The 144,179-nt window shown below is 42.5% G+C and overlaps 2 protein-coding genes across 5 annotated transcripts; one reads left to right on the top strand and one right to left on the bottom strand.

The window, feature by feature from the left end:
* Window positions 1-69,744: 69,744 nt before the first annotated feature.
* CXADR (CXADR cell adhesion molecule) lies at window positions 69,745-117,902 on the top strand (the record flags this gene model as incomplete). Of its 4 annotated transcripts, XM_080919267.1 has the most annotated exons (8): window positions 69,745-69,841; window positions 90,711-90,877; window positions 94,513-94,717; window positions 98,914-99,069; window positions 99,698-99,820; window positions 100,474-100,612; window positions 101,644-101,827; window positions 117,779-117,902. In XM_080919267.1, the coding sequence occupies exons 1-8, from the start codon at window positions 69,799-69,801 to the stop codon at window positions 117,818-117,820; spliced, it is 1,059 nt and encodes a 352-aa protein (XP_080775393.1). In that variant the 5' UTR covers window positions 69,745-69,798. The 4 variants fall into 4 exon arrangements, with proteins under 4 accessions (XP_080775393.1, XP_080775392.1, XP_080775394.1 ...); XM_080919266.1 differs by lacking the exon at window positions 117,779-117,902 and having other exon boundaries at window positions 101,644-101,908; XM_080919268.1 differs by lacking the exons at window positions 99,698-99,820; window positions 100,474-100,612; window positions 117,779-117,902 and having other exon boundaries at window positions 101,644-101,831.
* A 542-nt stretch (window positions 117,903-118,444) lies between these two features.
* On the bottom strand, window positions 118,445-136,044 carry BTG3 (BTG anti-proliferation factor 3). Its single transcript, XM_080918941.1, has 5 exons — window positions 135,914-136,044; window positions 133,010-133,187; window positions 128,809-128,946; window positions 124,157-124,364; window positions 118,445-119,106 (listed from the first exon to the last, which is right to left on the bottom strand). The coding sequence occupies exons 2-5, from the start codon at window positions 133,180-133,182 to the stop codon at window positions 118,867-118,869; spliced, it is 759 nt and encodes a 252-aa protein (XP_080775067.1). The 5' UTR covers window positions 133,183-133,187; window positions 135,914-136,044; the 3' UTR covers window positions 118,445-118,866.
* Between the last annotated feature and the right edge of the window lie 8,135 nt (window positions 136,045-144,179).

The raw sequence follows: 144,179 nt of genomic DNA, 5'->3' as shown, positions 1-144,179 counted from the left end.
TTCTGGGGGAGTGCAAGCCTCTGGGGTTAGCATCCCACTATCAGTGACTGCATATTATGTCTGTTCTTTTGTGACTGGGTTATCTCACTCAGGATGATCTTCTCTAGATGCAGCCATTTTCTTAAGAATTTGGTTAAGTCATTGTTTCTGGTGGCTGAGTAGTATTCCATTGTGTATATGTACCACAATTTTTGTATCCATTCATCTTCTGAAGGACATCTGGGTTCCTTCAAGCTTCTGGCTATTATAAATAGAGCCGTTATGAACATTGTGGTACAATGTCTTAGGATCTTAACTCAGGCTATTAGGCTTGGTGTCGAGTGCCTTTACACACTGGGCCCTCAGTGGCCTTTCCCATCCCCTTCTGCATTTTGCTTCTGTGTCAAAGAAGCATAGCACAGAAATACCCTTCTTTCCCTGGATGTTTATAATCCTGTCTTTTTTTTCTTCCAGTTCTCATGCTTTAACCAATGAATAGTCCTATCTATGTGCATATCTGCAGACATGACTTCCTGTGTTCTGTCCTCATGGAGTCTGGCACCTTTCCCCTTAGCCCTGGCACACTCCATGGTAGCCATTTCTTGAACTCTGCTTATTCAAAATAGAAAAACACACTCAGGAGTTGACAGCAAGGGAGGTGGCTAAGCTACTGAAGGGTTAGCATTAAGCTGTCTTTTCTTTTCCTTTTTATTTTCTTCAATTTTATTGAATATTCTCTGTATTTACATTTCAAAGGTTATACCCTCCCCCAACTCCCCTCCTTCCTCCCCCTCAACTTGTTTCCATGAAGGTGCTTTCTCTCCCAACCACCCTCTCCACCTCAGTGCCTTGGCTGGTGATAATGTTGTTCTTCCCATGAGGTTGCAAACCTTTGGGCTTTTTCAGTCCTTTCTCTAGCTCTTTCATTGGGGTCCCCGAGTTCAGTCTGATGTTCAGCTGCAAGCATCCTTATCTGTATCTATATGACTCTCAGAGATCCTCTGAGGAGACATCCATATCTGGTTCCTGCCAGTAAGCACTTCTTGGCATCAGCAATAGTGCTTAGGTTTGGTGGCTGCACATGGGGTGGTTCTCCAGGTGAGGCAGTCTTTATAGATCTTGTCTTTAATCCCTGCTCCTCTATTTGAGCTTATATTTCCTCCTGTTTTGTTCTCCCTTCTAAGAAGGACTGAGGCATCCACATTCTGCCCTTCCTTCTCTTTGAGCTTCATAAGTGGATGGTTTCTTGGGTATTCCGAGCTATTTTTTTCCCCTCTTAACTCCCTGTGACTAGCTTTTGACTAAAGCTTTCCGGTTCCTGGTAAGTCAAAACCAGGGCAGAGCCCCCGAAGGGAGCAGAGTTTCTGGATAGCTCTGTCTGCCTGGTGAGTCTAAATCATTTTCTGCAAAACTGCATTTGTACAGATCTTGAGTACAAGGGAATCTTGTTAAAAGGGTATTGAAACTTTCAGGACTCAATGAGAGATTGCTGGAAAATTCTAGAAAAGGGACAAGAATCAGACAGCTGCAGAGAGTTGGGAGGTTGGCAGCATGTGAACAAGTAGCTGGTGGGGTGAAGGGTGTGACTTCACTAATGACACCGGCATGAGAACTGTGATGGCACTTTGCAAGTGTCAGCATAGGAGTGAAGAAAACAGTAGGCTGGGTGGGAAGGCTTGGTTCCCTTCATGTTCCACAGTAGGAGGTGGGATACTACATCCAAGCAAGACAACTCTACTGACTTCCCAACATATATGCACACCGTTTCCCCAGTATACTTATTCATGAAAAAGAATTTTCAATGTAATGTAACACTTAAAAACAAATGTATCTCTTCCCCAGAACTCTTGATCTGTAGGAGCTAGGACTGTGGCTCAGTGTCCTTTGTATAGATGAGACTCTGTACTTAACCCATAACAAAAGAATCCCTGAAATGGAAGAAAGTTCAGTGAGTTAAGCATTTGCCGCACAAGCAGAGGGTCAGAGGTTGAAGCCCCAACACCCACATAAAACTCAGATGCAACTCTGTGATGCACATGCATAGCCCCAGCAGTAGGGTAAGGAGAGAGCTTCTTTCACAGCCAGTCTACCAGTGTATCCAAAACACTGGGCTACAGGTTCAGTGAGAGAGTTATAAAAGGAGGTCCCCAAGGTTGACCTCTGGCAACCCAGATATGCATGTGTGCGAAAAAGCACCCACATAAATATGTGCATCTCCCGTACACCCAATTTTTAAAAGTTCCTGACTAACCTGAGCTGGCTTTAACTTTTTCAAATACCTTTTGCTACTGAAAAAGGGAAATGATACAGTTTCCATTATAGCACGGACAGCCATGTTTAAAATGGCGGCATCTACTACCTCTGAAATGGTTCCAAGAAAAAACGATAGTTATCAGGATCATATATGATACCTTTAATTTCAAGCTGATAATTTCCATTTCTTTCACCAGATAGAAAGAGGTACAGGTAGGGAACCAAAGGTTGAAATGTGAACATTGCTTCTATTAAACTATAGACTAGTTGTTATTGAAAAGATGCCATGTGGCCAGCTGTAATGGTGTGAACATACCTCTAATCCCAGCACTTTGGAGTCAGAGAAAGATGCATCTCTGAGATCAAGGCCAGGTCTTGTCTACAAAGTGGTTCCTGAATAGCCACAGATACACAGAGAAACCCTGTCTCAAAACAAAGCAAAACAAACAAAATAATTCCATATGTATAACTAAAGAGGCACCAAGCCACCAACACTTGAGCTGCAATCCCAGCTCCTTCATCTACTCTTTAAAGAAAACATGTATTTATTTGTATTTTCTATGTATGAACGTTTCCTGCCCGTGTGGATACCTACCACATGTGTGCCTGGATCCCTGAAGGCTAGAAGAGGGTTACCAAACCTTCTGGCTGGAACTGCAGTCACGGGTATTTATGTAGGTTAGAACAAAACCTAGGTCCTCTGCAAGAGCAGCATGTTCTCTTCATCACTGAGCCTTTTCTCCACTTCTCTCATAGACTCTCAAAAGTAGAGTCTGGAGCCAGAAAATGGCTCTCCGGGTAAAGGTACTTGCCACCAAGCCTGATGGCCTGAGCTTAATCCCATACAGTGGAAGGAGAGATGAAATCCCACACGTTGTCTTGCCATGTGCTGGTGCACTGTGATGCATGCATGCATGTACACTTGCATGGGCATGTACACAGATACACGCTATCTTAAAGGGAAAGAAAAGATGACACATTCTACATAATTTTTGGCATGGCAAACACACCAAGAGCACACAGTGTTGCAGAGACAATCCTGGTGATAAACGTGCCTGCCTACTGTATCCCCTTCTATGTGGAGCAAGGGTGCGGGAGCCCCGGGAGGATGGCTGGAACCACCTATTTGTTTCCCATGCTATCATTATCATTACATCACTTGGGGCCTGGGTAGACATTTGTTTACCTCTGTAACAGTCTGGCGAGTTCGTGTTCAAAATCTTTAATTAAAAGCCTTATTTCTCTAGACTATCTTGACGTTAGAGCAAAACGTACGAGTGCCCACTAGGTCTGTGTGATCCAGATGGAATACAGACTTTCCCACAGTACACACCTTCAATCCCTCTGGCGAAAACACAGACACACCTTTAGAACACACCCCTTTTGCCATGTAATGAGTATTGTAATGTCAGAGGTATGAACAGTTTGTATTTTGGATTCTAAACATAGTCCTTCCCTTCTCTGGAGCAAAGGTTAACTGAATTCTGTCCATGTTTGTTTTTACATTTGTTGGAGTGCTTACCATATTTCTTTATACCAGGAGAGAATTTCAAAGCATTAATTATTATCTACTAATTGCTATGAACCTACTGCATATTCAATACTGTTTCCATTCAGGCGCCAGCTTTATTAGACCCCTTAAATCGTTTATTTTCTTCTTTCTTCCCTGAGTAGGTTGAAGTCTCATCTTTCATTTTTAAAGTATAGTCTATCTCTCAAAGTATCTAGAATTGTAAGCATCTAAAAATGCAGATCTAAAGTATGTAATTCCAAAACTGTGTGATACACTATATCCTATAGGAACCATAGAAAATACATAGTGACCCTTGAAGGAACTGTATCTCTTATCAGAATATAGTTTAGAGATTGAAATTGAAGTGATAAAATTTTTAACAGCTTTTAACTTTAATCAAAATGTATTGTGATAGTACTGTTTAAAAAAATGGATGAACATCAAGGTCTCCTCCAGATTCTGCTCTATTCGCCTTACAATGAATCTTCTTAGTCTAGTTGTTGCTATGGTTACCAGTCATGTCTTAGCTGCACTGTGAATCTTCTGCTTTCTGCCCTGGGCCTCTGTATCTTAGATGTGGGAGATGCCTGTGGGAACCCACCCACATATCCTGATGCATGGACAGATTCCAAAGGTGAAAATATTAATATTTCATATGACATCATTTGACCAATGGATGATGGAAGACCAGACATATATCTGTCTTCTCTCAAGTGGACAACCTTGGACCACATTTTCTAGAGTCTTCAGTTGATAATAAAATCAAGACTCATTTATTCACTATGAAAGTCACATTGATAATAAGGTCCTTATTTGTGTTCCTTTGGTTTATCATCTTAACCCCAAAGTTACATTCATCTTGTTTTAGAAAACTCAGCAAAAGACAGAGAAATAAAAATTGACATTTCATAGACCTTCTGGCAAAGATACCTCACTACCATGAAGGGGATAGTCCACTTTACTAACCAGTTAGCAAAGCCTATTTAAAAGTATTAAGTGTGGTTGAAACAAAGAGGTCCAAGCCCAACAGTGGGTCTTAAAAAAAAAAAAAAAAAAAAAAAAAAAAACCAGATTTAATATTTAAATCTTTAAAAGATTTTAGACTTAACAGATATTTTCAGGTGGGCAACCTGAATTCTATTGGGGGAATTTTAGTCATGGGTGCTTTGAATAAACTAAGAGAGATAAGGGGACTTTGTACCCTATTTTTGCACTGCGATGTCCCCTTATCTCTCCCTGCTCATTCAGAGCACTTTAGCACTTGTGACAATCCACCATTTTTTTCCTTCTCTGTTTGGAGCTCTGCAATATCAGCTTGTCCCTTCTCAACTAAGAAGATGTTGTCACTAACAGACATTTTAGAGCCATGTGGATCCGACTGGTAACAGAATGAGCAATCTGGTGACTTTTGTGGGTAGATGGCTAATAGGCTCTTAAAATGTTTCTTGAAAAACCACCATCCTTCCTTGACCAACAAACCAATAAGATATTCAGAATTTCAAGTACAAAGCAAACAAGTGTCCCTTATATACCCTAGTTCTAATTCTTGTTGTTGTTGTTTTTGACAATACATATTATCATTAATTAGCTAATTTTATTGTCTCTTTTAGATTGCTTCAGATACATCCTTCTCCTTGTAAAGAATCCCGGTTTGTTTGTTTTTTTTTTTTTTTTTTTTTTTTTTTTTTTTCCCTTGTTATCCTTGAGGGAAATGGAATAGGAGTTTTTGACCAAGAAATCTAATCTCATTTGAGAAAGCATTTATCAGTTAAAAATGGTATATAAATTCATTATATCTCTAAGAAGTACAGTGTGGTGATTTGAATATGATTGGCCCAGGGAAGTGGGACCTTGTTGGAGGCAGTGTGTCACTGTGAAGCTGGGTTTCAAGACCCTTCTCCTAGATGCCAATGAGACAGTACTCTCCTGGCTGCAGTTAGATCAAGATGTAGAATCCTAAGCTCCTCCAGATCCATGCCTGCCTGGAAGCTGCCATGCTTCCCACCTTGATGATAGTGGACTAAACCTCTGAAACTGTGAGCCAGCCCCAATTAAATGCTGTCTTTTCTAAGAGTTGCTTTGGTCATGGTGTCTGTTCACCACAATGAAAACCCTAAGATACATGGCTTTCCTGAAACTCAAGCCTTAAATAACAGGGGAATGTAAAAAAGTAACAAAAACAGCACATTATTAAGAGTTTCTGATGGATTTTAAAGCTGTGTCTACTTTGGACCTATCTTTTTTTTTTCAAAACAAGTCTGCCGGGGAATACTATTACCCAAATCTTCCAGTTAAAGAAAATAACAATTGACAGGTACATAGCTGATAAGAGAACACTTTCATTAGAATTATGTCATCATCACCACCAGCATCATCAACATCATCACTGGTGTCACTAAAATTCATTCAGACTTATGCACATACTTGTGACCTCATCTTACATTAAAAAAATCATAACTCCTTGAGTTATTCATATTATGTACATTCTACAAAAGGAGCCTTGATATTTGAAGGTTGCCTTCATCAGGTGAGTATTTGCATCTTTGGTACTTAAGTGAGATATGAAGATGCTAAGGCTCTTCCTGTCTCAACAGTACTGTTTCCATTATGCACATGTCAGAATAGGTTCCATTTCCCACTGTTGCCCCCAGCGTTTGACTGATGCTGCCCTTTTCAGGGAACTGTGCACATCTCCAGTTTAAGCAATGTGCAAAACAGCTGATGCGAATAAAGCTTCTCCCTTCGAGGCCTTATCTTGTGCACGGTACATTTTTTTTGGCTTAACAAGACCTAAAGAATAGCCCTGGAGGGCTGACCGTGGAAACATCAGTAACTTCCGTGCCTCAGTGAAGCAACCAACAAAACCTAACTGGAAAATAGGCACATTTTACGGTAAATCAGTTCCATTTGTAAGATTTCCTACAATGAGTGTAAGCAAGTGTGCCACGCTGGGAAACTATGTTGTCAGTTGATTCAGATGTTTGCTTGTCTTCCTCACGTACAGTGTGTTCTCATAGGACAGAGCCCTCTATCTCCAGTACTCAAGAAAGGGGGCAGTGACTTCAAATGGAGTTGGTATCACAGCATTGTGGATTTTAGGGAAAAGTCTGTGATGTGTCTATGACCCCACAGACCCTAAGGATAATACAAAATGGGAATGTGGTGGGCTCACTTTATCCTTGCTTACCAACAGTGTCAGACACTTTACCTTCTTTTTAGACTCTCCAAAATCTTCTCCTTTTGTACCCACTCCTGAAAGTTTATCTCCAAAACAGTAATCGTGATTCTTTTGAGGATTCTTCAAAGTAGATGAAAGGCCTGTTAGTTACACTGTAGAATACGATGATATGAATTCATACTACAGAAAAGAAAATTTCAAGTGCATTTTCACATGTAAACTGTACTGGCTGGCTTTATGTGTTAACTTGACACAAGCTGGACTTATCACAAAGAAAGGAGCCTCCCTTTAGAAAATGCCTCCAGGAGATCCAGATGTAAGGCATTTTCTCAACTGGTGATCAAGAGGGGAGGGGCAGCCCATTGTGGGTGGTGCCATCTGTGGGCTGGTAGACCTGGGTTCTATAAGAAAGCAAGCTGAGCAAGTCAGGGGAAGCAAGCCAGTAAGTAACATCCCTCCATGGCCTCTGCATCAGCTCCTGCTTCCTAACCTGCTTGAATTCAAATCTTGACTTCCTTTGGTGATAAACAGCAATGTGGAAGTGTAAGCTGAATAAACCCTTTCCTCCCCAACTTGCTTCTTGGTCATGATGTTTTGTGCAGGAATACAAACCCTGACTAAGTCATAAACTAAGACAAAAATACATGGAAAGAAATAGCTTCTACTGGGTACTCCTTTGAGAAAGGCTCAGGACCCAACAACTATACACATAAGTTATTCATTCATTCGAAGGTACTCCATGACACCCTAAGTTCTGTGATAATTACATGTTCCATTTTACACAAGAGCAGGTTCAGATTGTAACTGAAATTTAAGCAGAAAAGATGAAAAGTCCTAATTATGATTTGTCAATCTGAAAAAAACACATTTGTGCTGAAGACGTAGCTCAGCTGGTAGAATTCCTGTCTCGTTGTGTTAAGAAGCCCTGGGTTCGAACTCCAGCACCAAATAAAGTGGGCATGATGGTTAAGGCTTGTGGATGATCAGGGTTTATCATCAGCCGCACAGGGTGCTGAAGCCAGCCTAGGATATGGAGACCTGGTGTTCGGAAAAAGAGGAACAGGAAGTAAACCACCTGTATTTTGCTCCCCAAAAATAAGAAGCAATGGAGCTATAATATTTGTTGAGAGTCCAGCTTATGTAGTCAGGCCCTGTAAAGAAGGCCATCTTTACATAAAAGAATGGAGACTCGGAGTTGAGAAGTATCTTAGGATGACAGCTCCACACAGAATTAAGCATTCAGGTCTCCATGTTTCGGTTTCCTATCATGTTCATTCCACAGAGTCACCCTCAGAAAAGGCTGCATCCTGCTGTGACTCTGAACCACCTTAAGCTTTCTCTACTTCTGAGGTCGAATGCAAAAATTCTCATTCTAAATATTTTTAATGGAGTTCATTTTGAAAACCATGAATCCTCTAGAAACTCTTTTTAGAAATGTCTACTAATTAAAATTTTTTGCACTTAACAGGTCTTTATGGCTCTGTATCAGTGGCAATGCAAGAGAAGTTAAAAAACATTATTATAATAGAGGACTTGGGGGACAAGGGACATCCAAGGAAGGAAGCAAGGGGTGTTTTGTTTTGTTTTGGTTTTGGGCTTTGCTTTGTTTTCAATAATGATGTTTTTTCTTCGTAGTGTTTTTAAAACCAAATACCAGCATACGGTATTTTCAAAAAGGAATTAGACTTGACGGATTCCCAATAAAACTGTTTAAGTCTCTCACTAGTCCTGCCTGGTGTTTCAGTCAAGTAAGGAGCCTCAAAAATAAATGGGAACATTGGCAACCAAACTCTAAGGCAGTCTTGTCCTGAACCTCAAGGTTTGACTTTGGTGCTCTCCTAACTTTGTGTTTTATCAACTTACCGGAGTCAGCACCCAATATGACACCCTCCTGGCTGTCCCTTGCTGATAGATTGATATTTTCTGACTTTAGAGTTCCATGATAAGAGGTTAGGAGAGAGAGAGCCATCCAAATGCATTATGCACATGTATGGAGTTGATAGTTTCAAGTCCCATGTTACATGAGTCATTATAAAGAAGAAAGGGCTGGGAAAAAATGTTGTATCCATTTTTCCTTGGACCAGTCCTCCTCTCTTGGCTATCTATCTTTCCACCATCTTCCTTTTGGCTTCTCTGACCTCATTTCTTCTCTTTCTGTCTTACATCCTACTCTGTCTATCGTGGCGATGCCCTTCTTGCCTTCTTAGTTGGCGGATTTCACCTTATGTCTAGCCTATAATATAACATGCTTACATTATCTCAATCACCTCAGAACTGATGCTCTCTCTAGATTTTCTCGTCCACCTACACATGGAAAGCTCCTCTGTTGGAAGCCCTATCGACCTGTCCATATTAGGACCATGCTTGCCAGGTGTGGCATACCCTTTACTGGTATAGCCTTACTTCTGAGAAAACGAACCAGTTGCCACACCCTTGGATTTGGCTCAGACGCCTCTCCCTATTCAAGGCTACCTATTGCTAGCTGTTTTGGAAACAGGCTCATGAGAAAAGAGTGATCACGAGTTTGTGCTTGGGGTTCTGTGGCTTTCAATTTGTCCAGTCCTGCCTCTACATTCTTTCATTGTCTGCCCAGCATGGCATGGTCAGCGGGAACCTGGGCTGTGTCTATACATTTTCAGTACTTTCTGTCACCAAGAGGGACAGAGTAGGATGTAAGAGAGGAAGGGAAGAAAGGTCAGAGAAGCCAAAGTGAAGATGGTGGAAAGACAGACAGCCAAGAGAGAGGTTCCGTGTACTGTCAAGTATAAGTGATAAGAGAAATAATGAGACATGAAAATAAATTTAAAATTAGTATTTGTACTTATGACTTCTTCAGAGTCCAGGAAAATGACTTAAAGAGATAAGGGTTTTTTTGTTTTGTTTTGTTTTGTTTTGTTTTGTTTTTTTTGTTTTGTTTTGTTTTGTTTTGTTTTGTAGGATGTTTGTCTGTGAGCATATGAAAGCAGTGTTATTTGGGGAGTGATTACTTACAGCAATTGGAGATTCACATGTTTTAATCAGCATCTTATTCATACACCTCTCTCAAATTGAGTTTCTGGGGTTTTTCCAATGGTTTCATCATTTAAAGAATGCTTTTGAAAATGTTGGTTAAAAGAATCTTCACTGTTATCTTTTAAATGTTTAAATCGGGGGCTGGAGAGATGGCTCAGTGACTAAGAGCACCAACGCTCTCCCAAAGGCCCTGAGTTCAAATCCCAGCAACCACAAGGTGGCTCATAACCATCTGTGTGTGTCTGAAGACAGCTGTGATGTACTCATATAAACAAACAAATAAATAAATAATTTTTTAAAAATGTTTAAATCAATCTTAAAATGTTCACAACTGCGACTGTCTCCAGAGAGCAGATTTTTCTTCTGTTTTGTTCTGGGAGCTGTAAACCTAAAAACAGTTACAGGTATGATCATGGGCTGCTCTTCCTACATGAAACCTGACCATTTTCTTTCTCTCTCTAGTCTCCGTTCCTTTTTTCCCCAACTGCTTGAAAATGGTTTACAGATCTCCCTAAACTCTGTAGCACAAACTTTCTAAAAATAAAAACATGTTATCTTATATTCTCTTGTACAACCACATTTCTTGAAATCCAGAAGATTAGCAATGATACAGGACTGCTTTCCAAAGAGCATTTCCTTCTTCTGCCCTGGGGAACAGTGTCTAGTCCATGGAAGTCCACATTGCCTTTGGACGCCATTTATGCCATGAGTCTTCAGGATTTTTTCTTCCTTGTTTGTTTTCACCCCAGAACAGTTCCCTGTTCTCTGTTTGTCTTCCATGGCATTTTCTTATTTATAGAGTATCGGTCACTTGATTAATAGAATGCTCCTGTCTTGGGTTTGTCGATCATTTCCTCATGCTTTTGGGTTATGCACTTGGGCAAGAACAGTACAGGAGTTCTTTCTTAGTGCAACCTGTGTGGAGGCTCAGAGGGTTAGTTTGTCCCATTGTTAGTGATAAGAAGCATGATCACTTCTCTGTGAAAACATCCTGTTCTACTGTTGTGATTAGTGCTCTGTCACATAGCAACTGTGTCCATAATTTCCAGATGCTGGACTCGCCTCAGATGTCAGGGATAACTGGATAAGCAAAGTGTGCACTGTGCACTCAGATACACTGAGAAGCAAAAGGCAGCAAGCTACGGATGCCAGTAATAATGGTATGAACCTCAAAACGGTTGTGCTGAGTGTAAAACGCCAGTTACATATTGCATGATTCCATGTTTACAACATGCATTCTCTGTGTAAATTATTTTGGTTTTACAGGTCGCCTTTTATTGTTACTCAGCTTCATTTCACACTAAAGCTTTGTTTCCTGGTTCACCAAACCGTAACAAATAGTCAGAACATACTCGGACCCACACTGGAGCCATGGCCAACTGTATTCCCTTAAACTAGGAGCCAAAAGGCATCCCTCTTCCCTAAATTGCTTCTCATATCTGATGACAGGGATGAGAAAAGCAACTGACAAGATGTTAAAGACTTAGAACTCTGACAAGAGAGCAAAGAGGAGGCGAAGGTAGTAGAATGAACCTGTGTCTGAATTCAGTGGTCACAACAGTCTCTGTTTACACTGGAAACCATAAAACTAGTCACCACAAATAAGTGAAATTTATAGTATACTTCTCTTTAAAGATGTTTATTTTTGTGTGTAATTAGTGTTGGTGCACTTGAGTGCAGTGGTTATGGAAGCCGAAAGAGGGCATCAGACTCCCTGGAGTTGAGTTACTGTTGGCTGTGACTGCATGTGGACGTTGGGAACCCAACCCCAGTCCTCTGTAAGGAAATATACACTCTTAGTCACTGAGCCATCTCTTCAGCCCTCTGTCTGCTGTATTGCTATGACAAGACATCATAACCAAGGCAACTTACAAAGCGTTCATGTTTCTAGAAGTTTAGAATCCATAGCCATTACGGTGGGGACCATGAAAGGCAGGGCGCTGAAACAGTAGCTGACAGCCTTCATTGTGTCCTGCAGCAGGAAGCAGAGAGCCAATTAAGAATAACGTAGGCTTTTAAAACTTTAAAGTCTTTAACCAGTGACACCTCCTTCAACAGGGCCATGCCTTCTAATCCTTTTCAAACAATTCAAGCAGCTGGGACCAAGCATTCAAATACTTATGTTGATGGGAGCCATTCTCATCCAACCCACCACAATTTTTCTTAAAAATCAGATCTTATATATATGGCTTGTATATAATCCAATTTGTTCATTTTCCACCTGAGTTTATAGCTCTACTTTCCACATAAGCTTGATAGTAACATGGAGATTTCACCACTCTTGTTGTCTTTCTCTTGTGGTGAGTAAATCCTAGCCTTATAACGAAAAGATAGATATTGCTAAGGACCATACTTTTCCCATACAGGCACCCTTGGGGATTTCTGAACAAAACTGATATAGTTTCTCGTCATTCATTTATGGACCTAGAAAACATGAGGCAATAAGAACTCCTGCACCGGTGATCTGGTTAAGTCTTGCGGAATTCGATGTGACACTGGCTGGCACATCTCTGTAGCTGAGTCAAGAAACTTGAAATGATGATACAGCAGAATTCCGAAGCTCGGGCTGAATGGTCACATGAATTTCAGAATTAAAGGGTTTCTCAAGTGACTCGTCCACCTTTCATCCAAAGCAGACCACAGGCAGCAGTCAGGGAAAGAACGCTGTTTGATATTAATGAGCTCATTAGGGGTCTTTCTATATTGCTGTGTCACCTTGAACAGTCACTGCTCCACAAACTCTTTCTTCTGAACATTACACATGCTGTGTCTCAGCTACAGGTCCTGTCATTCTAAGTCACGTTATAACTTCCTCTTTGTAGAGAACTAAGGACAAACTTTTGTTTTAATCTCTTTTTATAAGACAGTATCTTTAGGCTTCAAGATTATTTTAAGACAACCCACTTTCAAATTTGCCATTTGAGACCATGTATCTGTGTGAATCAAAATCGTCTGGCTGTGGTACCCCAAACAAAACTCAGAGAGAAAGAATTAAGATACTGCTGCTATGATAGGCGTGGTGGCACACACCTTTACCACCAGCATTCAGAAGGCAGAGGCAGGTGGATTTCTTTGAGTTTCATGTCAGTCTCATTTACAAAGCAAATTCCAGGACAGTCAGAGCTACAAAGAGAAACGCTGTCTTGTAGAGATCACATGCAGAACTTAGGCATGACCCCCAGCTAAAAGCCATCCAGTGACTGCCCTATTTGGGGATCCATCCCATATGCAGACACCAAACCCAGACACTATTGTTGATACCAAGAAGTGCTTGCTGACAGGAGCCTGACATAGCTGTCTTCTGAGAGGCTCTGCCAGAGCCTGACCAATACAAATGTGGATGTTTGCAGTCAACCATCGAACTGAGGATGAAGTCCCTAATGGAGGAGTTAGAGAAAGGACTGAAGAAGCAGAAGAGGTTTGCAGCCCCAGAGGAAGAACAACAATATCAACCAACTAGACCCCCTACAAACCCCAAGCTCCCAGTAACTAAAACACCAACCAAAGTGATGTGTTTATAAAAAGATAAAGAAAGGAGGAATATGTTCTGGTGAATGTGTGGTGAGGTATGAGAGAAGGGGGTGCCTTGGGGGCAGGAACATGCTGAGGCATCTCTTCCCCCTGAGGGACCAGCCACACAATGGTATAGTATAGAATAGAGTTTATTCAGGACAAGGGGAGGGGAGTTAAGAAGGTAATAAAGGCAGAGAAAAGCAGAAAGGGAGAGAGAGTAGAGAAGTAGAAGAACAGAGGGGGGATAGGAAGAGAGTGGGAGCAAGAAAGGAAGGGCAAGTGAGAGCAAAAAAGAGAGGAGAGGCAAGAGCCCTTTTTATAGTGAGTCAGCCATACCTGGCTGTTGCCAGGTAACTGCAGGGCAGAGCTTACACAAAATGCTAACGCAAAGAGTACACATGGAGAGACCCATGGCTCCAGCTGCATATGTAGCAGAGGATGGCCTTATCTGGCATTTTGGGGAGGGGAGGCCTTTGGTCCTGGGAAGGATTAATACCTCAGCTTAGCTAGGGCAGTGAGGTGGGAGTGGGGGTTGGGGAGTAGGGAACTACCGTCATAGAAGCGGGTGTGTGTGTGTGTGTGTGTGTGTGTGTGTGTGTGCGTGTGTGTGTGTGAAATGTGTTTGTGAAGGGGAAACTGGAAAGGGGGATAACACTTGATATGTAAATAAATAAAATAATCAATAAAACAAAACAAAAAAACTGCTGTTGATAATACAACTTCCATCTAAAACAAATGTCGTGACTCTACCCTTTGAGCTATAAAACAAACACAAGACAATTAAATTTCTTTCTATTTGCACTGCATAACAAAAATTTGCAAGTGTCGTTCTACTGTTAAAATCCTGAGAAAAGGCCAGAACGATGCTCAGTGAATCATAGTACCTGCTGCACAGGCCAGGGGTCCAGATTCAAATCCCTGGCGCCCACAGGAGCCGGAGAGGACTGACTCCTGAGGTCAGCCTGTGACCTCTACACATGCGTTGTGGCACACGTGTGCCCATATTCTTATACATATGATACACCCAAGGACACCCACACCATAACAAGCACAGTGTCCAATAACTATGAAAGCATATTGTTGACCCCTATAGAAGTCAAACCTTCCAAAAGAGGCACAAAGCAGAAGGACCCCTTTGTGTCCTCAGTCTGTCCCTTGCTGATCATCTCTTTCCACTCCTCCTCCTGTGGTCCATAATCTGCAGGGTTCTTAATGCTTTCTTCATGTGTGGCTTACTCCCACACACCCTGAAACGCTCACCCCTGACCTCTCCCCGCCCCCCCCCAAGCTCCTCCTGCCCTACGATAGCCTGGCTCTGTGTAGCTCTTTCATACAGCTTTATAATAACAACTGGCTTTAATCTTTATATTTATTTTTATTGAATGAGCTCTGGAGAAAAGACTGTGTTAAGGAAAAGCTCAGTATACTGCAGACATTCAACAATATTGGACAAAGGAGGAAAGAAGGAGAAGAGAGGGATGGAGGGAAGGAGGAAGGAAGGAGAGAAGGGAGAGAGGAAAGAAAGTGTACATTAAAAGACCTGAGTGAGGGCTGGAGAGATGGCTCAGTGGTTATGAGCACTGACTGCTCTTCCTAAGGTCCTGAGTTCAATTCCCAGCAACCACATGGTGGCTCACAGCCAACAACCATCTGTAATGGAATCAGATGCTCTCTTCTGGTGTGTCTGAAGACAGTGACAGTGTACTCATATATGTGAATAAAATAAATACTTTTTTAAAAGAGAGAGGTGAAGCCAAAAAAAAAAAAAAAAAAAAAAAAAAAAAAAAAGACCTGAGTGCAGTTGGTGTTGACGTCACGCTTTGACTAGAAGAAAATGGTCTTTAACACTCACCTTTCTATAGTCACACGCACTATCATTGTGCCATGAGACTTCCCTTGATACTCACATCCATTCTAATGTGATGTTTGTTTTGTAATTAAAATGCTGAGCAAAAGAAAGAGGTTGTTTTGACTGCACTTACTGTTTCACCACTATCGAAGGAAGTGAGGGTAGAAACCCCAGAAGAAACATGGTGGTAGGAACTGAATCAGAGGCCAAAAGGCACTGGTGTTTACCGGCTTGCTTTCCAAAACTTGTTCTGCTTGCTTTCTTATGCAACCCAGGAACCCCTGCCTAGGGAGTGACACTGCCCTTAGTGGGCTAGGCCCTCCCACATCAGCCGTTAATCAAGAAAAAACGCCTACAGACTTGCCTACTAGTCAATCTGTTGTAGGCAATTTCTCAGTTTCAGTTCCCTTTTCCCAAGTGACTCTATCTTGTGTCAAGTGTGACAAGAACTAACCAACACTACCAGAAAAGCTCCATTTTGCATGTTAAGAATTAGGAATCTGAGGTTCCGGGGTGAGACGGCATACACCTTTAGTCACAGCACTTTGGAGGCAGAGGCAGGTGAATCTCTGTGTATTCAATGCCAAGATCACCTAGGGCTACCTAGTGAGACTGTCTCAAAAGAGGCAAGGCGGGGGGGTGGGGGGGGGGAGAAGAGAGAAGAGAGAAAGAGAGAGAATGAATTAAGAGTATGGGAAAGAAAAACCATAGTAGTAAGTAAGAAGTAAGTCACTTACTTGGCCTGATTGACTTGACATGTATGAAGCCCTGTGTTTGATCTCCTGTGTGTACATCCCTGTAATCCTACCACAAAGGCAGAAGAGTCATCCTTGTCTATAGAGCCACTCTCAAGATAACCTGTACTGTAAGAGACCGTCTCAAGAGGAAAAGGTCATCTGTGTCTAAAGATAAACAAGCAAGGCCCCAAGTCATTCCACCGGATGAACCAGAGATGGGCTTGGAGAGCAAAGGACCAAACCTCAGAAACTGAGATTCTTAGCAACAATGTCCCACCCAGGTACAGCACTGAACACTTTGTTGCAGCAACTTTGAGGTGGGAAAGTGGCTCACATTTCCTTGTCTGGAGAAACTGAGCTCCGATGATAGTAATTAGATAGAGGCGATACTGTCGACAACAGCCAGACCTTCAGCAGCTTTTGGGACCAATGTCCCACGGAAGAGGGGAGAAACCGCCCTGCCCCCCCTCACGATAATATGCTGATTCAGCTAATTTAGCTGGCGTTGCTAAATTACAAGTGCTGCCCCAGTCTGTGCCCATTACAACTGCCTCTTTGAGCTGAACTCCAAGGAAAGGTCTCCCTCAAGGTTAAGCCAGGCTGCCTGAAAGGAATAGGGCTGTCGCCCTGGTCACCTTATCTGAACCGCAGGATTTCCTAGATCTCGGGTTTCCCATGCTTCACTTTGGTTTCTTGGGGTGATAAGTAAGTTTACTCATTTTTAAACGCTCTTTTCTTTTAGTAGTCTAACCCTTCGATAATTTTTTCTTGTGTGTAGGGCAGGGAAGAGATTTGCCTTCGATTGGTACACTTTACTAGAATTTCCTTAAGGAAACCCCTCCCCCTTTTCCTTCCAGACTTTGCAAAACCATCTACGGTTAAGATCTCCCGGTATCAAGTGAGTTTTAGTTTTATTCTCAATTCCTTGAGATGCAGAAACAATAACCAGGTCGCCCACAGAATCATAGTTAAATATGGTGAGTGGGAGAAGCCGCCGCTCACCTGGCCCCTTTTCCCTTCACACCCATCTGCTCTGGAAAGCCGAAAACGAATTATAAAGCCTAACCGGACTCAAACTGTAAGCGAAAAACCAAAGAAGGTGAACTGGCAGTGATGGGGCTGGGTGTTACAAGAGAAAGGCTTTGGACGAATCTGCTCCCCCACATACCCCACACCCCCCCACACACGCCCATCCCCCATCCCCAACCCCGGAGTCCTTGCAGACTTCCCAGAGTCTGGATCAGTAATAAATAATGGCCCAGTGGTAGACTTGTATCTGAGGTATGCTATCATTCTTCTCTCTTCTTTCTTTTCCTCACCTCCTCCGTCTTCTCTCCCCCCTCCTCCCCCCCCCCCCTCGTTAGTTAGTGGTCCAGGAGGGAGGCTACTCTTTGTTTCTGACAAACAGCTTCCGAGAGCAGTGTTGACTCTGGAACCCCTCCCCTTTTTTTTTGGAGTTGTTTCGTTGAGACAAAGCCCCACAACACCTGGAACATTACACGTAGCAACGTAGGAAGGAGGAACGTCTTCCTTGGTGATAGCAGTGGAGCAGATGAAGTCTCTTTCTTAAAGCCTTGTCTCCTAGGACAGAAAACCTGGAGAGAGTTCATCCGTTTTCACCGATGCTAATATAAGATACCACACACACACACACACACACACAGAGAGAGAGAGAGAGAGAGAGAGAGAGAGAGAGAGAGAGAGAGAGAGAGAGAGAGAGAGAGAGAGAGAGAGAGAATTATCCCCACAATAAGTATGTCACCTGCCTGCCTGCCTTCCTCTTTTTTTTTTCTCCATGTTTTAAATGGGACTCTCAGCCCACTAAATTGACTCCTTCATATGAAGATGTGGCAGCCCCTGCGCTCTGAACAACACTCTGTGGTTTGCCCTTTTATTTCTCTCACCCTGTAATTCAATATGGAGCGATTCTGAATTGAGGACAAGCCTGATGCGTTTGAGGCGTGGGATAAAGGAATCCGACCAGCTCTGAGCTCATTGTGTTTTTAAACCTTGCTCAGTGTGTTCATTCTCACCACAGCGAGGATGCTATTATCTTTGTCCAGAGAGCAGACAGTCCCGGGCCTGCCCCCCCCCCCCCCCGTTTCGCTTTGATCCCTGCAGCCAACCCAGCCCATCCCCCAGCCCTCGGTTCAGATTGGCTGAGGCTCTGGGGACTCTGGGAATTTGCGGGGCTGCAGCCCGCTGCGCGTTCACGGTTCCATCTCCCTGCTGAGCTTTCATTCTGGATCTGTGGCGTCGGTGGTGGATTTTTGCGCTTTTCTGGTGTTGATTTTCTAATTGCCCACGGGGTTTTTAGTTCGTCGCGCAGGCAAAGCGAGTGAAGATTTTGGTTTAGTCCTGTGTTGGTTAGCTAGGACCTCATCAGGGAAGAATTCGTTCACTCAGAAGTTGTTTTTTAAAAAGCTATTTATAAGATAATAAGTGTTTTAGCCCGGCAGTGTGGTGTGTGTGGGGGCAGGGTAGGGATGTCAAGGTCTACCTGTACTACATGATACCTTGTTTAAAAATTAAAAAATAAACAAATTTAACGTTCTAAAATTAATTTCTGGAGCGTTTTTTATTATTTCTGAAGTGTTCTTAATGTTTTAGATCAAGGTGGGCTGTAGGCAATCACAGATTAGAGGATTGCACACTCCCACTACGCTTGTGGGAAGCCTTTGGGGGTGGCATATTAGATATCCTGCACGTCAGATATTTACATTACAATATGATTCCTGCCAGCAGCAATTAGCAACGAATAATTTTATGGTTGGGGTCACTGTCGGGATTCTGTAAACCCCACCCCACAGTTACCTGGCAACAGCCAGGTATGCTCCGCCCCAGTTACCTGACACTATAAAAGGAGGCTACTCGCCCCCCTCCTCTCTCCTCCTCTCTTGCTCTTTTGGTCTCTTGTCCTCTCCCGCTCTTGCTCTCCCCTCTTTGCCTCTCCTCTCCCCATTCCCTCCTTTTCCCTCTCTCTCTCCTTGTGCTCATGGCCGACCTCTTCTACTCCTCTTCTCTTCTCTCTCCCTCTCCCACTCCTGGTCCCTCTCCCCCTCCCCTTCCCTCCCTCTCCCCCTTCCCTCCCTCTCCCCCTCCCCTCCCCTTCCCTCCCCCTCCCTCCCTCCCTCCCTCCCTCCCTCCCTCCCTCCCTCTCTCTCTCTCTCTCTCTCTCTCTCTCTCTCTCTCTCTCTCTCTCTCTCTCTCTCCTTACTACCCTCTTAACCACTCAGAGGGCAGGGATTCCCAACATGGGCTCCCCCCCCAGGCATCCCCCTTACCTCCATGGAGCATATCCCCTCCCCCACTCTCTTCATCTTTTTCCTAACCCGGGACATCTCTTTCCTTTCAGTCTCCACTTGTATGAAAGGCTGAGAACCATAGGTCTAGACTTAGCACTCACTCTGCCTACCTGGACCCTCGCAAAGGTTAGTCATGGTTTGTCTTTACAGCCTCTATTCCTTAACCGTCTGATGCACGGTTTTCCTCTGAGTCCTAGAGTGGGCAGGGATGAAGGAACCCAACAGAGTGAAGAGCTCAATGAGTCAATGACATTTAGGAAAATGTCACAAATCACTTGGAAACCACTTCATTTGAGGTTGTCTTTTTTTTTTTAATTCTGTATTTTGTCTATGTATTGCTTATTCATAATGGGCTTCACTGTGACACTTTCATACATGTATGTGTTTTGCCCATGTTCATCCCCTGCTCCCCGAAAAGAGAAGTCTTTAACAGAAGACAATATGGTGCGTCTCTTGGTTTGCTGCTGGACATCAAACCAGAGCTTCATGCGGAGAAATCATGAGTTCTGCTCACATGACATGGCTGAAACCACAAGACACAAAGTCCTGTGAGGACACAGATCTTCCCTGTCAACCCACATGCTGTTGTGTTATAGAAACACAAAATATTAGGTGAATGCAACAGCACACAGCTGGAATCCCAGCACTAAGGAGACAGAGGCAGGCAGATCTCTTGAGCTCCAGGTCAGCCAGGGTAACACAGCAAGACCCGGGGATGTGGTTGGTTGGTTGTTTTAAAAAGAAGAAGAAGAAGCAAAACCCTGTCCCTCAAGGCACTGCAGGTGTGGCTATTCTGTGACATGTGTGTCGTAGGCAGCAGAGGGAGGCTGCTGGAGTGCATGAAGGGGCTGGTCCTACAGATCTGAAATTACAGGATCATCGCCACAACACAGGGCAGCAACAGGTTATCCAAGAGGAGTCCCAGTGAGCCTCCTGTATTGATCGGGCAGCAGAAGTCAAAGCCTATATCAGACCAACACGTCATTGCAATGATCATTTGCAAGCAAAGACGTGTGGACAAAAGGGTTACTGTGCAACACACGGTGACACACCACAGCTTCCACGAGAGTTCTCTGTTGCAAAGGAGGCTGCAAAGATGGAGGATAGGGACAAGGGGAGGGGGAGATGAGTAGGATTGGGGTCACCATAGGAAATTCACAACGAACCAACAAAAAGTTGAGAGAGAAGAAATACAAAATGTAGGAAAATGTAAAATTATACATTTTATACTCACTTTATCTGAAAAAGTAAAAAGAAACAGACTAAATTTATTTCAACAATATATTTGATATAATCCAATAGATCCAAAATACTAGTATTACTTGGCTCTCTGTAAGAAAAACCAACAAGTTACTTTATTTTTACATGGGCAGAGATTATAGTGACTATTGTTTTCAGAATTAGTCATGTGCTTTTTAACCTGCAGAATATGTATTTATCTGCCTCTCTCCCTCCTTCCCTCCAGCCCTCCTTCCCCCCTCTGTGTGTGTCTGTGTGTGTGTGTGTGTGTGTGTGTTTCAGAAGGAGGTATACTGTAACGTATACCCAGGGTCACACACATTCTAGAAAAGTATCTTATCAACAAGTTACCTCATTACCTCAGTTTGACCAGACATATTTCTAGACTTCAGTAAGCACAGGTCACTATGGGTGAAGTATTAGAAAATACAGGTCTAGATAAAAAAGCAAATGTAAGAAATGTCTTTATATTTAGTGTCTTTCCCTAAAATTTAGACACAGAGACTCTTGCCTCATGAGAGAAAACTCTTGAGTTGTTTTTCCTGGAATTTCCTTTTTCTTCCTATTGAAAGGGTGACAGAACTGCCCGTTATCTCTGGTCCAGATTCACAGGCCGAGTTAAAAATGAGTAACTCTAAGGGGAGACCTTATCTCCTTCCCGTCATTCCCCAGGATGGACTTCTGCTCCAAGAAAACAAGACAAGTGCTGAGCCTCCCATCAGCATCACACCCAGCAAACTCTTTCATTCACAACTTGCCACTGAATCATTAAATCAGACCCAGAGGTACTCAGTGGGGTATTATCACCCCCATGTTATAGATGAATGATCTGAGTGTAAGGAAGGTTAAATTGTTTGTCTTAAAGTACAGAAGTTACTGCACTAAAGAGCTGAAACTGAACACAATGTGTCCCACCCAAGCAGAGCCTTCTGCTCACAGAAGGCAAACCAAATGTTTACAAAGGAATAGATTTCTTTCTTCTTTGGCAAAAGCCCAGGTTTGGCCTACTTCAAGAAAATAACTTGTTGACCACTTAGCAAAAGAATTATAATAAATTAGTCCCTTGCCAATTGAACTCTTAGTTGTTTAAGGTTTTGTTTAAGTTGGATAGGGTTGTTAAACTCTGCAATTTGAAAAAATATCTCATTTTTTTGAGATCACAAGGATAACTGCAGGACTTTTTTTTAACATTGGCTTAAAATGTGTTGCAATCCTTTTTGTCTGGCAGAGGGGAACAACAGTGGGTCAACAGCGTGGCTGTCACTAGATGGGCAAGCCAAGTCCTACCCTAGAACATTGGCGATGACTTTCCAGGCAAGTCTCACTGTTATACAATTAGTTCTCTGGCTGTGAGCTGTTTGGATTTGCTCTATACAGATCTAACTAGATTCTGCATAGAGCGTGACAGCATCTCAACTTCTGATTCAGCCTTCTGATGATGTATAGAAAGGATCAGGACAGATTCTAACATCTGCAGCACGAGACAGTTCTGCCTGCTTACCGAACCTCACTGGAGAAACCTAATGGTCTCGAGAACCAGAGTTGCATGGATTACTTTCAGGTGTTTTCTGTTGCTTACGTTTTTCTCTACTATACTCAACTCCTTTCTTTCCTTTATTTCTTTTTACTCTGGAGTTATCTTACTTCCTGGCTAGGGGCCCCATTTAAGTTAATATTGTCTCTTTTGTGGTATACATCTTTCTAAATTATTAGCTAGTAAAACTTTTTACAGTAACTCTTTCACAAAATCATAATGAAGTTATGTTCCTTGGTTATAGAGAATCAGTGTTACTGTGGAGAGGCAAATGGATTGGTTAGGTCTATAAAGGATCAGTGTTACTTTGGAGGGGCTGGTGGATTGGTTGGGTCTGTAATAGACCTGCTGTGCAAGTTTAAGGATATGTCTGATCCCTAGCACCCACATTTGGTGGTAGTGCATGCTTGTAATACCAGTGCTCAAAAGAAAGACACAGGAGAATTCCTGCAGCTAAATTGCCAGTGAATCCAACTGAAACAGAAAGCCTAGGGTTCCAATGAGAGACCCTATCTCAGAAAACATGGATGATGGGTCCTAATGTTAATTGATGAACTCCTTATGCACACACAAATACCACACACATACATTCACACACACACACACACACACACACACACACACACACACACACACATGATTTACTGTGGAATTTGTGAAGGTTCAGAATCAAATTAGAATTCACTCTTCCAAACACAGACAAAATAATAAGAAGCTGAAAGCCAGTGTGATGGCTTGCATATGCTTGGCCCCGGGAGTGGCACTAGTAGAAGGTATGGCCTTGTTGGAGGAAGTGTGTCACTCTGGGGATGGGCTTGGAGACACTCCTCCTAGCTGCCTGAGGATGCTCAGTCTGTTGCTGGCTTCCTTTGGATGAAGATGTATAACTCTCAGCTCCTCCCACACCATGTCTACTTAGATGCTGCCATGCTTCTGCCTTGATACTGGACTGAACCTCTGAACCTGTAAGCCAGCCTCAATGAAATGTTTTTATTTATAAGACTTGCCTTGGTCATGGTGTCTGTTCACAGCAATAGAACCCTAAGACAGCCAGTGCGTTTGGCAACTTTTTCACAGCAAATACTTGAGCATTTTTTCACAGATGCTGGTCCAGGGTTGCCTTTGGTGAAGTGCTGAGAGGTGATGCCTTTGCCCTAGTTATGTGTCACACACTGTTATTTCCTAAACAGTGACCATCCATTGACAGGAGGGAAGGAGGACTCTACAGCCCACTAAGCCATTCTTACTGTCTACTTTATCTCAGTTCTGTCCCTTCCTCCCTCTACAGAAACGAAGAAGACATACATGATAAGGAATTTCAAACTTATAAAAACTGTAAAGTATTAAGTTCTTTGTGATAACCAGCAATTTTTTTTTAATTAGGGGTCAAAAGCATAGATAACAGAAGTTATCATCCTCCATCTCCATCTGCCCAGTCACTTCCTCTCAACACTCAGCTCTCAGAACCTAGAGAAAGCATTTTGGTACATTTCTGGCTCTATCTCACCTATTCAAGTAGGTTGTTTTAATACTTCTTAGAGAAATGATTAGCTCCATTATTCAGTACCAAATCCAAAAAGTAGGCAAGGTCACTGGCAATTTCGAGTTACTGCTACCAAAACTGTGTGAGCAAGTGAGCATGTGTCAGAGGCACATTACCCAGTCACATACATGCACATACATGCACATACATGCACATACATGCACATACATGCACACACATGCACATACATGCACATACATGCACATACATGCACATACATGCATGAGAACAGAGCCACAGCATGTTGTATACATACATGCACATACATGCACATACATGCACATACATGCACATACATGCATGAGAACAGAGCCACAGCACGTTGTATACTGTATACAGCCATCTGGTTAAAGTACACCTACAGACTCACATGCTGATAAGATTTACTCCCAGGAAGATCCTCTTCTTCCTGTGTTCTACATTTAAAACTTAACTGGTTTCTCTTCTAAAGTATTACTTTTTGTTTCTTCAAAGATGTTTTAAGTAGGCTAAAAGGACAACTTGGTTGATAAAATACATACTTGCAAGTATGAGGATCTACGTTCAGTCCCCAGAAACCAAGGGGAAGATATCTATGTGTACTCTGACCTGGCAGCTTGTGCTTATAATCTTGTGATGCTTGGGGAGTCAAAGATTAGCAGATCTATGGGCCAACCAGCCTCATTCATTAGGAGTTCCGGCAAAAGAGACAGTCTGACTCAAAAGACAAGGCATATCGAACCAAAGAAACGATGCCCAAGGTTTCCCACACACATGCACACACACAGAAGATTCTCTAGCATAGCAAATTTCTGCTTGGGCATCGGTCTGTGTAACTTACTAGATGGGTTTCTCAGTCCCTAAAACTGAAAGAACGTTTGCTCATCTCTTTAGAGCCAGCCACATCGAAAGGTATTTTAAGGAGTTAAGCTTGACTTAGGTTTACATGGAAGAGCACCTCAGGCTGACGAGCTAGGAGCTCAGTGGGTAAGATGAGGCCTGCCCACGCCTGAGAACCTGAGTTCAATCCCTGACACCCACAGGGCAGAGGGAAAGAACTGACTCCTATAACTTGTCATCTGATCTCCACACCCATGTTTCAGCATTTATATCCCCCTCCCTCGACACACATGCTTCCAAAATAAAAATTTTAAACATGTCAGCTTGTTGGATGTGTAAAAAAAATGAAGAAAAGTGATCTGACCATCTCTGTTCTTGAACTCTGGCCCAATTTCAACACTTCATCTGAGAGTATTTATGTGCACTCCATCTGAGTGTGTTTATGTGCACTCAGTGTAAGTGTGTTTATGTGCACTTCATCTGAAAGTGTTTGTGTGCACTTTATCTGAGTATGTTTATTTCCACTCTGTCTGAGTGTGTTTATGTGCACTTCATCTGAGTGTATCTATGTGCACTCAGTGTGACTGTGTTTGTGTGTGCTCTGTCTGAGTGTGTGTTTATGTGTATTCTGAGTGTACTTATGTGCCCTTCATCTGAATGTGTTTGTGTGCACACGTTCCCAGCAGCTTTCTTCCAGCTCCTCCTTCGTTCCTTTGTTCGCTTCTCAGAATCGCACACTGAAATTCCCTTCCGAGACTTCTTCAGAACAGATGCCAAAACAAATGTGCTCTTGCTTGTAAACACACCTGAGGCTCTCAGGAAGGAGTGGACCTTCCTTCCCCACAGCTTTTCATTCCAAAGGCTACAGGGAAAGATGCATCTCCCTAAGGGTTTCGGGGAAGCCAACTGCCACATCTTAAATATGAAAGGTTCCAAGTTATGGGCAGTGAAGTGAGATCATTATGTCTTCATTATCTGTCACCATCATCATTACCAAAGTTAGTCATCCTCCCTTAAAGAACAGAGAATTATTATCCTCCACAGCTCCACCTCCTAAACTTATACACATGTACTGACTGCATGTTGTATGTCACATGCATGTACAGAATCTGAAGTTACAGGTAAGAAATCGGTCTATGTGATCTGTGTGTATCTTGTGTCCCTGATGCAGATGCACAGAAATATTAGGGAACCAGGATCAGAAATATATGTCGTGAGATAGGTCGCATTTGTAAAAACATAACAGATCTTAAGAACCTGTTTGTCTCAGCAGACACCAGTCAAGCACACCATCACTGACGATGCAGAGCACTCTTTAATGTGTTTACACCATAAATCAGTGGCTTCATGTCTGATGCTGAGGTCTTTCCAGCCTTTATTATCCCAATCAATTCTACAATAAACATTCTTTGTGGTACTTTTTTTTTTATACAAGCACTGACTGTTTTTAGAGTAAACCCACAGAACTGTGATTCTACGAGCAATGGTAACATTTACTTGGATTCTTAAATCAATAAAACTCTGCCTTGACTCTCCTAGAAGTTCAGGATTATTGCCCACTATCAAATAAAGAAGTGATTTTTCTTTTTACACTTTTGCCGCCTTTGAAGATTTACAGATAGATGGAAGGTGCTGTAATCAGGCTGTGCAGTGGCCATTGGCATGGCTCTTACCCTTAGTGTTTGTTACTTTGTTACTAGAGTTAGATATTTCCTTTATGCTTGCTGGCTTGTGGTCTTTGGTTCTTGAACTGCCTTTGCCTTTTCCGTTTATATTCGCCTCTGCTGGAATTAGGAGGCCTGTCATTTGTGTAGGTCATTAGACCATTGGTCAAAAGTATGGCAAGGACTTTTCCAAGATAACTCATATTTCCAATACCCTTAGCTTAAAGGAGAAGGTTTGCTCCTTGTCTGTTAGTGCCAGGACAGATGAACCAAGCTTGCTTTCGATGCTGTCCGGAATCCTCCCATGCAAAACCTCAGCGTGAATATAAACATTGCAGGGGTTTTCACAGTGAAGGTGGAAAGGTGGTTTTACAAAACACACCTCAGAAATATCTCTTGTGGACATGTCTGTTCTCATTCATTCAGCTTTATCTGGCACTGGGGTGGGGAGCACATTAAAACAACTCAGCTCCTCTCTCCGCCCTGCTATCATTGACTGGGTCTTCAGCCAAATGAAGGGCCTTCCAGCTACTGGAACCCCGCCTGCAGCCCCCCCCACCCTCTTCTCTCAGAAATCATATCATCTCCTTTTAAGCACACCTTTCAGAATAGCATGCCAACTCTGGCAGTCAGGCAAGATTCTGAATGCCATGACAACCCTGCTCTGGTCTGAGCAGGTCTTCAGATTGGTCTGTTAGATCCTTTTAGAGAGTTCTAATTCTCTTCTCGCTTCTGCACTTCCCCAGTTTTGTTTTCAGGCACTCTCTTTCACTGCAGCATTAGTTGTTTATTACTTTAGTTATTATTATTATTATTAGTAGTAGTAGTAGTTGTAGTAGTAGTAGTTGTTGTTGTTGTTTATCATTTTCCTCTACTGTATGAACAGCCATTCTTTATACATGGGGAAGTTTACTGAGATACTATTATTGTTATTGTCTTGTTTTCTGGTTTGAGAGAAGGTCTCATGCTTTCAAATCTGGCCTCTAATTTACTACACAGCCAAAGATGACCTTTATTCTCCTGCGTGCTTTCAAGGTCTAGGAGTATAGGTGTGTGCCAACATGCCTGTCTCTGATTTCAGTACTCAGGAGGGAGGGAGGGAAAGGGAACAGGGGAAGGGGGGGAGAGGAGAAGGGAGGAGGAAGAAGAAGGAAGGAGGAAAAGTGGAAGGGGGTAGAGAGGAAGGAGAGGGAGAGGGGAAGGGGTATGGGGAGAAAGGAGAGGGGAGAGAGAAATGAGGAGTAGAAGGGAGGGGGGAAGGAAGGAGCAGAGAGAGGGAGAGGGGGAAGAGAGAAAGAGAAACCAGTGGTACTCTTATATGCTTGGCTCCTGGCTTGTACTTGGTAGAGGGAGATAAAAGATGTGGCTTGGTAACTGTTGGCTGCAGGCTAGAAAAATTGCTAACACGTTTCACTAATGATAGGGACAGGTTCTAAGGAATGGGTAGGAAAGCAGTTCTTAGGCTGCAAACATCAGAGTAAACTCTCACAAATAACTCCTTAGAGATCATGTGACGTCATGTTCTCTTGTTGACTGAAACTCCTTATAGGGCAAGCCTCTGAAGTTGAGCCTCCCTTCACACATATTTATCATTAGCATGTCTTTATTAGGTCTCATTACATTTTTCAGTTCTTCTGAACTAAGATTATTATTCATTAAAAAAAATCCTCAAAATTTAATTAAAAGCAATGCTGGTATTTGCATTTTACACACACACACACACACACACACACACACACACACACAACACACATACAGAGTTTTATTGTTGAATAAATTTACTTCTGTTTCCAGTCCATTCATTATTTATCTTCCTTATCCATAATTGTTTTTATTTCTTTGTCTTATTTAGAAATTAATATAGGATGTGTCAAAAGCCATTTAAAACTAAAGCATCACTATCTAAAAATATTAAAACTTCAGACTGATGGGAGAGCAGGGTGATGAGCAAGATGGCAAGAGACAAGTCCGTTACTAGTACAACAGGATGCTGGAAACTTCTATCATGGACAGGGCGCCCAATGAAGCCTCACCGAATCTGTATGGCTCACAATTTGCTGCTCAACTACATCTCTCCCAAAAAAATGGAAATCTATCATCCTCAGAAAGCCAACGCTGAGGAGATAACCAAGTACCACAGTCATGACTTAATTAAGTTCATTCTATTCACCCCAATTATATGTCTGAATACAGCAAGCAAGTTCAGCATGGGTGAGGACTGTCTGGTATTTGATGGGTTGTTTGAGTTCTGTCAGTTGTCCATGGTAGTTCTGTCGCAAGTGCTGTGAAACTACATAAGCAGCAGACAGACATCACTGTGAACCAGGCTGGGGGTCTGCACCATGCAAAGAAGTCTGACACATCTGGCTTCTGTTACATCAACATCATCTTGGCCATCCTGGAACTGCTAACGTAGCGACAGAGGGTATATTGTAAGTGGAAAGAAAACAACCAGAAGACAAAATCCCAAACTGCCAAGCCTGCTTAGGTGCTCTGTTAAGAGACCCTGTTTAAGCTTTCTAGAAGGGGTGACTCAGTGTTCTGTGACTCCCCCTTTCAGGCTTGGATAATATCAGCCATTTTTAGATTCGTTCTGTTTCTATCTTCCCACTGGTCTTAGCCAAGCAGAAAAACTTACATTGCCCTGTCTTTCCCAAGTTCTCCGGGAGGAGGTTGTTAGCCTGGCATCCTTTCTGAGATATTTTCTTTTTGTGAGACTCTTTGCAATAAAAGTATAATAAAACAGCACATTTCTATAAAAACAAAACAAACGAAAAGATAAGTAAAACATGTGTAGACATGCATATGCACCATGAATCCCACCAGACTGGTCTATAGGACCCTAACTTTGCACATCGACTTACTGAACAGTCATTTTGTTTTAAACACTCTTACTTTATAGCTGGTTACAAACTCACAGTACTGCTTAGCTCCAAAGAGTCAGGATTATGAATATAAGCTGCCGTTTGCTGCCCTATCTGGCACTTAAAATAAGTTAACATTTTAATCAGTTATAATCATTATCAAGACAATCCCCCTTTTGTTGTCTTATTGGTCAGGATAGCTTCTGTGCCTTCATAGTTACTTATGTTACTATATAGTCTTGGCAGTCAACATTATTAAAACAGAAAATAACATAAAATCATTTGAAATGCTTTGATTTAAAATAAAAATAAGGCAAGTGTTGCAAATTATAAGATATAATGGAGCTAGAAATCAGTATGTGTTTAGTGAATGACAAAAATGTTATACTTATCTTTTTCTAGTAGAAGTAGCTGAAGAAGAGAAGGATGAAGAGAAAGACAGAGACAGGAATAACAGAGATATGTCAAGGTAGACACCATCATGCCCCATGATTGACAGTCCTTCAGTACAGCTTGAATAGTGTGTGTGTGTGAGTGTGTGTGTGTGTGTGTGTGTGTGAGAGAGAGAGAGAGAGAGAGAGAGAGAGAGAGAGAGAGAAAGAGAGAGAGAGAGAACAAGTTGTTCTATATATAAGATGTCTGTAAAGAAAAACAAAACAACCAAACGACCACTAAAATAGAAAATAAGGAGTTATTTGAGATGAGTCAAAGTTTAAAGTAGTCTCAGTTATTAGACTAACCTGTGCAAGGCCTGCAGTTCAATCCATAGCCCTACAAGAAAGAAAAATCATAGTCAAACTCTAGATTTAACTATACATATGCAAACAAGTATGCATATGTATCTTGCATGTGTTTGGTACCAAAAGAGGGCAGAAGAAGGTATCAGATGTCCTGGAATAGAGTCACTAATGGTTGTGAGCCACCACGTGATTGTTAGAAACCAAACCCAGGTCCTCTTCAAGAGCAACCGATGTTCTTATCCATCTCTCTAGACCCCTGACTAAGAATTTTAGAAACTATATTACCTGAATAAAAGTTTCATCCAACTAAGGATTTGCTATAAGGAGGCTACAAGCCAATTTCTTTCCTCTAGTATAAATTCTTGAAAATAGTTCACCAATAAGATTTTATAAATGAATAGAAGTTAAGCCATTCCATTAATGTCTAAGGAGAAAGATACTTAGATAAGCAAACTTCTATGTGAGCTTTCACAACATATGTCTCCATTTGATTTCTCCATCCTTGACACTCATATTGAATTTCTAGTTCTCTTGAGGACCGAACTTCTTCCAGGCATTTCTCCTTCAGTCTTCCCTCTTTGTTCCTTTGATATTTTTTCCTTTTATACATGAGATTATTCTCAATTAAAACATCTTACATGAAGGACATCTTACTTAATTCTCTAATTTGGCCCAAAAGAATCATTTTCTAAAGTTTCTCAGATGCTTTTGCCATGCACCCAGACGAGAACAGCTGCTCTAGCACCTCACCCCCTTCATTTGCCAACCAGTTAACCATGAGAAATAAGATTCCTTGAATGGCCTTGAAAACCCACTGGGCAGGCAAAGGAGTTGTCTTTCTATCAGATAAGAACTTTAAGAACACTAAGAACAAATTATGTCTACAAGCTGAAGGCATTCGATAAATCTTACGAAACTTAAGGGCCCATTTTGATTCAGAATAAACGGGCTGATCAAGGGCCTTCGGAGAACTGGTTTACTCAGATGACGAGATGGGTAAGAGTTAGCGGAAGTGAAAGTAAAGCAAGCAAAAGCTGCATGGGATGGAAGACCGTCCACACGGGCATGACAGGAACAAATGTGAGAGAAAGGAAGCCGGAAGCAGTGGGAGCATCTGAGGCGGAAATGGTAGTATCTGAGGCAGAAATGACAGCATCTGAGGCGGAAATGGCAGCATCTGGGGCGGAAATGGAAGCATCTGAGGCGGAAATGGCAAGGCCGAATAAACACAGGTAGCGCTGACTGGGTATCTGCACCTGTATCTGCCCCTGATGCACTTTCCTGCATCAGGACCGCTGAGGCTTCTGTCAACAATGTATCTTTCCCTTCCTTTTTGCACGAGTCTTGTCCTGTGTTGTCTGTTCACAGCACTCCAAGCCTTTGTCCTGAGAAACAGATTATGAAAAAGACGCTCCCAGCTCCAAAGGGTTGGAGAATGAAATTGCACTGGTGCAAAAGGTCATTTTTCTAAGATTTATTTTGCAAACTTAGAATGTTTACAAAATGACAATGAGGAAGGTCACCATCGAGTCAATTACTGTTTACTGGCCGAAAGGACAAGGGGAGGGAAGAATCTGTTCATTTGCTTCTCACTAACAGCTTTAAATCTTCTGTCTTTTCTCCATGCCAAATCTATTCCCAGAAAGGTTTTTTTTGTTTGTTTGTTTGTTGGTTGGTTGGTTGGTTGGTTCGCTTGTTAGTTTGATGTGATTTGGTTTTTCATGACAGAATTTGTCTGGATAGCCCTGGATGTCCTGGAACTCACTCAGAAAACTGGCATTTTTCCTTTATCGCTCTTTGTAAAAAAGAAAAAAGAAAAAAGAAAAAAAAAAAAAGAAAAAGAAAAAGAAAAAGAAAAAAATAAGGAAAAAGAAAAAAAAGTCTTGGGAGTTAAAACCTGCCTGGGTTTCAACCTCTAACACCCTCCCCCCCTTTTTTTAAGGAAAAACAATTCTCAACTTACAATGGGAGTTTCATTCTGAATAAATTGATAATATATGGAACATATCATAAATGTGTTTACTACCCCTGACTCACCAAATAATCTGGTATCCCTGTTGCTTTTTTTTTTTTTTTTTTTTTTTTTGATCATGTGACTCCCTGTGGCTGTCCATCATAGTAAGAGAGAAGAGTCCCCTGGTCAACCTGGGGGAAAGATCCAAACTCTAAGTTCAAAGTATAATTTCTACTGAGTACATCTCTTACAAACCAGAGTCAAGTTGAAGACTAAATTGCACCATCATAACTTGAGAGTCATGTACTGTTCCATGAAATCAGAGAAGCCTTGACATGAAATTTAATGTCATCTAATAATCCTTTTACACTAACTCCAAACTTTTTGGCATAATGATTAGTGTCTACAAATAGAGCCACTGTATCTCAGTATGTGAGCACCATCGGGTAACAAACGATTCTGCACCTCAGATTAACTTGAAAATAGTTTTCTTAGTTTCCCCTTTGTACATATATCTACAGAAGAAAACTCTTCAAAGGTATCTGTGAGGCAGCAGGTAGCAGTGGTGTAGACCATGTGCTTAGCATGCCTGGGGCCCTGCTTCTATCCCCCCCAATGCCACCAGCAAAATTATTCTAAAATAAAATCAAAACACAACTATAAAGCGGAGATGATAATAGATACAGAAGCATTCTACTTCTTATTATATGCTCCAAAGTCTCACTTGTGCTGAGATCTAGACGTCAAAAGTAAGAAAATAAGACACAAAACATAAGGTCTTTTCGAACTAGCAAAACAGCTCAGTAGGTATGTGCACCTACTATGCTACCTGGGGACCTGATTCAGTCACCTGGATCCGGCATAGTGTTCAGAGATAAAGTCTCCTGCAACTTTTCCTCCGACCTCCCAGACAGAATGAACAAATGACTCCAGTCTAGTCAAATCTGGTGGACTAGTCCATTTACTGAGCTATGTAGCATGCGTAGCAAGGTAGCTGCATCCCTAAGAGGCCCATGGTACATGGAGATGACTCTCAAAAGTAGCATCTCCAGACATCCCTGACCCACTTGCAAGGTAGCTCTGTTGAGTCCTCTGTTTAGCAACTGTGCTGCTTTTAAAATCTCAGGGAAAAGCCTTGGGACTCACTTTAGCTTTCTTCCTCCTCCTTCCACAAAGCGATGCTTCAGTTCAGAGGGGATAGGTACACACCACACAATAACATGGCGGTTCTCCGAGCCTTGTAGAGCACAGATCCATTCACAGGAGATTCTGATTCAAAGAAGACAACTGATGTCCATGAGAATGACATCTGAGTTTGTCCTCTGGCCTCCACATAACACACACACACACACACACACACACGTACGTGTGTGTGTGTGTGTGTGTGTGTGTGTAATATGAGACTGGCAAGGTGGTTCAGTATATTAAAGCACATGAGTGTGCACACACATGTACTTGCAGACACATAAGCACCCCACACACACAAAAGTTAAGATCCCACAAAAAATGTATTATATATTTTATCCTATTTGTAAAACCATTTTAGCATTTGCTTATTTTATGCTTGTGTGTTTGAGGAGGCTGTCATGGTCTGTGTGTGGGGTTAAGTGACAACTTTGAGGACTTGTTTCCCCTCTTCACCATGTGGGCCCTGGGGGTTAAACTTATGCCATCAGGCTAAGCAGCCAAGTACTTTAACCTACTCAGCCTCGTGTTATGTTACTGAAGCATATGTTTCACAAGCTCAGTCTCGGGGCTCCATCGGACCTTGGGGCTCCAGGTCTATTTTAGATCCAGTTTAAACGTCTGCACAGGCAGACGCAAGTGTAAGTCGTTATCATCATAATGGTAAACAAAAAGTGATTCATTGCAGGAACCTCTCACCACGTTAGCCTCTCAGCGTGGCCAACTTCCAGAGAGCTCTTGTGGTTTATACGCCCACCGTTTACAGTCCCTTGGTCTTCGGGACTGCCATGCAATCAGCCATCACCTTGTGCAGTTTCTGCGTCTGCTCTAAGTAATGATTAATGAATATGAAAAATCTCCTGTGTAACCGTGAATGCCAAGAAAATGTGGATGCAGCTCCGGGCTCTGCTGGCCTCCTCTGGGCGAGATAAACCCGACCACCAAGTTTATTATAATTGCGTCTTAATTGAAGTAAATAAATAATGAGCGAGGGCCCGAGTGCCTCTGATTCATCTTCATAGTTGAAAAGATACAGACTGGCTCAGAGCCTGGAACCTCCAGACACTGATTCCTACATAGAGATTGCAGGGATTTTTCTTTTAGTTCTGGGTCTTAAGTGTGAGTTGACAGCATAGCAGAATTTTACATCTATATTATCCTGCAACGAAACATAAATACCGTCCGAAGCCACAGGGCCAGGCAGCAAGTGTATAAATAAACATCACGAATAGGAAAAAAACAATTCTCCGCTTTCAGGACTCCTCTGCCCATAAACTGAAGAATGAACCCCACCCTGCTTTGCAGCTTAACATGAGTTTCTTTTGCTTAGAAAATTAGAAAAGAAGGTTAGAAACCTAGCCAAGGGCCAAAAGATACCATTGTACAAATACTGCAGTGCATTTTATTTTTAGCGCCCATCTTAGCAGCTCAGGATTAACATATGTAATGATAAGGAAGTGCTACCCTTAATCTGCCATCCTTGGCTCCCTGCAAGAGACCCCTCATTTGCCTTTGCATTAATTGTACATCTCTTAGATCTTCCTAAATCAGCACCTATGCTAAATTACTACTCAAATCAAGCCCAGGCTTACATCTGCATCCAGTCTGGTCCAGTCTGAAAGCCTGCGAACTGGGCTGTCTCCATTTCTGTATCATGCCAGAGTCTGGCTGGAAGCTGGGGGCTTCTTCGGCTTCAATTGCTGACAAGTAAACCCTTACTGAATGAACAGCCCTCTCACATGTATTAAAAATAGCTAATATGATGGACTAACATATGATTCAAACTACAGGACACTCCCGTGCCTGGGATTAGGAGAACACCATGTACCCAAGGCAGGCACTCTTATTTAGAAATGATTTTCTTCTCCTAAAAAATACTTTTACTTTCAGTCAACCCAGACGAATTGTTCATGTTCACCAAGTACCATGTGACATTTCGATACACAGAATTCAGAGCAAGACAACTTTTCATATTATCACTATTATCTCTTTGTGTTGGGAACATTCAGAGTCCCCCTACTCTAGCGGTTCTAAACCTATCGGTAGTGATCACTAGAAAACACAAATTCCCAATGGTCTTGGAAACTGGGACACCTCTCAGTAGAACAACTACAGCCATAAAGTAGCAACGATACTAAATGGGTGGTTAGGACTCCCTAAGACCATTGGAAATAGGTGTTTTTCTGATGGTTGCAACCCACAGGTCAGGAACTGCTGGGACCTACTCAATATTTTGAAATATATTCATTGTCGCCAGCCAGAAATAACAGTACAGCTTGATATTTATACTAGGCCAGTCACTGGGTCCCCTGCCAGGAAGCACAGCAGGCAAGCGATTCTATCTGAAATAGAGGTGCCATCTCCTGCCTGGTTTCCCTGGAACACACATCTTCAGTCCTCGGCTTGGCTCATGCTGTAACATCATGTTTCTTCCTAGGTCCTAATTTTCACACTAATGTTACATTAAGCTCCAGATTCAAAACGAGCTTTTGTCGAACTCTTCTGCCTTGGCTATATTTGGTGTGCCTTTTCACTCACTCATTCATTCATTCCTTTATTCACTTGAATAAATACCTTCGTTACTAATTAATTTGTTGATTTCTATTTACTATTCATCTAATTGTCTGGGAAGGTTCTAAATCTAGAGGTTTTCACATTGTAGGCGAGTAGGCTACCACTGAGCTGCATTCCTCAGCTGAGTGAATGCCTTTTCGGGTAGACAAGGCCACGGTGTTCCCTAGTTGATGAAACCACTACCCTCAGTACAATACCTGGTCTTATTTGCTGAGGGATGAGGTACAGGGAATCCTGGAGGTTGTTTATTTACTAAAGGAGTTAGAAGTCACTGTGTCTCAGCCTTCTCTCCCGGGCACCCGAGGAGTGATTATAAGAAATAGTTTCAAAACAAGACTATGGGTCTGAAGAGATGGCTCAGTGGTTAAGAGCACTGGCTGCTCTTTCAGAGGTCCTGAGTTGAAATCCCAGCAACGACATGATGGCTCACAAGCACCTGTAATGGTGCGTCTGAAGGGAACTGCAATGTACTTATACACAATCATTCAATCTTTAAAACAAAACAAAACAAGACTGTGGTACCTTTGTTATTCCTCTGTTCCTATTACTCATTCAGTGCTGAACAGTCCGGGCTCCTGTTTTCCTGGCCTCCACTTAGTAGCATTCTAGGAGGAGGCGACCCGAGACTTCCTTCTCCAATGAACAAACAGCATAGCACGGAGCAGGTAGTGAGTCAAAACCAACTATGACCTAAGCAATAAAAAATGCCTTTGTGTAAAGTTTCTGTCTTATAAAACTTGATATCTCTTATCTACCAAAATGCTAAAGTCCAACCCCGAGCACGACACAGCTGAAGCAGAGAGTGTAAGCTTTGTGACACAAGAGACTCAAGTTTGATCACTATGACTGTTCCTCTGCGTAGTTGTTTAATGAAGCGGTGATAATAGAAAATTGTTTTGCTTTAATACAATTAACCCAGGAGAGCTAGAAAAGTCTCCTCAGGAGTATCTATATATCACCATTTCTAAAAAGTCCTACTCTCCTTTTAATAAAATGCTTCTTCCTAGTAAGTGACCTGCTGTCAACTTTCACCTTGTCAAACATTTCTATTGTGTGTGCGCGCGCGCGTTGGTCACACAGCAAGGGGTGTGTAAGCAAGTCAGAGGACAACTACCGAGAGTAAGTTCTCTCCTTCCTCAGACTTGTAGACAAGAACCTTCAACCCACTGAGCCACCTGCCTTGTCCCAAGCCACCAGAGCAAGTCAAGTGGAAACTAATCGAATATACTGTTTACTAGAGTACACCCCAAACTAATCAAATCAGCTCTGTGGGCTGGAAGGCAGGATCAATATTTTCCCTCCTTTCCTGGCTGACTCTCACTTGCCAGGTGCAATTGAACTGGAGTTGTAATTGTTAAATCCCAGCTGGAAGTGTAATCAGCTGTTCACTCAAACTAGTAAAGCTTTTCAAAAGCTATAGATGAGTGAAAGCTAAAGATTCAAGGAATGCCTTTTTTTTTTTTTTTTTTTTTTTTTTTTTTTACCTTCAGACCGGAATATGAGTAATAGCTCTCCGCTTTTTATTTGTACTTCCTTGTGAAGCCCAGCGGTCATGTGATCTGTGCCAGGCTCTCGCTGTGGGGGAAGTAATGAGTAACTCCCTCATTAAAAGCCCTTTTACATAAGCCACTTTCTTATCTGCTGGAATTTGAGTGAGCTCCCAGAGCCCGCTCAGCTAGTCTTCCCAAGTTTACACAATAATAAAACCCACACAATAACCCTCTTACTCTTCTTTTACCAGCCTATTATTCAGTGCTGATTAGCTTTGAAATGCAAATAGTCCTATCAAATAGCAAGCCCAGGCCTTCCCAGTGGTGAGGCTGCATTGCAGTGAAAGTCAAAACCACTGCATGGGAAGAGAGTAGCCTACCCTGTAAGATCTCCAATATTTCCAGGATTAGGGGCAGGATATGAAATCTTTGTACTGACTTACAGATAATCTCTGCTACATTCTTACGTTTCCAAGCTCCCGGATCTGCTTTGACTTGCGGTTAACTCTTTGTTGACCATGGGCTGAACTTCCAAACGCAACATTTGTATCATGGTGTGAGAAATAGCACTGAGTTGTTTTGTTTGCTTTTTAAATACTGTCCACCTTGTTTACCTTGCCTACAATGTTACCGATAGTATTTGTTTCTCTTAAGCACGGAGCAGCAACTGAGATCAGAAATACCTTTATATCACCTAATTCACAGTCTAGATGTAGATAAGTCTAGATGTAGAGGAGTCTAGATAAACAGGAAGCCCACATGCATAGCCCGGGTCAGCCCTGGCAGTCAGAACAGCTGGAACAGCTGGAAGCATAGGACAGAGGCTGAAACACGAGGCTGAAAAGGAGTCAGAAGTTGAGCAAGGCTAACAGCCAGTTACCAAATCTTGGACAGATCACTTAAAGCGACAAAATTCCATGGGGTTGCAGCCAGGCACCCAGGCCCAGGCCAAGGGACATGAAACAGAAAGACAGCATCGGACACCAGTGATAGAAACAGCATCTGTTTCCATTCTCATTAAGGACACCTATCACAAAGACGGTTGAAAGGTATCTGCATTTAGAAAGTACCAAGAGCTGGGAGATAGGAAAACATAGGGCTTACCACTGAGTGGACACAATTCACTCTAGGGGTCTTGATTGGGTGTGTTTTCTCAGCCAGTTACAGAATCAAAAGGCAGGGAAAATCTGAAGCAACAGGTAACAGCAGAGACATATCAGACATCACAGACAGAATCAGCCGTGAAAGAGAAGTATCCTGGGCGAGGAAACACACACGTGCCCAGGCATACAGAGAAAAAGACCCTCTGGAAATTAGAAGTTGGGGGAAGGGGCTTGGAAAGTGAAAAAAAATCCTGTCTTTTTTCCAGGGTTTGGGGGGAAGAGCTTGAAACTTCTGAGAGTTTTCCTCCCTTTACTTCAGCTTAGTCAGTTTGAATTAAAATAGAATGGTTGATGGGCCCAGCACTGTAGTGTAAAACATATCCTGATTCTACCTTGAACATATATAACCAGTTCATCAACAGGGCCCTAACAACGGAGACAAAAGTCAACAAGTCCTTTGTTTTAAGCTGTTAGGCTTTTGTCTCAAGTCGGGAGAGTGAAGAAATCGGCCATCTTGGAAATGTGTCCTCTTTGTTACCTAGCCATGCTTCTCTCCCTGTCTATCTACCTCTTTAGTCAGTCTAACTTCTAGTCTCTCTGACATAGATTTACAGTTTCAGAAGATGAAATAATTTCTGAATGTAGATGGTAGGAATGGTCATGTTATTATAGTAATAAAGACCCGTTAAGGGGACTAGAGAGATAGTTCAGCGGTTAAGAGCCCTGACTGCTCTTCCAGAGGTCCTGAGTTCAATTCCCAGCAACCACATGGTGGCTTACAACCATCTGCAACAGGATCTGATGCCCCCTTCTGGTGTGTCTAAAGACAGCAACAGTGTATTCATATATAAAATAAATACATTTAAAAAAAAAAAAAAAGACCCATTAAGGGAAAACTCCTGGTCAAGAAAATAGAATTTCTCTTACAGTTAAGCAGGTCAGCACCTGCCCAGTGTACCATGACTCTGAGGGCTTTTCTTAGTCTTTCTCCCTTCAAAGGCTATTCTATAGCAATACCTATCTGCTGTGTTGCCCTGAAATACCAACAACAAGGTAGAAGCATTTTAATGATGAGAATGTAGGAAAGAAAAGCATTCATTCATTGTTTTGCCTATGGAACAAGGGGCAGGTAGGCACAAAAGTGGCCAAGTTTGGGGACTGAAATATCTATAAGCCATCCTTCATGCTGCTGTAGTGGTTGGCTTAGTAGCCCAGCTCTGTATGTGGGTTTGGGGGCTTAAACTTGGGTCCTCACACTGGCAAGGCAAGTGCCTTCCCAACCCAGCTATCTCCCCAGGCCTAGGAAGGCAGGCGGCTTTATAAATCTAAATGTTAGTTTTGGCCAAAACAAAGGTCTCCTGTCATTTTTAGCCAACCGTCCTGTACCAGGGGCTTCCCAACATGGTGTGAAGCTCTTTGGCAGAGATTGGGATGAAGACCAGTTGAGTTTCAAAGGGGTCTGAGCCAAGCAGCACAAAAAAAAAAAAAAAAAAAAAAAAAAAAAAAAAAAAGCAAACAGAGAGCCAGAGCTGAGAGTTTATGACTTCATAGCCATGTATGTCAGTGCCACGGGTTTTGTGTGTGTGAACCTGCTAGGGTGTACTTATTGACATTAGGGAAGCCAGGTTGTCTTAGTTTCACTTCCTGTTGCTGTGATAAAAATATTCTTGACAAAGGCAACATCAGGGAATAAAAAAGGCTCACAGTTCAAGGCTATAACCAATGGTAGGGAAGTCTGAGCACCAGGTCTTGACAATGCACCAATGCTGACGCTCAGCCTGCCTCCTCTAGTTCATATGTCCTGGATCTCTGGCCTAGGGGATGGTCCTGCCCACAATTAAGATGAGTCTTCCCACAGCAATTAACTAACGTAGTTAACCTCCCACAACCTGCCTGAGAGGCCTGTTTCCTAGGTGACTCTAGGTGCAATTCACACTAACCATCACGCAGATCTAAGAGACAACTGTGTACAAAACCAGAAATCTTCATGTTCACAGATCTGCTTCTTCTATTCATTGGGGATTCTATTCGTCTCATATGCTTTTTTAAAAATTTGTTTTAGTTTTGTCTTGTTTTTGTTTTTTTCAACCATTCTGGGAAAGACTAACAAAATATGTCCATGAACTTCATGGTCTCATTCTTGAAGCCAGGCTGTTTTCTTTTCTACCCACCTGACTGTAATTGTTATCAGATGTGACTGGTCACTTCCAATCTGCAAAGTAATAACCCTGAGGTCACTCCGGCTGAAAACGCTCCTCCCGAGCATGCGCCCATGCTATTCTGTAGGGAGCCTTTGATGCAAAGGGCAAAGTCCCTTATCTGATCAATGAAGTCCGATGGCAGAGTTTCAGATTCTAACCTTGCCTTTCTACTGACAGTCTTACATCTAAATTAAATAAGACTTTTAATCTCAGAAGGCAGGAGCTATAATTGGATGAATAATAATACAGGGTAATTTCATGGGTAAGATTATCCAGTGAGTACTTATGAACTAAGCAAATTGGAGATTTTGATATTATTGGGAAAAAGCACGTAGGACATGCCATTCTGGTCAGTCCACACAGTAAGTTACTTTTCCATGTTTTAATCTATATTTGTTGGCCTCTAGTTTTATAACCTAGAACCCAGGAAAAGATGAATGGCAAACACAGCTATGCTTGAAGAAGGGTTCAGCAGAGGCCTGTATGTAAACAATCCAGTGCATTTTACCCACTTTATTGGTTAACGAATTCTATCAAAATAATAATCTTTGCTTTTAAGTAGCAATTAAAATTAATCCAAACGTTGCACATGGTGTCAGAGACTGTACTCTAAGCACTTAGCTGGCGGGAGCAGGAGGATTACGTATCTAAAGACAGCCTGGGCTACACAGTGAGACTCTCAGAGAAAGAAAGCAACAAACATCATAGTTTTCAGGAAAGTTTGCACATTGATAAGGAGGGCCTCAAACACGTCAAACCACTAAAATGTGAGATTCTTAGTCTCAAAGGCAGAGGCAAAGTAAAGCAGGTCTTCAAAAATAAAGTACTTGAACAGACATAATATGCAGTCACTGACAGTTGGATGCTAACCCCAGAGGCTCGCACTGCCCCAAAAACAACTCACAGACTGTATGAAATCCAAGAAATAAAGAAAACAAAACAAAACAAAAAAATATTTACAAAACAAGAAAACTTTAACTATTTCCATGTTACATTTTGTTTTACATGTACTTTATGCTCATTGTAACTATTAAGTTTTCAAGGCATACTATCAAACCTTGAAAAAAATCAAGTACTGACTAAAAAATATATTCATATAGTTTTATGTAAAAACTATGTTAAAATCGGAAAAAAGTACTGACAAGATGTATAATTTTAAGCAAAAAATGGTTAAAATCTGAACATTTATCTTTGTTTTGTAAAATAAAGTTGAAAAAAAAATAAAGTGCTTGAAATGTCATTGCCAACCTATCTTTAGAAGTTCATGAATTCTTCCTAGGAACTTATTCTACTAAAATATGTGCATTATACAGCATACATACATACATACATACATACATACATACATACATACATACATACACACACGTGTGTGTCCCTGATCATGTTCATAAGAGTAGAGGAAATAAAACTACTTCTATTTATTTATTTATTCTTAGACAAGGTCTCATGTATCCCATGGCAACCATCTGGACCCAAGAATGGCCTTGAATGTCTAATACTTCTACCTCTGCCTCCTTGTTGTGAGCACATGTTTCCTAGAGGTGTGTGACACCTTTCCAGGCAAAGGAAATACTTATTTGTGTTGTCTCAAACCATGGAGAATTGAAACAGGGAAAGAATTATTTCATGATACTGTGCATTTTCTCAATTTGGATTTTCTGACCTAATCTTACTAGACATTGTAAGGGCCATGACTTATCCAAAATAAAATAGAGCATAGTGCACAACTATAATCCCAGCACACAGGAAACAGACACAAGAGGACAATGACATAATAAACATGTTTTTTTTTTTTTTTTTTAATGTTTTATAAGCTGGTAAGATGGTTCAGTGGGTAGAGGTGCTTACCACCAATCCTGATGACCTGAGTTTGAGCTTTGAAACCCACATGGTGAATGAGAGAACAGACTCCCATTAGTTGCTCTCTGACTACATGTGATGTACACACACACACACACACACACACACACACAACCTAAGAACAGCTTTAAAAAGCTGGAAGAGATTGTGGTGGTTTAAATGGCCCACATAGGCTCATATACTTGGATACTTGGTCCCTAGTCACTAATTAGTGGAACAGTTTGAGGAAGTCGTAGAGGTATAATCCTATTAGAGGTGTTGTTTCACTAGGGTTCAAACGCCCATGCCAGGCCCAGGCTCTGGCTTTCTCAGCCTCCAGCTTGTGGATTTGAATATAAGCACTTATCCACTACTCCAGCTCCATGTCTGCCTGTCTGCCTGCCTGCCTGTCTGTCTGCCTGCCTGCCTGCCTGCCTGTCTGCCTGTCTGCCTGCCTGCCTGCCGCCACACTCCTGGCCATGATCACCATGTATCCACCCTCTGAAACTGTTACGTAAACCCCCAGTTAAATGCTGTCTTGGTCAGCTTTACTATTGCTGCAATGAAACACCATGACCAAAACAACCTGGGGAGGAAAGGGTTTACTTCACTCACAGTTCCATAAAACAGATCATCATCGAAGTCAGTGAGGGTAGGAACTCACACAGGGTAGGAACCTGGAGTCAGGAATGGATGCAGAGGCTGTGGAGGGGGCCGCTTACTGGCTTGTTCTTCATGGGTTGCTCAACCTGCTTTATAGAGCCCAGGAGCAGCCTAGGGGTGGCACCACCCACAAGGAGCTGACCCCGCCCATCAATCGCTAATTAAGAAAATATTCTACAGGCTGGCCCACGGCCTGATCTTATGGAGGCGTTTCCTCCTCTCTGATGACTGTAGTTTGGGTCAAGGTGACATAAATCTAGCCAACACAAATATTTTCTTTGGTAAGTTGCCTTGGTCGTGGTGTCTCTTCACAGCAATCCTATGGTAACTAAGACAGAAATAATCAGGACAGAGAGAAAATGATGAAAAGTAATGTAATCAGAAGCCAGTCCTGGTGACAAACGAGTATATTCTGATACCTCAGAGGTTGAAGCAGGAGGAGCTTCTGTGTGGTTTGTCATCTTTGCCTGCTCTTGGGCCATGCCATGGAAGTAAGGAAGCAGCAATGCCGTCTGCTCACATTCCCACACATGGGTGACTTGGAGGGGATCCCATGCCCTGTACACTATGGAGTGACTACAGCCCTTGCCTGCAGCTGGAATCCAACAGAAGGGAAAAACATTCGCAAGACTGTGAAGCTGAGCCACTCCCAGATTCCTGATCCTTAGCACTAAGTACAACAATAAAGGCTTGTTACATTAAGTGGCTGATATTTCCAGTAATTTGTTTCACCACGATAGATTAAAAAAAAAAAATCCTCCAAAAAGGGAAATAGAATATGACCCAAAGATAATATATATATTGGGATCAAATATAGTCAGATGAGATGTTATTCAAAAGTAAAAGCAGGTATTTTCTTAGGTGAAGAAACATTAGACACAGCAAGATCCATTAAGAAGACCACTGCTCTTGTTAAGGAAACCAGACAATTAAGATAAACATCAGTTTTAAAAAAGCATTAAGAAAGAAGGTTTGAGGACAAACATTGACTTTTTTTCTGTTGGAAAGCTGGTATTAGGATGCTCTGTAAATTGTATTGGTTTATTTATTTTTGGCTGTGTAAATTTTATTACAGAGAGGAAAACAAGCATTTAGGCAAGACAATGCAGAAGCAACGATTATGTAAATAACAAAGATAAGAAACGCTGTAGGAGCACTAAGTCTCTGAATTGTTTCCTAAAGGTATTTTCATTTATTTCAGCTAAGCCGCAAACCTCGAGTTAGACATTAAACAGAAGTTTTATTATTCACTGTTGATGGGTGTGTGAACAGGTACAACCAGTATGGAAACCAGTATGGAAATATCTCAAAAACAAAACAAAACAAAAAACTAAAATGTAGGGGGAGAAAGATATAACCCTGGTACCCCACTCTGGTCATATATAGCCAAGGGACTCTAAGCCTATACGATGGGTAAACTTGAGATCTATGGTAGATGGATCCAGTCTACCTGGCCCTCAGATGATAAATGGATAAAAGACCAGTGGTACACACAGACTTGGATTTTATACAGTCATATATAAAAATGAAATTGGGAGATTTGCAGGAAATGAATGTAACTAGGAATCATATTCAGTGAAATAAAACAGATTAGGAAAGGCCAACACTGGAGCTGGGGAGATAGCTGCAGAACTATTTTTTAATAATAGTAGCTGACATTTTCTCACTTCACTTTGTACTACCCTGAATTGTAAGCTTGTTTCCCTTAAGGATCCCAGAGTTAGGGTAAGCCTCGGAGAGAAACTACAACCTGGTGCTTCACCAGATCTGAGCATCGGTTCCTTGGGCAATCCAGCTTCTTATTCTTTCAAAGACCATTCTAGGGTCAATAAGAAATATTCCCCCCCATCAACTTGATCCAGTATACACTTTTACATATGCACTTACTGTTTGCATAACGGCAGTGATTTCAAACAATCAGGGAGAACGCTGAAAGCACTCACTTCCGTTTTTCTCTACAGTGAAGATAACAGTTCTGCAAAAAGAGTTAAAGGAAAAAAAAATGTGAATTAAGTCTGCGGGGTCAAAACAGAAGTAGTGGTGGTGTAAGCCTGTAGCGCAATGGCCACCTGTGTTGTTTCTAAAGCTCAGCATATGTACAGCTCACACAGTTTCCATGATTCCCTTTCGAGTACCTCTCTTGTGAGGCATGCTGTGGACAGATTTATGGAGCTGTGGATTATGAGTCTGGAGAGAGCCAAGGAGGATGGCACAGCAGAATGCCCTGTGCATTAGCGGGAGCCGCTTCCTGTTGTTCGTGCCTTCCATGCACCCCCTGACATTATTTGGATCTGGTCCAATCAACTTCCTTTCCAACCTTTGCTATGATATTCACTCTGGAAAGAGGAGAATTGACCAGATATTTCTGGTAAATCAAACTTTTAGAAAATGCTGACATGAGAGGGTCTAAAGAGGTGGCTCAGCAGTTAAGAGCACTGACTAATTTTCTAAAGTTCCTGAGTTCAATTCCCAGCAGCCACATGGTGGCTCACAACCATCTGTAATGGAATCCAATGCCTTTTCCTGGTGTGTCAGAAGACAGCGACAGTATACTTATATAAAATAAATAAATAAATCTTTGTTTTAAAAAATGCTGACATGAAAGACCTGATTAATGTAGACAAAGCTAGGATGGTTGAAAATCATACAGATAATCACATCATCACCTTGTGATGTTCTCCCTTTTCCATGGGTGGGGAGGAGGCAAAAGAGGATAAATAACTTGGTGTTTAGTACCTTGGACCACTCAGACACACTTCCACTCTCACTGGTTTTATTTAGATCATTAATAACATAGAGACTTAATTCACTGCAAATGACATTTGTATCAAGCCATTCTCACTGTGGCAAAATCACAGTACTTGTGATTGTGGAGGCTTGAATGACAATGTTTGAAGAGTTCTCATAGGCTCATAAATTGAATGCCTGATTCCCAGTTAGTGGAACTGTTTGGGAAGGATTGGGAGGTGTGGCCTTGTTGAAGAACTTGTGTCACTGGGGGTTGGTGGGCTTTGAGGTTTAGAAAGCCCATGCCAAGCCCAACTCTCTCTCCTCCCTTTTGCCTACTTCTGCCCCCCCCCCCAATACTCCCCAGTGTCTGCCTTTCAGAGCACATCTAAGTGCTTAGCTTCTGCTCCAATACTGTGCCTAAATACTTCCACAGTCATGATAGCCATAGACTCACCCTGTGGAACTATAAGCACCCAACGAAATGCTTTCTTCAATAAGTTGCCATAGTCATGGTGTCTCTTCTCACAGCAGTGTGACTATATACTGAGCCCGTTTCAAAAACTAAATAATTCACTGTTTTAAAAATTACATTAAAAAATTACATTTCCTCAGCCAATAATTCCCTGTTTAAAAACCTGAGAGGAAAGGTTTGACCACTTGTCCTATCTCTTGTGTGGACATTCCTGCCCTATACTCAGGGCAGGGTGTTTTTGCTGCTCCTGACAGCAGTCTATGCTCAGATCGTCACATTTGGTCATAGTGCCCTTTGGTTTCCAGGACACTGATCTTGAGAGCTATTCCCCACAGTCTGAATGTTAGCCCCAAGGGGAGGACGGGTACATTTAAAGTCACAGGTCATTCTGTGCCAGCATACACTTTCCAAAGACAGAGGTACCCTGTCTTCGCTACTCTTTTTGTGAATGCTTTTGATCCGTGTGATGCGCAGTGATGGCTCCTTTTGTGCAGCACTGCAAACAGAGCAATGAGAACCCACTGAGGACAGCTCCACTTCTCAGTGTCTATATCCGGAGCAGCTGTACACACGTTGCTATTATTAGCACTGTTGGCACCAAGATCTTTAAACTGTGAAGTAGGGTTCATCCAGAAGGCCCAGCGGGCAAAGAAAGGACCTTGCCACCAAGCCTACTGGATTTAGCTTGAACCCCACAAATGGTAGAGCCCCGAGTATGGGTGTTCCCAGGTGGCCAATCTCAGAGGTTGACTCTCTTCTGACCCCATAGCCACCATTTTCTGAGTGCTGGCATTACAGCTATGTGTCACCAAGGCATTTTATAAAGTGCTGGGAATTGAACCAGGGAATGTGCATGTCAGGAAGCATCTTACCATCTGAGCTGCATCCCTAGTCCAATGCATTCCTTTGATTATGATATTTTTATTGTTTTTGCAATGTTGGGGATCAGTAGCAAATATTCTACCACTGATATACACTAGCCACCTTGTGATTATTGTGTTGTTTTCAACGTCTTTAATCCCCGAACTTATGCTGTTATAAAATGAATGAGGTGACCAAATACAGTTTTTCAAATTGCCAATTATTTTAACAAAAGTATGCATCTGAATAGGTTAGTAGCTCCCCCAATTCAACTGCAGCCATGATTGCAAAGTGAATAACATAGACTGATTGCTTATATTATGGTGTGGATGTGAAATGTCTCCCAAAAGGTTAATAGTGCTTAAGATTTGATCTCCAGCTACTGAGTGTAATCACTAAGAAGTGACTGAATTGTTGAGTCTGTCCTAATCAATGGATTACTACATCAATGGATTCAAAGCTCCATGGTGTTTGGGGGGACTGTGGTACTGGTAAACTTTCAGAGTGGAGTTTCACTGGCGAAACTGAGCCACAGGGTTTATATTTTTGAGTTCTCTATCTTGTCCTGGGCCCCTCTGTCTTTGTTATCCTCATCACCTGTGGTGTTCCTCATCACCACAGGTCCACAGCGATGAAGCTGGTCAAAACCCTCTGAAACTGTGAGCCGACAGAGAGCTTTAACCCTTTAACTTCCCTTTTAAAATATTTTGTCACAAGCACAAAAATACTGATAACAAACCTTGCCTCTTCTCTACGTTTCAGATTCTCTGATTTATTAATGAGACGACGAAGAAGGCAGGCTGTCTTAGGGTTTGCATTGCTATGAAGACACACCATGACCAAGGCAGCTCTTATAAAGGACAACATTTAATTGGGGCTGGCTTACAGATTCTGAGATTCAGTCCATCATCCTTATGGTAGGAAGCTTAGAGGCATCCAGCCAAGCATGGCACTGGAGCAGCTGACAGTTCTACATCTTCATCCAAAGAAAGCCAGGGGCAGACTGTGCATCACACTGGCCAGATTTGAACATATATATGAGATCTCAAAGCCCTGTCTCCACAGTGACAAAATCCTCTCAGGCTACCCCTCCTTCAAAGAGGTCATACCTTCTAATAGTGCCACTTCCCAAGGCCCAAGCATATTCAAACTACCACACAGCCTTTCGGGATATAAAGCTACACAGGGAGGAAGCACTGAATTAAACACATCAATGAGGCACTTTATCCAACAAATCCAATTAATGATACCTGCTCAAATGGGCAGTCTACTAAAGCCCATGAAAACGAAAGCAGAGCAATTGGTTTCTCCACATTATCTAAAATAAATAGTTCAGAAAAAAAAATGTTTCAGGGACAAAAGTAGCCACATTAACAATGTCTCTCCATTTGTGTCTGTGCTGGCAGTATAGCGTTGTCCTCTCTCCCCATTGGTAAAGGAACATCTATGGAGCACCATGACTTCTGCACATCCATAAATCGCTCTACCAGCTCCTGGTGTCCAGAAGCATGTAGACTGAACATTATACTGACATCACCAAATCCACAGACACCAACTATTATTTGCCCCCCATTCTCCTCTTGTGTAGATAATGAACTATGGAATTAAAGTTATTAATCTCAGAAACTGAACTCAGCAGTATTTTTCCAAACAGTAAATCGAAAGTAATTCCAGCCATTATCCATGAATAATACTTAGTAATTTTTATGGCCCTTCTCATGGCCTCCTAGAGGAGGATTATACATTATCACAACCTGGCCAATCACAAATGTTCTCTGACATTGCCCTTGACAATGGCTACCTTCCCCTCCTGGAATGCTGAGATCTCTGTAATCAGTATAGTCTCATGAAGGTTAATTCTGATGGTCAATTTGATTGGATGAAAAGAATCTAGAGGACCAGTGAAGCACATCTCTGAGTGTGGTTGTAATGAGGGTTCTGACTAGGGGATGGGACTCATCCTCTGATGACTCTTAGTAGGAAGGGATCATTGGTCACACTATCTCCTGTCATTCCAGTGTGCACATCTCTTTTCATATGACTAAAAACTAGTCAAGATACATATCAACACAAACACACACACACACACACACACAGAGAGAGAGAGAGAGAGAGAGAGAGAGAGACCACTTACACTCTAAACCAAAGGTTAAAACACCTTGGACATCAGATCAGCTTTAAGTAAACTGTATTAGAACTTGGAAGAAACTGGACTTGTTAAAGTAGTTGGAGAGAATCCAAGAATCCACAAACACTGGCAGTTTATCAAGAACATATGGACAAATCTTCCTACTTATCCTTGTTTGATTTTTCTTTGCCATATTTATTTCTTTATTCAAACGAATCAAGAAGTAGAAACAATAACTATCATTTTCTAGTTGTTCTGAAACATTCATCCATCCCATGTTCGAGCTTATAATTTTCAGTCTTTATTTCCTGTTTTTCATATGATAACTCAGGCACTTTAACCCCAAAACACTCTACATGTCATCATTCACACAGAATATATGTAGTGATCCCTCCTCAACCACAAAAGGAGAGCATCTGCCTGTTACAACATAAAGTCTGTGCTAACCCAGAAACCTAACTCCTAAGCCAAAAAGTCTCCCTCTTCCCCAGTGGCAGGAGTGGTGAACTGTTTATACTCCTTTTATACTGTTTTTCTTTTTAGTGTCTTGGTAACATAGTAGCAATTGTGGATACTGTTTCCCCAGTTTCTTGTCTGAGGCTTGAAAATCTTCCTCTTGCAGTCATCCTTAACTACTGTGCTAGAAACGGATAGCAAGAAGGAAGAATTCCAGATACCCGTCAAGAATCAAGGGGGAAGACAACTGTGGAATCATTTTACATCTACTGGAGTTGGAGTCCTATGTTTGTTTTACCCACTTAACAGACAAAATGTGAAATAAAACAGGTTAATAGGTTATCATGTTGTTCCTGTAGGAAAATTAGGTGCTTTAGCAGTAACAAATTGAAGCTCATAATTCACCTGATTTACAAGAGATATCCTTTCTCTAGGACTCTTTCTCCCTTCCCCATTTTTACAATGGTTTCTTGGTTATGCTGTTAGTGGAGAGATAACTGTAAAACTCAATCTTGTACTTGGAGATACTTCCACTACAACTTCTTCCCAAAGAATGAAGCAGAGCCCAGAGGAAAGGATCAGACAGAGGATTTTTTATCATCATCACCTTGTACTGATTCTTTGGGAGTTAGGGAGAGGGAGCTGGAGAGGGGAAGAGGGAGGGAGGGAGGGGGAGAGAGAGAGAGAGCGCGCGCGCATAGGAAGCATCTCATGGTGGAAGCTGTAGTGTGTCAGAGTGTGTCCTACAGTATGACCTTCTGACCACACACATCCCCTTGTAAATGTTTGTTGCAATGACTCATTGGTCTGGTTCAAGGTGTCTAGCCTCTGTCACCACCATCAACATTGGCTCCTCATCGGAACTCCTCCCAGTTATCCTGTTGTTGCCCGGTGTCATCGAGATCCTGCAGCTTTGGATCAGCAGGAATGACCCTTTCCCGTGCCCCAGCAGTTCACAGATGATATAGATTTTGGGATGGGCCAACTTAGAGTCCTGGATCTGAGCCCGGGTGGTTGCTGAACTGATCCACTCGTGGGGTGGGCTCTCCCTCATCTGCATCACCAGGGCTCTTCAGCACTGCTCTGGTTAGGCCACCAATCAAAAGCTGCCATCAGGAGACAGAGTCAGCTACATCCGCACCTCCAGAGCCAGCTCCACTATGCTGACAGGTCAGGGTGAAGGGCCCACTCTCCCAGGAGCTCTCTGACTCTCATCCCACAGGGGACAACTCACCTGTGCCTTGGCCATCAGGACCAGCCCAACTGTGTTGTGCCAGAGGTCCCCAGCCTGCTCTTCAGGCTGGTACAGCCAGTGAGGGGGCAGGGCTATCTCTCCTGCTAGCTCAATGAGAGAGCTTTCAACAAACTAGAAGATCACACACCAGGGTGTGTAGAGGACCAGGTGCCTTGAGTGTTTGGTAAGGCTCTTATTTAGGTGGTAGTGAAAACTAGACTCTGTTCATGATGTGAACCTTGGGGGTTAAAAACTGAGCTCTCTACTTGGGTCAGTCAAATGAGAAGTGGTTGATTATATGGCATTATTGAGTTTTAATTACAGCCACTTTAAGGCTGTTCTGGAAGACTCGGAACCTCAGGGTGGGTATCTGAGATTGCAAACACTTAACTGAATTGATTTATTTCCATGAGTTTTACATTTAGTTCTTATCAGCTTTCGGTCAGGAAGGTGTAACTAATTGCATTTGCTGGGATCAGTTTACCCATTTTCTTTTTGGTCAGTTTAGGATCCCCCAGGGAGTTACTTCTTTCACTTTACTCAAACAGTAACAGTAGTTTGAGGAGTACCTACTGTGACTCTGAAAATCCATCTGCTTTCCCAATTTTCTAACCTCTTCCTGACAGTAACAACAGGATCTGCCACCCTCGGCTTTCTCTCCTTCCTGTGTCTGAGTCCACTGAAGACAACATGTCCTTAAGACCATGGTGATTCCATTAACTATGATTTTGCCATTCGAATTCATGACAGTTTCTCCTGCAAGCCTGACCCAAATCGATAACTTTCTAGCTGGTCCCAAAGACCCTGCATTCATCTGACAACATGCTGACAAGTTAAAACTTATCTATATGTTCCCAAAGGGAGCCACTCTGGTATTTTTAGGTACAAGGCCAAGTAAATTGAATGCAAATCAAATACATATGATTAGGTATTATTTTGCAGTGAAAGATACATGGCTTTAATCAAATTCTACAAGAGACTGATAACCACCAAAACACACACACACACACACACACACACACACTTAAAGAACCACACAGCAAGAGCTGTAGACAAATAGCTCACATTCACTCAGCATTCTTTTCCCCATCGGGAAGAACTGGCTGATTGGGAACTTTCTCCCACTGTAAGAGTGTTAGACTCTCAGGGACAGATGAGAACAGCCTTCAGTCAGTGACAGAAAAGAGTTAGCAAATTAATACCATAACTCTTCATCCCTGAGACTGGATAACTTCAAGGTTATTTCATTGCATTCCGGTGTCTCCTGCTGGAAGTGACCACCAGGTCTATATGTTCTCTACTGATTAATTTTGTACGGTTACAACACTTTTCCCTACTTGTGTTTTCTAAAAGCACCTTCTAAGTTACCTTTAAACCTGTCTGGACTTGAGGGTCAGTTTCTGGGAGAACTCAGCTGACCTCAAATCCCTCCTCCATTGGTTCTATTAAAAATAATCCATTCTTGGTATCAATTGGCTCGTCTACACTCAAACCATCCAATATTAAAATCAGAATGCCTGCCCAGATCTATATACATCTTTGGACGTTTTTGTGTTTTACTGATCTCGTTTTGGATAGTTGTCTTAGTCAGGGTTTCTATTCCTGCACAAAACACCATGACCAAGAAGCAAGTTGGGGAGGAAAGGGTTTATTCAGCTTACACTTCCACATTGTTGTTCATCACCAGAGGAAGTCAGGACTAGAACTCACACAGGGCAGGATCCTGGAAGCCGGAGCTGATGCAGAGGCTATGGAGGGATGTTACTTACTGGCTTGCTTCCCCTGGCTTGCTCAGCTTGCTTTCTTATAGAACCCAAGACTGCTAGCCCAGGGATGTACCACCCACAATGGGCTGGGCCCTCCCCCCTTGATCACTAGTTGAGAAAATTCCTTACAGCTGGATCTCATGAAGGCATTTCTTCAAGGGAGGCTCCTTTCTCTGTGATAAGTCCAGCTTGTGTCAAGTTGACACAAATCTAGTCAGCACAATACTTCTCTGTATTCTACCTCTCTAGTGTCCATAGACCATTAGAGAAAATTCCATTCTCATCCTCAGAATTTAGCCTCTTGTGCTCAGCACAGTTATGTAGAAATGCACAGTTGCCCATGCACTGGAGAAGAGAAATGAAATGAAGATTAAAGTTACCTAAGCTGGGTTAACCTGGAGATTACATCTTTAACTGATCTCCTTTTTTTGAAGACCATGACCTACTTTGGGTAGTTTGTTTCTGTTGCCTGCTTGGTTTTGTCATGGGAGCCTTTGTTCTTTCTCATTTCCAGGGGTCCTATCCTTCTTAGAATATTAATAGGGACATTGGTTACCGTTAAAGAAACCCGGCTCTGGAAAATGGACAAATGTGGTCTGACAGATGGTTTGTGCAGTTCTTTGGGCAAAACCTAATTATCCATTGTAAGTTATCATCTGAGTTTCTATTAGAGTTGCCAATATTTGTCAATTTGACTTTTATACTGTCCATTAAGCAATGTTACTGCATGATCGAGCATCTATACAAGAAAATTTTCTGTGCACCATCAGCCATGTGTTGGGAGCAATGTAGAACATGCCAGTACTATTAGCCCAAGGTCCATTTCTGTCCTTAAGCAAATAAGAAATGGGAAATGTTATACTAAATAGTTCCTTTAAAGATGTGGCTTAACACATCTAAAGGACATGGTTTGGGAAATGCCCATCACACTAATAAGAGTTCAGAATACGCCTGGAATGCTCTGCTCCTTACTCAAGTCAGAATGTTTCGTTTCTACTTGAATAAACATAAAAACACTACAACCTCTGAAATATTTTCTAATTCACACAATGAAATCTGTTAAATGTATTTTCTCAGTTTTTAAGAGTTTCTACTTTAAGGTAGTTTTAATTTTTAAGTTATTATTGCCATATACAGCACATGACACCTCCAGTCAGACTTGACGTTTGATTCACTGATACTAAAGAGTAGTACTAATATTTAGTCGGGGACAGCCTGGACATTGCTTCCCCATTTCTAGGGAAACAGAAAAATCAGATGCCAGAAAGAACAGCAGAAATTCCTTTCTTTTTCTAAGCAGTATTACTTACCTAAAGGCGAGTCCATGCTGGACAGAAACTGACGTGAATGTTACTGAGAAGAGACTAAGTCTTTGTAATACTTTTTTTTTAAACAATGGGGGTTTCTCTGTGCTGTTCCGGTTTACCTTGAGCAGAGCACAAGCATCCTCCTGTCTCAGCGTCCTGGAAGGCAGAGACCATATATGTGTGCACCAGTGCCAGCTTCCAGGGCTTCAGAAGAAGCAACATTCAAACTGGCTGCTTAATCTACAAAGTAGAGACAGGCAAGATGAACTCCACAGACAGACAACATGGGATGAGCGGTCCTCCTCCTGGTGATTGTGTGGTACCTAGCACAACAGAACTTGTTTTGTGAGTGGTTATTATTATTACCAACACTAAATTAAACAAGCATCCCTATGAACGGCCACAGTAGCTAGATATAACCTTAATGTCCAAAGAAAAGCGTCTTCCTGACTACCCCAGAGCTCTGAGTGTCTCCCTAGATCCCCTTCTCTCTTGTCATTGTTGCTGATTAGCACAGTGGATAGCTGACATCTTCCCAAGCTTAATAATAAGGTCTCCTGAACCACCCAGGATGTGTGGCTCCCATGTCTTCCAATCTTGCTCTCTCATCAGTCTTGCTACTGGTTCTTTTGGTACCCATTAAGGTCCTCCATCCACCTTCCCACCCCATCGCCAAGAACATCCATCCAGGCTCTGTCACGTACCTACATGAAATGCCTGCCAGTCTTCCCCGAACTGAGTCTAGCTGAAACAGCAGTCCCTTCTTTCTAAAACCACAAACAGTGCTAGTTCCACAGGTCAGGGTCTGAACACTGCCCTTCAACAAACTACTGCTTCATTGTTGTTAAGAAGAAAGAAGTCTGGTACCAGCTCTGCGCTGGAGCAAGAAAAGATGCTTTATTGGAGTTGGCCTAGTTAATGGAAGTCCCCCGGGAAAAGAAAGGCTCTTATAAATGGCATTTTTGTCATATTCTGTCCGGACAAATAGAGGCTAAATGGTGTTTGTGAGCTTCCGTGGAAAGGTAACCACATTCGCAGCATGGTTGCTATGTGCTAGGCTGAGCTTCACCACCAATACAACATACAAATGAATTCCTCAAAGGAGTGTGATCTGGGTTCACAAGCCTGGATCTCCAGCCAGTCTGGCTCTTGCTGGTATCTCCACTTGGATGTCCCCCAGGCTCTGAAAACCTAACATTTGTAGTCTACTAAACCGGCTCTTCCTGCTCCTCCCTCTGTAGTTAACAGCACATTGCCTGATCCTAGAAACCTGAGACTGCTTGGATTGTTTCCTATCCCCCATCATCTTCATTCATCTGGGCTCACTTTTTTTTTCTGGTGCTTCCTCCAAAATACCTTCCCCAACTCCTTTTCTGCCACAATCCCACCTGCTTTGATTGGGACCTTGGCAATCATTTCTTCACCAAACTCTCTTTTGTTTCTTCCCTCTTTCTTCAGTTGCCTCCTTGGCACTCTCTGGAGTGCTCTTTCCAGACCTCAGATAGGATTATGATAGGCCCTTGTTCTAAAGGAGAGGAGAAGAACACACTGGAAGGTCCTTTGTACTAAACCAAAAAGCCTGACTTCAGAAGAAAAGGGATTCCTGCCCACTATGTCATCCTTGAGCACCCAGGCTGTACACCTGAGACTTTACTGACAGCAGTTTTCTGCAAGTCTCTTCAATAAGCCCAGGGAGCAAACAGCATTAATACATCTGTTGGGTGCCCCAGAAGAATCTACCATGAATCTCTTCTCTCTAGAATCCAAGTGACTGCAGACATGTCATGAATTCAGTTGGGTTTCCGAGCTCCAATTCATTCAATACTTTCCTAATTTGTCTCCTCTTACTAGATTTGAAATGGTTTTCGATCTGCTGTCAAGCCATTTTATAATCCTTTCCTATTCAAATATACCAGGATAATAAATTAGAATACTTAGCATTTAGCTTATAATCTTAAATTGGAATTTCAAGATTTACTTTCAAATTTCCAAAGGCTACTTTGCTAAAAATCGAAACCAATTCACTTAATTTTCTTTCTGTTTTGAGCGCATATTTAGAGCCAACAACTAAATGATGCTGAGGCTACAGCAGTAAGAGAAACCAGACATATTCCCTATACTCATGGGTCCCACAGTTGGGAGAGATATTAATAGATACTAAACAAACAAATAATTTATATATCCAGGATGAAGCTGCAATGGTTGCAATGTGCTCTGAACAGGAAGCTTCCAAAACACTTCAGACAATGGTATTTCACCCCACTCAATTCTGCATTCTTAGGAACCGTCTGCACTTTATTACCTATACCAAAAAAACCACTAATTGTGGAATCTGAATCGACCAGGGTACTTTTGTTTGTCCCGTAAGGAAGAAAAACTGGGGCTGGAGAGATGGCTCAGGGGTTAGGAACACTGCTCTTCCAGAGGTTCTCAGTTCAAATCCCAGCAACCACAGGGTTAGCTCACAACCACCTGTAATGAGATCAGAGGCCCTCTTCTGGAGTGTCTGAAGACAGCTACAGTGTACTTAAAATAAACAAACAAACAAATAAAATCTTTAATAAAAATAAAAAGGGAATACAAACTGAGTAAAACTCGAAGGATGACCATGTCACCAGCACCCAGAAGGTCAAGTATCCACAGTGACCACAGATGCAATAGTTGACTGACTTGGAGCTGAGGGGGTGCTACACTTATAAGAGGTAAGAATCAAGTACTATCACTTCTATCATAAATGCAAGGGACACCATTGGAGACCTTGGCAGAGCAGGAAGATGTGCTTTTGGCTGCTGCATCATCAGAGGCAGGGGGACTTGCTGTGCACTGGATTTCTGACTCCTGATGTGGGTGGTTGTTACTTTGCGTTACTTCCATTTTTATCCAGGTAGTAATGAGAAAAATGAGTCATTATTGTTGAGTGCTTTGAACACCTTGGGGGAAGGATGTCTTACTGTCTCTAAATGTGGGCCATTGTTATTATGTATCAGACAGAAGGCTGTCTCCAGCCAATAAGAAACCAGTAAAATGCAGATGAAGATGTGTATGCTGTTATAACATTTAAATGTATATTCAATAATGGCTAATGCCAAGTAAGCTAAAAATCTTTGATCTGTTATGCTCAAAGCACTAGGCAAACATGACATCATCTTGATTCAAAATGTCTTTATGAGTGTGTGTGTCACACGCTGGCCACTGCCCTGCCACTAAATTCTTCAGTGTTCTTGGTAAAGTTTACTATCAAATTTCTTTTCTACTAAACAAGAAAGTGAAACACTCATGAGGGCGGAGTAGGTAGCTAGCAGCAGGAAGGTTGCCAATTATGAACATGAGCATCTGGAGCATTTACCATTTGTCTTCTTGATGCTCATCCTGACTCAGTGAGGTGAAATCTCAAAGTAGTCATTAATTGCATTTAAAAGGCTAAAGGTGTGTATGTTGGGGATTGATTCTAATGCTTTGAATTAATCAGACCTCCAGATTGGGAATCTGTATGCCCAGATGCTGAAGGTCCTTGTCCCCAATTGGTTTTTGATAGATCATTAAAGAACTAACTGCCAGTGACTGGGCAGAGAGACTGAGGCAGGACCTTTAGATTTGCATGGGCTATCGACTAAGAGAGAGAAAGGAAGGAAACACCATGATTCTGAGGGAGATGAATAAGATTTAGAGCTGCAGAAGGAAAATCATCTGAAATGTAGGTGGGAAGGAATGTGGCCCCTAGAAAGGCTGCCCAGAAGGAGCCAGGGCAACAAAGATAAAATACAGAATTAGAGGGCATTAAGGCAGGAGGAATACAGGAGGGAAATGTGTGCTGGCCACAGTGAGGATTAGAACTTCCCAGCCTGTGAACTAGTCAAGGCATATTTAAAATTAACTGGTTTGTGTGTGTGCGCACGTGTGTGTGTGTGTGTGTGTGTATGTGTGTGTGTCTTTCATGAATTAATTCAGAAAGCTCTTGGGTGGGTGTGCATGTGCAACCCATCAGAAGCACAAAGAGATTTAGCTAAACTCCCCACAACATGTTTAATATATATATATATTTTTTTTACTTTTTACTTGCCATGTTTTTAATTGAAACTTTTTATACACTATATTTTGAGTTTCAGTTTACTGAAAACTCAAAACATTCTCATGGCACTGAATTGGATGCTTGGAATAGTTTTAAAAAAAAAATCTGTGTCATTCATATTTATCAGTGAACAATAAGAAAAAAATAACCACTTAAACGTCTTGAATAATTCACACTAAGTTCCCCAAGGGAGTTTAAAAAATTTTTAAAGTATGAAATACATGAAAAAAGAAGCCAGGATCTACACAAAGGCACATATAAAAATGAGACACACAAAGGCATAGATTTGGTCATGAGATTATTTCAGATGATGTGTGTATGTATTTTATATGTATGCATGCGTGTGTATATTTTCATATATATGTATGAAATTTATTTTGATATGAGCTAGTTGTCCCTCTCTAATATTCAGGTGAGTACAAAGGGAAAATGTAACATATATTTAATAAACAGAATAAAATCAGAGGCACTGTAGGAAGAGCAACATTCAGGAGGAATTTGACAGTTGAGGTTTTCCCAGAATCACATTTTTAAACCAGTGGAAACAATGTTTACTTTAAAGAGACTTTTAGTGCAGGAGTTTGTAAGGACATAGTCTCTAACAGAGGACATTGATCTTATAAATAACTTGAGATGATACAGTAAGCAAAGACACATTGACAAATCAAGTGGATATTGATTATACTGATCATACAACAATGTATAATTTATAAGAACAGAAAAACATGACTGCAATATAAATTAAAATGTCCTAAATTTATTATTATTATTATTATTATTATTATTATTATTATTATTATTATTGTTGTTGTTGTTGGTGTTCATGTTATTTACAGTTTAATTTTTTTTTAATTTACTTGAATTGAGGGAAGACTGGTGAAAGGTACAGGATAAAAAACATTCATTTATGTATTATTCCTGGAAACATTAAACAGAGCAAATGGGACCAAATAACAGATCAACAGCACAGAGCACCTCTAGTCTGCATGAAGATCTAGATTTGATCCTCTGCATGTAGTGGGAGTGAGAGGCAGGAGGGTCTTTGGATTAATGGATCTTCAAGCGTTGGCATGGATGGAGTGTTGAATTAAAGAGGATTCGGTAAAAATTCCTATACTGGTACTAAACGTGATATACCCAGTCCATCTCTCACTGTATTTCCAGAACACAGGCACAGCGCCTTTACACTGGAGACTGAAGACTAGTAATCTTCGGCAGGCGCTAATGTAAACAACTTAAAAAGTAGAAGAAATCTTTTCCCCCAACACAGGGCTTCTCTGTGTAGCTCTGACTTTCTTGGAACTCACTCAGTACACCAGGCTGGCTTTGAACTCAAAAAGTTCGCCTCTCTCTGCATACCGAGTGCTGGCATTAAAGACATGTGCCACCATTGCCCAGCAATGCACTTTTAACTTATGGTTCAGATATTTGCATTCATGGTGTTTGACTATGTCTGCTTCTAGGGTCGTGGTGCGGTGCAACATCGCAGCTATGGGACCATGCCACAGAAGCTACTAATTGACAGGCAGCAAGCAGAAAGGCTGGGGACCACGTACGCCCTTCCTCCAGTGTCTTGCTTCCTTTTGTAGGTGTCCTGTCTCCTAAAGTTTCTACCACCTATCAAATGCCAGAGATCAACCATTCAATACATGAAAGGAATATTTCATGCATAAACCATAACAGTAATTATTTTGGGGTCTGTCTTAGTTATGATTTTACTGCTGTGTACAGACACCATGACCGAAGCAACTCCTATAAGGACAACATTTAATTGGAGCTGGCTTACAGGCTCAGAGGTTCAATCTATTATCATCAAGGTGGGAGCATGGCAGACTTTAGGCAGGCATGGTGCAGGAAGAGCTGAGAGTTCTACATCTAAAGACTGCTAATGGAAGACTGACTTCCAGGCAGCTAGGGTGAGGATCTTTAAGCTCACGTCCACAGTGACACACCTACTCCAACAGGGCCACACCTTCTGATAGTTACATTCCCTGGGCTGAACATCTTTTTTCCCTGTGTATCTCTGGCCTGGGGCTAACTTGCTGTTGTTGGCAATCCTTAGCTTCCAAAGTGCTAATGCTATTACCATGGTATAGCACCATGTCTAACAAAGTGATTTCAATATACTCCCCCTACACACACACACACACACACACACACACACACACACACACACACACAAAACTTGGCTTAACCTTTGAGTCAAAAACTATGATGAACTTGGAATAATAAAAAAAATTAGTATGAAATTTTGGAGGTCTGAAGAAAGGAAGAAAGCAAATAAAAAAAAACAGATCTTTTCTGGGTGAGGATACTTTAAAATCCCATCAATAATACTTTAAAATCCCATTAATAAATCCTGAGTTTTTGGCCTCTATAAACTTAGTGCTCATGCATCAATTATATTAGAAACCTAAGAAATATCAGGGTCACCAGTCCTAAACTAATTTCTGTTTAATGTGTGTGTGTGTGTATGTGTGTGTGTGTGTGTGTGTGTGTAGCTTAGGGCTTAATAGGCAGTCTTTGAATGACATTTATGTATTAAACCAAAGGGCTGGTAATATAAATACAACATACTAGTGACAGGCTTTGATTTCTTAAAGAGCAAAATCACATTTTCCAGAAACCATGAATGTCAGTAGTCAAGTACAGTAGAATGTGTCTACTTACATCCACATATCTAAAACTGGAAAGAGATGGAAATCATGAAATCATAATTTAACCTTGGCCGTACAAATTTAGTCGCCTGTAGGTGTGTTGATACTTCTATTACCACAGAGGAATCTGTGGAAGGATAGATAGTTTATTAACCGCAGAGTGATTTATGTCTGTCTAATTACTACCTTCTCCTCATCTGTCTGTTAGCTTAGAGGCTACACAATACAGAAAGGAGGGCGTACCTGATGACAGAGAAACCCATATAATGCTTGCATATCATTTGCTTGTTTGGTTTGAGTATAGAAGACAATGAGTAAATTGTGCATTCCAGAATTAATGAGATTATTACACTACAGTTTCCAGGAGGCGTGACTTCTAAGCTGACAGGCAGAAAGGCAGGTTAAGGTGTCATTAACAGTATCACTTACCTGCATAATTTTATTTAATATTTATGTGAAAACTTAGTCACAATCCAGAGTCTAAAAAGTAACTTTATATAACTTTTGAAGAACAACTGTCCCCTAAATAAGATAAACTGTTCCTTTCTTAATTAAATTTAGGTTAAAAAAGTTAAATGCTCTCAGATTTTTGTATCCTTTAATATAAAGAAGTATACAACTGATTTTGTAAAATCTATTTTGAGATGAGGGGTTGATACAAGGTCTCATGTAGTATGTGGGTGGCTTCGAACTTGTTATGTATCTGATGATGACCTGGAATTCTTGATTCTTCTACCCCTACCTCCCATGTTACTGGAGTTATATGCCTGATCACTGGTAACATTTGCATAAAAAAATTCTAGAGGTTGTCCAGATGGCTCGGCAGTTAACGACACTAGCTGTGTTTTCAGAGGCTCACAACCATTAGCAGTTCCAGTCACAGGGGAGCTGAAACTGCTTCCTGGCATTGATGGGCACCAAGCTCACACGAGATACAGATATACATGCAGATAAAACACCCATACCCATAAAAATAAATAAATAAAAATTAAAATATACGTTCTTAAAGGTATGACAAGGTGCAAAAATTTGTTTGAATATGTGAATCATCAACATGATATAGAATGTGTCCCATTCAAATGATGGGGAGCCTACTATGTACTCAGATGATATAAATTAACTTCTAGAAATAGTCAGAATAGGAGACATACCTAATAGCTATGCGAATACCCATCTCAGTAGTTTAAAACATGAGGACTATTTTTTGAAAAGTATCAGGAAAAAGAATCAAAGAAGTTAAGTGTCTCTTTGAATTAATTTCTAAGACTTACTGGAGTAAGAGACCAACATGGTTCCTGCAGAGTGGTTTTATTTTCTATCACAGGAGATAACAGGGAAACATTATAACAAATAAATGCTACTGTCTCAGTAGGGTTATCTTTGGTGTGATGTAACACATGACCAAAGAAACTTGGAGGGAAGGGGGTTTATTTGACTTTATTTCTGCATCACTGTTCACCACTAAAGGGAAATCAGGACAGAACTCCAACAAGGCAGGTACTTAGAGGCAGGAACTGGTGTAGAGGCCGTGGATGAGTGCTGCTTACTGGCTTGCTCAGTCTGCTTTTTTATAGAGTCCAGGACCACCCATCCAAGGATGGCACCACCCACAATGGGCTGGTATCTCCCCCATCGATCACTGATTAAGAAAATCTTCTACAGGTTTGCCTATAGCTTAGTCTTATGGAGATATTATTCTCAGTTGGGTTTCCCTCCTCACAGATGACACTAGCCTGTGTCAAGCTGACTTAAAGTTAGTTGGCACAACTACCATAAAAGTCAATCGTAAGAAAACTTCCCACAGCTGTGAAATGGATCCAAACGGCTTCCACACTTAGATTTCGTGGCATAATTTCACAAAATGTAAGGTTGTGAGTAAAAAATTCAAACTCAATTATTACACATCTGCAACTCTACAGTAAAAGGTCTGTGTCCTCGGCTAATGGTCTGTAGATGCTGTTCACATGGTCTTGACAATATGCTTGTCCTCCTTTGGGTAAGCTAGAATTCTATACACATCATGTTAAACTAGAACTAGTGGTGGGAAGCTCAGGCTTTGGAGAGGCACACGCTATTGCGTAAGAAAACTTTGCCCCGGGAAATACTCAAGTCTACTCACCCTGAATGGAAACTGACACTAGATCAAAGCCCAGATACCACCAAGGTGCAGTTTAGTAAGCCAAGGCATTTTAGGAGGGTTACTTACCAGAGCAGAAGCGACTCAAAGACAGCTGCATCACCAGAACCCATCCGAATGTGGGTGATGGCACACTGCACACACAGCCTGCAGGCAGCTCAGCAGGTTAGAGAGAGCCTGATCCAGGGATGGGGAGGGGGCCTCTGACTTGATTTACATCTCTTGCAGGCTGCTGATCTGTCTCAGAGTCTACCTTGAGACTTTGTTCCTCTGAGAGTCTGCAGTTAAGCTCAGCTGAGTCTTGTGGTTGGCTTATCTGAGAAACCTCTTTGCAGCTCAGCTTTCTTCTTGTTTGGGACCTCTCAGATCTTATTTCTTACTCTGGAAGGGAGGGGCACAGTGAGTCTGGTCAGTTTCAGAGACTTCCTGAAGCTATTTTCAGTTCTTAACCTTCTTTTGAAAGGTTTTGTAGGCTGGAATGTTTTAATCTGGGAGGAAACTATTACAGAACTCCTTCCCTTTCCCTTCCCTCCCTCTCTCTTCCCTCCCTCTTTCTTTCCTCCCTCTCTCTTTCCTCTTTCTCTCTCTCTCTCACTGCGAATACACCACACCTGGACACGTTTGCAGAGTTTGTCAGAGTTTATCAGACTTTATTGAATAAGTCCATAAATTATATCCTTTTTTTTTTGTGGTGTGTGTGTGTGTGTGTGTGTGTGTGTGTGAGAGAGAGAGAGAGAGAGAGAGAGAGAGAGAGAGAGAGAGAGAGAGAGAGAAGAAGATGGAGACAGAGAAAGAGTTGTTTGGGCTTCAATTTAGTACTGAATATTCTCTTGCTAGTTAGCAACCACAGATTATTTTAATCCGAAATTAATTACCAATAGTAACTTGGAGCATATATTTCTCTCTCTCTCTCTACATACACACCCCAAATCCCACCACACCATGACATAATAATTACAGAAGGGTAAAAACAACTCCTGGTGGCAGAGGCAGAGAGCTGTGTCATACCTAAAACAACCACAGAGTTCAGCTGGGCTTCCAAGGTTCAGGGCATCGGGAAGGGACGGAAACATCACAGCATTACAAAATAGAATGCGGCCATGCGGGGGTGGGAGGGATGGGGGTGCCAGAGTGTAGGGGTTCCAGGGTGCATGGAGGGGAGGGGTGTCTTTGGCCAGCCCATGCCAAGGTGTGACCCTGAGATGCAACAGTTCTGGTGTGAAGGAGGTTCATTGGGGGGAGGGAGAGGAGTAGGGGTCTGGGAAAGGAATAGAGGCAGACAGGCAGGAGCAGAGACAAGAAGACACAGAGAGAGAGGGCAGAGAAAAGAGGGGGTGCCAGCAGAAAAGAGATAGAGGGGACACAGGGAACACATGGAGAAAGAAAGAAAGTGAGCAGGTCCTTTATTCACAGCACAGGGCAGTTGCACCTGGAGGCCTCCAGGTCCTGTTGGCAGGTCCTGTCCTAAGTAATTGCTAGGTCCCCGAGGGCAAGCCATCGGAATTGCCTGTCTAACAGACAGAGGGGTGGGACTGCAAGTCACTGTCATAGTCAGGGCTGTGAGATAACATCAAGAGCAAAGCAACTGTGTGGAAGGAAAGGTTTATTCCAAACCACCGGTCAGCACTGAAGGAAATCAGGACAGGAACTCAAACAGGAGGAACCTGGAGTGCTCGGAAGAGTGCTGCTTACTGGATCGCTCCTTCTGGCTCGCTCAGCCTGCTCTCCTACAGAACCCAGGAGCACAAGCCCGGGAATGGTACCACCCATGATGTCACAGGTGTGGTCCAGATCAAAGTTGGACCTTCCTTCCTCAGAAGATCTGGATGAAAGGAATATCTTCCCTCCTCTAAGATCTGGATTAGAAGTGGGTCTTCCTCCTTGGAACATACATCTTTAAGCGGGGTGCCTTCATCAAACTCCTCCCTTTGGAACTCATCTAAAGGAGGAGGAAAGGCCATAAAAGCCAGAGGGGATGGAGAATACCAGGAGAATAAAGTCCTCTAAACAAACAGAGCAAAGCTCAGATGAACTCACAGACTGAGGCAGTCAGTATAGGGTCTGCATCAGGTCCTCTGCGAATATATAACAGCTTGCAGCTTATGTGGAAAGTTTGCAGTATGTAAACCAGATTCTTTTGCCATCTCTAGGACTCTTTTTCTTCTGTTGCTTTGCCTTATTTTTATCTTATTATATTGTATTATATTGTGGTAAAAAAATAAAAAAGAAGACCCATGGGAAGAACATTATCAACCAACCAAACCCTCCAGAGCCCCCAGGGACTAAAACACCAACCATTGAGCACATATGGAGAGACCCATGGCTGCAGTTGCATATGCAGCAGAGGATGGCATTGTCTGGCATCAGTGGGAGAAGAGGCCTTTGGTCCAATGAAGACAGGTTTTCCCAGTGTAGGGGAATGCCAAGGCAGTGAGGTGGAGAGGGTGGTTGGAAGAGGGAGCACCTTCATGGAAGCAAGGGGGGGGAGGAAGAGGGAGGGAGTAGGGGAAAAGGAGATAACATTAGAAATATAAATACAGAGAATATCCAATAAAAACAAAAAAGAAAAAAATAAAGAAAAAAAAAAAAGAAGTGGATCTTCCAACTTAAAATAATTTAAGAAAAACACCCCTCACAGGTATGTCCGGCCATCTGGTTAATTCTAGATGAAGTTAACAAGCAAGAATGGCCATCACAAACCCACCCCTTGTCAACTTGATGCACAACAATATCCCCTCATGTCATGTTTAAGTTCCAAACATAAACAATAACCATGTCGTCGTTACACCTAACATGACATGACCATCCCACATATAAATGCATTTTAAGTTTAGAATAGGTGGCAATGTCCCTTGAGGGGTATTCTTTTAGGATCCCAAACTCAAATATGATGTCCACTGATATTCTCTGAGTTGATGTTATAGTACATGGTGCATACATCATGGAAAGAAGACACAAATATCTGTCTGAACACATTAAGAAAGTGTCACAAAATGCAAATGTCAAATAATCCTTGTTTTTATGACCGGGTCCTCACCCTAAGCTTCTTTCTGTCTTCCTCTACTCTCCTTTCAGTGTTTCCTCCTTGGCTCTTTTCCTCAGGAGTGGCCTACGGCTTCCTTCCTGACAGGTCTGTGCTCTTTGTCATCCTGTCGAGATAAGGTTATTGTAGTTTTTGATTGATTTTAATCACAGGACGTGTTAGTACCACGGGACATTCTAATGGACTGCTTACACTCCAGACATATTCTTTCATACCTCCGTCTGGAGAAGCAATCTAATTTCCCTCTGGTAATCTAAACCAATCATCCCTCCTAACACAGTTATTCCCTGTTTAGCTTGTTGTTGGCTTAAGGGCATCAGAAGCTCCAAGTGGCCAGAGGGAAGTCTGAACTTCTAGTTCAATGGAATGTTTGGTGTGGGTCCTGGCCGGAGTACACCAAGCTTTGGAACCCAAACTTCGAGGCCAGCAGAAATTAAAGTTATTGGAAAGAGAAATTTTTCTAGTGGGTCAGTAGGGTAATGGTGAGTGGAACTATTCAATTTTCTACCTCTCCATTCCTGGACCTATGGACCTTGGCTATTGGAGAAAGCATACCATAGATGTTTTGGACCCTGATTCAAAGCATCTACAACCTTTTGGAAAACCTTGTCCCAGCCCTCTAGGATGATGTCACCTATCTGGGGCTGTAATTATATCTGCGAAAGGCCATTTTCTTTTTCTGTAATGCCAGCTGTTTTAAGATGGTGTGGAAAATGGTAAGACAAGTGGATTTTATAACCAGTGAGTAAGGCATTCTGTAAGTTCATGGGTGGTAGTTTTGGTAGAAAGGAGAAATCTAAAACCAGAGTAATTATCTACTCCAGTAATGACAAAGGATTGTCCTCTCCATGGAGGAAGTGGTCCAACCTACCACCAGGTCACTGGCTGGTTACCCCAGGGGAACAGTGCTATATCTGGGGCTCAGTGTTGGTCTTTGCTGTTGGCAGAAAAGACCCAGCAGTAGCTGTAACCATGCCAGCCTTGGTCAGTAGAAGCCCGTGCTGGTTCCGCACATACATTATCTCTGTCTCTGTTATCATGGCCCCATTGTTCATGGGCCCGTGGCTGGGCAAAGAAGCTAACTGTCTACACAATGGGCCATCCTATCTACTTGTTTCTTGAACTCCTCTTCAGCTGAAGTTATATATATGTTGATGAGCATTTACACGGGGCACGGTCCCGTCACATCTTTTGCCCATGTGGAGCAATCTATCCACATACTTCTTCCCCAGATGGTTTTCACACTAATTCTCCAATCATGCTCTTTCCAAGTCCCTGACAACCAGCCAATTCATTGTCTCTGCACTGACCAGAACGGTACAGAGCATTAAAAGGAGATACAGTAGGAACCATCACCCCTGCATATTTCAACTGTTTGATGGTGGCACTAAGTTTTGGAACTTCTCCTAGAATAACGCGTTTCTTAATTCACTATTTCCCCTGTGACAGGCAACTCTAAAGGTGTCCGTTTAACCTCTCCAACCACAATCCCCCTCCTTTCTCTGGTCAGGAAACCAATATGAGAATTCTGATTTCTAAGCGTATTTATTCCAACTATATATTCTGGGGAAGTAACCACAGGATGACCCACTGTACCTACTATGTGTCAGACTCCTCCAAAAACTCCATTAATCACTTGATCTTCCTAAGCTCCTACTTTCATTGGAGGACCACAGTGCTTTGGGGTGTCTCTTGGAATTAGCATCAGTTCGGAACCAGTATCCGATGGACCGTGTGCTGACCATTATGGGTCAGGCCATTACAGACATTGCCATTGATTGTGCTGTCTGACTAGGATCACATTGCTTCTGGAAAGTCTGTTACCTCAGAGCCTAATTAAACCCACTGCATTTAATTCATCCAGCTGAGCAGCTGTGTGTCTCCGCCCTAAGGCTGACAACAAAGCTCTTCGAATGGCTGGTGCCCTCTCACAATTTTGCAGCTTAAAGACTACCGAAGGGCATGTCTCGTGGACCTTGCCACTGTGGAACATAAGGTTTGACACAGTTACTCGCTCTAGCACAGCAATTTCCCCGAATCTAAAAATCCCTTCCTCAACACGAAGCCAACAGATATTGGGAATCTCCAAGTTCTTTTTAGTGCGCCATCTTTTGACAAATGCTTCAGCCAACCATTCGGTCTTTGTTAACTGTACAAAGCTTCGGTATTAAACCTAGAATCCCCGTTCAGTTTATCAGTAAACTCAGCCCAATCTAGTTTTTATGTTCCTTCTACCATTGTCTCAGCCCCCCCCCCCACTTAACATCCACCCCCAGACTTCTGCTTGACTGAATTAACAAACTCTTTAAGCTTTTTAGCAGAGTAGCGCACCTCCTTGTGGACTATACTTTTTTCCCCCCTCCCCGCAGGAACCTGCTTAACCTCAAGTCTGTTTATTCTTCTGTCTCAGTTATTGTTCTGTTACTATGAATAGACACCATGGCAAAGGCAACTCTTACAAAATCAGGCGTTTAATTGGAGGCTTGTCTACAGTTTCAGTCCATAATCATGCAGGGAGCATGCAGACAGGCAGGTATGATGCAGAAGCAGCCGAGAGCTATATCTTGATCTGTAAGGAGAGGGGGTGGGGTGGGGCAGAAGAGGTAAGAGAGAGACAGTGTCTTATGGGCTTTTGGAAACCTCAAAGCCTGACCCCCATACACCTCCTTCAAGTAAGGCCACACCTACTCCAAAAGGCTGCGGTCCCCAATACTTCTAATCCTTCCAAAAAGTGCCACTCCCTGGTAACTAAGCATTTAAGTATATGAGCCTCTGGGGACTATTCGTATGAAACCTCCACACCTGCCTTCTCTCTTTTCTGGTTCGATAAGCAAGAAGCCATTTCCAATATTCCTTTATTATCTGCTACTTGCTGAGCACTTCCTATGCGCTCTGCGAGGTGCCAAGCATTTATTTTTAAAGATTTACTTATTTTTATATATTTGAATACAGTGTCTCTGTCTTCAGACACACCAGAAGAGGGTACCGGATCACATTACAGCCAGTTGTGAGCCACCATGTGGTTGCTGGGCATTGAACTCAGGACCTCTGGAAGAGAAGCCATTGCTCTTAACTGCTAAGTCATTTCTCCAGCCCTGTCAAGCATTTTTTTCAAATGCATGATTTCACTTTCACTAATAAATAACTTGCCCACCCAGACCCCAGCTCTTGGCTATTAAGCCCTTTTTGTTTGTTTGTTTTTCTGTTTTCTATCTCCTAATATGTGGCTCTTGTGAATTACAACATCTCTACAGTTAAAAACAATGATCTGGGAAGAGCAACCAAGGACAGCAAGGAGAAGTCTGATGATAACAGCTTGGGAGAGTTGCAGGACAGGACTCAATTGGCTCTTCAGATCCCTAATTTCCAAGAGCCACTCCTATTCATTTAGTCAACCAGTCCCACTTTTAAAGTTCTCTTGTCCTCGTGGGCTAAGTTCAGGGCTGGGATGACTCATAATCGCAAGGAGAACAGCCCCATGTATTTGTTAAGCCTGTAGCCGTATTTTAAATGTCTAGTGTATACAGGGGCGGTAGAAAAGCCCTGCCGAGCCTTCTACAGGAGCCTAGCCATTCAAAAAGAAGGCAAAGATATTCATGGAGCTTTCTGATTGCACATGGAAGGAAACACGGGTGCCAGGGGGTCCCCACTCATGACCACAGGATGCGATGACTGCTGCCTGGTGGTGTGTAGAAACCACGCTCAGGGTCTAGGAAGAAGGAGCAATTGTGGCCTGCAGCCGGGCTCCGGGGGAGAGTGTGACTGCGGTTTCAGCTTTGACACTGGCTCGCTGCTTCCCATTTTCACAAAGCAGCGATTTAACCAAGGGGAGAAAGCGCGGAAATGCGGAAGGTGGCTCCCAGAGCAAGCAGGTGTAAGGCGCAAGAACGCTGGAACTGGAAGGTTCCCTAGAAGGAGGGTGGAGGGGTGGTGGTGGTGGTGGGGAAACGTGCGCTAAGCCCGGTTTCTATGGCAACCCCAGGGCGCCAACACTGTGGGCTCCCTGCCTAGGGGCTCCCGACTGCTGCCGGAAGTGACGCGTTCACCTGCCGAGCCGGGGCGGGGCGCAGAGGTGCCTTCGCTGCTGCCACCGCCGGGAGCCAGTCGGGAGTGTACCAGGCACTGGGCAAACCGGGGCTCCCAGCTGAGAGCGTTTCCCTGCAACCCACGGCCCGGCAGCTACCATGGCGCTCCTACTGTGCTTCGTGCTCCTGTGCGGCGTCGCGGGTGAGTTGCGGCACCTCTCTGTCCCGATCCCTTGCGCTCCCAGCTCGCGGCCTCCCGGGAACAATGGGGCGTGGAGGGGGGGAGGGGGCGGCCCAATTTAGGGGCGCTTCTGTCGTGGTGGCGGGTGGGCACCCATGCAACGGGGTGATCCGGCCGGGATCTCCCCACACGCCAGCCTGGAGAATGCATCGGTTCCCGGGAGCCACGCAGGGGGCGTGGGGCGTCTGGGAGGCAGAGGAGCGGGGACCCGATCGTCCGGTGGCGGTGGCCGAGGCTCACCGAGCGGCGTGTGAGGCGCGCCTCCAGGGCAGCTTACCCCAGGGACCACTTTGCTTTATCTGCCCTTGTCTGTTTCCCGCGTCTGCCTGGGTGTTGTGTGCCGCCAGCCTTCCCCGATTTCCAAGCTCCGGGCTGCGAGTTTTTAGGTATCGGGTAGTCCATGCGGGGAGGCTGAATTACAAACGCCATTATTTGAGAGAAGGCTGAGACGTTCGGTGTCAGTCGTCCTGGCTACCTCTAGGAAAGACGCACCGAAGCTGTTGGTTTTTTTCCCCGTCTCAGAGAACAGCCTAGCTCGACCGAGCAGCCCCGAGACGAGGTATTAGGAACCTAGGGTATGAAATCAGTGTTGGGGAGGTTTTACCCGGGTCTGTAATAAGTTCTTTTTTTTTTTCCTTTTTGGTATGATGATTGACGTTTAGGGGGTAAGTTGTGTTGTGTTAGAAATCGCCTAGTACACCTTTCATCTGCAGAGCGTTTTTTTTTTTTCCGAGAAGCAGAGCGTTTTTTTTCTTTTTTCTTTTTCCCGAGAAACAAGGCATTTTTTTAAAAAAAAATGCCTGTACCCCAGGATGCATAAGCACTTTAACACTTAGAAATTAATCTTTTTCTAAGTGGGTTTTAACAAGTTGGTCTCTTTTCCTATACTAAGCATTTGGAGGAATTTTAAAACCAAATGAGTCATAAAAAAGATCTACACGTCCAACTCTAGGAGGCACGCACGCACGCACGCACGCACGCACGCACCCACCCACCGTGTAGCCTCCGAAGATGGTTGGTTAGGGTCCGGGAGTTGGGAAGGTTGGTGGATCCGGGGTGGTTTGGCTGGGATGGCTCTCTGCTTCCTGCTGAAAGGTTAATTCCATTGTTGGATGCTGCAGCTGTGAACATTACTCATGGGATCAACATTCTAACAAGACTAATCTGTGAATCTGAGGACACCACACCACCTCCACCTTCTTCTTCTTCTTCTTCTTCTTCTTCTTCTTCTTCTTTTTTGGATACAGATCTTTTAGGCTTGGCTGGAATTTCGAAAGTAAATCATCTGGAAAACAAGAAGGGTCCTTGAACCAGTCTCCTTGATGAATCCCACCTTTGAGACTGACTTTTTTTTTTCTTGTGAAGTAATGGGGTATTTTTTTCCTCCTCTGAAATAACCTCACTGGTAGTCACTCTTTTTATTAAGGCTATTTTAATATACTTAGCTATTCAGTTCCTATAGTGTGCGTTAGGGTGTAGTGAACATACCATTGAAAGGCAGATGTTTTTGTCTAAACAAGACAACTATTTCCACTCCAGTTTTTCTGCTTAAGAACTCAAATTTCCCAGTTAACCCCCCCAACAACAACCCAACCAACAAATGAAATAAATCCAAAGCTCAAAATTCAAAGGCCTCAGAAACTATGTGGTGTATGACTTTGAGTGGTTTCATAGATCTAGTGTAGTGGTGAGAAATTGGGTCCAGTGCTAACACCGTCGACTCTTCTATTTGCAAAATTGTAATAGACTATGCAAGTTTTAAAGTGCTTTGTATGATGTCCTGGATGCTGATGGGACTCTTGAGGTATAGTTATGGCCTATGGAGTTCAAAGTCGTATGATGAGGAGCAGCTGTAAGATGTAGTAGTAAAATCAAACCTCTGATTAAACAGTTCTTCAGCATGCTCTTCCTTCCCCTGCTTTATGAGGACATCTGTCCTCCAACTTAGGTTAGGGCATGACCTTGAACACTGGGTGGATGACCTTGAACACTTGATCCTCTTGCCTCTTATTCTAAGATTAGGAACTCGGCTCAAACATTCTACCAACTGAACTATACCACCCCCCACCCCACCCCACCCCCAGTTGTTAAGTGCTACTTTTCCAATGGCTAGTGTTTTTCTCTGATGTGTAGACAGCAAATTTAGCAGCTCTGCTCCTTCAGCCTCTCCTTGCTACTTGCTGGATTTACAGGTACACACCCCCCCCCAACCACCCGACTCCGTGGGCTGTCACTACGTTCCTTTAATCTCCCAAGCAACGTGTGTATTATAGTCATTTCTATTGTGTGAGTAGAGAAACTGAGGCACGGAGGAGTGTGCAAATTAGTGCTCAGCGGTCACAGTTTTGCTGTTCATTGTGCACGTCATGGTGAGATTATACCTTTGAAACAGCCACTTTTCTCTTTGATTGCCTGTAATTGGCATCCTCCGATCTGCCGCTGGTCACCCGTCACTTAGGAAGAACCCACTGTCGGTTTGACCTTGTGTCAGATATTGAAGGCTTTTATGACCTAGCCTTTTAATTTCATGGTCTTGGTTGAATGCTTTTGACTCACTTCTAGGAATCCAAGATTTTTTTCCATGCTTAGGATACTGTTGGAAACTAAAGATTTATTCTCAGGGAGAGTCTCAGGTAGACCAGGCTGACCTCTAACCAAGGATCGGCCTTGAATTCCTGATTCTTCTGCCTCCACTTTCCAAGTAGTGGGATTATAGGTAATGTATGCACTACCATGCCTAGCCCGCTTCATCTGTTAATCCCTGAAATCAGGAAGCAGAGAGAGGTGAATCTCTGAGTTCAAGGCCAGCCTGATCTATATATTGAGTTTCAGGATAGCCACAGGCATGTAGAGAGACCCTTAATGTGTCTCAAAACCAAGACACATTAAGACAAACAAAAAACAAATCACCAAAAATCCGAATTCTTTGAGGGTTTCATACATGTATATGGTTCATTCTGATCTTACCAACCTCCCATTTTCTCTTCAGCTCTTCCCAGATGACACCCCTCCCACCCCCGCCGGCTACTTCTTGTCCTTTTACTGCTCAATGAGTTCAGTCGGTACCGTCTATAAGCATGGGTGTGAAACTGTTCATTGGAACTTAGACAACCTACCAGAGTTAGTTCCGGAAAATAACTGACTTTCGGCAGCCTCTAGCCATCCAAGCTGCTGAGCTGGGGTGAGGCTTTATGGGGTCCTTCCTGTCTGTGGTGGAAATCTGACTTGCTAGCTGTGTGATGGTGGCCAAGTCCTCAGTATACCTCAGAAGAAGAAGGTGGTGGTGGTCAAAGGCTGAGAGGAATAAGTCTAAGAGATCTCTTCCTGAACATGTTGACCGTAGGTAATAACAGTCTTGAAAATTGCTGATATTTTAGCTGTTCTTACCACACAAAAAAATATATGAGGTAATTGTTCCCAGAGGGCGCTGGTATGTGCGTCCTTCCATCCCTCCTCCTCTCCTCTGCTCCCATCTCACCCATTTCTGGCTCTCTCATTGGTCACTTGCGGATTAGTAGGCAGGCTGAATCCCGGTCATCCTCTTCCTGAGTGCTGAGGTGGTGGGGTTCTGAGAGTGAGAGGCTCTTTGTCCTATTCTAATGTCTCTTCTGAAGTCACCGAAGTTAATGTGCGTTCTTCCCTGGCGGTTGTCTTGCCCCTCCCTGCTTTCTGTGTCAGCTGACCCATGGCTTGGCACAAAGTCCTTTTTACAGTCTCTGTCCTAAACCTGGACAACCTCATGAAGCATCACCGGAACCTTCAACGTGTCGATGTGACATGGAGATCCTTTCCAGTTCAGCTCACTTTGGATTCTGAACCACTATTTCCTTTTCTCCCCCCACCACCTTTTCTATCTCTTCTTTTTCTTGTCCCACTCCCATCTCAATTTTTAAAAATTCTTTCTGAAGTCTCTGTTGTTAAGTGGGCTAGCCTGAAAAATCTATCATGTAGCCCAGGCTAGCTCTGAACTCACGGTCATCTTTCTGTCTCAGTCCCCAGGAGCAGGAATTAGAGGCATAAGCCACTAACATGCTCAAGTTACCATTTGACTGACAGTCCTTTTTCATTTGAGTACCTTACATGCTCCAAGTTCCTAAGTAAACTTTCCCACTAATTAATAGATCAAAAGTCCATTCATTCAAGTTTTTATATACTGTGCTGTGTGCTAGGTACATCTGCAGTAGTGCAAATTGTAAAATGCATTTACAAAATGTGCAAATCTATATGATGTTTCTCGGGGATTGGAAAGCTCACTGAATATAACATATGTAACAAATACTGTTTGAAACTTTTATTGTACATGACTCATAAGATGGCCTAGGGTAAGTCCTGAGGGTTTTTGTTTGTTTGTTTGTTTTTAATGTTAGCAAGTGACATATGATGTCAGGCTGACTATGATTAGTGGAAAAGATGGAAAGGCCATTTTGAGAGCTTGGCAGAAAATGATAGCTTGGTCTGGTTAGCCTCTCACACCCATGACCCTGAGAAGCTGTTGGGGTTGTAAAAGTTCTTGAATGGTAACAGTGCAGCCATTCTGGAGGTGGGCGGAAGTGCCCCCTCTGGGAAGGACACCTGGCGTGCTCTGAACATGAGCATGCTCTGTAGACAGGCTCCACAGCGGTGCTGGGCTTCCCTTGGGTCTTTGGACTCTGTTGGGTGATGTGAAGGCGTCTGTCTGGTTCCTCGTGAGAGAGGCAGTACTGAGGAGCAGCGGTACAGACTCTGGCTGTATTTTGTGGTGATGTCACAATCTGTGGAGGAAATAAAGAAAAGTGCCAAGTTTTTGTTTTTTAAGAATATCTATAATATCTATCATATATACATACATACATACATACACACACACACACACACACACACACACACACACACATATATATATATATAAAATCTGTAGCTGTCTTCAGACTCCCCAGAAGAGTTCATTGGATCCCATTACAGATGGTTGTGAGCCACCATGGGGTTGCTGGGAATTGAACTCGGGACCTCTGAGAGAGCAAGACATTGCTCTTAACCTCTGAGCTATCATCCCTCCAGCCCGAAAAGTGCAAGTTTTAAGGAGAAGGCAGGGAACTTCAGCTTTAGCTTTAAAAGATGTGCTTGTTTTCTATATACTCATCATCTTCACTTTATGTGTGTGAGTCTTTTGGTTGTAAGTTATGTATGTATGTATCCATGCCTGGTGTCTGGGGTGGCCAAAAGAAGGTGCCGGATCCACTGTGTGGGTTCTGTTCCCAGAACTAGATCCTCTGCAAGAGCAAGTGCTCTTACCCTCCGAGCCGTCCCAGGGGGAGGGTGTGTAAGGCTGGGGAAGCATCAGTCTGGAATACGAAGCATGAGGTTTGGACGTGGGAACAAGAAAGGTGAGGTGTGGAGAGCTAGACAGGGTGAGGTTGTCCTAAAGACCCACAGAGCAGTGAGGCCCGTCCCACTGCCAGCAAACAATTGGGAAATCAGGGTCAGTGGATTCCGCAGGATGTTATCTGTAGTGGCGAGAGGAATGCCGAGTTTTAATAGGTCGACTGGGTAGTGGCTTAGTAGAGAATAGAAACTGGACTTTGACCATTGTCCCCTTGAACTTTAATTCCAAGCCAGAAAGAAGCAAGCAGGTCTTGCCTTTCCCACTCCACACTGAAAACCTCAAAAACCTCCTTCGAACATTGCTCCTCCTGCAGATGAAGGCTTGTCTTGAATCTCTGGCTGCCCAGGAATAAAAAAGTTCTATCTCATCTCTAACTTCTGGACCTTATCAGTGTTAAGCATGTTCCTCTGTAATGCCTTCAGCCGGGCATTTCTCCGCCATCATTGCTTTCTGTTTTCCTTTCTTAACCAGATGTTTGGAAGAAGCTGCCAGCATTTACTGAGGAAATGACAGTTACCTTGGGTTAAATCACACCCTGGCTTCTTAGCAGAATTAGCTTTGCTGGGGCTTCAGAGTTGGCTTAGTGCCTAAGATCAGTGGCTGTTCTAGAGGATCCAGGTTCAATTCCCAGCACCTATATGGGACTCACAGCAATTTGTAACTCTAGTCTCGGAGGATCTAACACCCTCTTAAGGCACTAGAGCTTACTCATGGTGCACAAACATATACAGGAAAATAGCCACACACACACACACAAATGAAAATAAAAAGAACCTTATTAGACAGCATTCTCCTCTTGAACTGTTTCTTACTTTCCAGCCTGATAACCAGCCAGTCTCTTTCCCGTCTCCCTGTCCATCTTCCTTTGCGCTGTGCCCAGTTTCCTAACTTGGGACCTATGTACTAAGTTCTCGAGCTTGGCTTCCAGCCCGTGTTCTGTGTCTCATCGCTCACAACCTTTCCCCATTTCCAAGACTTCACACTTGGATGAGCACAGTTCCTTCTGATAAGAGAAAGTCTGTTTTTCAGCCACCAAAAAAAAAAAAAAAAAAAAAAAAAAAAAAAAACCAACAATCTCAGGCAGAACTGGGGGATTGAACTTGACTCTCTCAGGTGCTCACATCCTGTTCTAAGACTTGTGTCCCTCCAGCCTTGAGCGGTTCGTGTCACAGTGTCTTACAATCTGTTAACCTTGTTGACTGAGCTTTACTTCTGGCTTTGGTTAGGGGAAGTTTTCCTTGTGCCCCAGGCCTATCCCTTTAACACCAGGCACACCTTTTGTAATTGGCTTTCTCTGGAGACTCTTGTGAGATAAGGGACTGGCTTACCGGAGGCTGTGCACTTTTTTTGGATATCCAGGGAATGGCCTGCAGGAGCCTGGGGGAAGGCTGTAGACTGGAGAGAGGGCATTTGGAGGTCCGAGATAGTATGGCGGCAGACTTGAGCAAGGCAGTGTCTGACCAACTGGCCCTCTCTGTCAGCTGGGTGCTCAGAAATGGAATTAGTCTGTTTCTACTCCAGCCCAAACGTTAATATTCTATTTCGTGTCCTTCTTTTCCTCCGCTGGTTTCCACATTTCCCCAGTCAGCACACAAGCCTTTTGTGAGTAAATCAAGGAAATATTTAAGATGGGGATTCTTGACTGTTCTCTCAGTGGTCAACAAGCCAGGTATGTGAACTCTGAAATAATTCTTAGAGTAGGCCAGGAAACAAGTGGCGTCTAACCAGAATGACCTTAGAGCCTTGGCTTCCTGGTTTTCATCTGACTTACACTCTTTAAGAAAATAAAAATAGTGTAAAACAAGAGATTCCCAACATGTGGGTCACGGCCCCCTTGGGAGTCGCATATCCGATATCTACAATACGATTCACAGTAGTACCAAACTTGCAGTTAAGTATTTTTTGAGATTAGGGGGTCACCACAACATGAGGAACTGTATTAAAGGGTTGCATCAGGAAGGTTGAGAAGCACTCCTCTAAAATGGTTGCTAGATGATAGGTTTTCTCCTTCGAGCTGGAGAGAAGCAGTCAGGAAAGTGGTCGCCCTGTCAGCACAAGGATCTGAGTTCAGTCACCTAACTCATAGAAGAAGTCAAACGAGTAGGCGCGCCATAGCTTTGATAAAGGTGTCAGGCTTTGAAAAGGGCCTTGAGCTGGATCCCACTCTGGGCCTGTCCCTGGACCTTCTTTCCCTCAGGCTCTTCTCCATTTCCATCCCTGTAGTTCTTTCAGACTGGAACAATTCTGGGTCAGAGTTTTTGACTGCAATGACAACCCCATCCCTCCACTTGATGCCCCGCCTTTTTGCTGGAGGTGGGCTCTACAAGTTCCCTCTGCCCACTGTAGGGCATTGCACCTTGGGTCCCTCCCTTTGAGTCCTGAGAGTCTCTCACCTCCCAGGTCTCTGGTACATTCTAGAGGGTCCACCAACCTCCTACCTCCTGAGGTTGCCCATTGCCTAACAAGCAGGTGAAAGGGTCAGATACAGATATTTACACCCAACCAATCAACAGAAGCTGCTGGTCCCTGTGGTTGAATTAGGGTAAAGCTGGAAGAAGCTGAGAAGGAGGGTGACCCTGTTGGAAGACCAGCACTCTCAATTAACCTGGACCCCTGAGATCTCTCAGACACTGGATCACCAAGCAGGCAGCATACAGCAGCCGATATGAGGACCCCAACATATATACAGCAGAGGACTTCCTGGTCTGGCCTCAGTGAGAGAATATACACCTAACACTCAAGAGACTTGATGCCACAGAGAGTAGGGAGGTCTGATGGGGTGAGAGTGGGGGTGGAGGGGGAAATCCTCTTGGAGATGGGGGGGGTATGAGATGTGGAACAGTCAGAGTGTGTACTGGGAGGGGGAAAAAGACTGGACTTTAAAAAAAGATTAAAGAATAAAAAAAAAGTAGTCAGCTGTAGTGACGTACTTAGAATCTGAGGAGGCTTAGGACAGGATCTCTGTGGCTCCTTGGCTGCTGGCCTAGCCTACTTCATAGGTTCCCAGGCAGGAGACTCTCAAAAAGAAAAGTTAAGGTTCATGGTATCCGGTGAATGAGACCTGAGGCTGTCCTTTGAGCTCCACATGCGTGTATACCCGAACACACATAGACACATATGAATGGGGAGTTGAAAAGATCTTTTATTTTTCCATATCAACAGTGTCTTGTTCTGTATCTCAGTCTCTGTGAGAACTCGGGGGATCCTCGAGGCTCTACTTTCCTGAAGATGGGATTACAGGAATCCTGCCTCCTGGCCCTGGAGTTTTTGTTTCCTAGACACTAGGGGATAAAGAGGCATGACCTTTCTAAGTCCTTTCTTTTCTAAATTTCTAAATTTGGTTTGAAATTACAAATAGAGGAAGGTGACCAGTGGGGGTGGTCCCCTTGGCAGGCTGATAGGATTTCTTCCGAAAACTAGAACCTGCTTCGTGCCTCTTTGGGAACTTCGTTATTCATATTTTTCTGCAAATTCACTTTCCCTCGTCCAGAGGAGGACAAAGTTAAGCATGTTTCCCCACTTAGTAAGAGCAGATGATTATTTGATGAGACCAAGAGGGTCAGGCACCTGGGATGCTTTCCTCCCTCTGGAGCCTTCTTTCTCTGCTCTGTTGCCTCACAGTCTGATTTGGAATGAGGGCTTAGCTAGAGTCTTAAAGGTCTCACCTGGAGTCAGCCGTGTTCACACTTGGTTGTAATTGGCAGGGCGCTCCGAGAAGACTGTTTCCTGCTCTGTTGCAGGAAGGCAGTAGGAAAAGGCCGGGAAACCAGGTGTGTTTTGTGACAGGTATATTCTGTGAGACCAGTGTCGGGGTTCAGTGTTGGTTCTTTAGCTTTTGAGGAAAAGTCCTAGCACACTTAAAGGAACTGACATGTAACATACCTCGGGAATACAGATTTCTCTGGGAACGAGTTAGTTTCCTGATGTGACCTTTAGATGCTCAGACTACAAGAAGGACATTTCTGGATACTGTTGCCTCTTCTGAAGACACAGGGATGCATTCTCCAATGAGCTGTCTAGGATTCCAGGATTTCTAAAGACTGGCTGCACAGATGAACTTCTGTCAAGGACTCCTAAGGGTTATCTTGAAACAGTAAGCCAAATATAATGATAAGTCACATCCTTGCTAAGTCCATAGATGGATGTCTTCAGAATTAACAGTGAAGAAAGTTTTGAACTTGAAAACTGGGAAAGTTCCCATGTTTTTTTGGACTAGGCATAAACTTCTCACCTTGTTTTGAACCAGAGCTGCAGTAAGAAGCAAGAAGACTTTAACTTGTTCATTGTAAACAGGACCAATTAAAACCAATTTTGAAGGAGTGAAGTCCGAGATAGGAAAGTGAAGATAGCCCATTGGTTTGGTTTCGTCTCTTTGATGCAGTGTACGGACCATGCTGGAGCTGATCTTCCTGCAGCCCCACCCCCACCCCAACCTCTGGAGCTCTGTGGTTGTAGGGCCAGGCTGCCACTCAGGGTTCCTTGTTTCTGAAAAACTGTTTTATTTGAATCTGTTCTCTTAATGGCTTTGGGATAAGAAGGACCTCCATCATTCAAAATTGCAGGAATCAAAGCCCGCATCCCGGAAATCGTGGCAATGATGTCACACGGTGCTCTGCAACAGAAATAGATGTGAATGCTTCCTGCATAGGCCACCAGACACTTTCTTCCAGACACATCTAAAAGGAAAAGGTGAAGTTACTTGTGTAACTTTTGCTTGGCCTGGTTTATGTCAAACACATTTCCATGTACGGTCAAATGAAACGTATTGATCGAGATGAAATATTTTCCATGTGGCCTTTGGAACTTGGTTAGTGTTTCTGGCTTTAAGTAGCTCATTTCAGCTTGCACCAGCCACTTGTCCAGTGGCTGGCAGTTGCCAACAGCGATCTAGAGTTCAGAGCAATGCCTCTGCTGTAGTGAGCCCTGGGGCACACCCCTCCTGTGAAAAATGCACACAATCAGTGTGTCCCCAAAACTAACGGAGGCTGGCTTTCTATTATTCTTGGGAGGTTTTACCTTTCAAATAATTATCCCTTGCCACACAGTATTTTCTGTTGGCAGTGAGCTAAATAAAGTCTCCTGTGTCTTGTGTCATTTTCTTTAGTTGTTAATTGTCACATGTGCACAGAATTATGTCAGCACTATTTATCTGATAATTATGAGCACTGCACATTTTACAGAGGAGATAGAAAATGTGTGCAGGAAAATGATCGTCATAAACTTGCTCGGGGGGGGGGGGGAAATAAATACAGTCGTGGAGGGGTGCCAAATAACTGGATCCAGCGGCCCTGGTAAATGGATGAGGAGGAGTTTTGGGACCTTAGGAGGCAGTCCCCCTATAATTAAAGCAGCCAGTTCAGGCATGTGCATCCGGATGTGAGTCCTCCGTAGGACCGAGTGTGTTTTATATAAGGTAAAACACTATTTATTGATGAGCGTGTCTATTTGTTTCTTACTTCATTTGAATGTTCTCTTACTGCTTTTGCCTCGTAGCTTCATTCCAGGCTTGCATTAATGAGGAGGGAAAACAGGCGAGCTGAGGTTCTCACAAGCAGTGAGGCAAAGGACATTTCCTAAGACGTGGCGTTACGTAGCATTTTATGAAGGCGATGAAAATATTCACAATGGCAACCCGTCTACTTTTACACACTGTGCAAAGCAACCTATTTGCATTTGTTTTGTCAGAGACTGTTGAAATTAGAGTCTGGTATTAAAGACCCTTGAGAAGGTAGTGTACTGCTTAGCAGATGGGGAAAGGACCAGAGGGACCGCTCAGAGCTGAAAAGCGAAGGCCGTCTTTCGGGAGAGGATCTATGTGAAGGCTACGGAGGAGGGAGGATCTAGGTCCACTCAGGGCTGAACATACCTGCATGCCCTGGCCTGCCTTCCCATGACTGGTCACATTTTCCTCAGTCCGGGCTTCAAACTCATTCAATATTCAATATTCATTATTCATTACAAGCCATCTCTATTCCTGTGAAAGGTGTTGCAGTGGGCTTCAGGAGATAGAAAGCAAGAAGGCTCAGTCTGGGGAGGGGTCAGACATAGGTTTACCGTCCTTTATTCTGAGGGACATATTCTAAGCGTGTGGTCGCCTGCTTTGTCACAGAGGGAAATCAGGCTGGCAGGGACAAGTGTCTTTAATTGAATTTCTTCCATCTTTAAGGGGTCTTATCCTGTGCTTCCAAGGTTTTACTTCTCCGAGGTTTTCATGCTTACGTGTGACTGTTCTGCTGCGTGAATTCCCATTTTATTCAGTTTTCCTTTCTTTTCTATCCGTCGACCTATAAGCATGTTTGACATCCCTCACTTCAAACACCCCTGACTTGGACAGCATCTCAGTCTGTCCACGGGTTTTGTCCTGTTCTTAAAGGTCACGTCCCCAAATATAGCAGTCACTTCTGGTTCTGCTTGGATCCCTCCTCCCCCATCACTCTAGTGAGATATGGCCCATTCTGTAGTCAAATAGTGTCACTAAGTTGGAGTTGACCTAGGTCACTTAGTGATCACAGAACCTAGTAGATAACAGGCCAGGGTTGTTTCCTTTCATGGTAAGTTTTGAGTTCTTTCTGTTTGGAAAGCATTATTACTAAGTGTTAGAGATAAAAGACTCCGAGATCTACATCCTATCAGGAACGATTGGTTTGGTATATTTATTTATTATACATTTTGTGGCTAAGTCTTTTTGTTAACTTGACTCACAACCTAGACTTATCTGAAAGGAGGGACCCTCAATTGAGAAAATGCCTTCATAAGATTTGGCTGTAAGGCATTTTCTTAATTAGTGATTGATAGGGAAAGACACAGCCCATTGTGGGTGGTCCCATTCCTGGGTTGGTGGTCCTGGATTCTTTAAGAAAGCAGGCTGAGCAAGCCACAAGGAAGAAGTCAGTAAGCAGCACCCATCCATGGCTTTTGCATTCCTGCCTGCCTCCAGGATTCTTCCTTATTTGCGTTTCTGTCCAGACTTCCTTCAGTGCTGTGGAAGTATAAGCCAAATAAACCCATTTCTCCCCAACTTGTTTTTTTGGTCATGGTGTTTTATCAAAGCAATAGGAACCCTAAGACATATAGACATGCGCCACCATGTCTGAATTATGTCATGGTAGAGTGCTAGAGGTCAAACCCAGGGCTTTCTGCATGCTAGACAGGTCTCTATTAAGCTACAGTGCCTGCCTGAGATGGGCTGTTAAGGTGGCAGTGTATTCCCTGTCTACTGTCCCTTGAAGAGAGAATACTGGTGAACGCTTGGGCTTGTCCTTTAAAACCATTTAAAACAATGTGTCTCTGTATGTGTGTGGCCGAGAGTGTGGAAGCACAGGACACCTGGAGGTGAAGTTATAGGTAATTGTAAGCTGTCTGACAGATGTTCTGGGCATAGAACTGTGGACCTCTGGAAGAACACTGAGTTCCTAACCACTGAGCAAACTCTCCAGACCCTGAACTACTCCGGCCTGTGTGCACTAATTATTTCATTTGACCTTATAGTGATGTAGGCCTCGTTACAATTTATTTGTTCGTTTTTCAGTACAAGGTCTTACTGCACAGACCAAGTTGGCCTTGAACTCTGAGATATAGGCTAGTCTCAGACACATGGTGATCTTTCTGCATCAGCCTCCCGAGTGGTTGCATCTCGTAATGCACCACAGTACCTAGATGGCATTATGATTATTTATTGTCATCTTAAATGTGAAAACATCTAGTTGTCACGAGGCTACAAAGTACTTGTGGACAATTTTATAAACTATAAGGTTGGACTCAGATCTGATCTCACAGCCCCTGGGTAAGTTGTTTCTGTAACTCAGGCTGTGGATGTGTTCGACTGCACTTCCCGAGGTGGGTCGGAGCTTCAGAGCCGTGGATGTGCTGATGGGAGGAGTGGGAGGGGAAGGATGGAGGGCAGAGAGATCTTTTTGGTTGGTGGATGGACTACAATTTTAAGACACTTAATTCGGAAATAGAAAATTCAATTCCACGCCTTCAGTTTATGCTTGAGCCCAGAGAGAGGCAGCTTGTTTAAAATGACACCGAGCTGTGTCTACGTGTAGATGTGCACCAGATTTGATGACAGGTTCCTAGTCTGATGCTTAGCTCTCTGCTTAAAAAGAACAACCCACCGAGACCTCTGAGGCATGTGCTCTGCCCGAAACACGACTTAGAAGTTTGGTGTAGGGGTTGGAGAGATGGCTCTGTAGGTACTGCTATTGCAGCAATCCCAAGTTCAGATTTTCCCACCCGTGGTGTGTGGCTGGATCATGACTACCTGGAACTCCAGCTCCAAGGGATTTGATACCCTCTCCTGGCCTTTTTGGGCACTGCAGTTAGGCCAAAGCTTCCTGTAAGTAGCAGAGGGTTTGTGCAAGCTTAACCCATCTTCTCCCCGCAGGTCAGATGGGTTTCTGAAACTCTCATTGAGTTTCCTAGTGACTTGGGAGGTGAAACCTTCCCTCGTCTACCTGCAGGATTCTCTCCATACAGGCTGACTGAGATGTAGTCAGCCAGACTGATCTGATTTTTGTTCTATTAGAAGTTAAGCTACCTCCTGTTGTCTGTGCTTTGCAAAGGGATCCTGTGAACACCTCTGCTATGGAGTCGTTAGTGAGAATTCAGAGTTTATCGCTATAGAGCATTTGGAAAAACACCGGGTGGCTAGTGAGTGCTCTTACTGTTTATTAAGATGGTTTCCAGCTGGTGTTGTGCATAGCTGTAGAATCTTCGCACCCAGGAGACTGAAGTCTGAGGGTCTCAGGGATGACGTCCCTTTGAGCTACACAGTGAGACCCTGTCTCAGAACGTCACCTTCCTCTGCAAAAGACAGTGGTTCCCGTCCCTGCTTACTTCCTGGTATGGTTTCTCCTTGGCGTAGGGCATTGGTTCTAGCTATTTAGAAAATACAAAAGCATCTTCGGGCTGGTTCTTGTTGTTGCTAATTTATCTGGCTATCCTGATCCTGGCAGATGCAAGTGATAATTGAACAACTAAACTCTTAACAACTCCACCTCCACAATTTCTACTTCCCTGACTGATTTCTTCTTCCTCACAGCAACGCATCAAGGAGTAATTGAAGTAATTATATATTTAACTACTCCCGTGGCTCCCTACCTACCTTCTCCTCTCTTCTTCCTCAGGAGAGGTCTCTCTTTAGTTCAGCATGGCCTGAAATTCCTGCTATGACCCAGGCTCACCCCAGACTCCCCCCCCCCCCCCCCCCCCCCCCGTCTCAGCCTCTCAGTTGCTGGGATTACATGGGCATACCACTGTGATCAGCCCGGCCCAGTACCTCCCTGCTCCCCCTTGTCCGATAGAAACTGGGAGAGTCAGGTGACTTTCTAAGCATTACTAATCCTAGAGGAATTTTCTGGCTAGAAAGTTGGCTCAGGTTAGTGAAACAGGAAGGAATCGATCGAAATTGCACAGATAATGCTTTCTTTTAGCCCTGGGCTGGCTCGTCCGTTGATGTGCTCAGCAGTCACAAGTCTGTAGTATTTGTGTTTGTCCTTGAATGGGAAGTTTCGGGTGATGGCTGAACTTTCACACACACACATGCAGTTTTCAAAAGCAGACCCCGACTTTCAGGAAGCGAGACGAAAATGCCAGAACTATCAGTCTGAAGCTCCATGATCCTTCAGAGAAGGAACTGCCGCTCTTCTGAGCAATGCTACGGTCCAGGCAGGTGGACGGAGGGAGGAGGCCCCGAAGAGGCAGTTTGAGTTTTCCCGTACTCTAGGATATGCTGTGTCGAGGTGGCCTGCGAGAGAGATTCTTACCAAAATGATCTGGCTTGGGAGACCTTCTGTTAGTGACATGTGTCAAGTTCTAAAGACAAGGAAGTCTGTAGGCTAACAACGTGGCCTGGGAATAATAAAGGTAAAGCAGAATTCTTGGTGGTTACAACACCTGATTTAAAAACAGTGTTTTCAGCGGCAGTGTCAGAAGAAGGAAGCAGTTGTTACAGGCACGTGCATCTCACGCTGCCCCTCAGGGGAAAGGTGGCAAGATGCTTGTGTAAGATGTGTGGAGCCCTGGGCTCCATCCCCAGCATTAGTGGTGCGGGATGGCGAGTGACTGTTGTCCCAACTCCTCTACAGTTTAATTTAAAATGAAGTAAAATTAATGACGTCTCTGTATCTTCCTGGGCATAAATTATGACCTGCTTAGCTGGTCTCACCCTTTGGTACCGACAGGTGTGCGGATTCTCAGTATGTTTAGCTCCTCCTTGGGAGATTCTTTGTCATAAAGAGCTCACCCCTTCCACGGACCTTTGCGAGCTTGTATTTGTTTCTCCAGGAGGGTAACAGAATACCAGAGAGGATGGCTTAAGTAAAGAAACGAGTGTTCTCACAAATCTGCGGGCTGTGAAAGCCAGGGCCGGGATGGCAGCCATTGTGGTTTCTGGTGAGGCCCTCTCTGCCCTGTAGGTAGATATCTTTGTGATACCTTGTGGAGAGCCCAGGTGGCTCTTCCTAGTGCTCAGCCAGATCTTACCTCTGGGCAATGGCTCCAAGTCACAAAAGGGATTCCCCCCCCCCCCACTCCCTCCCATGGAATTTGGGACCATCCAATCATAGCCTAGTTCCCCAGGTTTCAGTACTTCGGGCTTGTGTGCTGTATCATGTGTTGTCTGCCTAAGGCCCTGTTCCCTTGGAATGCTAGGATTTGACTAAATCATTGGGTAGATGAAATGAAACCGAAACGGTCATATTTAGCTATAGTTTTATTAATGTGAGATTTACCACCTCAAGGGTTTTTTGGTTTGCTTGTTTTTTTTTTTTTTTTTTTTTTTTTTTTTTTTTGTTTCCGTTTTGATAGGCAAGTGATTGCTGCACCGGTGAGTTACAGTTCTAGCCCTGGGTTTTGAGACAGAATCTCACTCCCGTTGTAGTTCAGGCTTGCCTTGAACTTGCTCTGAAGCCCAGGCTAGACAGCCTCACACTCGGGAGCTTCCAAGTGCTGGGATTATAGGTGTGAACCTTCTTGTGTGGCAAATTTGCTTTTTAAACACTATCAATTTTATATTTGGACTACAACATCACATGCTTTTATTTGTATTCCCGAAGTTCTAGATTATATTCTTAGAACTCTTGGAAATGCTTAGCAAAGTTGAGTGTGAGTTAGAAGGAGTTCCCACCCACCTTGGGTTATTTTACGCAGCCAAGACCCTCTCTGTCTCAGTGTTCCCTACCCAAGAAATGCATCTGCTAAGACTTGAACCTGTGACATACGTCTATCATCCAAAGTCTATGTTCTGTCTATCATACAGATGATGGACTGATGTACAATGACATGTTGGCCGTTGTAGCATTGGGCAGGATGTTGCTAAGAAACATGTTCCATGTTCCATGCCTCCATCAGTCCCTCTAACCATCTTCTCACTGCCTAAATTGTCTCTTTGGAGAAAGTCACATGACTGTGATCAGACAGATCACCCTCCTCACTGCCTTATTTTCTCAGTATACTTGGTATTTTGTTTTGGTTTGTGACATAAGTTCTCACTATATAGCTTTGGTGGCCCGACCTTTGTTATAGAAAGACCAGGGTAGCCTTGAACTCACAGAGTCTGCCTCCCAAATAACCTGGGATTGAAGGTGAGCACCCCCATTCCCTGCCCTGTAAACAGACACTTTAAAGGTTTTTCTGTCTTGATAGTAAGCTAGTGCATCTTTACTAGCAGGTGTTGTTACAGGAGTCAGGCTGTACTTTGAATGAGGAGCCACAGGCTTTCCTCGGTAGTCTAGTGAAATCCCTTTGGTCATTTGGTTAAAGTGGTGCATTATATAAGCTCCATTACAAACTCCCCGTTCCCCTCTGTCATTCACTCCGTTCCTCATTTTCATCCTCTTGTTTGAAGCTCTTCTGTCCTTTTCCAACTCCAAGTCTTTATAAGTAAACATTTTCTTTCCCAGCATAGCCATCTCCCCTCTCCAAGTTTTTTAAAATACAATCAACCAACAAACCAACCCTTTCTTCTAAGCACCCTTACTCAAAGTAAGTTAAAGCTCTCACCTTTACTTCTCTTTAAAACAAGAGGAGAAAGGAAAAATAAAAAACAAAACAACATTGAATTTGTCACATTTCTAACTGCACGATTAAGGACCAGATGGAAAAGCCAGACAGAGCATTACCATCTATCCAGAGGACTGCCCCCCCCCCCCCAGCAATAGCTCCTCCCATTTCTCTGTGTGCCTTTCTTTGTAGAATCAGGTCTCCTAAGGACTTAGTAGGAGGTGACATCAAGGGCTGAAAAATAGTCTTTGATGAAGTCTCACCACTTTGATGTTTAGTTCGCCCGGGCAGCAGAGAATCTCCAAAGACCCGGTTGATTTAGAAACTGGAGATAAGAAAAGCAAGCAGAAGAAGGGTGGGAGATGTTATTCCAATTAGTGTCCATGTGGGATGGACATCGCTGTGTGTTTATATACTCCGGTTCTGAGCGCTCATAACTGGGCTCTGGAAGGCCCTGTGGCTTTGAATTTTTATGCCATGTATTTTATTAAACCCTGAAAATCAATTTAAATAAAGTTAGATTTGATTTAGTTTTCAAACGCTAGTTGAACCTGCAAGTAGTTTCTGAGTTACTGCAGTGCAGCTTACGGCAGTATGAGCAGCTTACAGAGTCGCTGCATGAGGCCGAGTATATCTGTCTTTTGTTTTATACAATTCTGACTGGTGCATACTTCAGCACTTAAAAAAAAAAGGATGCCTTTGGAAAGAGCTCCGTGTTGCTAGGAAACCAAGAGCTCTTTTTTGCGAGGGTCTTGAGACTTCAGTTCATTTTTAGTACAACCCAGTGAGGAGCAAACTCATTCCGAAAAAGAAATACCGAAAGTCATTTGCGAAGCTGCTTAAAATATCGCAGGCAGAATAGCATCTCCTGGTATCTGAGGGTGCCCACTTGCAAGTACATATATAAAATCCAGGAATATTTGCATAAAGCCTAAGCACATAGTCCACCAGCAAAGGGAAAGACAAGGTAGACCGCTAGAAATGGAAGACTTTCTTCAAGCAGAATTTGTATTTCCTTGACAGTTCTAAAATCAGAGTATAATTGAATCTCAAATTCTTTTCAGCAATTAACAAGGGGCTATTTTAAGAGACTGAGGCACTTCCAGATCCCCGTCCCCTTAATGAAACTAATCATGGAAGGGTAAGTCAGGATTTCTGCCTTAGCGGGTCCTAAAACTCTGAGGCAGCATTGGGAGGAAGAGCAATGGAACGTGGCTGCTGAGTCAGCAGTGCCGTGGATTTCTAAAGGAAAACAAACACAAATGCCAGCATGAGCCAAAGGCAAGAGGGTGATACATGGGAACATGTCCTAGATGGGAGGACAGAAAGCTCTCCGGAAGGAGTCGAGGTCGTAGGCTGTGTTCTGAAAAGGAGGTAGGCACGGGACTGAGTTTATGAGAAATTATAAATAGGACCCGAAAGTTCCAATATCTCTTAAGCAAGGACTCCAGAGATGCCAGTGACAAACCAGATTTTAATAAATATGTAGACATGAGACAGACCGAAGGCCAGAAGACTTTTAGGACGATGCTAAGCAGTTGCTTGCTTTCAGCCAGTAGGTTTAGATGGGGGTGCGGGATCATCAACCTTTGCTTTGGGAAAACCAACCCCAACTTTAGAGACTTAACCCAGGAATCTGAGAGTGTTGGAGAAGGCTAGCCAGAGAAAGGGAGATCTGGGTTCACCCAGGGTGCTGATCTAAGTGGGGTGTTGTTGGTCTTGGACAGTTATTTCCCATGGGATTTGTTTTCATGGTGGTTCCTAAGAAGTGGAGAACGGATTTAGCAGGGCGTCTGGAGCCTCACCCTGGGCCTTGCCCAGTGCATTCTCGTTACATTTCACTGCGACTTAAGAATGCAGAGGATTTGTACACATTTTCTATTCTGTTTGAGGAATGTGCTTACATACTCTTAAAAGCTTAGGATGGTGGCTTCTCTTGATTGAGTTTCTGTTCTTCAACTTCACCAACACTATATTATTTCTGACAGGTAGCGTATTAAGATGAATTCTCAGCTAATAGAATAATATCACATCATGGAGGAACATTATTAAATAGTCCCTGTGGACCGTGAGGACGTGGGACTGATTGACTCCTATTTTTGTTCAATCTGTTAAGGATGAGCACGGGATGAAGGGAAGGGGGAAGGTGGACAGAGTGTGGGGGTGGGGAGAGGCAGACCCTAGGTACCGTCCCTCATCTTGGTGCGCAGACTTTGTGGTGTAATTGTCCAACACTGACCATTGAGTCTGGAAGGGTAGGGGCTTCAATCGGTAAAGTTGCTGCTCTTAGCACAACATGGTGAAGCTTCATGCCCTGGACCACGAGAAGTTTGAGTTGATACACAGAAACTCCGTTGGAGTTGGTGGCTCATGCCTGTAAAACACCAGCGACTTCCCACCCCGAGGTGAGAGCACTACATTGAGTTTAAAGTGACTTCCAGACCAGGCTGGCCTAACGTGTCAGAGCCCGACTCAGAACTACACACTAAAGCTAAAGGTGGCCACAGAAAAACTAGCAGGCGGGACACGCTAGAGCTGGGGAAACTTTGATGATGTTGTAATAATTTTAAAGGCGTTGAATTGAATTATGGATGAATTAGTGAATCAGGCTAATGACTAGACTTTTCATACCTTGGATCTTGATTTGAAAACCAACATTGTCTTTTTTTTTTTTTTAAATGGTGGCCAGGGAACAAACCCACAGAGTGTTTTAAACACTAGGCAAGTAAGTTCTCTACCACAGTGTTTGCTTCCTCCTGTTTTGAGACAGGGTCTTGCTATGGAGCTGGGGACGGTGCTCAAACTCTCAGTCCTGCCGTCTGTCTCGTTAGTGCTGGGTTTCAGGAATGCGCCGCTATGGTTGCTGGCAGCCCTTTTCCCCTCCTGTTTCTGAGACAGTCTTGCTATGTATCCTAAGCCAGCCACCAACTTTGGACTCTCCTGCCTCTGCCTCCCTGGTGCTGTAATTAAAAATCTGTGCCACATACTCAGCGACAAAATCAAAACCAAAAGCCCAACAAAAGAAAGAGCCAGCTGCTCACTTTGCCAAGATTAAATGTAGGGCTGTGCACGAACTAGGCAACGGAGCTGCATCTTCAGCTTTAGCAAAACTAGTTTTAGAGTTGGTCAGGCTTGGTCGTGCTCCTTTTTAATCCCAATACTCGGTTAGCGGAGACAGGGTTCTGAGTTCTAGGCTTCAGTCCATCAGCCCATGAACGGTACAAACTTTTTTTTTTTCTTTTTGCATCTGGGAAGTTTATAGTTCTTTCAAAGGGGATTGTTTGGATATCGCAGTGTCGGTGGGCTCGTTCCAAAGGCACCACAGACAGTGAACTCCATTGCTCGGAACCCAAACTCCGGATCACCGTGCTCCCATGAGATTACAGTGCTCCCACGAACAGCCCCAGGGCCGTGTGGCACGGCAGTAGCAGAGGCTTAGTCCCACGTGTGTGGTTCTTTTTGCAGATTTCACCAGCGGTTTGAGCATCACTTCACCTGAACAGAGGATCGAAAAGGCTAAAGGGGAAACTGCGTATCTGCCGTGCAAGTTCACCCTTGAGCCCGAAGACCAGGGACCACTGGACATTGAGTGGCTAATATCGCCATCTGATAACCAGAAAGAGGATCAGGTGGTGAGTTTCATCAGTGCTGGTCACGCCGTACAAGCCAGCTCTGCTCTTGGGTGTGCCTTCACATAGACTGGATGGGTGCAGGGGCCCGGGAGAGAGCAGTCGGCTAGATGCTCGGGTGTGGTGGGAGTGAGGATCACTGGCCTGGTGTGTATTGACACACCCCAAAGATGTATGTATGTGTACGTACATCCCATTCGGGACTTTGAGTCTAGCAAGTTTGTTAAAGAAGATACGAGATATAACATACTGTACGAAAGGTATACAGGATTGTCATTAGAGCCTAGTTTCCATATTTCTTCGAGTTAAATATTCTATACGGTGAACTAAGAAGGAGATGAGATCTTTGCTGTCGTTCTACCTTGACTTTTTATTTATGTGTGTGCCTATCTATGCGCATGCGTGGGGCACAGTGGTGAGCCCGTGGAGGTTAGGGGGCAGCTTTGGGGATTGAGTCTTTGCTTCCATCGAGTGGCTCCCAGGAGCTGAAGGCAGGCGCTCATTCTCGGTGATAGGTTCCTTTCCCCAGAGCCTTTCCTGAGTATACCCAAAGCCAGTGAAGGTTGAGAGCGGGAGACCATATTTACTAACAAGATTAGTGTTCACTTTATATACAACATTATATGGTAACTTCATTTGTTATATTTCACTTAGCTAAATATTGGAGCAGAGGTAAGGCAGGTCGGGTTCACGAGGGTCTAGTGATTTGGGTGTAGACACGGTATCTACCTGTAAGACCGAGCATGGTGGTGTACGCCTGCCACTCCGTCATCAGGAAAGGAAGGCAGAAGAACGCGGCGGTTGAAGACAGCCCGCACCACATAATGTGAAAAAAACGTTACAAATTTACTTTATTATCCAAATAAGAGAGAAGCGGTTGTTTTAAAACTGAAAATGAAAGACTTCCTTTGAAATGACTGAATTAGTGCATCCTAAAAATGAGTATCTTTTGATATAAACCCAGACATTTGTGAAGGAGGTAAAGAAGCCACCAGGGTCCTGGTCAGTGACCGGGATCATGGATTCCCTTGTTCTGATTGGTCTGATTTTGTGATCAGACCTGTTTCCAAAGGAAACAAAAAACCAAAACTACACACACACACACACACACACACACACACACACACACACACACAAGCCCCAAAGATCAGAGTTGCCCCCTTTACTCTCATGAGCCCGATGGGTACCCTGACCTCTCCGTTCTCCCCGTCCCCGTCCCCCGCTGTGAAGATGTCTGCACTCTGAACACACATTTCTAATGATGGCACTCCCTTTCCTTGTCCTGCTCAGGAGTCTGAGCCTGAGGTTAACATAGAAGAGCACTCGTTCTCCGTCCTTCTGAGTGACAGGAGACGGTGATGTCTGGTGGGGCGTATGTAGAGGCCAGCAAGTGTGCCCCAAGCTTGTCTGCTCATGGAAAGAGGGTCCCAAGTCTTGCAAACTGAGGATGAAGCACAAGAACTGTGACGCAAGGGCACTTGGCCTGGGGTTCATTTCTGGGTTAAAAGCCTGGCCTCAGACTTAAATCCAATGAAAAGGAAGATGGCAGGAAAGGCGAGCTCTCTGCAAAAGAACATGGCTCCATAGTATTCCAGCTGTGCCGTGTGTCAGCTGAACTCCGTTTGAGTATAGCTAACCTAGTAGACGGTAGCCAACGACTTTGAAGTTGGAAGACTGGGCTGGAGAAACATCTACTGTTAACCCCGTGTGACACTTTACCATGAACCACATCCTGACCACTGGTGCCTGTTTCAGCGTAAAGGATACTTCTGAGACTGTCATCAGGTGGCTCTTCCGGTCATTTGGGCATCCTATAGTGTGCACACAAACACAAGGGCTATGAAGCGGTCTGTGACCCACCACTGCAGGCCCACACTCCTGGCTTGGCAGAAGCATGTCTATGCAGCCCATGACTGTGTACTTGAGCTTTCATCAGACTCTGAGGAGGGCGTGGCTATGCTCATGAACGTGAGGAAACCGGCTCAGGGATGTAAAGGAACACGCCCTTCCTCACACAGCTGGTAGTCGAGCCTGGAATTCCACAGTTCTCATGCCTCTTTTTATCCAATGTTATGTTAATATTATCTTTGCATTTTATGTTGACATTAGGGAGAAAAAGATTTTTTTAAAATATTTTTATTGGATATTTTATGTATTTACATTTCCCTTCCCTCATTCCTTCTCCCCTTTCCCTTGCTTTCACGAAGGTGCTCTCATTCCCAATCACCCACTCCCGGAAAAGATATTCCTGTATGTTATCCCCCCCGCCACTACTCAGATAACAGCGTCACCTAGGGCTGTCCCAGCTGTGACTTTTGTTATCCTCTGCACTGTCCTTCCTTGTCTCCCACGTTTCATAAACAATTTCATCATGTGGCAGGAAAGGGACATATGTCATAACCATCCCTTAGACCGACTTAAGAAAATACTGCCTACACAAGTATCTTGTCAACTTGGAAATAACGTAGAAACATTAGTCACACACTGCGACAAGTGAAAACAAGTCTGGCTGTATAAACCGCAAGGACAAGGGTCAGCACTGTCTTAGGGTAAAGGCTCCAAGGGGACAGTTCCAGGCAATTCCACCATCCTTGCCACATCGCAAAGAGACATCAGGGAAGACAAGTGAAATCGCAGGTAAGCGCTACCTGTACCATGCTCAACCAGTCCTTAGGAAACCACTAAGGTAGTTTACAAGTGTGCTCAACTGTGGGCACACTCGTGTCTGGTGAGGTGTGTCTGACCAAATGGGCTTCTGAGGTGCAGTTGTTTGAACGAGAGTGAAAAGTTTAATAGGCAGGAAGTCAGCATCTTGTCTGCTGAAGTTTGTGAATGTTGATTGATGTTGACCAGTGGGTGTGGCTAGGTAATGGCCTTTGTGTTGAGACCAGGAGCTGGCCATTCATGTATTTCCTGTGTGTACTCAACAAACTGATTTTGAATGGGACCCGGTGGCGGGCAGGTACCTTACATACAAAGGAGGTCGTGTGGACTCAGGGTGGGGCGGACATGCCCGTGGGGTCAAATTTTGAAAAATCCAGAGGTTCCTTCAGATAGTTAAAAGATCCTTGGGAGACATTTTCCAGTTATACTGCACAGAATTGGCATCTGAGACAAGAAATTTGTGTAGATTATAGTTGGGTCCTGTGTGTATGTGTGTGTGTCTTTGTTTTTGTTTGTCTGCTTGTTCATTTTGTTTTGTTTTCAGATAGAGTCCTTTTCAAGTATCAAGATATCTCTCTGGGATAAGGCATATTCTGTGGTCCTGTTCCTCTTTGGTTTCCCTGTTTGAAATGAAGCCACAACTCAACCCCAGTGTCTCTTCTGTTTCTCATCCTGTGTGTTCATGGATGGCTGATGTCTTCCTAATACATACTTTGCCGCTTTTGCATTTTACAGTAACTTTGGGGGAGAAAAAGATCCTTGTATGTTATGTTCTGCCCATACTACTCAGATAAGAGAGTCACCTGGAGCTGTTTCAGCTGTGACCCTGTTCATTGTGTCTGGTACCATCCTTTGACCTTCGAGTCTTGCGATAAGAACAAGGAATCTTATTGTAAAATGTGAAAAATTATGGAATGAGTTGTTTTTTTGTTTTTTTTTTTTTTTTTTATCTCCTCTTCTTATTTTGCTTTTAGATCATTATTTATTCTGGAGACAAAATTTATGATAACTACTATGCGGATCTGAAAGGCCGAGTCCATTTTACGAGCAATGACATGAAGTCTGGTGATGCATCTATAAACGTGACCAATCTGCAGTTGTCCGATATTGGCGCTTACCAGTGCAAGGTGAAGAAAGCTCCCGGGGTGGCAAGTAAGAAGCTTCACCTGACAGTTCTTGGTAAGTTCTCGGTCCTGTTGTCCACGGGGCCCACATGCTGACAGGGAAGGTGGCTACAGCCTAGAGTAGCAGAGCCCAGGAAGGCCAGGCTGGTCTCACCTCAGGGTGCTTCGGATACCATTGGTCAGCCGAAAGCAGCCCATCTTTTCTTTTTAGAGAAAGGAAGAGAACAACCTACTTTGTAAAAGTTAGGCAGTAAACCTCTGTGATGCTTCAAGTGTGTGGTGACCAGAAACTCCCTGAGGCTTAGGAAGTGGGTGGAGCTTTGAGGTAATTAGGTGGGGGGGGGGTAGGGTGGGGAAGGGGCTTCCACTCCTGAAGGACTGATGTAGTTCCAATGATGCCAGATTAGTTACCACAGAAGCAGCTGGTTACAGGCCATGAGCTTCTTTGACCCCTTCAGAGTTTCTTCAAGTGCCGGCTCTGCTTCGGTCCTGATGTGCCCACTGGAAACTAAGTAAGCTTGGTCCTGTGCTTTTGGACCTCCAGAATTATAAGATAAAGACAGTTTTCCTTTCTAAGTAGTGATCTATCTAGCTTCAGCTTCAGCATTTGGTTACAGCAAGAGAAAACAAAAACAAAGTAGGCTAAGCCAGGAGTTTCCGGAACTGGTGTTAAGATTTCTTTTTTCTTTCAGAAATTTCTCCTTTTCATTTCCTTTGATTTCAGCCTATCACACTGAAACATAAAAGATTTACTTATCATTAAACCTAAGATCTCACTCAGCTTCAAAATGTTTGTTTGTTTTAATCCGTTTCTTTTTAAGATTTGTTTATTTTATGTATGTGTGCTCTAACTGTATGTATACCTGCAGACCAGAACTCATTACAGATAGCTGTGAGCCACCGTGTGGTTGCCGGGAATTGAACTCGTGACCTCTGGAAGATCAGCTGGTGCTCTTAACTGCTGAGCCATCTCTCCAGCCCAATCCTTTACTTTCCTAAGGATAGATGAGATTTCTATGGTTACTCAGAGTATTTGTTTGCATTTTAAAGATTTACTTTAAATTATGTGTAAGTGGATATCTGTGTGTACAATGTATGCACGTACACTGCCCATGCAGGCCAGAAGCATCAGATCCTCTCGGAGCTGGAATTATAAGTAGTTAGGAACTGTCAGATGTGCATGCTGGGAATCGAACTTGGGTCATCTGCAAGAGCTTTAATACGCACTCCTAACCACGGAGCCATCTCTGCAGCCCCACAGTACTGGACTGTTTTAATGAAGGCGATGTAGTGTGGTCGAATGAATTGGAACAGACTCCGATTGTTTTCCTCCTTGTCACCGCTGTTTCTGTTCTCCAGCTGAGGGGATTAGACAGTCCAGGGAATCTTGTAGCTTTCTTTGGATAGTCACAAAGGTGATGCTTCGACATCTTAGTAAGCTGCCAGACTCAAAACTCAGTTATCCATCTTTAGGAGCTAAAATAATGGAGTACAATTAATCTCTTCAAATTGGGAGGTTCTGAAAGGCTGCAACTCTACGTCTAACACTTTCTCTAGCTGTGTCTAAAGCTTCCTTGTGGTAGATTGTCCTCACAGTGGGTGCTAACTTTATGAAGTAAAACACAGATGTGAGCTCTCTGTATTGCGGTAGCCCCGTCTTGTGTGCCTCAGAGTTCAGGGGAACTCACTTTTTGTAGAAAATGCTGACTGCTAGAATTACTCTTGGGAATGATGAAGTAAGACATTTAGCCTCCTGTCAATCTCTAGACTTGGCTTTGGTTTCGGATGAGCAGTGTTCCTGTCCAGGGCCTCTTCTAAAGCATGCCGTGAGCAGACAGGCTAGGAGCAGTGGCTGGTATTGCTTTAGAATTCCAGTAGTAACTGCAGAGGTTAGCTTGGTGGTTGTTCACCTCAGTGACTGAGCACACAAGGGGTCCTGGTCTTAAACTGGTTCCATGGGAACGTTCCATCTTAAATTGGTTTTAGTTAAAAGTACTTTTTATGATGTGAAAGTGAACCCGAATAAGGCCCCAGCAAAGGGAATATGGCACCATTGGAAACACTGGCCGTTTATAGCATGGAAACATAGATTGACCTTCATGTTCGTAAACTGCATAAGTCTGCAACAGTTTCTTTAATCAGTGGTCTGAACTCTTATTCTGTGACTGTGGGGACCACTCTTACCTGGGAGTTCTGAGTCCAGGTTCACCTCGAGTGTTTCACACTGGTACCCATATGCGTCACGAAGTGACTGGGGAAAGGTCCATAGGGAGTGATGGGATTTGCATAGCTATTCCCAGGATAACTGTGGGTGGAACAGCACTGACCACTAGGTGGCCAAGCACAATCATGGTATCTGCAGGAATGGCTCTTAGTGTGTGTGTGTGTGTGTGTGTGTGTGTGTGTGTGTGTGTGTGTGTGTGTGTTCCAGCTCCCACTTTCACTCATAATGGTGAAACAAGGAAAACTCACTTAGAACAGAAAGCATGAGAATCAACTTAGACTAGGGGTGGGGTTGGGGGATCAATAACCCAGACATTTATCGGGCTGGGAAGACAGATGGTAAAGCCCCAGCCACAGACTTCATGGGAAGAAGCACTGTTTTTCCCAAGGTCTTGGAGGAAAATGAAAATAATGACAGGGTTCGGCCAGCATTGCTCGCAGACCAGCCCTGCACTCCCCGCCTTCCCCAGGATGCTAATTACTCCCGGGCCTCCCTCCTGACCGTCCCCCCCCATGTCCAGTTTCCTCTCCCATTAGAAATAGCTGCCTGAGAGCAGACCTCTGCTTTTTTTTCCCTCATAGTATCCCCAAATTCTTTACAGATGTTTGCCTCTTGTGTCATGGCGGTCAGACTTCCCTGGCTCTCCCGTCTGACTTTAGAGACCGCACACTCGGTCCTGCTGAGCTTTCGTAAGCAGGTTTTAGGGGTGTCCTCAAAATGCAGGGCTCATCGGTAGATGGCTAGGAAGCCATACTTGGCGTGTGACGATGCAGTGAGACAGTGACTATCATTTAACCAAGACGAATACTGTCACATATACCATGGTTCATTCTCAAAATCTCATGGAGTAAAAGACCCAAAACCTGCCCGACCTTACTATTCAAGTCATAATTCCAGAAAGAGAAAAGATCCATGACAGAAATCTGATGAACCAGTCTGAAGTAAGGCTGCCCGCAGCCGCCATGAGAGAACTTGGGAAAAGTCTGACCCTTGCTGAAGGGTCTCCAGATAGCCCTTTATATCCTTGGGTTTCTCATCCTCTCACTGAGCCGACCATGGATCAAAAAAAATATTTGGAAACATTTGTGTACATGTAGTTTACAGACTTAATGATTCTCTACTGTTATAATCATTATAATGACGACGACATACCATTTACATTGCAAGCATTCCCTAAGTAATTTCAAGTCTGACCAGGAATGGTGAAGCGAAATGCTATGTCATTTGATGTAAGGCAGTTGGGAATCTGCATATTTCTATCCTCGTAGGGTTTGAAACCAATTGCCTACTACAGTACCAAGTAATGAAATATATAAACACATTTGTTAAACCCACTTGACTAACATATCATTTTATTCCATAAACGTCAGCCTCAGTGAGGTGCCATGCCAAGGTATTAGGCCAGAGCTGGGGCAAGTTGCCAGTAATGAGGTCACTTGTTACTCTGAACCATTGCTCAGAGGTCTGGAAGATAAGCTCCAATTTACCTCTTATGACTGCTGTGTGAACGGATTTGAATTCGCGTAAATACATAGTGGTAGATGGTCTGCGCCGCACTAAGCGGATTGTCCGGTGATCGGTGTTATTAATGAGTGCCCTGATTGTCCAGTCACGACACCTAGAGAGGCATGAATGGCACGTACTCACAGATGGCCGCGTTTCAAGGACAGAGCCATAGGTAAGGAATGGAGGGGAGCTTCTGGGAGCATCGCCACCCAGCCGCATCATCCCTGCTTTTCTGACATGTGCCTCTGGAATGGCAGTGCACAGAGCTGAGCTGCATCCGAGATGCACCGGACTTCATGCAATGGCCGCTTGCCTGAGCTCATTACCTGTTTGTGTTCGATAAAGCTGCGCGAGCTGGTGTGTCAGCATCATTCCTGTGCCCGTGTCCATTCTGAGCCCCATCCTGGCTGATGAAGGGGTCAGTGGCTACGCATCATACTCTGTGCTTAAGGGGCTTACATAACCTGTTAGGAAACCAATCCCATTTTCTTGGATGAAGCTGTGATTTCTTTTCTCCTCAGTTAAGCCTTCGGGTACCAGATGCTTCGTGGATGGATCGGAAGAGATTGGGAATGACTTCAAGCTAAAGTGTGAACCAAAAGAAGGTTCTCTTCCACTGCAGTATGAATGGCAGAAGCTGTCAGACTCCCAGAGAATGCCCACTCCATGGCTAGCAGGTGCTGCTCCTATTAGGTACCAAAATGGTACCCTTGTGTCGCTGATTTCCCAGTGGTGTTTGTGTGTGCGCTATACTTTACATCACCGTGAAAATTACTCAGTAACTTATAATCACAACCAGGTATCCTCAAAGAAGAAATATTTCAATCAAGTTGTCACCATTAGCATATTGTGATTGGTCACTGTGGTAGATCTTTTGTAACTTTGAGAACTGTGCAAGGTCACAGTGCTGAAGGTATCAGAGTGCAGTCATGGTGGGTCTGCCCGGATTCTTACTGGTGTTCCAGTAACTTAGCCATGTGAGTTTAAAGCAAATTCATGTGATAGGCATGAGCCAAAACGTTACAACTTGGATAAATGTAACCGTTCTTGTGATTGCTAAGACTGCTATGCAGTAGACAAGCTTTGCTTTAGCTGAGGCTGAGGCTGGGGGATTATAGTAACTGTAAGCTTGCTTGTAGGACCTGCAGGCTGGTTGTGTGAATTCTGGGGATGTTTGTCTACACCCAGCATTATCTGTCTTTTAACTGCATCGCCAAACTTAAAAGAGGCTTATTAGCTTTATTCAAAACTGACAGCAGTATGCCGTCTAAAAACAAGTCTGCGTTTCCCCCTTTCCTTACATAGAAATGACTTCTCCTGTTATATCTGTGAAAAATGCCAGTTCTGAGTACTCTGGGACATACAGTTGCACAGTCCAGAACAGAGTGGGCTCCGACCAGTGCATGCTGCGACTAGACGTTGTCCCTCGTGAGTACATTCTTTCATGTGCTTTGCTAGCGTCTCATAGCCCAGTTTCCTCGGGGAGGGTACGTTGAAGGCATGGATGCTCACATTGATCACATGTGATCACTCTGGGTGTGTGCTCATTTTCCTAGTCCATGCAGAAGGGACGGCAATACACTTTCATTAATGAAACCGTCACTTTAGTACCTGAAAGTGGTCAAATCGGCTTTGGTACACTATTTAGCCACTAAGGAATCAGAAGACTGACATTTCTGTGTGCTAGTCAAGTCAAGACAGGTTGGACCCAGAATCCATCAGGTTTTAAAGTTTGGTGATGTATGTCATTCAAAAGATAATATTTTTTATATATTTTCCATGCTAGATAGAAGCCTTGGTTATTACTTCTAAAAGTTATATATGTAATGAAATGATTCTGTCTGTCTCTGTCTGTCTGTCTCTCTCTCTCCCTCTCTCTCCACATATACATACCCCATACTTTCAGTAGTAAGCCCTGTGTGGTGGGTTTTCTTATTCCTACTAATTCTGTACACACACACACACACACACACACACACACACACACACACACACACACACACAGACGCACGCACGATCCTTTCAGTACTAAGCCCCGTGGTGGTTTTTTATTTACTAATTCTGTTGCAATCTCACGATAGCCTCCAACCGAGCGGGACCGATCGCAGGCGCCGTCATAGGGACACTGCTCGCCCTTGTACTCATCGGGGCCATCCTCTTCTGCTGCCATAAAAAACACAGAGAAGAGAAGTACGAGAAGGAAGTGCATCACGACATCAGGTAATTCAGTGACACCAGACTCCGCTGATGTGTGACAAATGATCCCATCCCGAAAACTTCCTCTCAGGAGGCACCGGGCGAACTCTTTGATTCCTCCCTTCAGATCCTGGCCAAGCATGCGTGTTCAGATGCATCGGTCTGACCACTTGTGGCCATGCTGTGAAATCTTCATGTTTTCTTGTCCTGTTTTTAGAATCACAGCAAAATGTCTGTCTCAGGAGCACCTGCTGTTTCCTGTAAAAAGACTTGACAGCCATTCAGTGACTCGGGTAGTTTGTAGAATGGATAAAGGAGTGTTAGCTTTTCTTCTTGGGACAGTCTTACTGAGCTACCCAAACTGCCCTTGAAGTCATAATTGTAGTGTTCTAGTCTCCTAAGTGGTGGGGTCACAGGTTCACACTACCATGCATGGCTTGTTTTCTTAAATATCCTTACCTGGTAGATTTTAACTAGGGTTATACTTTTAAAAATAAGAACACATGGCTTAAACAGCTTAGCAACTTGGACATAGTTGTTAGCTAGGTCTGGAGATTGGAGATCTGAGTGTTTGTTTTTATGAGATGCACCCAAAGTTATTCAGGTTTAGGTTCTGTGTGCATGCTTGATGAAAATTCTCCGGTACCAATTTGAACAGAAATGTGTAGTTTTTGGCTGAAGTCTTAGAGGACTTTCACAGCAAAAAGGAATTCTTCCTTTCCTTTGGTGATAGAATATGTATATGCCATTGCTTTATTAAGTATTAATGTTATGGCTTAACTACATTACCATTGATGCTGGGACATGAAACTGTGACATCTTCCTTGTTACACATTACGAAGCATGGATTTGTACAAAAGCCACAGTTCAATCATTGTTCCTTACAGTCTAACCAAGATAATAAATTGGGACGGGTACACAATTAAATAATGTGAAGCCTTACTCTGTTCAATGTTTGTATTTTTGTACTTACCCATGCTTTGTAGCTTACATAATTATAAGTTTTTAGAGCCTAAAATTTATTTGTAGCATGTATTGGGAACTTTGTTTTCCAGGGAAGATGTGCCTCCTCCGAAGAGTCGGACATCCACTGCCCGGAGCTATATCGGCAGCAACCATTCCTCCCTGGGATCCATGTCCCCTTCCAACATGGAAGGATATTCCAAGACCCAGTATAACCAAGTCCCCAGTGAAGACTTTGAGCGTGCTCCTCAGAGTCCGACTCTGGCACCCGCTAAGGTAGCTGCCCCTAATCTCAGTCGGATGGGAGCTGTTCCTGTGATGATTCCAGCACAGAGCAAGGATGGGTCTATAGTATAGAACTCGGCACCTCTCTTTCTCCTTTCCTTGGTTCGTCTCTTCTCTTGACAGATCAAAACTTCCTCTGTTCTAAATTTTGTTAACAGTAGCCCATTTATACATGTGTTTGTGTGTGCATGTGTATATATACATAATATAATGTGTATATATACATATATATGAATACACATATATATGTATATATGCAGATGTTTATAAGAAACATGTTCCATAAGGTTTTTTGGCTAATGGGTATGATTATCTGGAGAATTTGGGGTTTCTTACCAAGTTGATTTTAAGGGCATCTAAATAGTAATGCTCTTATCTTACTTATATCTTAAGAAAGATATAGCACTTTGAGTATGATGTCATGGGTCAAGAGATTTGTGAATTTACATACATACCAGGTTAATTCTTGAATCATCTGAAAATGATACTTTGTAGTTTCTACCATTATTTTTAGGATATCTGTATCATTTATTTATGAACAACAATATCTCTAAAATTTAAAAAAAAAATCCATGGAAAAACTACTTAATGTATGAATTTGTTTTCATAGTCTGATAATTCTAAGTGTATTTGATTATCTGTAGGAGTGGGAGACATGACTGTGTTTTAGAAATGACTAGTTTTATTTTCTAGGTCATTCATAAACATCTTTGACAGGATTTCTTTCTTTTGTTGTTGTGAGATAGGGCCTCAGTACATCCGTTGCCTAGGCTGGCCTCAAGTCATGACCGTTCTTCTTCAGCTTCTCGAATGCTGGGCTTGAAGTCTGTATTACTATACCAGCCCCAGAACGGTTTAAGTATTTAACCGGTACACTACAGAGGCAACAGGAAGTAGTGAGCGTCTGTGCACTACAAAATGAAGCACCTTTCAGCTTCAGAAGCATTTGCTTCTGCTACGCACAGAGGTGAAGCCAGTGATTCCACACGGGTCAGGACGGGACGAGGGTGAGGATGATGAGGGATGTGTCTGCCTCCGGTCTGTGGACCGATGCATAACTGACCAGGCAGGGTGATCGTGCCAGATTTGTCATTGTGCAGCTAGACACTGGCCTTCTACTGTAGGTGGTGTTTTTGCAGTTGGAAAGGAAGAAAGGAAGCAAGGAAAGAAGGAAGGAAAAGGAAAGAAGGAAAACTTAATTCACTTATCTGGCAGTAATGGGTGAGAATTCTCAAATCGTTGATTTTTAAATCTGTGCTTTTGTTTTGGGGCAGACCGTACTGCATATTTTATGTTGTAGAAACATGTAATCTAGGCTTTTGATTTGGACTACGGTTCCAGAGGCTCTAAGAGTCAGTGAACAAATATATCTGAGGCAACTTAAGTGTCTTCCAGTAGTCCTGAATTCCAGACTTGGGCAATGCGCTTGGTGTCCTGTGGCCAAACCTGCCTCTCTAAAGTTGTCAGAAATCAAGTTTGACTCTTAGTTTTGTGAAAGTATCTTACTCTTAAAAGAAATTTTAAAAGGAGTAAAGGGAATACTCCTATCTGCCAAATGTATTAAATATAGTTTTCGTAGGAAAAAAAAGTGAATTTATTGTATATCCCTTAAGATTGTGAGGGAGTGTGTGTAGAGTATAATGAGCCAGCATTTTCTTTATAGTAGATAAGGTCTGTAACAAAAGATTTCATTAACTGCACACCTTTCCCCTAGGGAACGGATCTCTGTTAATCTCTTCAGGTGCTGTGCTGGAAAATGCGACATTATAAATTAATGTTGGCATGCATTTATGATTAGGCAGAATACTGTATATACTTTTTAATGGTGAATTTAAACTGAATGTCCATGTAATGGATTCGTGTACAGTTTTACATATCTGGAAGCATTTTTTTAAAAGTAGGTTTAAACCTCACATAAAACTACTTTTTATATTTGTGTTGTTTCTCATCTGTGCCTTTTTGGGTAATTTAATTTCTACAACGACTTTCTGGTGCCTATGAACTAGCTGTCACCCACCTTAGAGGTGCTTAGAGTGAGGGTACTGTTTTCAAAAGCACATCGCTGTGGCTCCTTTCTACCGTTAGAGTCTCAGTCTTGCCTTTTCTCCTCTGCTCTTTTTGATGTCGCTTAACTGATACCATTGCTAAGGAGGATTTAAAAGAAATTCACACCCTCAGTACGCTTTGACCGTGTTTCAAGTTTGTAACCATAGCCGCGTTTGGTGCTTAGATGTTTGGCATTTTTATAAGGTATTTCAAGAATAAACTGGAGTGGAGATCTTACTGGTTTTTAGGCAATGAAGATTATGCTAGGTAGAAATTACTACAAAAGCAGATGTGTGGAATCTTTTTCTTAGACCTTATATTTATTTAAAGGCAAACAAAACCTAGAGTATCCACCTATTTTTAGTCCGGATTTGTAGCAACTATAATCTGAAAAAGAAATTTGTTTAATAAAACAAAAACAAAACACTGTGGAAACCAACAGGCTTGGAGAGTACAGAATTCGAGACATGATTAAATTTTAGGCTTTGGTTTGCAGCTCTTCTCATTGTATGTAGTCTCAGTTTACCCAAAGATCAGACAAGCACTAGCCATTTCCCAAACAGTTCGCACTGGTTTTAGGTGAACCGGGGAACAAGTATTTGCTCCTGAAAACAACACTAGTAATGGTGTATCTGAACTAGACAGCCAGTACCGGTTGAGGGCCAGCTGCCTTCACAGCCGAGTTTTGGATTCCACTCTCTGCCTGAGACTTAACCCATATTGTAATGTCCCATGGGGTAATCTGGAGAGAAATGACACTACGGATTCCACAGTCTGAGTTCTGAATATGAGCAGTTTATTGGTATTACTATTATTGATAATCTTAGTAGTATTTTCCTGTTAGAAAGCCTCCCCGGCTGCTCAAAAGTCTGGTATTGAGTTTCGTGATTTCCCAGTTACACAGACAAATACTTCCTTAACTTTGGATTATCTACCAAGGACTTACCAGCATGGAAACACAGGCTGAGTGTGCTTAGTAGGGAAGATCCATATAGATTATGGAAATGTCCAAATTCTGGTAGAAGTGACTACACATCTGTGACCCCAGAACTCAGAGGCACAGGAAGATCGTGGATGTGAGACCAGTAGGCAGTTCAGAGCCAGCCTGGGCTACACTGAGATCTACCCCCTGCAGACTGAACTCAGTAGTACAGTGTTTTGTCTAGGATGGGCAAAAAGACTGAGGTCTGAATCTGAATTCTTTTAAGAAATGAATTTCAGACTGTGCCCTGGGGATCGGATTATGTGGAGAAGCAGATACACGTTTTGATTAAAAAGAACTCACTGCATGGAGTTGGCAACTCTTCAATGTGTGACTTATTAACTACTGTCTCCGTGTGTACAGCATGTAAATTCGAAGCTATGTGAATGTTCATAGGTTTCTGTTTCTCTAAAATATTTTTAACAGTGTTTAGAGTGCTCTAAGCTGCCTTATTTCAGTGTGAACAGAAAACGTTCCTATTTTATGTGGTGAATGCTTTAAGTGTGTCACTTACAGAGTAGTGTGTAGAAAAGGGCTGGCACAATTTTAAGTGGCTTGCGACATTATATATTATATATGTACATATATGTTTATAACATTCTTGTGTTTCATAGTATAAATGTTCTGGGCAAGTTTTAATATTTCAAATGCCTCCGGATGTTCCAGCAATAAAGAAAGGCAACATGGTCTGCAGCCAGATTTCTTCTTTGCCTGCTGTGACATTAAAAGAATCTGTATTTGAGCAGGATTCCTTTTGAAAAATATTACAGAAAGAGGGAATAAATAAATTTGTGAATTGTGGTTATCTCTCCTTTAGGAAGGCCGGCCATTTGTTTACCTTCCGGAACTTGACCCTAAGCAAAATATGTCCCAGTTTGTAATTTAGAGCATAGAGGCCATTGGCTGGGCTTGGTGTTATTCAGACACCAGAAGCCTGCCAAAGGTCGGCTTTGGGATCTCTGCTAATTTGTCTAAGGACACAGGTGCTAAGAGGACCACAATTCACCAGTTGACTTACTCTTGTTCCTAATTGTGAATTTTGGCAATAAACACAGTTGTATTAAGAATACTAATTTGACACCCACATTTGCAAAGTATTGGTAGGGTCAGTTTCAGATTTTGTATTTCAAATATCTGGCTTACATATCCAATGATGCAGATTTTAAAGTTTGTAAGAACAATTTTGTTTAAGAACAGAAACTTGCTCTTAGTTTTGTGACCTTGTGTACTTTTGAAATAAAACGAAGAAAGCAGTCCCCTGCCTTGCGGTGTGGCTTTATTTTGCCTTTACAGACATCTACCAGAGCTTCAGTCTGTCTCTCCTGCTTTCCTGAATCAAGCCTCCTTTCACCTCATCCCTTGAACACGAAGAATAAAGAACGTAATCATCACACATTAGTTGAGCATACATATGTTGTTTGCCACACCATATATATGCCAGCGTACAGTGTGGAGATTGTAATTTTAGAAGACTCCCATTTTTCAGGTGAATTAAAAGTGAGTGTTTATAAGTGCCTATTAAACACATAAGCATGGTTTGGTCCCTTCCTGCTGCTTTAACAGAATCTCTTTTGGATCATTTATAGACAAGCTCTACTTTACAGTTCTGGAAGCCAGGAAACCCAAGGCCATCAAACCGCAAGAGTCTGATAGAGCTTGTTCTGTGTCCTCCTAAAGTGGACACTGATTCCAATCAAAAGGGTGGGTCCCTCATGGCGGCCATTTAAGTGCCACCCCTCCCCCATCGCATTAGCCATTGAGAGTTCAAGATGGGAATTTCAGGAGAGCACAAACATTCCGATCATAGCAACAATCATCTCATGGTTTAAAGCTATTTCCAAGGGCTTGAAATGTTGATTTCAAGCAAGTGGGGCATTGAGGTTTCGGTAAGAATACCTGTTGAAGAGTAATGCGGTTATTTACTAAGTTGTCTCAGCCTCAGCATTGCGAGCATCTTGGGCTGGGTGGTTACTATAGGCAACTGTCCTGTGCACCGTAGAACGTCTGGCTTCTACTTGTTAGATGTCAGTAGTGCCCTTGCCTCTGTCCCAGATGTTGGAGTGTCTTTAAACATGGCTTATTGTCCCTGCGCTGCCTGGGTAGAAGGTTCATCAGGTCCACTTGAGAAACAATGGCTGACAGAAAATGTGAGATTTCCTGTCGGGCTAAGATGGAGAACACGGGACATGAAAGAAGCCATGTTGGAAGGCTAGTGATCACCCTCGCTTCACCTAACTATAATCTCATGAGCTTAAAATGGTGGCAATTCCCTACGTCATGAAATGTTGGGAGGTTTTTACAGAATTGGCGTGGTGAGTTATTTGTTTGTGTTCATCTTTTATTGGAGATGATCGGGACGATACACGGAATCTCAAGTCTGAATTTTAAAGTTCATGTCACAGTAGATGTCAGGTGAAAAGTATGGCACATAATCAAACACTATTTTGATTGTATTAACCAGATGATAGCCGTGGCTGGCTGAGTAAACTTCACAACACCGAATGTAAAGCAGCTTATTACCAGATGAAAGTGGTTTAGTGTGTGTCTAAGCCATAACCAAATATAACGTCACAAAGCAGCAATGGCAGCAGAAGACAGGCCAGCCCCACAAACCAGGCTCGGGACTTTCAGGGTTTCCACTGGTGTTTCTTAAGTAGAAGCCAAATGAATAAAATGACTTTCCAATGCCGTTGGAAAGTATCGTATAGAAAAGAGAATAGCGAGGAAGTTCTCAACTTGGCTGTGATGATTTAAAAGCTAGTGAAAAGCTGAGAGATAAATGCTCTCCTGGGTAGCATATGGCCCAGTTTTTCCTAATACGTTTTAGTGTAAAAATTTAGGGAGACCTGCTGAGATACCTAAAACACCATTTCTTAGACTTTGGTTTTCAAATAACCTTATAGTACCGTGTCAATTGGTTTCTTTTGATGATTGGTCTTCTGAAATTGGTTATTTACAGGTGACTTTTCTATGTGTACTTGTATTTATCTGCTAGGGCTTCCTTCCATAACAGGCTACCACAAACGATGAGACTTTAGTGACACAGAATTGGTGTCTTCAAGTTCTGGAGGCCACAGGGAAGGCATGCCAGGGATTCCTCGCTCTAGGAGCTGTGAGGTGGACTGTTCCCAGCGTCCGTTTCTGGCTTTTCCGTGGGTCTTTTCTCCATTTCCTTCACATTGTTTTCCCTCTGTGAATACCTGACTCTGCCCACATTTCCTTTTTGTTCGAGGACATCGCTCATGCTGCATTTACGCCCAAAGGAGACCTCAGCTGACACAACTGTAGTATCTGTATTCGGAGAGCTCCCAACTCATGCAATAAGAATTGTCCCACATAAGAATCTGGGGTTTGGGGACAGCTCAACTCAATATAGCAGTGGGTGCCAACTACAAAGGAAAGCCCTAACCAAACACTCAGAATTTATACGGAATATCCGCATAGAGGGTTTCTTGCTTATATACGGTAATTTTGCTTTTAAGACAGAACTTCCAGCCCTGACTGTGCTGGAACCAACTCTGTACATCAGGCTGGTGTCAAACTTAGACCTGCCACCCCCAAGTGCTGATTGAAAGGCATGTGTCACTGCCTAGCTTTAATTTACAGCAACTTACATCAACACAAGTGACACCCCCACTGGCCCCGTCCTTCCTCCAGAGTCTGCCATCGTTCAAAACCAAGATGGGATGGTAGTATGGTTTGAACTTCTGTGCTTGCCAAGTGGAAGTAGACGAGGTGTCAATCAGTTTGTCTTTATGACTTGCCGAGAAGATGCAGTGACGGTCGGGGAGGCAGAAACAAACGGTGTGTATTTTTTAAGGGAATAACTTGGTCTGAATAGCTTTCTTTAGGTTTTAGGTTTTTATTTTTAAATTGTATTTCAGACAGGAATAATGAAGGCGATACAGTGAGACACAAGACAGACCCTCACCAGTGCGTTTCTATTCCCAGTTCCTCTCTAACTGCAGTTCAAGTCCCGTTAGTTTGTGAACAGGTTATTCAAAGAGCCAAATGAAAAGTGTAAGAATATAGTAAAAAGTATGATCAGTCTTTTGTCTCATTCCAGGAATATCCTATACATACACAGGTCACTATGTGTTTAAAGCACATCTATTTCTTTTTAAAAGGTAGTGCTGTCAGGACTGGTCACAAAGGAAGAAATACTAGGTTTTAGGTTGAAGCAACTTAGTGGAAAACTGAGGTGGGACAGGAAACTGAACACTTAGCTCTGTTGGAGGTATAAAGTAAGTGAAGGCTGTTTTGGACTGTTTTTAATATAAACAAAATAACAGCTAGCAGCTATGTGTGACTAGTAATAGTTATGTGTGACTAGTAATAGTTACACACCTGGAGTATCACTACAGACAAAAGGTTCACAGCCAGATGGTAAACCACAGTGCATGTAACCACGGCAGAAAACTAAGAGTGGGGAGACGGCCACAGAACTGTTCTGAAGGTGAGCAGGAGGAATTTCCTTGACTATGGAACTAGCAATGTTGAAATGGCCGTTTGTCTGGAGCATTCGAGAATACTGGATCGGAGATAAGAGGTGTGTGTTGGTGCTCACACTTTTGTGTAGATGAAGGGGAGGGGCCAGACCCTATAGGGACCACGGTCTGACAGGAAGCAGGGAGATGAGTGTGCATATTCAGATGTCTGAGTTGAGATTTAGGATTCAGCGATGTTAGCCAGTACAAAGGGGGAAGAAAAACAAACGTCACAGTTCTCAGAGCCGCCCGCACCTTTCTATCAGGAAGTTCAATGGAGCAGATTCTCTGTGGTCTTTGTTGTAGATAATTTACAACTGCTCTCAGTTTACTCTCATAGCAAGCCACTGCCAAATACATTTCTAACAGTATTTCTCAGTCTATATTTAGTGTCTTCAAGTTGCTGGAATTTCGACACTGAACAGTTTTATGGAGTCAGCCCAAACTAAGTAAATAAATGATTTTGCCCTTGAAAAGAAAATATGATCAAGTGACATTAGGTTAGTTATTCTTAGATGAATTTTGGCCACTGGCAGTGTGTTCTTTTAATGCTAAATAGGACAGTTTTCCTCTCATATAGTCCCAGAACTGTCAGCTATAAGAACATTTTCAGAGAACAGTAGGTCAGAGAGGAATGGAGACCAGTAACTGCAACTTGTCACGTTGAGACTCTTCTAAGTCACACCAGGCTTTTAGCAAGAAAAGTCGAGTATTTTTGTGCATTCACAGAAAGAACAGAAATCAAGATTAAAGTTCACTAAAAGTAAAACAGGTCCTTTCCCGTCAACTACGATGTCTGTCATGTTCACAGCACTTCGGTGTATCTTTATGAGTTTGACTAAGATTTCTTACCATGTTATGAACAAACAAGCCACAATTAAATGAAAAAAAAAAAAAAAAACAGTTAAATGGCAATTCAAATTGTATAAGGGAATGCCAACAGACTTAAAATGTTAAAAAAAAAAAGTCTGGCAGTTGCACGAATGACATTAAATTTGAGGCGGTAATTTATGTAATCTGTCATGCACTTCAGTGAAATACTGAAGCAACATTTGAAATCCATCAGGATGGCCAAGCCACCAGTGATCTGCTCATGTTAACAGTTTAAGATTGACTCCACAACCCTTGACATCCGGGAGAGCCTATTTAAATGATTAATCACTAAAATGTTGACAAACCAAAATAGAACCACTGCTCTTTTCCAGTTTCCTCAAAGATAAGGCGTATGAAGCCTTAGCATTATCTCAACTATCTGGAGGTGTTCCTTTTGAGTTCTTTGAGGCCATGAAGTTTCTAGCAGTGGAGCAGAGAGGCAGGTCTGCTGTTTACCATCTCACAGAATGGGTTTAGGTGCCTTTCTTTGTGCTACAAAAGGATCCATTACGACTACAAATTAGAGCTTGTTAATACAGGGCAACTGCTTACGAGTGTCCACCTCACCTTGGCTATGTGGCAGCATAAAGCTGGTCATGTAAGGAAGGGACGCTTGTAGTACAGCGCTTACCGGATGAGCTGTCTCATCCTCGATCACGTGGGTTCTGTTCTGCAGACCCAGGTGGCTCTTGCTCTACATGCACATTTCACTATCGGAGATTTGTCAGTCTGCAAGTACTACTCACAACAAACAGGGAAGATGTCTGGGCAAGAAAATTTGGCAAGAGTTGGTACTTCAGAAGAGGCTGTTTTAAAGCCAGATACAGGGAAGTTAAATTATTAAGACCATACTGCCAGAAATATTACTATATATAATGTTATTTGGATCCTCATCACATACATATGAAATAAAGGCAAAATCCAGTAATTTTTTTTTTCATCTCACAAGGCCTCATGAAACAAAATGTGTCTCTTGATCACTGGTCTCCTATTCTTCTGGAGGAGAACTGACAGGAGGACAGTTAGTGTAGCCCCTCTTGCACCTTTACCAGTTTCTCTGGGCAACAGCAGCCAGGAAGGTCAGTCTCCCTCAGCTGCTTGAAACGCTTATGAGTAGGTGCTCTGGATTCTTGTCTTGATGCTGCTGGTGGACCAGTGCAGTGTTTGCTTGACAAGAGCTGAGTAATGTTTGGAATGAACTCTTTGTGGTACTTGCTGTGATTCCGTATTTCAAGTAGCTGGTACACGTTGGTTATATTAAGTACCGTGAGGTAGTAGACAAAAATAAAAATCTGATTCTGGAGTTGGGATGTCTGTAGTTCAAGGGCACAGCACTTGCCCAGTGTGCACAATCATCAGTGTTGTAGATAATGGATGCTGACACATTCCTCGGATGTGAAACCGAGCATCATGTTCCTGGCAAGGGTAGGCAGTGGCATCAGGCTGGAGCTCCCAGTCAGCCACGGTCACAAACTGGTACTGCTGTTCAAAAATATTTAAGGAATGTATTTTAATGGAGTAGCACTTAAAACTTTTGCTATTCTTTTTAAAAATGTATTTATTGTTATGCCCATTGGTATTTTTGTCTATATGCATTTCTGCATGAGGATGTCAGATCTCCTGAACAGGGGTCACAGATGGTTGTGAGCTGCCATGTGGGTGCTGAGAATTGAACCCAGGTCCCCTGGAAGAACAGCCAGTGCTCTTAACCACTGAGACATTTAGCTCTTGTTTGTTATTGATCATTGAAAAAGAGGTTGTACTATAAACCTCAAAGCAAAGACACTGTATTTTAACAGTGATATTTTTCAGTATATTCAGTAAGTTTCTTTTGTTTGAACGAGCTTTTGCTGTTTTGAGACAGGGTCTCACTGTGTAGCCGAGGCTGGCCTCATTCAGTGTCCTAAGAAGAGATTAGTCATGTGCTACTTGATAGGGCATCCATCTCTCTGCTTCTTCTGCACATACAGCAGACAGAACCAGCAGCTTATAATGAACCCGACAGTGAAGTAGGTTTCACTTACTAACATTTTAGATGAATTCATCTTTCATGTTTCAGTTGGTTTGGAGAAAAGTTTTTTAAAAGTTAGAAAGAAAAAAGTTTTGAAAAAGGTGTTCATTCTATAACCCAGGCTGGCCTGGAACCCACTATGTAGCCCAGGTGGGTTTCAAACTCAGGTTGATCCCCCTGCTTCAGAATCGGGTGGGGATGACAAGCCACCTTACCAGTTTAAGCAAATGAAAGACTTGCTCCCAGAGCCTCCAGGCCAAGCGTGCCCTGCGGACTGTCCCCAGCCTCCTTCACTTTCATCACTTTATTTTTACTGCCGTGGGGGCCGGGTCTGGTTATCGCTCTATACTCTAGACAAGCAATGTTTTCAGTTGCATGAGCGGCCATGTTTGCCTGTGCTGTGACTTCCGTGGCTGTCCTACAGTCAAAGCTGGCAGTCAGGATGGTTTTGTGTATTTCTGACTCTTAGAGGGAATCCTCCTGATGGCCAGCAGCTCTGTAAATGATACACTGACATACTTGATGGGACATTTCTAAGAGATCTGCAGCCTACTGACCACGCACATACCTTAGGAGTGAGACTGAAAGCTAAGACACACTTTTTCTATATGCTGATCTAAGAGGTGCAGAGAAGGAAATGTGCCCCCCCCCCAACATTTCCACAGAGGCTGTATCTGCCACAGGGGTGAGGTACTTTCAGGGCATCTTACTTTTGTACATGTATTTTATTGTATGGACACTACTTCCAGAACATAAAGAATACTAATAAAGAAACGCTAATTGTATAAACTATGGAACACTTAAAATTCCCACCCCTATAGGAAGTATTGTTTCAGGCTATAACGTCTTAACTTTTCACATCAAATCCACATCACTTGGAATCCAACCTTTAGCTTTCACAATAAAAAGATTATCTGATGCCCTCTTGTGGCCAACTTTTAGAGGGGTTTTATTTCTCATTAAAATTTATTTTATTTTTTATTAAAACCTAGCCTAACAGATCTACCAGAAACAACACTTCATTGTTCCCTTAAAAACATAATTAAGTAAAATAAATTCACATAGTATTATTAACAGTGCAAGGCAAAGCGTAAACTTATGTTACCCAGATCCTAAAAGTGTCCGTCCTAGAATTACAATGCCTTGTTCTCTAGTTACGAAATACCTGGGGCAGTTTAAATACTGTTTTCTCTTCTGTAAATTAGACAGTATTAGGACACACACAGGATTGTCATGGAACATAAAGTACGTACAGTACTTAATTCCCAATAGGCTAGGTAAAATTCATTAAATGTATACATATACATGAACTACCATAGAATAATCTTGATTAGGATTTTTGTTTTGTTTTAGACAGTCTAGCCATATAGTATAGGCTGACCTTGAACTTGCAATCTTCCTGCCTCAGTCACCCAAGTGCTGAGACTTCATGTGTATGCTACCTTGGGCAGCTAACTAGCATGTCCTATCCGTCAGTCCTGTTTTCTATCCTCACCCCAGGTACTGTAGTTTCTCACATTATTCATTTCATAACAAGCAAGTTCTAAACCAGGCCAATGGCTCCTGCCTATAATTCCAGTACCCTGGAGGTAGAGACGGAACTGTCTGCGAGATAGACCTTGTGTCAAGAACAAAACCCTCTATGCCACATTCTATTCTCACCCTTTGAACATTATTTCAGACCTGTCACAAAACTGGGCGTTTTCTTGGATCGTTCCTTTAGTGGCTTTCTGTTCTTGCACAACACAGATGAAATTATAATCCTTCACTACTGCAGAGGTTTCAACCAAAAAAATTGATTTTGTATATCAATTCTGTATTTCTACAAGTATGTCCACAGGCTTATTTCTTATCTTGTATTAGCTAAAAATAAATAAACTAACCTTAAAATACTTTTAAAAATGTTTTCACTCCTCCAGTAAAATGGTTATGAGTTATGGCTTCCAGTTTAGTACTTTTATGGGATTTCTGAGGGGGGGGGGGAGGGAGGGAGGGAGGGAGAGAGAGATAGAGAGAGAGAGAGAGAGAGAGAGAGAGAGAGAGAGAGAGAGGATGAGTCTCTGATTCTTCTTCTCTAGGGCTCTATCCTATTTGTTTATCTTGTTAGTTTTTGTTGTATCATAATATCCCTTTAAAATAAAATTAAAAAAAAAAACACAACCCAGTAAAAAAGGTTATGGAGTATTAATGTTTACCAAAAAAACCCGAAGATACAGAGTAGAAAAATAAGATTGTCTGTATTTAGCCCCTTTCTCCTTCTGAATATACTGTCAAAACAGTGTTTTATTCAGGCAGCACACACTCCATTTTAAATACTTTTCATGTTCCCACCTGTTACCTTTTATGTCCTTATAAATCTATCCACGTTTATTTCATAGCAACATAGCATTTTTCATACTACCTTGAATAGATGTTTCAGATTTTATTTAATTGCTCATTTGCTATGGCTATTTTTTCACCCCAAAATAGATTAAACACTTTTATAGATGATAGCCCCATTTAAGTACTTCTGTAGGTAAATTCTTGAAGTACAACTGCTAGCTGAGAACATACACACTTCCTTCCAAAAGGCTGTATTCCTTTAAATCTCTAAACAAGGGACATTACCTTCGACATACTTGTTTTTTTTTTAAACTATGGGGTACTATGTAGGGAACTATGGGATATTCCAATACATGGATACACTGTTTACAAGATTTTTAATCCTGACTGTCTAATTGGTTAAACAAATAATTTTTCCCAGTATCTGCAATCTTTCAACCATTACTTGTGAAATGGATACATTTGCTGGCCTCGGCAATACGGAAGTCATACATCAGACAGCTAATGTTGCAGAGATGATCTTGTCTCATTGATTTATACGTTGTGAGCTCAACTGATGTGTGTAAATCATAATGGTGTTTTCAAGTCCTATGAAACTCGGAAGTTCCTCTGCTTATGTAACCTTTATGAAAGTTCTTTCTGTAGCTACTCCATTTTGAGGGTAGAAACAATTACGATTTTTAAAAATAACTTATGCAATAAACATCAAACCACACTAGTAAGAGTGACATTACCTGTTCCAAGTCCTCATGCTTTTTTTGATAAATATTAAAAATGTTTTAGTCCTTATGTCAAAGATGGCGTTCTGTTCTACACTTGGAAACAAGTAGCTATTTCTGTAATGTTTAGAGTGTACTCATTTTACATGGGAACTGCAGGAGCTTTTCCTCATTTGCCTTGGATAACAAGTATCCAGTGAGTATCCTATGTGGCATGTATAATACAGGGATAATGCTGTGTTTCCCTAGTTACTGCTTCACTAGCCAGAGTCTAATGCCAGAGGAAATGTGGGGAAATTTGGTGAAAGTAATTGTCAATATTATGTTCCAGATTAAATAACCAAAAAAAAAAAAAGCAAAAGAATTCCCATCTTGGGCACCTCTTATCTGGATCTTCTTGGCCAGTACTTTCTTGTCCATTAAGTCATACTGCTATTGAAATTTGCAGTTCAAACAGATACCTTTTCAGACATACTGAATAGTGTGTAACAAGAAACTAGAATTAGTCGCCAATGTAGAAAGGTCACTTAACATAATCTCTGCCTGAGTTTCCTTCTGTCAAATCTTGGTCTAACCTCACAAGTTCCAATACTTGGTAGACTTTTACATAGGTACCAAGCAGGGGTGTTAAGGCACCACAGAGCATAGGCTTTTAAATCTTGTTGGTTTTAAGTCAAGGCGTAAGATAGCTTTGCTGTTATGTTGGACATCTTTTGCTTCCCTCAGAGCCCGTATTTAACTGGAATAAAAATGGCACAAATCATGAGATGACTATGAGGACTAAATTATCACAAAGCTGACAGCTCAGAAGTTAGCACAAGTGATTTATCTTGGCTTAAAATTATACTGTACTATAGTCAAAATATTTTTGCTACAGTTAAAAATAGAGAACATAAGTAAGCATTTTATTAATACCACCGTAGAACTTACCAAAGAATTTATATTTTTCAAGCATCCATGTAGACCTTAACCTCTATGATTTAGTTCTGCTGTTATGTCCACAAATATAAAACGGGACATTAAAACAAATGACTGTTTTTCAACCACAAGCTTCCAATTCTAATAAAAGGGTTGAAGCTGAAATTATTCAGTTGCTGTGAGTCCTCACCCGAGATCAGCGTTTAGATCAATCATGATCTAAACTGCAGTTAAATTAAAAATGAACTTTCTGAGGGCTGCAGAGATGGTGTCATGGTTATCGGCACTTGCTCATCTTGCAGAGGACCAGCCCAGGTTTGCTTTCTAGAACATACACGTGGTTACGAACCATCCATAACCCCGGTTCCAGAGATCTGATGCCCTCTTCTGGCTTCCTCAGGCATTGCACCCATAAGCACAAATGAACAGGCAAAACACCAATTCCCATAAAATAAAAACAAATGTAAATATTTGCGTTCCCCACGACTCATCATTTAGTTGTCAGGGCTAATTAGGGATTTATTTCTGTCATCTATGTATTTGTGTGTGCAGATACATACATGCATGTGAAGTCAGAGGACAGCTGGCTCTCCTACCACCGTCGGATCCTATAGATCAAAGTCCAGTTATCTGGCTTGGTGGCAAGTGCCTTTATCCACCGAGCCATCTTGTGGACTGGAGATTTATATTTTGTAGTAATGTGCGAAGAGTTCTAGTTATTTGGTGTGTGCTAAAATTACCGCTTCTCTTCCTAGATGGCTATTATACTTCAAATTTCCCGAGAACTTTAGATACCAATAACATATGCAAACCAATAGAACAAATGCGGTCTTTCCTGGCAAAAATATTTCAAACTCCCAACTATGTTACTGCCCACAAGTCTGTGGCAAGGATCTCTATAAAATCCTCCAATACCTACAACAGAACAAGACATGGCTGTAAGAGTTAAACATTCCTCTGTGGGGCATGACATGTCCACAGCCCCTGCACCAGTGCTGAGGTGGATCACTTGACATCAACAGCTGGATGAAAGGCTCCCATGTCAAAATACTTTTTTGCTCCCTTCTCTTTAAAATTAAGATGCCAAGGACCAGTAAAAAAATACTTGGGAAAAGTTGATATTAAGCATTAGAAATATGCTAAAACTGTTAGAGCTTCAGTCAGAATACAATGATATTGAGAGTCTGCTTAAATGTGACGTTGTGACCACCGAAAACACTATAAAACTGACTTTATATTTTATATCACTGAGCTGTAATTTTTTCTTGCCACCTTCTGTACTCACATAGTAGTAAATTTTTAAAAAACTGCCAACAGAGTTGGGCACGGTATCAAACATCTTTAATCTTAGCCCTCAGGAAGCAAATCTGTAAGTTCAAAGGCAGCCTGTTCTACATAGTGTGTTCCAAGATGGCAGCTTGAGACCTTATCTCAAAAAACCAGACCAGACTAAGGAAATGAAGAAACCTGATGAGGAATGTTTGGAATAGCCAGAGCCTTTTAAAACAGTTACCAGGAAGTACTGTGGGAAGAAGTGTGGCTGAATATCCAAACTCATAGATGCCTTTTCCCTTTTCTTTGTAGTTCAAGTACGCTTACAAGACCGATGGCATTACAGTGGTATAAAAATGAAGGACTACTGAAGAACTCAAGTACTTTTTCCTTTAAAACTCTAGTAAAGACTAATGCTTTTGTGAAAAAGCACAGCACTATTTTTAGTTTTCGAGCTAGGATCTCATCCTGCCCAGGCTAGCATCAAATCTGAAGCACAGCTGAGGTGAGCCGTGATTTCCCGTTGTCTGCCTCAGCCTCTCAAGTTATGGGATTTCAGGAACTCCCACTATATCCGGTTTACAAGGTGGGTTAACAGCCGCTATAGGAACACTTCCTGCTTCCTCTAATAGTAGAAGGCAAGTAAGTCAGATATCCTTTATTATGGCTCAAAATCCTGGTGACAAAGACCCCATATATACTGACTTTGAGGGCTGAAAGGTTTTTTGTTGTATTTGTATTTTCAACTAGCTACTGCCAGTAAATTAAATTTTTTACATGTATATTTTGATATGTGGCCTTTGGGAATACCATGTTCAATAAATTTTTTAAAGTAACACTTTAGATTATTTTCTTTCCTAAATATCTCTATGTTCTCCTTTTCTTATATACAGAACAAAACCACACATTGTCATGCCTCAAACTATTTTATTTGCAACTACATGATTTCACACAATTCTTCTAAATAATGACATAAAATAGATGTCCTTCTGTATAAATAACTTACATACTCTCCATAAAGTAAATGCTCAAAGGTGCTAGAACACATTGCCCACTCCTACAGTGTTTTTGTATCCAACAGAGTCAATGCACAATATATAAATACTCAAATCCAATATTAAAAACTCAGGCACTTGACTAACTTTAATAAAGTTTCTCAAACTATATCAATGTATCTAAAGTGCATATATATATATATATATATATATATATATATATATACTTTAAGAAAGATTATTCTCAATAGCTTTTCTATAAAAATAAGTCTGATGGTTTTGTCCATCTGACTTCACTACAGGTATGAACTTTTTAATATATAGGAAGGTATTTCTTCCTTTCTGTCAACATGACATCGGTATTTCTTCCTTTCTGTCAACATGACATCAACACAATCAAATGAGCTAGTGAGGTGCTAACATGTGAGGATTAATCCAGTGATTTCGGTCACAATGCATTCCAGGAGGAGGGACCCATGTCACTGGAATTGGGCGGAATGGTTTATTCTTCCTTCCTGGATTTGGATAAGCAAATGGAACAGGAGGAGGGTAGTGAGTCTGATGGCCACTCCCTCGGTACATTCCTGGCTTTTTTCTGGGCAAAGGGTGCCACACTGGAAGAGGTGGGAATATCAGTTCTGAAATCTGTAAGAGAAAGCAATAAGTAAATTAAGAGGAAAACAATCATCTACTTTTCAGTAATGACTAAGGAGTTTCAGGCCAGTTACTAAACACAAGCCTAGCATCCTAAGAGTAGGTCTTAGTGGCATCTCTATGGTTACATTTAAATATTAAAAAAACAAAAGCCCACATCTCATTAACACCTCCTCATGTACTTTCTGAATGAAGGGGGGGGGGAGAAAAACCTAATAAAAATGATTTTCCAAGCATCAAAGATGCAAACACAGAATGATAGTCACTCCTAAGAACACAATTGATTTTAGGGCATTAGGCATGTTTCTCATCAGTTAATCTGTTAACCCAGGGAACTCTGAAGCACAAATTTTCACACCCCATTTATGGTCTACTAAAAAAAATGAAGTTTGAGGAGCAGGGGCCAAGTATTTTGATAAAGCTTCCCAGACCATTCTGCTGTAAGCTGTTTAGTACATGGGCCAACAATCTTAAAGGTGTGCTGGAAGTCAGGTAGGAGACATCAAGTTCACATTACTTAAGTTCTCGTCAGCAGTTTCCAAGTTCTTTGCTTGGAACACTGCACCCTATGTTTCAGATTCTCTGGTTCTAATCTGTCTTTCCAAGTGTGGGATGTTTTCTTTAATAGTTAAGATTCTGTAGACCATTTAATTCAGATGGTGCAAGGGCATGAACCAATTTTGTGTGTATTTTGAAAAGGAGGTTCTATGTGCCTGTAAACACAACTGGAACCTTTTATTTTTAAATGTATTTTTAAAGATTTATTTATTTTATGTATGTGAGTACACTGTCGCTTTCTTCGAATACCAGAAAAAAGCATCTAATCCTAATCCCATTACAGATGGTTGGGAGTCACGACATGAGTGTTGAGAATCGAACTCAGGACCTCCTGAAGAGCAGACAGTGCTCTTTACCACCTCCAGTCCCACACTGGAACTTTTTTGCATTTGACTTTAAAGATCCTTATTGTCATTTTCCTTACTATGTAGTAGTAGCATGGTAACTAGCAGAATAGATGGAGTGTCAGTTCTTCCAAATGGTCACAGCAGTTTCTACTCGTTACTAGATCTGGCTGCTTCTGTTCTTGACTACTTGGAATATGTCCATTTTCATTGTTTTAATCTGATTAGTGTTTTATTGAAGACAAATGAGATCTAACACCTTTTCCTGTGCTCACAGGCCATTTATAAAAACTTTTTGTACAGTATTTATAACTTCTGCCTATATCCTAATTAGGTTATTTGTGCTTTACAACTATCACTACTGCTATTATTGTTGGGATGCCAGGAACAAAGCCTAGGGCCTTGTGCACATGAGGCAGCTACTGTCCAGTTTTCCTTCCCAGTTTTTATTTTGAGACAGGGTCTCGCCTGCCAAAGCTGGCCTTGTGATCTCCATGCTGTTCCACCTGGCTTATTATGTTTTTATGTTCTCAAAACAAGACTGTATGTAACACATAGACATAATGAGAATCTACTGTGATTTAGTCAATCCTTTTTGTGATTAAAAATATATTAACTTTAAAAATTAAGTTTTCTTATATGTAGAGCTATGATCATCCAAAATCCATCTTTGATGCATGCTATCAGGCAACTCTTAGACCCACGTTGGCCTTTTTCTTCGTTCTCAAACCTATTTAAGACTTTCCCCCTAACTGCTCTGGTATTCTGCTGTGGGACTGGTGAGTGGGGCAAATGTATAAAAGGGAGCTACATAAAATATCAGATCTAGAAAATATCATTCTGAGTGAGATAACCCAAATCACAACAAAACACCCTTGATATGCTCTCACTGATAAGTGAATTATTAGCTCCAAAGTTTGGAATATCCAAGATATAATTCACAGATCACATGAAGCTTAAGAAAAAGGACCAAAGTGCAGATGCTTCAGTCCGTCTTAGATGGAGGAATAAAAATATTATCAGGAGGAAATACGGAGAAAAAGTGTGGAGCAGAGACTGAAGGAAAGACAATCCAGAGACTGCCCCACATGGGGATCTATCCCATATACAAGAAGTGATAGCTGACAGGAGCCTGATATAGCTGTCCCCTGAGAGGCTCTGCCAGAACATGACTCACTGCCAACTACTGAACTGAAAATAGGGTCCTTAATGGAGAAGTTGAGAAGGTCCTTAATGGAGAAGTTGAGAAAAAATTGAAGGAGTCGAAGGGGTTTGCAAATCCATAATAACAACTATACCAACCAACCAGAGCTTCCAGGGATTAAACCACTATCCAAACAGTACAAATGAACGGACCCATGGCTACAGCTGCACATGTAGCAGAGGAAGGCCTTGTTGGGCATCAATGGGAGAAGCCCTTGGTCCTGCCAAGACTTGATGCCCCAGTGTAAGGGAATGTCAGAGTGGGGAGGAAGAAGGGGGTAGTTGGGTAAGTGAACATCATCACAGAAGCAGAAGGAAGGGGGATGGGATAGGAGCTTTATGGAGGGGAAATAGGATAACATTTGAAGTATAAATAAAACATACCCAATTTTAAAAAGGAGGAAAATTAAGGCTGCTATGAAAAAAAAAAAGAAGTCTGTAGCACCAGGCAGAGTGCACAACAGATAAAAGCTGCCTACCTCCTATAGGCAGATATTAATAAAAGTTTATTTTAAAGATGGTATATTAAAGTCTGCAGAATAACTCTTTGTATGTGGGCTCCATGGGAATTTTGGGTGGATTTCCTGACATGACAGGTTATTAGAGACCTAAGAATAGGCTCTGACAGTGTTTGAGTTTATTCATTTGTTTTATATCATTTTAACTTTCAAAATGGATGTCATCTTAAGTTTTGTCATAATATTATTTTTTTGAGGGAGAAAGAATACAAGATACAAGCTTTTCTAGTTGCTGATTAAAGGACACGCTATTTTGGAAGGCTTTGTCTGTGTTTTTCAAGAGGGTGATTAGGCTTTGGATGCCTTCCAGAATTATATGGATCAGATTTAATAGAGGGAGACCTCCTGAAAAACGAGATTCAAGAGACTCAAACAAAAAGATATCTTATGCTAAAATGTTGTTCTGAGATGTATATATTCCAGAATGCGCTGCTATGGTGAAGTGCCTCATCAGAAGGCTGAACTGGCCTGCTTAGATTCCTGATCTCAGGGACTTTCAGCCAGATCCAGTCAAGACAGACATCACGTCACAACATTCGTTGGGTGGCTGTCTTAAGGCCATTCAACTCCCCCATTCTCCAACACCTCAAGGATATCTCAACACCCATATACAGCTTAAAGAAGTCCTGGACTTTGGGGGGGGGCTAAAGGTGGTTATTCTAAGGTTTTTATGAGTTATTTAGAAATGGTCATAATTTAACTGGGAGGAATTAGCTAGATTGATTTATATAGCTACAGTCTTATTTGGTAACAAAGCTAAAGTCATCTACATTGGTAGAAATCTTTGTAATTGATACAAAGTTGAAGTTATAGTCTTTACATTGGTATAGAATTTATGTGATACACTTTTAAGGTTTTCAAAGGTATAATTTCTTACTGATTTAAAATTGAGATTAATATTGGTACTTTCATACAGGCAATGTGTCTATACAATACATTAAGAATACAAGGCTTAGACCCAGTCCTGTAACTGCTATTATACACTGCTTGTAGTTGATTAAACAATATGGGTTAAGGGCTAGATAGCAAACTCATGGTTCTGAGTCAATTAAAAGGGTGTTTTTGAGATTTTTCAATTAGATATGACCAAAAGTATTCAAGGCTTAACAGTTCAAAAATGCTTTGTATAGACAGATAATCTTCAAAGGCATCATAAGTCCACAGAATACGATGTTTATGGACATCTTTATTAAAGATCATTTGATTAAAGGTGTGTCTGCTTCTGACAACACTCCATCTTAGATTCTAAGAAATAGAGCATCAGTGGTGTTGTTCCAATTGTGGTGAGACAGACACTAGGCAAGAATGACCTCAATTCATCTTCGGACAATACTGTCCAGAAAGGGACACATTATGCAGAATATGATAATCTTTGCTGAGCCAGAATTATCAGCCCTTCAAAATTCTGCATGACAAAGGTCTGTCATATGACCCTGGGCCAGAAGGGTGAAGACTGATGCTCTAACGTTTTGAGGAATGAGGGACTGTCCAGGGGATTAGCGGTCTCTATAAACTGGCTTAAGTTGTGGAAGCTATGTTTTGTGCTTCTGATGGAGCTGAAGACTAATTTAGTCTCATAGCCTACCCAAGCTAATTAACTCTGAGAAAACATAGTCATCTTAGATGACTCTCTAATGGTAATAGTTGTCCAAAGCTTATACTTGATGAAAAAAAGTGTTTTAATTAAATAGAAAGGGTGATGTGTAGGATGGTGTCATTATACAACAAGGCAGTCCAGCCTATCACTGGATGAGAAGGAAAGGTAGGCGGGGAAAGTCTAGGAAGGAAGAGGAGGAGAAGCAGGAGAATCAAGATGGAGCTGGAAGAGGAGGTTCTAGATCCAGGTGGTCTTAAATGGCAATAAGTAGATATGATTATTTCTAAGGGTTTCTATGGGTCAATTTGTTTTAACTGGGCGGTTTACATCTTTGTCAAACAGTTGGAAGCTTACTGTTTGGATGTATTGTGGATTGAGAATCTAACATATAAATCTGACTGATAAATTAAAAAAAAGAAACTAGCCAAACTTTAATTCAGTTAAATTTCTCTTTAATGATGAAAAAGGGGGAAAATTAATAAAAAAATTAACTTAAAGATATAAATAAGACTAAAAAGTTTCTGATTTTTCTTTTTTAAATAAAAAGATTATTTTCAATAATCAGAAATGTTTATTATGACTTCTTTTTTTTTTGGAGGACAGCACATTTCTTTTAAAAATATACTTATCCTATTCACTGAAAAGTACACTTTTGATAAAATAACCCAGAATGCCAATTTGTATCTCTGATAAGAAGCTTTCCACTAGTGTGTGTTTAAAAGAAAGAGCTGAGACTGAGAATACTCCCGAATCTTGTGTTACTGAGTAACTGGCCAGAGGATGTCTGCACATGCGCAGTGACAGGCCATGGTAGGTCTTACCTGGTACACCGGGCTTGGTGTTGCAGCCACTGAGCTCGGTTTCACTTCCACTTCCTTGCTTGTGTCTTCATCTGAGGAGGAGGACCCTGAATGATAATCAGAGGTCACCTTATCAAGAGCCCTGCTAACTTTCTTGGAGATCTCATCCTTGTTCTCATCCTCATTTTCAAAGCTGGCAACAATGAATGCATTGTTTTTCTCTCCATACCTAGGTATACATAAAAAACTTACTAATCATATAAAAAGCAAGAAATGTTTATAAAAACCATTAAGCAGGTCTGGTCATGCCAGTGTTCCAAAGCAATAAAGGAAACATCCCAGAACTAGACTGTGCACATTTAATATCCAATGCACAAGTAGGCTGTAATTTTCTTCTGTCTACTCCATTGAAGTATACATGAAAGTGGCTACTTTCTTCTCTACTTGACATCAAACAAAAAAATTGTTTGAAACATCACAAGCAATACACATTTTAATTATATTTGCTAGGTATTAATGACATTTTTATAAGATTTTTCTAATGTATTTCTAAATGGTCACTGTCCAAATCAACCAGAAAAATCTTGTATTTATTTCGACAGGGCCTGTGTTTTTTTGTTACAGACAAAAGATTTCTTTCAATTACTAAGATTAAAGGGAAAAATGATGAGGACGATGAGGGTTTTGCTTGAATTATATATTAAATTCCTGAGATTTCTAGAAAAAAATGATCACCTTTAATAATGTTTTAAGAAGCCCGTGATCCTAACACTTCGTAGGTTGAAACAGGAAACTCCTGAGTTTTGAAACTAATGTGACCATCATCTCCTCGGGCCTTTGTTTCCAACCCAGTGGATGAGGAATCCAGAGGTAAGTTTAACATCAGAGCCACCTCTCCAGCTCAACCTAGCAATTCTTAAAATGCCTACCAGCCTGAGTTATCTACAACATGGAATATATGTAATATACCTTCATTTTGCCTACTAATGGAATTAAAATTCAAGGAAAGCACCAAGCCAAGAAACTTTCTGGAGAACAAACTACTGCTTTTGTAGAAACAGACATCACGAAGGTAGGCATATAGTAACTGAAGAGCCTGCTGTTGTTACTCAGATCTGTTTGACAGCCAATTCATTTGTACATCTTTGCCTCTGTAGTACTTTAGAAGGAGGGCTTCATGCTAAAGAAAACCAGACTATATTACTCTAATATTAAGAATACCCAGTTAACTCCTTGTAAGAATTAATAATGGACAACTTTTACACTTTCCATTCTCAATGATGTGTTGCTAAAACATCAAGGATAATTTAGTGACTATGAAACCAATCAATACTTATCTAATGTTCTTTTAATGGAAAAAAAAGATTGTAGACATTACAAAAAAAGTTGTAGAATAATATTGAACCAATTAAGTTGTCAGCTATTTTTAGACTTTGTCATCATAGGAAAAACATTTATTATTTATTCTGTGTTTTCAAATATTTTACTTGTGATAACCTATTACTTGTTCTGCTATTCTATATAATAAGGAAGAATGTTTTGTCTAAATACATCTCCATTTTTATTATAGCATCTTGGATCTCAAGTATACTGATTTTTTTCTTTTATTAGATACTCTCTGTATTTACATCTGAAATGTTATCCTCTTCCCTCACCCTGCTCCCATCTCCCCACCCCTCCACTTGTCTCCATGAAGGTGCACTCGCTCCTAATCACCCTTTCCACCTCAGTGCCTTGGCATTCCCCTACATTGGGAAAACGTGCCCTCACTGGACCAAAGGCCTCTTCTCACATTGATGCCAGACACTGCTATCTTCTGCTAACGTGTGCTCAATGGTTGGTGTTTGGAAGTTGTGGAAGGTTTGGTTGGTTGATAATGTTATTCTTCCCATGAGGTTGCAAACCCTTTCAGCTCCTTCAGTCCTTTCTTTAGCACCCTCATTGGGGTCCCCATGTTTAATTTGATGATTAGCTGCAAGCATGCTCAGCTGTATGACTGGCCAAGCCCATGAGTAGGCACCCCTATCTGGTTCCTGCTAGTAAGTATTTCTTGACATCAGCAATAGTGCTTGGGTTTGGTGGTGGCATATGGGGTGGATCCCTGGGTGAGGCAGCCTCTGAATAATCTTTTCTTCAATCCACACTCCTTTAATTGAACTTGTATTTCCTCCCATGAGTGTTTTGTTCTCCCTTTTAAGGACTGAGGCATCCACATTCTGGCCTTCTTTTTGAGCTTCATGTCTGTGAATTGTTTCTTGGGTACTCAGAGCTTTCTGGGGCTAGTATCTACTTATCAGTGAGTGCATAACATGTGTGTTCTTTTGTGACTGGGTTACCTCACTTAGGATGATAGTCTCTAATTCCCGATAGGTTATTTTTAAGGTTTATTTTTTATTTTAATTATGTTTATGTTTGCGGGTATGAATATATCTTTGTATGCTGGAAGCATTCCATGCTGTGGAGCTTAAGTTATAGGTGGTTGTTTGTGAGCTACTCTACATGGGTGCTAGGAAGTAAATAGAAGTCTTCTGGAAAAGCAGCCCATGCTCTTAACTGCTTCTTCAGCCCAAGTTACTGTTTTCAAAGTTATATATCTACTATATCAGCACTGTTCGAATTTCCAGAACGTTTATTTTTTCCAGTTTGGGTTAAAAAACACACCAGGCATTATGGTACATGCCTTTCATTACAGCTCCGAGGCAATAGAGGCATGTTGACTAAGACTTTGAGACTATCCTGATCTACATACTGTAGATATGGATGTGTGGCTTTATCTCAGAAAGGAAAACAACAACAACAAAACCCAAAATCCAACAAAAACATCTTTATGGTGACCAGTTGGAGGAAGAAGTCATGATCATATATAACCCTATTAAGTAGGTACTGAGTGTGAAGACTTTCATAAACTACTAGTGAAATCACAGTGGGTTTTTATTATCTGGCATTATTAACAATGAACTATCTAGTTCAGTAGTACACCCACACAACCAAAGCTTTCATCTTTGGGTACCAACTTTAAATACTGAAATAAGTATGTCCAAGCTATAGCTATGGTATTACACAGTAGTGTAGAGGAAGGAGTTAGTAATTGTTGTTATTTGCCTCACAGATCACAGAACTTACACAGTGCTTTGAGAAGAGGTTGCTCATAGTACTTTCAGGCAAGAAGCAGTGAGAATGTGATATTCCAATAAAAAACCTTTATAAGGTGCCCTGTAAGAATTGTATCTTAGAGGCAGGCAGATCTGAGGCCACCCTGGTCTACACAGTGAATTTCAGCATAGCCATGTCAACATAGGCTTATCTTTTCAGGGGCAAAGACATGGCAAAGGAAGGAAAAGAAAAAAATGCCTGGGTAGGAGAGATGATACAGTAATTAATTTTCTTTGCTGCTTTTCCAGAGAACATGGGTTCAATTCCCATTAGCCATAGGCTTACAATTATCTGAAAATCCAGTTCAAAGTCCCTACTGCCCTATTCTGCGCCCCAAAGCCACCGGCTGGGAACAGAGGGCCTGATGCTGGGTTCCTGGTCCCTGGATCAGGCAGGGCGGGGGAGCGCTTTCCATGTGCGCTCAGCAGAGATCTCTCTGCCCCCTGGCTAGTCAGAACCTCCTATTCTGGCTTTCTCAGGCACCAGGCAAGCAGAACATGCAGACAGACAGACAGGCAAAACTCGGACAGGACACACAGTGCATCTTGGGTGAAAACTATGTTTATTAGTAAGCATGGGAAGAAACTGAAAGAAATAACAAACAATTAAGAGTTCAAGCAATCGGGGTTCGTGGCAGTTACACACAAGGACCCTTTACTTTCAAGACCCTAAAGTTTGTAATATCTGATATTAAGAATAAATTTTATAAGATTATTGCTAATAAATCTTTAAGTGACCATTTCTATAGTCTATAGCTAGATTCATATAAAAAAGAAACTTCCCTGTAATCAATAGAGGCCTCCAAACAAAGAGAAAGTCCCCATGGGTACTATCAGAAACATGTGAGTTCAGGCTACTAGTTTATCCTGTTTCTTCTTCCTAGAGAAACCATTTTCCCTGTCTTATCATCTAGTGACTTGCACATAGCAGCGCAAGTGATGTCTACACAGTTGCCTTTTTCTTGTGTCACCTACAATTCTATTTTATAAATTATTTCTATTATGGCACAAATAATACCATGTTTTCTCTTAATACCCTGTTAACTACCTAAAAATGTTGATCTAAGTTTTGAAAACTCCACAAGTGTCTAGTTTACATAATTTTATTAAAGTTTAAATAGATTTCACAACTAACTCTTAAAATTGTTTAAGATAAAAGCTACTTCTAATATGAGAACATCTACAAAATGCTACTAAGCTACCTGAAGACAAATAAGAGGCAGAGATGGAGACCAACGAAAGGTCACATTGCCAATTTATTTGGACTCAACTTTTCCTCATCTGAAGAAAGGATGTGTAACATGAATGAACCATGGTGGCAGAGGACAAGGTACATACGTTCTACATTCTACCACTTGGTGCATAATAAGATACTCAACAAAGTTCTAGGAAACCTGTTTGAGTTCTTTATGGTAAGAGGGTAATTTGATGAACCTCTTCTAAGAACACCGAAGAGACACAGGGAGAACACACATGAGAAAATTTAGTAACTCAGTTTAGCTGCAAAACATAAAGACTCACCGGCAGCACACCTCACACGGATCCACCCAGAGAGTAAGTTCCTTTGGCAAGCCCAGGTCACTATAGAGGATGCAGCTGTTCTCACAGGCTTTCAGCACATCAGGATCAACTCTCTGGAACTTATTGACACGAATGCATCTATAACAAGATAGAATTAGATTAATAGTTATAATTGAATCTCAATCATAAATCTTACCTATCAATATATGTGAAAGTGAGCAGTAACAAAATACCCTGATAGAGAACCTGGGAGATTCTTAAATGTGACCTTCGGGCAAGAAAGGCAATGTGAAGGCGCTGCCCAGCCTAATTAAAACATAACCCTAAATGAGTCCAGAGAAATCACCAGTCTCCTAATTTACTGCACACGTACATAAAATAAGCACAGAGACCAAAATGGTTACTTAGAATAAAACTCTTGACAGTTTCGGGGGGCTGGACAGATGGGAATCTCATGTATCCCAGACTGACCTTAAGCCAGCTATGGAGCTGAGGATGTCACTGAACTCATGATCCTCTTGCCTCTACCTCTCAAGTGTTAGGGTTAGAGGTGTAAACTCTCATACTTGGTGTATTGCAATGCTGGAGAGCCAATCCTCAGCTTCATGTATATTAGGCAAGTACTGCACTGAGCTATATGCCCAGCCCTGACACTGTGTAGACAAACTGATAAAATCTGTAACTAAAAGACTTCAACCAGTGCCTCATATACTGGAATTTTTGTGACAAATTTTATTGCCACTAACATATTTTTACATTCCTAGTAATAAAGGAGACAGTTTTTACTTTATCTGTAATTATTTCAAAAATAAGGAATTCAAGGACCATGCACATTGCATACTCATGACTAACATGTAATCCTGAAAGTCCTTCATTTGATGCATCTTGTGTTATGCAGGACTTTCATTTATCCAAGTTGCAAAATAAGAAAACAATTTAAATTATTACAAGTTAATCTAAGAGATACCATGTTCAACCCACAGAATGTAGAAAATACAGCTGGCAGCTGTAGGCTAGGCCACACAGACTGCCTGACATGTTGCCCCTTATATTCTACTCAAAATAACAATGTCTTTTCTCCAAGTGAATAAATAGTAGCATGAATGCAAAAATGCACCCCCAGACATGTATCCTGCTCAAGTGGAAGAACAGTAGCTACAACGGAAAATATGGAATATATTTACTGCTTTCAATCAAGACTCAACTAAGACCGTCAGGCATTAGTATTACTTGTGGGATATATCTACTGTGTCAGCTTAAACTGTTCCATTTCTTGGCCATATCTAAAAATATAAATATGGATATACAAGTCAACTGGCAATGATAGTATCCATTGTAATGTGGTATTTAGGATGTGTAGTGGATGAACCTCAGTGTACAGTAACTACCTTGAGTTTCTGTTTCCTGGCTCAATTTCAAGTACCCAATAACAACAGTGACAATCTAACCAACGAAAGACTTTTCAACCAGTGTTTCAATTACTGGTATAGTACTAATGTGACATTTACTTTATAAAGTTAATTCTTTCATTAGATGATTTTAATGTTCGCTGAAGATTTTAAGACAACTAATGTTTCTAAAATATAGTAATTCTTTTTGACCATGTACTATGCAATGTACAATATCCAATTAACTCTTTAAATTGCATAGCTAGATAATTTTTCACTTTGTAAAGGGAAAAAAGGAGGCAGTTTAAGAAATATGCCCAATATCACCATCTAGAATTCAAACCTGAGCCACCAACTTCAAATTTTAAAGAAATAGCGTGCTTGTCTAATGCATATGATAAACATTAGATCTATAGCATACAAAGCCTCTTACCAAAGCTCAACCACAGTTCCCTATCTTTTCTTAATGGCACTACTAAGACTAGCATATTAGAGTGAAAAATGGTTTTACTATATATAAGATGTTGCTTGATCCTTTGACCTACCCAAGGCACAACACCATCAAAAGCAGTGAGGACTGGTGTTCTTCTTGTTTTACAATTTGTCTTCACATGAGTGATGAAAATGCCAAGCTTTTAAATTAGATATAACTTATTTGTTTAGCAAACTTAGATACACCACATATTTTTATGCTGTCTTTTTTTTAATCCTAATACTGGAATTACTTGTCTACTGACTGTTCTATCAATGCAAGATTATAAAAGTTGCACAAATATAGTATATTATTAATGCTGATAGTTCTTTTAATTTTTATATTTACATGCAATTATAACATGTAAGAGACTTCTGTATTCATCCATATTTGTCTGCATTTCTGATTGTTTCCAGATAAGACTGAGACTTAATTTTCAAACGAGGAGTATTTTCACAGATCTTACACCTCCAAGTTGTCTTTTACAAATACCACATTTGCATAAAATGTAGAAAACATTTTAAACTTATATTCATTTTCCCCCAATCTACCATGAAGTCTAATAGTTAAAGAAAAAAAAAAAAAAACTATTTTAAAAGCTTCAAAATGACTCAATATTTCTGATCACATGCCAAGTTAGACTTACTTGAGTTTCCTCGCGTTTCTAGAGTGAATGGAATGAAATGACTCTCTGACCTTGCTGTATTTACTTGACAGTGCTTCCATTTTTCAGTAGCTTGGCACTTCCACAAACATCCACTCAACATCAATTAGACAGGTATAAAAATCCTTAATAATTCTAACTTACAAAAGCTGTTCACTATCAGAAATGAAGATGTCCAGAAATAAAACATTAAATGAGAAACTAAAAAAATTACTTGATCCTAAATTAACAACTACATATCTACTTATATTCATAATACTGACCAATCTACTAGGAAATTTTGGGTAAAAATTATGAACAGAAGTTATCAGAATAATACACTATCCTCAACTGGCTTTAAGCAAATGAGAAACAACAAAATTGTATTTCTACTTCAGTCTTAAATTTCTCTAATAGTCCCATACTTTTAAGTGCTAAAACAAAGAACTTTTTACAACACCAACATATGTAAGAATTGGTTTCTGGAACGAAGAGCAGGGCTAACAACATGCTCAGATAAAGGGGATTTCTGTAGTTGTCACAAGTTTCAGTTCAAGTATAAAGGCATGTCCACAATCCCCACTGTGGTATGACAGCTAGTTTTAGGAAATGACCTATCTGCCATCTCAATAGATCCCTCTGCACCACAGTGCATAGTGCATGTCTGGGCATGTTCCAGTATAGTTAAAGTAAGGCTTCTACTCTTCATTATTTTAGCATACAACCAAAAGGCCAGTCAACTGCAAGTAAGTACCCTCTTCCTGCTCGGTGCTGAGTCTATGGTGAACACAAGCTCATAGCAATCTGGAATCTTTCAAGGCTTGATTTAAAACCCCAAAGCCAGTATTCAGCAGGTGGGGTGCAAAGCTGAGTTACCTTCAACTGGTTTCTACCACAAAGGAGATTCAGAATATGTGAGATCATCACTGTGAAGGCCAAGAACATGTTAGGTTGTCTAATATCGTTTTCTGTTTGTTTTTTGACACTGAGTCTTTCTACATAGCCCTAGCTGCCTTGGAACTCACTACGTAAACTAAATTAAGCTACCCTCAAAAATATCAGAAATCCACCAGCCTCTGCTCCCAGAATGCTAGAGTTAAAGGCAGATGCCACTCTGTCTACCTCTGCCTGGTTATCTTGCTTTACCATTTCTCTCTCTCTTTCCTTCTTCTCTTTTCCATGACAGGGTTTCTCTATATGGTCTGGCTGTCCTGGAACTTGCTCTGAAGTCTAGTCTGGCCTCAAACTCAAGACATTTGCCTGCCTGTCTCTGGAGTGCTGGGATTATGGTCTGTGCATAAATAAGAAAATAAATAAAAATACAGCATATGCTTTACCATTAGATGCACAAAGAATACTTTCTCTCAACTCTCAATTACCACGCTCATTTCCTTTTGGAGCAATCAGGGTCCTCCAGATTTGTGAAATGCCTTAAGTCCCCACGGTAACAACAAATGTACTCAAGCAGGAGCCAAACTACTCTCCGAAAACTGGTGACTCTATAGCTCTGGCCTTCATCAACAAATACTCAGGTTTGTAAATGAGCAAGAACAAAGTACCACGACCCCACAGAGTTTTGTCTTTTCATATAAAATCCTAGGACGTGTGTGGTACATATCCTTCAGCCCTCCGGCCTTGTTGTCATCACACAACTGACTTTCATTTAATACAATTCAACCATCCAATCGAATGCCTCACCTGTAGGCTTGTCCTTTTGATGGCTTTTCTGGATACCAGTGATTCTTATATTTCTCTTGAAGTATCTGAGTCAGTTTCTCAGCAAACCTCTCAACTGCTTCTTTTTTCAACTTATCGTGCTTTCGAACCAGCCTTGTGAAAAAGAAGACGACAGCAGCAATTTCGTTCTTCATTCTCCCTGTAAAGATAAACATCATCTCAGAAACAAAACACATCAGTCCAAACAGTAAACACACACACAGTTTTCAAAATATGCCCCTTTACAGCTTTTCCTTTCCCTTTCAACTTTACTGGTCTTTCATTGCCAGTAATCTTTACTAATGTTTTTTAGTTTTCAGAGACCTATTAGGGAAATACTCCTGGGGTTCTTACTTCTTGGCTTTAAGTAGTAGTTCAGTGAAGAACACACCATATTGCTTTTGACAACTAAAATAAATTCATATACCAATCAAAAGAATCTGTAATAAGCACTACAACACTAAATGAGTCAAAGGTAAAGTTCTGTGAAAGGCCCTGAAACTGAAAACGGAAGAACCTAGCACTCGGGGCTGAAGAGGTGGCTCCATGTCCTATTCTTGCAGAGGATTTGGGTTTAGTTCCCAAAATCCCCATGACAGTTAACAGCCACCTGTAATTCTAGTTCCAGAGGGCTCTCTTCTGACCTTCGATTGTGCCAGGCACACATGTGGTGGCCATACACACATGCAGGCGAAGCACTCACACTTAAAAAGTAAAAAATAAATCAAGTACTGTAGCTCCATTTTGGAGAAGTTTTGTAGTTTTTTTCCTCAAAAGGTTAGTAGAAGGTGTATTTGGCATTCTAAGAGTCCAAGAGGAAGACAGGGGAACCTGAAACACAGCTCTACATTCCAAAATTCCTGTCATAGATGTGGCTGTCCAGAGAGGTGTCTATACAGACAGAACATAGACTGGGTGGCCTGAAGGCAGGAGGAAAGATTCTAGTGAATCTATGGCTATTTTTCCCGCTGTAGGAAACGATTACTCTTGAATAAAACTGCTACACATTAGAAGTTTTCCGGCACTAAGCTTTTTGCATATTCTTTCAAGTATTTTCCTAAAAGGCTAAGACAAAAAAATAGTGAGCATTATAACACATTAAACATCAATTCAGTATCACAGAAAAATTAAATGAAATAATCAGTTATATTTCGGAGCTGCATCAAAGGAGTCTTAAAATAGAAAATCAGATTGATCATTGATTAATCCACAACAGGCTTTTCAGGCGTTCTTTTGAGTATATATGCATGCATGTATGTTTTGAGATGACCTCATTCATGGCTGAATGTAACTTGGAGACAGATATTCAGATCCAACATTACTAAGCGATGTCAGGCCCTACTGTACTGATTATAACAGTCAACTGTTAGCAGTCTGGCAGTCTGGTCTTACAAATTAAAAAAAAAACAGAAAAAAGAAACCCCAGTCTTTTTAAGATTTCTTTTCTCAAACTACTCTTCAGTGTCTTGTCTAATGTGATTTTTACGCAAATGCAAACAAGGGTCCTCAGAGTGAAACAAGTTCTACACAGCTGAGATCTGTCCTGACAGCCCTACTCTGATCTCGAATGGGAAGATACCCAAACCTTCCTCTTGGACTCTTAGAATTCCAAATACACCTTCTACTGCTATCGAATCCTCACAGACCAGTGTGTGGGCACACAGAACTTCAGTCTACTACAACTACTGTACCACCTCCTGAAAAATGTGAGGCATTTTCCACTTAACGAAGCTTCATTTATCCTTCACGTATAGCACCTTCTGATGGAACAGAAAACCCACTGAAAGTGAATACACGATTTGGGCGAGAAAGTTGCTGACGGAACTGCATACGCTCCACTCTACAAGATAAAAAGACTCACGCTGGAGAAAAGTACTGATTCCTAGATCACTCTCATTCACCAGCAGGGCCAGTAACTGCTACGTAACAGTTTGGGGATTTGCTTTTGTTTGCTCAACTTCAGATCAAAAAAATAAAGGAAGGAAAGAACCACTTAGTGGTTGCTTTTTGGTTTGTAACAGAAGATGAGTCATACGGAGGACTTATTTATTTTTCTGTTTGAAGGAATGATGACTGGAATAGCTGGAAAATTAACCCCCTCTTTTCAGTGTTCCAGGGGTACCAAAGGCAGAAGGGGAAAGTCTAAGGCTGGGGGGGGGGGGAGGCGGAGAACGCTACAGGGGGGTAGGCATTAGACCTTAGGGGTCTAGTGCCACCCACACTTCTCCCCCCCCAAAGCTCCCATTTCAAACACCGCTTGGTGACGTCACCCCAGGACGTCGTCACCGCGGCGGCAGCTCCTCAAGTTCTTACTTTGTTCCACGAGCCCGGCCTTCTAGGAGTTTCTAACTTTGCAGTTCCCCCACCACAACCCCCACCCCCAGTAACGAAGGAGCCGGTCGCAATTTCTAGAAACCAGAACTTCTCAGGTGGACGCTGCCAAAGTGGAAGGGGGGGGGGGGCGACAAGCGTGGTCGCGCCGAGCGGCCCTGCCCGCCCGGGCGGCGTGGGCCAGCGGGATCCAGATGCGGCCGGAACGGGGCCCCGCTGCCCGGAGCGGGTGGAGAGACCCCCCCCCCCCCGCGGCGCTCGGAGTGGACGGCCTGCGCGCCGCGTCTAACCTGTGCAAACCGGCTTGCCCTTGCCGGCCCGCCGGCCGCTGTCGCCTCCCCGGGGGCGGCAGGCGACGTGGCACGCGCCCGAGGAGGCGTCCCTCCCCACCGAGGACCCGCGGCCGCCGAGCATCCCTCGGCCGCTCCGCTTTCGACGTGGCGGCGTCCGCGATGCCCGAGGGGCCCCGCCGCCTCTTCCTCCCCCCCGAGCCTCCCCATTCCAGGCCCGCTCTCCTCACCGCCACCGCGTCCCCCACCGGCCCGCTCTCCTCACCGCCGCCGCTCCGGGGCTGCACCCTCGGCGACCGCGTTCCGTGTCCCGGGAAGCCGAGCGCGAGCTCCCCGCGTCTCGTCCGGCGAGCGCCGCTGCAGCTGCTGCTGCGTCGTCGGACCGCCGCCGCCGAGCGCGCGCCGACCAGACTGGCGGGCGGCGGAGCGCGCGGCCGAGACAGCGAGCGCGGTCCCGACGCGGCGCACGGGGGGCTCGAGGCCCGGAAGAAGGGAGGGGCGATGGCTGGGAGCGGCCCGGTGCCGCGCGGAACCAATTCGCGCGCGCAGGGGGCGGGGCTTCCCTCGGGCCCGCCCCCTTGAGCGGGCGCGCGTGGCCGGCTCCTGCCTCCGGCCGCGGGCAGAGCCTGGGCTCCGACGGCGGTGCTGGCGCGGGGCTGTAGAGCCTCCCGCGCGAGCCCCGTGGGCCTTGTCTCCTTCGGTGGGGTGGGCAGGACGCTTCCTCTCCGCTCTTCGGTCACTCCTCCTCACCCGCCTCCCTGCTGCCTGAGGGCAAGTTCAATCCGGATCTCTCCTCCTCGCTTCGTTGGGATCTCCCCCTCCTACCCCTCACGAAGCGGCCGCGGAGGGGAGCTTGGCTCGCCACGTCCTTCTAGCTGGGTCCCCGTACGTGAGATGGCTCGTGTAAAACTCTTACCTGCACACTTGGCTGGTAGAGCTGGTGTGCCCATCTGAGCAGGGCAGCCTCCTGGTGACTATTGTGCCTCTGCCAGCCCCGATGGCCCAATGGATGAGTTGAGTGGCCAGGCTTTGTATCTCTTAGACACTTCTAACTCGAGGACTTGCCAGGAATAAAGCTTAAGCCTTGACTAAACACATAAGAAAGGGGAAGATAAACTTTCTTTCCATCCCTTAGGCTGAACTGGCAGCGAGGTGAGAATGTTTGCTAAAACAACTGATAAGTCAGACAGGCCAGAAAAACACAAGACACTCATAAAAAGACAATTAAAAATGCAAATCACTTAAACACTAATTGTTAAGGCTTTATTTTGACTAGATTACTGGTGTTGGTGATTATATCCTTGTGCACCTCAAAAATAATCATTTTTTACCAGAAATATATAACCACCAAACCATTAAAAGACTAATATAATGTGCCTTTATTTGCTGAGAAGCATTCCTACTATTGGGGAACTAGAGCAGTTTCTCAATTTAAAGAGGGCGCTGTTATATACATAGGGGGGACTATTCCACGAGTTGTGCTTTCATTCAAAACGTTGTTTTACGGTTGTAGGGCCTTTAACTCTACAATTTCATAAAATAGGTAATTACAAACATTTTTAACTGCCAAGAAATTTGAAAAATCTCATGACTAATGTAATTTTTTCTGTTTTTTTCTTTCTTTCTTTTTTTTTTTTTTTGGTTTTTGTTTGTTTTGCTTTGTTTTGTTTTGAAACAGCTTCTCTTTGTCGCCCTGGCTTACAATTCTGTTCTCAAGTGCTGGATTAAAAGCATGTGTTACCACCACCTTCGATGGCTCAGGGATTAACTCGTATGGCTCACATGCCCAGTTGGGATCCCTGTGTAATCATTATTAATCTGTGGTTATATATAATACTGTGGTTCAGACAGTAGTGCCATACTTAGAAACCCCACCAAAGGCAAACCCCTGAACTCTCACACATTCAGCAGTACTAGGCAAATCTGAAACACCACTGTCCGCTCTCATTTTCCCTTCTCCCACTTTGTAACTCCCTTTGTGCTTTGCAGAACCTGTCCATGGAGACTGTCAAGACAGCTCAGTGGTTGCGAGCAAATTTCCCCTTTCTGACAGGAGACGTGCTTCTTTTGCTGTTGGCTTTCTTTGGCAGGATTCACCTGTTTTCCAATTCATGAAGGACACTGAGTTTTCTTAGTTAGTTTAGCCTGCATATACATATTATCCATGCATACATACATGTAAAGAAAGGGGGCGGGGAGAGAGAGAGAGAGAGAGAGAGAGAGAGAGAGAGAGAGAGAGAGAGAGAGAGAGGGAGAGAGAGAGAGCTTTAAGAATTGGTTTGAATGGTTATGAGACATGGAAAATTCAAAGTCTATAGGGCCATCAATCTGAAAGTCATCAATAATTAAGATTATCATTTGAGTCTAAAATGTGTGTCTAGTATTTCTATTTTAAGGTCTTAAGGCACAATTTCTTTCTTTTTCTTTCTTTTTTTTTTTTTTTTTTGGTATTTTGATTTGATCGGGAATCTGTCCATACACTGAAGGTCCCTGATCCCAATTGGTTTTTGATCAGTCAGTAAATATGCCAATGGCTGGGCACAGGAAGGGACCCTTAGATTTACATGGGTAGGATGCAGAGGAGCAGGAGGATCTTGAGGATGCAGCGGGAGGCAGAAGAGGAGAGCTGCAGGAGAGAGAGCCTATGTGCCACCTGAGAATTCAGGTGGGTGGTCACTGACCACTTCCCTGATTGGACCTGGGGTAGCATGGGAGACGGTTGGGAGTTCCCAGCCCTTCAGGTAGCCAAGGCATTTTTAAAATAAGCTTCTTCTTCTTTAAAACGTTGACATGTTTAGTCATTTTGTGGTAGTGAGGGTGGGGGAATGTACTAGTTACTTGTCTGCAGCTCTGATGAAAAACCACGATCCAGGCAAGTTATAGAGGAAGCATCTATTTGACTTACGGTTCCAGAATGATAAGAGTCAAACATGGCACCAGGAGCAGAAATTCTAGGGCTCATATCTTAAAAGAAGCAGAGAGAACAAACTGGGAGTGGAGTATGGCTTTAAGCTCTCAGCGCCAGGCCCCAGTAACATACTTCCTCCAGGAGGCCCCGCCTTCTGCACCTTCTCAAACTGGGCCATTGACAGGGAATGAAGTATTCATGTGCCCCAGATCCTGGAGGACCCTGGGGGCCATTCCTCATGTAAACAGTCACATTAGAGGTGTGGGAGGAGAGAGATGGGATGTCGGTTTTCAGAAGCAATCTTCCCTGTAACCAGTATTTGCTACAGTATTGGGGACAGTGCAGCCACTAAGAACAAAAGCTGAATTAATGAATGGCTGATTGCCTCTTCTAAGGTAGAGATTTGCTAGTATGGTTTCACTGTGTCCCCTCCAAAACACAGATGTTATTCAAGTGAAAGGATTGAGAGGTGGGGGCCTTCCTAGGTGGTTAGGATATTGAGAAGGCTTGCTTTCTAAATGAAAACAGTGCTGAAGCAAAGCACAGATCCTACTTTAAAGAGAATAAGAGATAGTTTATTTTTGAGCCAAACATGAGTGACCCTGACTCAGGAACACAGATTGATTCAAGTTTGTAGTGGCCTGAATGAAAATGGTCCCCATCAGCTTATATATTTGAGTGCATAGTCAACGGTGGAACTGTCTGAGAAGGATTAAGAGATGTAGTCTTGTCGGAGTAGGTGTGTCTTTAATGGAGAAGGAATGTTACTGTGAGTGGGCTGTGAGTTTTCAAAAGCCCATGCCAGGCCCAGTGTCTCTGTTCTTGTCTGCTGCCTATGGATGAGAATGTAGAGCTAATGCCCCAACTCTTTGACTGTCTGTTTCCTTCTATGAGGATCATGAACTAATCCTCCAAAATGGTAAGCAAGTTCCCAATTAAGTACTTTCTTTCTTAAGAGTTGTCTTGGTCACCGTGTCTCTTCATAGCAATAGGACTGTTGTGGTTGATTTGCAGATGAGGGCAGGCACAAGATAAGGCAAGGCCTGTGATTGGGCAGTGAAAAAGTAAGACAGGGACAGAGTTTTAGAAAGGGAAGAAAAGCCAAGAGAGGAAGAAGTCAAAATGAAGGAGGAGGAAGAAGAGGATCAATCTCCGTGTGGCTTTAAAGAGCCACAGGTAGCTATGAATATCTTTTATAAGGGATGGATTATTTTATGATGATTTGTTTTGTCTAGGTGGGAAGATTGTATCACATCAGTTGGCTCTGAGTTTATTGTGTGGACATTTTGTGGAGTGAGAATTTACTGATTGTCTAATTACAAGTTTGTGGAGTTTTGATTTTGTCAGCCTAGTGGGAATTGAGACAATAACCACAGGGAGCAGTTTCAGGAATGTGAGCAGAGTTCACAGCAGAGAGTCAGAGAGTCACAGCCACCTCTGAGATAAAAACACCCGCAGATGCCATATGGTTCTACAATGCTGGAGATAGTGAGGGATGGTGGTTCATTTTTTAATATTTACTGAAACACAGGACAGTAACGAAGACAAGGTTGTCTCAAACAGTACGTTTCCACGTAGAAACAGCTTCAAGAAGTTTTGATAGTTAAAGAACAGAAAGTCATAAGTAAACACATTTTCTCAGATACATTTGTAGAGACATTAGTAGGTGAGTTTCAGCAAAGTGAGAAATCTCAGCTCTAAGTCTCAGATGCTATTTGATGGCTTTCTTAGCTTTTGGGTTGGTGGATGCTAGTCACCTGTTCATTTGATACATTCTAAAAAGTTTTACCTGGTAGCTGAAAGGATGTTAGGTCAGAGGCAAAAATAAGATGTGAAAAACTATTAAGGGGGCTGCAGATAGTCCGAGATAGTTTGGCTCATGGTCTGCTTTCTACAATCAAGAAGTTCTAATCAGCCAATCAGCCTTGCAGAGTCTTTACCATAAGAGAGACCCTTACCCCTTCAACTTCAGATCACAGTAGATAAATGACTTAATGGATTTTTGACTCCTTTAACCTTTTCTCTTCCAGAGGGAGGGAGCTGCTTTTCTAGGTGACATATTGGATGCAGAGAGGAGCCCTCACCAGACAACTCCTCCTGCCGATGTCTTCATCTTGATCATTTCTGTCTTCAGGACTGAGATAAATACATTTCAATTTTTTTTATAAGTTAGTCTCTGATGTTCTGCTAAAGCAGCACAAAGAAATAAATGCATGTGAAGACTCTACTTCACATTTTATAGGCTGAATTATTCATTAAGGGCCATATAAAGATGTAAAGGCTCATAATGGTAGTGAAGGTGTGTCTGGATGGGATTAAGCTTCCAACTGAAAGGAAGTTTTGAAGACTTGTGAGAGCATCTTTGTAAGCCTTCCTCAGCACCAGCAGGTAGCCAGGAGAGGCCATAAATGTGAGGAAATTGCTTCCCAGGTAGAGTCAGTCCTTTAATGCAGGCAATATCAGCTGCACCACAGAGATGTCTAGAATTAATGAAATTCACACAGCAAGTCCTGACACTTGCCGGCCTAATTAGAATGATTATGGGTAGGCTTTACAGAGGTGCCTTGTCAGCAGATGAGCCAATGAGATGTTCCCATAATGAGCATGTTCCATCCCCCACCCCCCCAAGTCAGCAGGAGCTTAAAGCATGGACTAAAGTTAGCACGTTAATAATTGTTTGTGATGTGGTTAGCAAAGATATTTTCTAATGGCATGCTTGCTTATAGGAGTGCTTTAGGAGGTGGTGGCATCAAGACAGGGTTTTCTCTGAGATCAAAGGAGCCTTTCTACTCAAGGTTTTGTGTGTGTGTGTGTGTGTGTGTGTGTGTGTGTGTGTTTTGTGTGTTTGTGTGCTTTATTTCTAAGGGCAATGGGAAAAGAATTTATAACAGAGATCTCTGGTCAGATGCTACCCTAAAGTGCCCACACATCCTATCCCCCCACCCCGGCTTTATTCCAGCAGAACATCAGTGGAGGTAGTGAGCTAGCTGACACTGGAGGAGAGGGAAAGCCCGAGAGCGCAGCTTCGTCTTACACAGTCTGTTTTTAATTGCACACCTGTGAAAACTGAATTCGAATGGCACGGAAGAAGTAACACGAGGAGTACTGTCTCTCCTCAGGCGTTCAACGTAAATTTTACACAGAAAGTGCCCGATCCAGAGATGGTAGAAGATCCCAGACTGGCAGCAGTTGGGGGAATGCAGTTTACTACGTCTTTAATGTCGCTGTATATGTGCTTCTTCAACTGTGCAATCTTAATTGTAAGACTCATAAAAACAAAAAAGTGATGACTATTTTCCTTTTTTGTCACATTAAGACTTATTTAATTGTACTATTTTAAAAAGTAATTCAATAAATATATAAATAATTTAAATATATATAAACATATTATATATAAATAATTTAAAATATATTTTGCTTTGGGCCAATGAGATGGTAATTTATGCATGCTGCCAAATCTCTTGACCAGGACCTGGATTCTGTCCCCAGAACCCACATGGTAGAGGAAAGAACCAACCTCTAACTTTCACTTATGAGTATGGTCTGTGTGCACACACTGAAACACACAAATACCCACATGAACAGACGATGAATATGAAAACAGTAATACTCTGTTTTGTTGAAGCTACGCACAGCAGCATGCGTCAGTAAGTTCAGCACTCAGAAGGCAGCAGAGCTGTAATTGAGGCCAGCCTTAGGGCTACACAGTGAGACCATCTCTCCCCTTTACACACACACACACACACACACACACACACACACTTGTAGTCACAAGTCAGCAATAACTCAATACACTCTATAAAAGATTTTCACGAAAGAGTCAGCTGGGAGCAGCCAATTTTCTCTGAACTGCTCACCTCATGACTTTTAAAGAAGTCCACCATCAACAGCTCCAGCTCCAGATAATCCTCAGAAATCCAGACTGTGTATGAAACAGCTTGATGAATATTCTCCTTGCGGATGTCTGACAGGCATTTCCTACACAACAAGCCCCAAGATGAACCCGTGTCTGTCTCTGTCCCCTCACGTCCACTGAACAGTGACTCCTCTCTTTCTGTAACACCCCACAAGCCCCTCTACCATGGCATCTCTTAGCTCATCAATTTGTTTCCAAGTGTGGACCCACTAAATATGCTTCAACTTAACTCAGTCTCCACTAAGACTTCTTGTTGCATAAACAATCGAGGCATCTGTCTAGATGGATCATTCTAATGGTCACTCAAAGTGTAAGTGTAAGAATCCCATACTTCTGTTCCCTACACCTATTGGCTCCAGATATCTCTCCAATAAAGACAAAGGCTTTATAGTTGTTGGCATTTAGTCTAAGCCAACATTTAGTCCACCCTACAGTTACCTGGCAATAGCCAGGTGTGCATGACTCACACTATAAAAGGGGCTGCTTGCCCCCTCCTCGCTCTCTCTTACTTTCCTGCTCTCTGATTCTTGCTCCCCATTCCCCTTGCTCCTCTCTCTCTCCACATGCTCATAGCCAGCCTCTATTCGTCTACTCTCTTTCTCTCTCTGCCTTTCTCTGTCTCTACTACCTCCTCAACTCCCCTCCCCATGCCCTCAATAAACTATTTTATACTATACCATCATGTGGCTGGTCCCTCAGGGGGAAGGGATGCGTCAGCATGGGCTCCCAGAGGCACCTCCTTCCCCCACACCTGGTTGCACATCCACCAAACAGTCTCTATCTATCTATCTATCTATCTATCTATCTATCTATCTATCTATCTATCTATCTATCTTTATATAAAACATGACAATAGTGGTTCACAAAGCCCCAGGTATCATCCTCCTTACTTGTCCTTGCCTCCTCCCCCCCCTACCCTCTACTCTCTTTCCTGATCTCTTAACAGGCTCCGCCCACATTTCGGTGTGATGACATAGTCTATATGGCTTTGCTGTGGCTGTCAAAACAAATGATCACAGATTACCCTCGCTGTGCAACTCACAACAGCATACATCCATTGTCTGGAAGTTCTGGGCTGGAAGTTGGAACTGGCTTAGGCATTTTCTCTGCTTGTCCGCAATATTCAGAGCCTTCAATTGGTACAAGCAAGGTCTCTGTTTCGTTGCTGACCGTTGTGTAGAATCTGTCCTTACATCCTAGACAGCTCTCCACAGGTTTACTGGTGGGTCCCTAGGTTTAGCAGCAGCGTGTGGTATCCGCCTCACACTTACAATCTCAGGATTTCCTTTTCTGTTAAATAATTCTTGCTGCAGTAGGAGAATTCTTCCTGTTTTTCAGGGCTCGTGTGAATAGATTAGGCCCATCTGGATAATCTGGGGTCATCTCTTATTTTGAGGGTTGATAAAATTCTGTATCCAAGTTGTTGTTTTTTTTTTGTTTTTTTTGCCATGCACACATTTATATGTTTCAGGAAGTACCACCTTACTGAAGTCCAGGTATGATTTGAATGTGTTTCTTACATTACATGTGCTGCAATGTGATCTCCATAATGAGGGGTTTAAAAGATGAATGGGCCTGGGTGTGTTAGTCATATCTTCAACTTCAGCCTGCTTTTGGGAGGCAGAGACAGGAAGATGTCTGTGAGTTCAAGGCCAGCCAGCAACACAGCAAGTTTCAGGCTACAAGGGGCCATGTGGTGAGGTCCTA

Source organism: Micromys minutus, assembly GCF_963924665.1.
Source record: "Micromys minutus genome assembly, chromosome: 7".
In the NCBI taxonomy this organism is placed as follows: domain Eukaryota; kingdom Metazoa; phylum Chordata; class Mammalia; order Rodentia; family Muridae; genus Micromys; species Micromys minutus.
The sequence above is the reverse complement of the archived record's forward strand: the minus strand, read 5'-3'. Positions and strand labels throughout refer to the sequence as shown.

What these genes read in the sequence shown, in the direction of transcription:
- BTG3 (XM_080918941.1), bottom strand. Translation starts at nt 133,182, where the DNA reads ATGAAGAACGAAATTGCTGCTGTCGTCTTCTTTTTCACAAGGCTGGTT. An exon ending in TCAAAAGGACAAGCCTACAG is followed by an intron (nt 128,947 to 133,009) that starts GTGAGGCATTCG and finishes ATCTTGTTATAG; the next exon opens with ATGCATTCGTGTCAATAAGT. An exon ending in CCGTGTGAGGTGTGCTGCCG is followed by an intron (nt 124,365 to 128,808) that starts GTGAGTCTTTAT and finishes ATGTATACCTAG; the next exon opens with GTATGGAGAGAAAAACAATG.